General features: G+C 44.3%; 10 protein-coding genes and 6 long non-coding RNA genes across 22 annotated transcripts in view; 8 read left to right on the forward strand and 8 right to left on the reverse strand.

Moving 5' to 3' along the window:
* LOC4327916 (transcription factor PHYTOCHROME INTERACTING FACTOR-LIKE 15-like) overlaps positions 1-10 on the reverse strand; it is a 3,184-nt gene extending 3,174 nt beyond the window's left edge. For all 4 annotated transcript variants that reach the window (XR_010741245.1, XR_001541960.3, XM_015763548.3 and 1 more), the window contains exon 1: positions 1-10. This exon is cut by the window's left edge and continues 275 nt beyond it. The gene's annotated coding sequence lies outside the window, so the exon portion shown is untranslated.
* The window catches only part of LOC4327917 (uncharacterized), a 1,367-nt gene extending 21 nt beyond the window's left edge, over positions 1-1,346 (forward strand). Inside the window, exons 1-2 of the long non-coding RNA XR_003241891.2 lie at positions 1-122; positions 253-1,346. The exon at positions 1-122 is cut by the window's left edge and continues 21 nt beyond it. This is a non-coding gene — a long non-coding RNA (uncharacterized lncRNA). The remainder of the gene's footprint in view (positions 123-252) is intronic.
* A 200-nt stretch (positions 1,347-1,546) lies between these two features.
* LOC136356440 (uncharacterized) lies at positions 1,547-3,436 on the forward strand. The gene is made up of 3 exons (XR_010741252.1): positions 1,547-1,686; positions 2,788-2,844; positions 3,306-3,436. It is a non-coding gene; the product is annotated as an uncharacterized lncRNA (long non-coding RNA).
* An 11,125-nt stretch (positions 3,437-14,561) lies between these two features.
* LOC107280149 (uncharacterized) lies at positions 14,562-15,679 on the reverse strand. The gene is made up of 2 exons (XM_015770580.3): positions 15,093-15,679; positions 14,562-14,864 (listed from the first exon to the last, which is right to left on the reverse strand). The coding sequence occupies exons 1-2, from the start codon at positions 15,348-15,350 to the stop codon at positions 14,682-14,684; spliced, it is 441 nt and encodes a 146-aa protein (XP_015626066.1). The 5' UTR covers positions 15,351-15,679; the 3' UTR covers positions 14,562-14,681.
* Positions 15,680-17,601: 1,922 nt separating this feature from the next.
* Positions 17,602-21,145, forward strand: LOC4327918 (protoporphyrinogen oxidase, chloroplastic-like). The gene is made up of 9 exons (NM_001401737.1): positions 17,602-18,037; positions 18,127-18,312; positions 18,394-18,478; positions 18,553-18,700; positions 18,775-18,855; positions 19,281-19,452; positions 20,014-20,173; positions 20,306-20,409; positions 20,609-21,145. Exons 1-9 carry the CDS (start codon positions 17,663-17,665, stop codon positions 20,906-20,908), a joined length of 1,611 nt encoding a protein of 536 aa, NP_001388666.1. The 5' UTR covers positions 17,602-17,662; the 3' UTR covers positions 20,909-21,145.
* A 17,002-nt stretch (positions 21,146-38,147) lies between these two features.
* LOC4327919 (auxin-responsive protein IAA4) lies at positions 38,148-40,632 on the forward strand. The gene is made up of 4 exons (NM_001401738.1): positions 38,148-38,444; positions 39,444-39,670; positions 40,072-40,183; positions 40,273-40,632. Exons 1-4 carry the CDS (start codon positions 38,227-38,229, stop codon positions 40,325-40,327), a joined length of 612 nt encoding a protein of 203 aa, NP_001388667.1. The 5' UTR covers positions 38,148-38,226; the 3' UTR covers positions 40,328-40,632.
* LOC107280332 (uncharacterized) lies at positions 39,116-42,255 on the reverse strand. Its single transcript, XR_001544298.3, has 5 exons — positions 41,853-42,255; positions 41,424-41,541; positions 41,163-41,330; positions 40,934-41,077; positions 39,116-39,668 (listed from the first exon to the last, which is right to left on the reverse strand). It is a non-coding gene; the product is annotated as an uncharacterized lncRNA (long non-coding RNA).
* A 1,524-nt stretch (positions 42,256-43,779) lies between these two features.
* LOC136354902 (uncharacterized) lies at positions 43,780-52,151 on the reverse strand. Its single transcript, XR_010738765.1, has 2 exons — positions 51,937-52,151; positions 43,780-50,246 (listed from the first exon to the last, which is right to left on the reverse strand). It is a non-coding gene; the product is annotated as an uncharacterized lncRNA (long non-coding RNA).
* A 7,119-nt stretch (positions 52,152-59,270) lies between these two features.
* Positions 59,271-59,878, forward strand: LOC4325147 (hydrophobic protein LTI6B). The gene is made up of 2 exons (XM_015778346.3): positions 59,271-59,447; positions 59,601-59,878. The coding sequence occupies exons 1-2, from the start codon at positions 59,361-59,363 to the stop codon at positions 59,682-59,684; spliced, it is 171 nt and encodes a 56-aa protein (XP_015633832.1). The 5' UTR covers positions 59,271-59,360; the 3' UTR covers positions 59,685-59,878.
* Positions 59,879-67,830: 7,952 nt separating this feature from the next.
* On the reverse strand, positions 67,831-69,375 carry LOC4325148 (chitinase 10-like). The gene is made up of 2 exons (NM_001428197.1): positions 68,839-69,375; positions 67,831-68,348 (listed from the first exon to the last, which is right to left on the reverse strand). Exons 1-2 carry the CDS (start codon positions 69,342-69,344, stop codon positions 67,982-67,984), a joined length of 873 nt encoding a protein of 290 aa, NP_001415126.1. The 5' UTR covers positions 69,345-69,375; the 3' UTR covers positions 67,831-67,981.
* Positions 69,376-72,056: 2,681 nt separating this feature from the next.
* On the reverse strand, positions 72,057-75,804 carry LOC9269543 (uncharacterized). Of its 4 annotated transcripts, none has more exons than XR_010738906.1 (6): positions 75,370-75,804; positions 74,630-74,770; positions 74,260-74,419; positions 73,203-73,293; positions 72,703-72,734; positions 72,057-72,557 (listed from the first exon to the last, which is right to left on the reverse strand). It is a non-coding gene; the product is annotated as an uncharacterized lncRNA (long non-coding RNA). The 4 variants fall into 4 exon arrangements; XR_010738904.1 differs by having other exon boundaries at positions 72,653-72,894; XR_010738905.1 differs by having other exon boundaries at positions 72,703-72,912.
* A 2,429-nt stretch (positions 75,805-78,233) lies between these two features.
* On the forward strand, positions 78,234-78,956 carry LOC112937647 (agamous-like MADS-box protein AGL80). Its single transcript, XM_026022544.1, has one exon. The coding sequence runs from the start codon at positions 78,234-78,236 to the stop codon at positions 78,954-78,956; it is 723 nt and encodes a 240-aa protein (XP_025878329.1).
* A 13,207-nt stretch (positions 78,957-92,163) lies between these two features.
* On the forward strand, positions 92,164-93,507 carry LOC107277055 (agamous-like MADS-box protein AGL80). Its single transcript, XM_026022558.2, has one exon. The coding sequence runs from the start codon at positions 92,216-92,218 to the stop codon at positions 93,134-93,136; it is 921 nt and encodes a 306-aa protein (XP_025878343.1). The 5' UTR covers positions 92,164-92,215; the 3' UTR covers positions 93,137-93,507.
* A 1,958-nt stretch (positions 93,508-95,465) lies between these two features.
* On the reverse strand, positions 95,466-96,671 carry LOC4325150 (uncharacterized). Its single transcript, XM_015787039.3, has 2 exons — positions 96,112-96,671; positions 95,466-96,012 (listed from the first exon to the last, which is right to left on the reverse strand). The coding sequence occupies exons 1-2, from the start codon at positions 96,212-96,214 to the stop codon at positions 95,873-95,875; spliced, it is 243 nt and encodes an 80-aa protein (XP_015642525.1). The 5' UTR covers positions 96,215-96,671; the 3' UTR covers positions 95,466-95,872.
* A 23,795-nt stretch (positions 96,672-120,466) lies between these two features.
* On the forward strand, positions 120,467-121,198 carry LOC136356372 (uncharacterized). Its single transcript, XR_010741122.1, has 3 exons — positions 120,467-120,519; positions 120,610-120,741; positions 120,805-121,198. It is a non-coding gene; the product is annotated as an uncharacterized lncRNA (long non-coding RNA).
* A 3,275-nt stretch (positions 121,199-124,473) lies between these two features.
* LOC4325152 (uncharacterized) lies at positions 124,474-126,166 on the reverse strand. Its single transcript, XM_015790942.3, has one exon. It carries the CDS (start codon positions 126,044-126,046, stop codon positions 125,756-125,758), a length of 291 nt encoding a protein of 96 aa, XP_015646428.1. The 5' UTR covers positions 126,047-126,166; the 3' UTR covers positions 124,474-125,755.
* Positions 126,167-142,956: the final 16,790 nt, after the last annotated feature.

A 142,956-nucleotide genomic window follows, 5' to 3' on the forward strand; every position in this document is an offset into this window, starting at 1 on the left:
GGGGGGACCTAGCGGACGGGAACGGAATGGACAAGCAGATAAGAAAGACGCAACGCAACGCAGCGGTTGCAGCCGCAGCCCCAAGCCCCGGGTTCCCTGCACCGCCCTCGCGTCAATCCACGGTATGTATGCGTGAGTGCGTGCGTGAGTCCGTCCGTCCGTGCATGTATCTGTATCCACCACTCCACCGTCATTAGTCTAACCCTCCCTTGTTTTTTTCCCTCGCTTGGCGTCGCCTCGCCTGGTACTCAGGACCAGTGACAAAACGAGGCCCTGCCCCTCTGCCTCACGTTCCACGCTCGGGGCACCCCCCGCCACCGGTACACACCTACGCAGCCGCGTGTCTCAGCGCGCGGGCGGGGCGGGGCGCGACGACATAAATGGATGGTTGGGGTGATTGGCGGGGACCAAACCGATCGATGGATCGCCGCATGCATCATGATGAATACTACAGGATACTCCTCCATCCCGTGCCCCGCGGTTGGCATGGCACTGGCAGCGGCAGCGGCAGCGGCTGCGCTAGTGTGTACTTGGTGATACTCCCCCGCCAGGTCCAGCTCCGGCATCCGTCGTGACAATGCAGACCGCAGCGCAGAAGCATGACATGACATGAGTGAAACTATAGCCAACACAGTGTGCCTGGTAACTGCGGTGCCACGGGGGTTGGTTTGGTTGGTCCTCGTTTGTGGCGCGTGCAGGTGCAGGCTCGATCGGGAAAGGCAAAAGCGGCGGTGGTTGCTGCTGCCAAAGCAACTTTTGCTCGGCGGAGATCCAGCCCAGGTACTCCAGGTGCGTGCATGGCAGCATGACTGCCTGGCAGTGTGACTGGCTGACCGGTGATGGGAAGGCTCAAGGACGACGGACACTGTCTCACACTCACAGCAAGGTAGTAGTAGTAGTACTACTGCTAGTCCTTGCTTCCACTCGATGATAAATAAAGCTGCCCCCCCTCGCGTCACACATGTACCACATACCTCCACTAATGATTGACACTGCCGCCAGAGGAGATAGAAGAGAGAGAATGCTGCAGCTACTGTACAGTACTACACCCCCTAGCTTTGCTTTGACTTGGGGCTTGGCTTTGATTGCTTAGGGCATGTTTGGATTGCTGCCCTACTAAAATTTTGGTAGTTCCAAATTTTGGGCTACCAAAACTTTAGTAGGGTAGAGTTAAAAATGTTTATTTGGATTGAAGCCACAATTTACCCATAAGAGACAAGTTCATAGACAAAGCCAAATGTATGGTATTGGTAGAGTTTTAGTAGAGATGTTTAGTTTGCTACCCTACCAAAACTTTGGTAGGGCAAATTTTAGTAGGGTAGTAATCCAAATTAGCCCTTAATTAATTTGCATGATCGGTCTAATGGTCCTAACAACAGCAACAACAACAAACAACACCACTGTCAGCGCTAATGGCATCACCATCCCGGCCCCGCCCGGCCACCGGTTGCTACAAAAGCAGGCGCAGGGAATCAGATATCTTCGTCTCCTCCATTCCTCGGTGACTTACTTTCTCGGGAGCCGGGCATGTGTATGCGCTGCAGGGAGAGATGCAAGGGGCATTAAACATAAGCCATGTTGAGCTACGAGGGAGTATGGCGAGCTCTTGTCGGCTAGCCTAATTTCTCAGCCGGAGACGGAACCCCGGGGCGTCAGGATTGAGGAGGCAGAGGCAACCAGCAGCAGGTAATGCTGCCTGCATGCATGGCTATCTATCTCCGGAGTAGTTTATGTAGAAGTATATATACTTATTTATAGTCCTATGATTTTATTACTCAGTGTGTTTTCATATGACTCTCTCCTATGAATATGATATGATCCTATACTAGGAGTGAGTAGTGCAGTGTACTGGTGCTCAACTGAATCAGGTGCATGTACCTGCTACAGTTGGTAGCTGTACGCATCACGAGAGATTTTTCCTTTTTTTTTTCTTTCCACAAGACAGCTCAAGCTTTGCCATTGGGTTTCTATTCACACCGTACGATCAGAGCATGCGCTGTCCTCGTGCCTTTACTAAATAAACATAATAAAGTTTACTCTGAAACTTAGCTCTTTGAAATTGATGGGTATATATATATACTGCAACATAGTATAATCCATTTTTCATTGTAACCCATTTACGTTATCCTATCTTAAAAATATTAGAGTCCTATTTTACAAAAATCTGTTTAGCCCTCGAACCCTTTTATATTGGGTAAAGACACGGACATAATAGTAGATAGCCAATAAGTGACTCCTTAATCAACATTACATCCACCCAACTAGAGATGAGGATGTATCATTTCCACCACGCCTACTCCCTCCCTCCCCCGTCGCCTTTTAGTGCCAGATCCAGCTAGGGGTCAGTAGATCTAGCGGCCCTATCCGCTCTGAGGCTAGAGTTCACGAACCACTGCCATCCTCTTGTTTTCTCCTTATCGGCCCCTCTAGTTCCCCCACTCTCGCTTTCCGTGCACTGATTTTCCTCACCTCTCCACCCTGCTCTATGCTTGACTACCCTATTTAATTTCCAAGGAGTCACATCATTGCAACAATAAAAGTGTAAACACTTTGATGCCATGACTACAATTTTAAGTCTATCTAGGGTTGTTTGTGTAAAGGCAATGCCTCGTAGACCCTCGTATGCACACCGAGACAAAAAAGAATTTTATACATGCTCGAGCCTCCCTTAGGATAATAACCCTACATCCTTTTAGTTATTGTATATATGTAGATGTGTATAGAGTGCAATATGTAGAGAGGCTCTAATTTATACCTACATGTATCTCTTTGGGATCTTCTAATCAGGAACTTGTCATGATCATCGACTTGGCTTGTTAAGATCAATCCTCTCTTCACCACGAGGTCTGTATATTTGTACCCATAATCTTGGTTTTCTTGTAGGATTCTTGGAGATAAACTTTGTATATCTTGGTCTTGTCCGAGTAGGCCTTTCAAAGTCTTGCCATATGAGGTGATCATATCCTAATAGAACCTTTGCCTTAGGTTGTATTCTTTTCATACCCATCCATCGTACTAGGTGTGGTAGGTTGTATTCTTTTCATACCCATCCATCGTACCAGGTGTGGTATATATAGGAAATTCTGTATTTAGATATGTTTCCATACTTGAAGGGTATCATATATTTAGTACAACGACAAAAACTACATCCTCTATCTCCAAATCTCGCGTCCGCTAGGAGATAGGACCTCCATGGCCTCTCCGATGATTCAAAACACTTCTTTTTTTCATTACACTATTTTGAAAACCTAAGAATTCGTAAAATTCCATGCTTGATCCAGTTTGGAGGTTGCTATATTTGGTAGGAGGAGGAGGTAGAGAGATGGAAATGTGGGGGCGGTGGCAGGGTAAGGGAGGAGTAGGGTGCGGCTCGGCAGCTATGTCTTGGTGACAAAGATGGCATCCGTGTCTCCAAGATGAAGACGACGGCAACAACAACGGCGGTGCATCAGCGTTATGTGGGGTGTGGGGAGGTGGTTGGGCAACTAGTAGTGATAGTTTCGATTGCTTGCTGCATTCTGTAACCGGCATTGATGCTGGTTATTAATCGGTGGTTAAGGGATGTTGTGTGGTAGTAGCATGAGGCAATAGAAAAAAAATGTAATTAGGAGGGTTTGGTCTTGAAATTGCCAATGCAAGAACTCACAGTAATGATAATGATCACCTTATTTCTTAAAATAAACATTCTAGCTTTTAAAACTAGTACACCTAACCATTGATGTGCCTGTACTTATATGATATGTGCCATGAAGATCATGCACTATCCAATTTGTTAGTTATATATCCATTCCCACATTGGATTTGTTTAGGTGCTTCACAAATAAATTTTTCAATACATATTTTTTTCTTCACAATGCTTATATATGGACTTAATTTGTAATGTGGAAATTCTAGATTATGACCATAACACATATCATCAATGAATTATGGTTTAGTTGAATACACATTTCACCTAGCATTAGTTTGATTATTCCAAACACTACCAGTGAATTATGGTTTAGTTGAATACTCTAATGTCGAATGTGTTGATGATTAATTGCCATAGTGTTTATCTTTAAAGTACTTCTGCTGATGGTCAACCAGCAGGAGTCCAGGACAAGTCAGAGACAAATTGAAGTCATATACTCATCTCAAAAATAAAAGCTGTGAAAAAATATGCATTAATGTACAACATGTGATTAAATGTAAATATCAACTGAGTGTTCTGATAGTGGATCACTACTTAATACGCGTAATGGTGTTGGTTTAGAGGTTGAAACTATATTATATATATATATAGATAAACCTCAAATTAATTGTTTTTTGCAAATATAAATAGGAAAAATATCCAAAGTTCTGCCTAGAACCCAAAGTTAGAAAACCAGTCATCTAATTAACCCTGAAAAATACATTCATGTACCCCCTCCCCTAAACTTTCTAGCACACTAGCTAGTCCCAATAATTTCATTTTATTTGTTTGTCCAATTCACTCTTTCTTTTCCTCTCATTTCTTTTGAAATTCATGTGGAGGTTACCCTTGCATGAGGGGTGTCTCCTACTATCTCTACTTTCTTTTTTCCTCCACCTCATGATATAAGATTATGTGGCATTTTGAGGCAAGTGTTTAGGGGCTTACAGTACTTGCTCTAAGCAACCTGTCAAATTTTGCAACACTGTCCATATAACTCCATAAAATTATTTTTGCCTAAGTATCATATATATTGGATGATTTACGTAAAGTGCTTTAGGGGGTTATATGGACGGAATTGCGAAGTTCACCCGAGAAAGAGGGTGACAGGAAATAAATGTTAGTTTAAAAGTTTGGAGTGGTAGGATGATTTTTGTTCATAGTTAAAGAGTATATAAAGATATAAATATACACTGTTTTTTTCACTTTATATACACATAAGATTGTTCAAGATTCTTTTGTAGGAGCATATAGGACATTGCCTTTGATTCTGTATGTCTATTTTTTTTTACTTTATGTGGTAAATAGTGCATATATGCCAATTCACATCCTTTCTAGAGCATAAGGGATAAGTTGAATTCTATGGCTATGAGTTCAACATTTTGCATCTCCAATGTGTACACCACCAATTGATCCATCATGCCAACATCACAAAATATATTAAAATTGACTTCAACCATATAAGACAAAGTTAATTTGTCGCGCATCTTGAGTGTGGACATAGTTGAACCCCGTCGCACGATCTACGAAGATTTTTTCTAATTGATGAGTCACCATGAAGACACGTGTCAGTCAAGTATCACACAAAAGTTATACGTGTGGCTCTTGGTTGAGATGCATGTATGTACTTGAATTCTTTCGCACTACGCAACTTGATCCAAAGCGAGTTCAATTTGTAGTTGTACAACTGATAGCAGCAAAATTATGTATAATAAATAGTAAATATACATAGTTTTTTATGAGGTACCAACAAACCGAAAAATAAGATAAATATTTATTTTGTTTATTCTACTAGTGGCCTCAAATAAAGAGAACTTGCTAGTACTGATCTGGTTGGCTACAACATTTCACACACATTACTTTGGCAAAGTGTGGGAAGACTAATTATGCAAAAATGTGGAGAAGATAATATATGCCATGTGGGTCATTATTGTTTTTTTAAAAAATATGTGTGTAGAATGCCATAAATGTCGCCAAGGATCAAAATACACGGCAAAAACGTTCACAGTAATTTAAGTTTTCCAACTTGAGTTTGGCACCGACCCAAACAGACACTATAAAAAAACAATTTTTCCAGACGGACCAAAAGTGATTTTCGTGTACGGAAACTAATTAAACAAAGATGTAACTAACCAAAATGTTATACTTTATAACAAGAGCCACACACATCTATCCTGATATCCTACAGGAATCATGTGGCTTCGAAACTGCAGACCATGAAAACCCTTACACATTTATATGTAGCTAGGTGTCATCCACATCACCCCTGTTGATTCTCAAAGCAGAAAGAGCATGCGTGGACACTGCAGAACTCCTCACCTTTTTGGGAGAGATGTACATTAAAGAGATAGCATTGCTAAGGGATGACTTGGCAACGAGAGGCCTCAACAAGTCCAGCTGCCCAAGAAGAAGGCCAAGATCGATCCCATCCCATGTAGTCCAAGCAGCGGTAACTAGCTCGCTAGCTAGTCTAGAGTAGAGCAAAATCGCTTCGTTTTCTCGTGCAAGCGACGTCGATCGCCCCGAATAAAGGTAGCGGAGAGGGAGAGAATGCCGGAGCTCGACGGCGACGCGCGTTTCTCTCGATACAGCCAATGGGCGGTGTCGGCAACAGGGCGAGCTGAGCGGACATGGACCGGATCGATGTGGAGGCCGACGGCGAGCTAGCGGTGACGAGTATATACGTACACCGGCGAGCGAGGTGGCACGGCGCACGCGCGGCGCGTGGAACTTCACGTGCGCGCGCGTATATGCGCGCCGGCCCGGGGGTCCCCCCCCCCCCCCCCCCCCCCCCCCCCCCCGCGCGCGATGGCGACGGCGACGCGCGCGCGGGTCCTTTCGCGTGCTCGATATCGCTAGACAAAAGAACGACGGCGACGCGCGACGCGGGGCGCGCACTGGTACGCCGGTGCCGTCGCCGTCGCTGGAGCTTCTGCCCGGAAGAATAATATATGGACTTTGGCCGCGATCGATCGATCGATCGCGGCTAGCCTAGCCGCCGGCCGGGTGCGCGCGCGGGGCGTTCTGAATTGAACAAGCTAAGCTGGGATCGCGACGCGCGGTGTGTGCTCGCTTGCTAGCTCTGAGAATTACCTGTCGTTGTGCGAATCGCGCGCAACTTGCCGTCGTCGATCGCTTGCTCGATCGATCGACAGCATGCAGGTTCTCCGGGAGGGATGATCACTGTCTACCACAGTTCTCTGGAGTCTGGACTCTCTGGAATTATTGCTTGGGTGAACACGGAGACGAAGTTTTCAGAGGAGAGAAAAATGGAAATGCCTGGATGCTGACCTTCTCTTGATGAACGCGGAAACAAAAACGTAAAGATCAATCTCTTGTTTTCTTTTTTTTTTTTTACCGATTGATAAATATGTACGCTCAAAGAGATAAAAGCTAGTGACAGATTTTCCGGCACAGTTCCATTTCAGCGGTTGGAGCAAGTGGCCGCTGGACTCATCGGAGAAGACAAATATCCTACATAATTAATTTAGTGTCGCTTGTTATACATTTAAAATTAGATTTACTTAAATTTGTAAGAGACTTCCATGTAGAAAATAATCATATCGTTTATTAATATTTAAAAAACCGTGCACATGATAATCTAGTAGCCAATAGCTAAAATTAACAAAACTTTAGTAGATATCAGAGTCATATATACATCAACGACTACGCCACTGTCTTCTTATGCAGGTGTGCTTCTCCACGAAGATCAATCGTTGAAACGGATGAACAATAAACAGAGGCATGGTTTAGTTCACATCAAACTTCCCTCCAACTCTCAACTTTACATCACATCACATCACATTTAAAACTTTCCTACACACATAAATTTCTAACTTTTTTTTCCAAACTACCAATTTTTTCCAAACTTTTCCCCAATTTTAGAAACTAAACACAGCCAGAGAGGGATTGAAATAAGTCTTAATTCTAGCCTTTCCATTCTTGCTTGTTAGATGCTTCTAGGGGACCTCACTCAGTATATATAGAGAGAACATATTCCACGAGATGTGCACGATCCCACACTCCACAGGCCGTACGCGCACTACAGCACTAGTGCTGCTGGTAACCAAATAGTACAGGACAGACACGACCAGTCGACGACGAGCTATAGGGAACAGAACAGATTCTAAGCTAGGGTTGTTGTCACATGCCCACGGCCAAATTCGTGGCCCGGTATAACGTTCCACCTCCATTCGGCTTAACTAAGGCTGCATTGCAGTAGCGGATTGGAAGAAAAATTCGCTTGTTTTCTGCACGCACGTTTCTCCTGGTGGTAAATGGTATGTTTTTTTTTGAAAAAAAATCATGTACGTAGTAGGAAAATTGCTTATAGAAAATCATATTGATCTATTTTTAAAATCAAAATAATCAATACTTAATTAGTCAGATGCTAATAGTTCATCTCGATTTACGCATCTTCTCCATTTCTCTTTTCCCCTCCTATCAAAAACACCCTAAAGCTAACCCCATTAATATACTTATATAGTTGGTACCCATTAATATGTTACATCATCGTCTATTAGTAATTACTATTTTAAAGCATATTAAATCTCATACAAACAAAAGGCACATTATCTACAATATTATAACATAAAATTCAACATATAAGTATGTCAAATGATCTTCCTCACATCATTTTCATAATATTTTAACCCTCGTCGTTCTTATATTAATTAACATATACTAGTCATTCATACAACCCGCAGCAAAACAATATATATCTAAACCAAGACACCTGATTATTTAGCCCACTTAATTGAACTTGATCATTGACAGATTCATGGGTGGAGCTTTCGTGAGTCGCGTGTATATATGTACTTTGATTTTGATGTGAGGATTGCTTTGGTTGGTGACCTTATCTGTGAGCCCTCAGCTTTTGGGGGCGGGGATCCTTTCAGGATACAGGTATACGAGTGTCCATTTTCAGAGGAGATTGTGTGGATAAAATGTGTGAATGCAACGGAACGTGTGGCTAAATAGCCTTTTTCTCTGGAAGCATCAGAGATGTGAGGGTAGAGTTGTAAGTGTATATATATATGAGTCTACCCATTGGCTTAGGATTCAAATCATGTTGGTACCTACGATTACACACATGGCATATTTCAGTGTAATGTTAATAGATATTTAGTAAGGCTTGGGATTTGCCCTGACCTCCATTTCTTTAAACGTGTGTTAAAAGAGCCACACTAACTATAAAAAACGATTTTTTCCCAAAACATTGTTTTTATTTTTGCAGGCAGAGCACTTTAGACCTCACGTGTAAAAATTGATTTTCGCAGTCAGGACTAAAGAGGCCCAACTGCAAATATAAGCGTGCTATTAAATTCAGAACAAGAGCCAACCATGGCTAAGTCCTCCATCTCTCTTCCCTCGGCTCTCTCTACTCCATCTCCCAAGTGAGCAGGCTCTCCTACATCCTCATCTCCTGCCCTAACACCTCCCTCTCCTCGGTCTAATTCCTCCTCCGTTCTCTCTCATCATCGCACCCAGACTTCCTCCTCCACTCCCACCCATCGCCACCATTGTCGACCACGCCCGCAACTAGCGGGCCCCTAGGAGACTAAAGGATCTCCACCGTGATGGCAACGGCAATAACAACCACAACCGATACCATGATGGCAACGGCGTGGTGCATTCACCACCGCTGGGCCTCAAGCATGCTGGATCTACCGTCACCGGCCTCGAGAGTGCAGATCAGGCATCAAGCGTGCGGGTCTGCCGGCGCCGCGGGCCTCGGGAGCGGTGGATCCGTCGCCGTTGGGCCTCATGAGCATGGATCATCCGCTGCCGGGCCTCGAGAAGCTCTCCCTTGTTGTCGCGACCATCCTCATCGCTGTGGGAAGCTCTCAGCCGTCCTCGTCGTCAAGGCCATCCTTGCTGAGGCGTTGCGTTGCTTTAACTTCTTCCCCAAGACGCTGACCAAAGACACTGCAGAGGGTACAACTCCAACGCTGGGATGCCAATGACGATGTCCTTTGCTGAAATTTTGTGATTTAGACAAACCTATTTTGAATTTGTGATGGTGGAATTGCATAGTGAATTATGTTAATTAGAGGATATTTGGATCTACATTCTTTTATGCCAGAAATTGCTTTTGCATTTGGGCCACTTAACTGTTCCGCCTGTGAAAAATCATATTTTTCACATACGGGGCTTTTAGGGTGGTAGCTTGCAAAATTCAATTTTCACAGACGGGTGAAGGTTCTCCTTGTCCGCTTTGCAGGTGTTGAAAGACATTAAGTGCCGATTTCCAATTACCTTAACAAATAAAAGGAGAACTAACTTTTCTTATACGTATTTTAATTACAAATAATTTAGTTCCACTTGTTTTGGAGAAATACTATGGATGTAGGGATTATACAATAAAAGTGAAAGAGAAATAAATCGGCATGCAAAGGAACACACCTCCAGCGAATCATGTGAGAGCACACGGATTAAAGGGCACACAAGTCAGACATCTGCAATGCACCACCTTAGGGGCCCACATGGCAACCTCTAGAGAAAGGCGGTGGAGAGAGGTGGAGCCCAGGGGTGACTGAACCCTGGTTTGGTTGAACCGCCATCGCTGCCTCTCATCTCCACCTTCCATGTGGACATCACTAATTACCTCCTAATGACAGTTGTGGGAGTTATCGACCTAATCAACTGTCATAAGTAGGCTATAAAAAGGAGATCACCTCTTCAGTTCACAACACACACTTAAGAAGCAACCTGTCTATTCTACATTTGTATTACTCTCTAGTTTAGTGGAGTTTAGGCTTAGAATAGTTCTTCGGTTTCCTAGACTTCTCGAAGATTTGGGTATGTCTTTAGTATTATACTCCTATTCCTATTGTAAGACTATGAACTCAATAATAGAATTATCTTTTTTATTTAATTGTGTTCGTATTTCATATACTGCTTTATCATATATATGGTCAGTAGTTTATACCTCTTTCATAAACTATGCACGTTTAGGCTAGTTGATATATGCTATGGCGTCGGTCCAATGATCTTAGTGGATTGCACTAGTTCTAACTTTTGTCCATTCAAAAAGTGAGAGTCCCAGAGGAATTAGTGACATTATTTAGCAATGTAAGCATGGTGCGTAGATTGATTAAATGCCATGCACCACAGAAAGTAAGGTAGGCGAGAGGTGGTGGTGACAACCATGTTAATTTGTCCTTTGTATTCCACACATTTGGGTATGACATAAGAGTTCATAAAGTGGTATAACCACGCTGGCCGACCAATATGGAGTGGTCTCTTGGTAGTGCCTAGATACATAGAACCATAGCTATCTCCTTTGTCTCTCTTCACTAGATAGTAGATTTATTGAGATGATTCTTCTGTGTATCACACTACCCAATTATTATTATTATTATTATTATTATTATTATTATTATTATTATTATTATTATTATTATTATTATTATTATTATTATTATTATTATTATTATTATTATTATTATTATTTAACCCTGATAGACTATTATATATTAAATATAGCGTGATTACGAATATATCAACTTATTTTTTACACTGTCGTCTTCCCTGCAGGGAAAAACAAATACTATACTCATGAAACACTCTGGGTGAAATGCTACAAACGTATATATGCGCTTACGGATTTATCCGTGACCATATCAAATATCAACAGTATGCCCTAAATAGCAGGCGGAGCGTTTAGCCATAAAAAATCATTTTTCTAGTAGTACTCTTTGCCATGCGTGGGCACACATGTAGTATATAGTGGTCCGTCTACGCATCTACCATGCAATCAATAAAAGTAGTCTTTGACTCTTATTGTTTGAATAAGCTTAGAGCGCTTGTTAGGCCTTGTTTAGTTGGGAAATTTTTTTTGTTTGGTTATCACATCGGATTTACGGACACACATTTAAAGTATTAAACGTAGTCTAATAACAAAACAAATTACAGATTCCACCAGGAAACTGTGAGATGAATTTATTTAGCCTAATTAATTTATCATTAGCAAATGTTTACTGTAGCACCACATTGTCAAATCATTTCGCAATTAGGCTTAAAAGATTCGTCTCGCAATTTACACACAATCTGTGTAATTAGTTTTTTTTCTACATTTAATACTCCATGCATGTGTTCAAACATTCGATGTGACAACGTGAAAATTTTTGTTTTGGGAACTGAACAGGGCCTTAATTCTCCCAAGTGATATCTTGCATCATTATTTCTGGACTTGATACGCAGAATAATGTTTAATACTATACTCTCCAATTCCCATCACTGCATGAAAACAGTGCTCGATCGTGAACCATGCAATGTTTATCCTTAACGATCTAAGTCACATTATTGTTGAAACCAACTGAACATCAAAACAAGTTGTACCTCCTTAAGAAGATATCATCACATTTTTTTTACCTAATCATCTATTACATTGTAGAGAAGCTTATTAGAAGTACACATCCCATTCACTCTAAGTTCTCAAATTACTACTTTAGCAGGAGAGAAAAAAGAAAGAAAGATGGACTAAGTTATAACTGTGTAGATTGATAGCTATATGTATAGGAAATACTATTATACTTTTAGAGATAGAGACATAATATTATATAAAATATTTATTATTATACTTCAGACATGGTAAACAAAGCACCCAATTTATCGTGAAAATATGAAATTAGCACAGTAATCGAAAAAGAGAGATTCGCACCTTCAATTATAATACAAAAAATAGAGTAGATTGATATATAGGAATACATAATAATATAAGGATTTGTTAAATTTCATTTTCTTAAAAATTTGTAAATTTGAAGCTACCTAAAATTGCACACCGAACAATATAGAGCTATATACTTTATCCTTCCAGAAATATAAACAATTCTAAATTGTTTAGCAAATATTAATGTTGGGGAAATAGGCTTTGACGCCTCTCGTTAAATGACCCAGAATGGGGGTATGACGATAGTTAGGGATATGATAGGAAGAAATTTTAACAAGGTATGATCGATTGGACAAGCAAGTAATATTGTGAAGTACTTATATTTGTGAACATAATGAGTACTAAAATATCACTACACAATGCCACCAGAAAATCCGACTAGTTTCATTTACTTGCACGTGACTTGAAAACTCAAATTACTCAAATAAATTTTGCATCCATCTATAGGTCGAGTTTTATTTGCTTCCCTCAACAGTAGAACCTGATATAAAGCATCCTTCAACTTTTAAAACCAATACAAATTGATTCCCTTGATTTTATTGAAAACAATTTCATCTAACGTGATATCTATATGACGTGTTAAACCTGTCCTCATTTGATATGACACATATATAACCATCTAATAAAAAATTGATGTGCCTTCTCTTCTCTTCGATCTTCCCTCTCTCTCCCCTTCTCATATCTCCTCTTCTCCACGACGGCCTTCACTTGGGACAGTGCAGCAGGAACCCTTATGAGTATGGGTGAAAACGGTATGGAAACTTTCCGGATTCTGGACCTATTTTTGAAAATGGAATTTGTCGGTCCGAATTTTTTCGAAATTTTTCGGAAACGGAAACGAATTCGGAAAATATTTCTCAGAAACAGAAACGAAAATGATAAGAGTAGCTTCCGTCGGAACTCGGAATCGGTCGGAAACTTTCCGGAAATTTTCTCGGAATTTCCAGAAATTTTGTGACTGAAATACCCTGGATTCTTTTTTTAAGCAATGAATAGTGAATACCATGGTATTTGGCTGTTATTTTTTAAAAATAATATTTGTTATGCAAATCTGAAGTTACATAAGAATATTTTTTTCATGCATTGAGATTTATCTACAACATTACTCTCTTAAACATAGATAATTTATTTTATAGATTGTGTTTTGTGATGTACTGTTAAGACTTAACAATTGGACTTATATGATTGTGTTTTATGATGAATTGTTGACTGTTTGAAACTTGAGAATTGGATTTATCAGTTTGAGGGGGTTTTTTACTCTAATAAATTTCCGTTACCGTATTCACGCCGGTTTATTTTCGCTCCGATTTCAGTTTTGATAATATTTGATTTCGTTTTCGTATCCGAGGTTTCCGATTCCCAAAAAAATATGAAAATGAAAATGATAAAGGTGGTTTCCATCCATTTCCGTACCGTTTTCACCCCTACTTGTGAGTTGTGACACCCCAAAAAAAATGGAGGAGAAAAATAAAAAGAAAAGAGGGTTGCTTGAGCTGCTTAGCTCCTTGGGCCTGAACCAGTGTGCAGCAAGTTGGGCCTTAGCCTGGTTGGTAGCAAGTGTGCGTGCGTGCAGCTGCAGTAGCAGCCTAGCAGGCCGGCCGGTGGCTAGCAGCAGCAGCGAGCGGAGCAGCAGCAGTTCTGGAGCTCGGCACGCACCAGCTAGTACCATGTAAGTTTGGAGAGAAAGAGACAGCAGTAGTGTATAAGAATGCTCGAGCAACCCAGACTAAAGGGGTTACAAATCGAAACCTCGAATCCAGAACTAAAGATGATAGCGCCACGTGAATAACGCTACCATCTTTATTACCGGTTACCAACCAGAACTAAAGTTTTTTTTTCTTTTTTTTATTGTTTTATTTTGCTGCTTGCAACCAGACATCAATACTGCCATGGGACCAAAATTCCACGGTGATGTCATATAAACTCCACGTAAAGTTGAGAGACGGCTGGTGAACTTATTCCTTTTCCAAACGCAAATGATGGTCCAGCCCGGAAATGCCCAGTGCTAAGGATTAAGGAATAAGTTCATCTTAGGTCCCTTAACTTGTCAAGGAATCCGATTTTCGTCCACAAACCGGAAAATCAGATACAGCCGTACCTCAATTGTCAAAACCAGATAAGGTCCCTCGGTGGTTTTAATGGCGGTTTTGGCTGACGTGACGCCTATGTGGCTAATTTGACTTAGTCTTCATCTGATGTGGCATTGACGTGGCGGTTACGTGGCAATTCAAACCCGAAAAATAATAAACCTCATGAGACCCACATATCAGTTTCACATAAAAAAAATAGTAGGGCCCACATAGGCCCCACATGTCATTCTCAGTCCCCCCTTCTTCCTCATCATTCTCTCCCCATCTCCCTCTCTTCAACTCTCTCTCCCCTCTCCTCTCTAGCGACGGTGGAACGGCTCCGGCGGCTGTGGCCCTGGCTGCGGCGCCCGGCGGAGATGAGCTGGGCGTCGGTGCCCATGCCACCGCCTCCTCCATTGACCTCGCCGTCGCCGGTCTCCTCCAGTATACTCAACTGCATCAAGAGGTATATACTCTTTCTAAGAAAAGAATGGCAAGATAAAGAGCTGACATTGCAGAGTAACAACACTGCTACTCCAGTAAACACTGAGAGGCAGAGTGTACATGTAAACCAAACTCATTTTCCCATTCAACTGCTATTTGCCATGCTAATTACTAAATTGAGCACCGAAAGGATCAAAGAATTAATTAACCCGTCGCTGCCGCGGCTCCTGCAACCAACCTGCACCTTCGTGCTGGCGCCGGCGACCAAGAAGCACCCAGGCTTGCTCCCGAGCTCGAGCGAGACGGAGCCGGGCTTCCCGTCGAGCCCCGGCACGACGTTGAACATGCAACCGGCTCCTCCATTGACCTCGCCGTCGCCGGCGACCTCCTGCCCAAATCTGGCCTGAGCTTGCCACGCTCCTTGTGGGCGGTGGCGAGCGCGTCGTGGAGGGCGGGGAGTGAGTCGGGCCGGCGACCTCCCGCCCAAATCCGCCATCTCCGCCCACCCCCGTGGCGGCGCCGACCACCACGTCGCCGGTCTCCTCCAAGAAGATGCCCGCCGCCGCGCCGACCACCCCCGCCACCCCGGCCCCCGCCGCGGCGCCCACCACCCCAGGTCCGGCCACCGCGCCACCCACCAAGTCCACCAAGGCACCCGGCCAAGGCCACCCCGCCGCCGGCCTCCTCATCCCCGCCGCGGCACACGCCGAGCCACCGCCGCCGGAGCTCGCCCACCCGGCTCGCTCGCCTGCTCCGCCACCCACCCGCGCCGTCCGCTGCCCGGGAAGAAGAAGAGAGAGAGAGGGGAAGACGTGAAGAAGAAGTGAGGATGAAGAAGAGAGAAGGGAGAGGGAAGAAGGCAGGGCTGAGGCTGACATACGGGGCTCACGTGGGCCCCACCATTTAGAAATTACTCTCTCCATTTCAAAATAAGTATAGTTTTAGCACTGTTCATGTCCAACATTTGACCGTTCGTCTTATTTGAAAATTTTTTATGATTACTACTTTTATTGTTATTAGATGATAAAACATGAATAGTACTTTACGTGTGACTAATTTTTTTAATATTTTTCATAAATTTTTCAAATAAGACGGATGGTCAAAACGATGAACACGGATTTCTATGTCTGCACTTATTTTGGGACGGAGGTAGTATTTTTTTATGAAGCTGACATGTGGGGACACGATTTTTATTATTTTTTCGAGATATAATTGCCACGTAAGCACCATGTCAATGCCACGTAGGATGGAGACCTAGTCAAACCAGCCACGTAGGCGCCACGTCAGCCAAAACCACCTTCCAAACCGTTGAGGGACCTCGTTTGCACCGGTTTTAATAGTTGAAGAACCGGTTGTATCTGGTTTTGAAGTTTGAGGACGAAAATCAGATTTGGTGTAAAATTAAGGGACCTCGGATGAACTTATTCCAAGGATTAAATAGGCTTAAGGTCCAATCGTCAAAATCCTAATGTGGGTAACAGGATAACTAGATAATGCCCATTTGCCTAAACATAACCAGAAAAGAAATGTCCATTTTGATTCCCTTAAGGGTCAAATCTAGTTTGTATCCCTCAACTGTAATCTTGATCCAAACTATTAAAACAAGCGTAAATGTCTCCCTCTATGTTTTTAGGGGTGGTTTTTGCTCACGTAGCTCGTTGACCTAATCCAACCGACACAGTCAACATGAGTATTTTCTTTCTTTCTTTTTTTCTCATCCTCTCGGCTCTTGTTCTCTCCAACCAAAAAAAATTATTCAAAAGGAAGCAGGCAGGGCAGCACATTGTGAGGGAATCAGGCGGCGGCGCACAGTTCTCTCCCTTGGCACCCTCCTTTCCCTCATATGCAATGGACTCAAAAGGGCGGCTGCAGCGTATGCCGGTGGATTAGGTTTCGAGGGTGGATCCAGTGAGAGCAAAGGTGGTGGGGTGACCCAAGGACGCTGCTTCGCTCAAGTCCACATGTGCTTCGCCTCAAGGCCAGGATGCCGCCGCCCTACTCGAGACTAGGTAGCTGACTTGAGACTAGGCCGTTGTCGCGCGTCGGGGCCGCCCAGCCGCTGCTCCACCTTGGGTCACGCTGTCACTCTATCTCAAGGCTGGGCCATCGCCACTATGCTTGAAGCCGCACTACCGTCCCACCTCAAGGCCGGCACCCTGTCACTCCACCTCGAGGCTACCTAGACGTTATTTTGTTCCGCTGCTACGCCTTAGAGACACCCCACTGCCGCTCTACCTTGGGCTATGCCGTCGCTCTTTCTCCAAGGCGCGCTGCTACAACTCCGCCCTGAGTCTCCATGTGCCTGTGTGGAGAAAGGAGAGGGAAGAAAGAAAGAAAGGAGAAAGAAGTGGGAGGAATCACTAACATGTGAGCTCTGTATATTGATTTGGTCAGTTGGATTAGGTCAACGAGCCATCCAAGAGAAAACAACCCTTAAAATCATTGAGAAAATCATTTTTAACTGTTTTAATAGTTAAGAGATGAAGATATATTTTTTTTTATAGAAAGAGATGAAGATATCCGATATCCAATATGATAGGAATCAGAAAACGTATATTTTTGAGGGAGTCAATGCGGACTTATTCCCACCAGAAACTGCAGCATATTGGACGCAGTGGTTCCTTCCGCGGTAGCTGCGCCCGCGCCCACGGGAATGCGATTCCCAGCCCATTCCACCCCCTTCCCATTCCGGTGGGCCATTCCGAATCCAACCAACCAACCAACCATCGAACCCGCACCCGCATCGTATCCACTCCTCTCCAGTCTCCCCGCCGCTCCGCATCCCGCAGCCGCTCGTCAGCGACGGACATGGCCGCCGCCGCCGCAGCCATGGCCACCGCCACCTCCGCCACGGCAGCGCCGCCGCTCCGCATTCGCGACGCCGCGAGGAGGACCCGCCGACGCGGCCACGTTCGCTGCGCCGTCGCCAGCGGCGCGGCCGAGGCGCCCGCGGCGCCCGGGGCGCGGGTGTCGGCGGACTGCGTCGTGGTGGGCGGCGGCATCAGCGGGCTCTGCACCGCGCAGGCGCTGGCCACAAAGCACGGCGTCGGCGACGTGCTCGTCACGGAGGCCCGCGCCCGCCCCGGCGGCAACATCACCACCGCCGAGCGCGCCGGCGAGGGCTACCTCTGGGAGGAGGGGCCCAACAGCTTCCAGCCTTCCGACCCCGTCCTCACCATGGCCGTACGTCTTCTTGCTCCCCTTCTCTTCTGATTCTCTCGCGGCGGAGACGACATGAATGGGAATGGTGGTGCATGGATTGGGGCGCGCAGGTGGACAGCGGGCTCAAGGACGATCTCGTGTTCGGGGACCCCAACGCGCCGCGGTTCGTGCTGTGGGAGGGGAAGCTAAGGCCGGTGCCGTCCAAGCCCGGCGACCTGCCGTTCTTCGACCTCATGAGCATCCCCGGCAAGCTCAGGGCCGGCCTTGGCGCGCTCGGCGTTCGAGCGCCACCTCCAGTTTGTGTGCTCTCCCCGCTGTGCATTCTTGATTCACTTGTGAAATTCGATTGTGCTGAGCGTTTCCGGCGAAGGTTTCAGGGGCGTGAGGAGTCGGTGGAGGACTTCGTGCGGCGCAACCTCGGCGCGGAGGTCTTTGAGCGCCTCATTGAGCCTTTCTGCTCAGGTGTTTATTGTAGTGTGCAATTGCTGTTTTGTTTTTGATGATTCAGATAAGAATACGGTGATTTCGGTGCTTAGGTGTGTATGCTGGTGATCCTTCAAAGCTCAGTATGAAGGCTGCATTTGGGAAGGTGTGGAGGCTGGAGGATACTGGAGGTAGCATTATTGGTGGAACCATCAAAACAATCCAGGAGAGGGGGAAAAACCCCAAACCGCCGAGGGATCCGTGAGTGAGAAATTGCCTTCTTTGTTGGATTAATTGTCCATTGTGTTACACTGATATGCCTTCACCATTTTTAGCCGCCTTCCAACGCCAAAGGGGCAGACAGTTGCATCTTTCAGGAAGGGTCTGACTATGCTCCCGGATGCTATTACATCTAGGTTTGTTATCATTGTCTTTGTAATTTACCTAGTTCTTCAACTATGGATATTAGGTGCTGTAGATTGTTCAGATAGATGCACATTGTACAACAATCTAGGTAGATTGATTGCTATGGCTTGTTGAATTAACTGTTTCACTTGCATCATTGCCTCAGCACATATGAAGCATATGGATAGATTCTTCAATCATTTATCCCTCAATAACACAATTTTGACACCAGTGCTTCTCCTTTTTTTCATCCTGCTTCATCTGGCTATCCACAATATAATTAAGCATACAAAAGAGGCACTCTTTGATGGACAATTCATAGTGTTGTGGGTTAATATTCATTTGCATTCTTTGAGGGACAATTCGTTACACCCTAACATGAACTAGTAATGATTGGGGTGCTTAACCATTTGTTCTGCATTTCCTCCATTTTCAGGTTGGGTAGCAAAGTCAAACTTTCATGGAAGTTGACAAGCATTACAAAGTCAGACAACAAAGGATATGCATTAGTGTATGAAACACCAGAAGGGGTGGTCTCGGTGCAAGCTAAAACTGTTGTCATGACCATCCCATCATATGTTGCTAGTGATATCTTGCGGCCACTTTCAGTAAGTTATATATATTTAATTAACTTTCTGTTCCCAAAATACACTGCAGCACTTCATTGCTTCCTGAGGTCCTCGATTCATTTTTCGGTAGACAGGAAGTAGTATTCATTTGCACTTTTTAAGGGATTAATTCAACATATCCACTGGAAATATACATATCCTACACATCCTGTCAACATACTTGCTAAACAGCATTTTGTTTGAGTTGACTGGCATCTCAGCAGCCAATTACTATCTTTAGGGGACAAGCCACATTCTTAATAAATCCTGTCGGAAATCACTTTTTGATTTTTATAGATTAGTGTTGTCATAGAATTTGGCTTGGTGATCTACTTGGTAAGGTTAACTGATTCACAAGTCGGACAATTTCTTCACCAATCTAGCAGTATGTTTAAGTGTGTTGGTACTTAATTCTAAATGTCCTGCGCATGGTAACATATCATATGCAAAAATTCCTCAGTAACCGAAATTTATACTGTAAGTTTTAACTGTCTTTACACTGTTAATTTTAGACATACTTCTTCCTTGCTTGTTCATTGAACTTGTTTCCCCCTTCCACAGAGTGATGCAGCAGATGCTCTGTCAATATTCTATTATCCACCAGTTGCTGCTGTAACTGTTTCATATCCAAAAGAAGCAATTAGAAAAGAATGCTTAATTGACGGAGAGCTCCAGGGTTTCGGCCAGCTGCATCCGCGTAGTCAGGGAGTTGAGACTTTAGGTACTTATAGGAATTCAACCTTATTATTCTTCTAACATATAAATGAACTAATCTTTCTTGTCTAGTTTGCATTTATTGTGGATTAAGTTTGGTTATATTGTTCTTACAAGTTTGTGGTATTATTTTGTATAGGAACAATATATAGCTCATCACTCTTTCCAAATCGTGCTCCAGCTGGAAGGGTGTTACTTCTGAACTACATAGGAGGTTCTACAAATACAGGGATTGTTTCCAAGGTATCGCTGTCAAGTTGTTTATTTTGCGACTATATGATTACAGTATCCTGTTTTTCAACTCCAGCTGCTGTTAGACTGTCATAATAAATCTGCTACTACATGTTTGCACACTATTTGACTGCATTTAAAAACTCAGATAGCCTATATTTTTAGTTGCCTGCTACTGGGTGTATTTCTAATGATCCCATCATGTTTGCAGACTGAAAGTGAGCTGGTAGAAGCAGTTGACCGTGACCTCAGGAAGATGCTGATAAATCCTAAAGCAGTGGACCCTTTGGTCCTTGGCGTCCGGGTATGGCCACAAGCCATACCACAGTTCCTCATTGGCCATCTTGATCATCTTGAGGCTGCAAAATCTGCCCTGGGCAAAGGTGGTTATGATGGATTGTTCCTCGGAGGGAACTATGTTGCAGGAGTTGCCCTGGGCCGATGCGTTGAAGGTGCATATGAGAGTGCCTCACAAATATCTGACTACTTGACCAAGTACGCCTACAAGTGATCAAAGTTGGCCTGCTCCTTTTGGCACATAGATGTGAGGCTTCTAGCAGCAAAAATTTCATGGGCATCTTTTTATCCTGATTCTAATTAGTTAGAATTTAGAATTGTAGAGGAATGTTCCATTTGCAGTTCATAATAGTTGTTCAGATTTCAGCCATTCAATTTGTGCAGCCATTTACTATATGTAGTATGATCTTGTAAGTACTACTAAGAACAAATCAATTATATTTTCCTGCAAGTGACATCTCAATCGTCAGCAAATTCAGTTACTAGTACTACTGTGTCATACAGGAACACATGAGAATGCAGCAATCTGTTTAGACTCTTCCCAGACATCCCCCACTATACCGTTTCAGTGTGATCTTTGTGAAAAGAAAAAGAATGCGACTATTGATACAGTATTTGACTACCTAGATTATTGTATACTAGTGTCAAGCTATATTCCTCATGGCTCTTTTCTAAAACAACAATACAAATTGAAGTACAAGAGTACTTAAAATTTATATATCCCAAGGACCGTGCCAAGCAGTGTTCTTAATTAATTTGAGATAACACGATCCTAGGAAGAACTAGTACTAGCAAACAATTAACAATCAACACAAACCCTTTGGCTTGAACTTGAAGGATGCCATCATCATGCATGCAAAATGTACACCACACACACATGCATGTGCTAGCTGTGATCACTTCTGAACCCTTTTTTTTTTTTTAAAAAAAAGCCTAGCATGATCACAGGATGACAACTGAACACACACACAAATGCTGAAATGCCTCTAGCTGCACACACATTGTCATTTGTCAAAGGCAGCAGCAATGAATGCAGTGGAGGGATTTGATGCACAAGAAACTGAAGCAGGTCACCGAGGATGAGGGATCCCTGCCTCCCTTGCTATGCCTCTTTTATCTTTGACTGCATCGATCTGCAATTCTGCATCTCTGTCTGCATATCACGTCCCTAGCTGCAGCCCGGCCGGTGAACAGACTGAAGACAACCATGGAGATCATCGGCCATGCATGGACAGACAACAAGGGCACAATCATTATTAGCTAGGGTTCATTCTTGCATGGATCCAACATTGCAAGTTTATGCCAGCCAGTAGCTTTTGAGCCTTTTGTTTCTCCAGCTAATTGGTCTGGAATGGATTACTGAAATTTTCAGATCTCTGTCAGCTGGCCAGCCCTGCATGCATGGAAACAAGGCAGGCAAGGAGGAAACAGCTTTTGCTGCACAGCATGCATTTAGTAGTAGAATTCATGGAGAGGCCAAGGAGTTGTGAATTGTGTGGTTATACATGAGGAGCAGCTAGGTAGGGGTCCTCAGAATGATGTCTTGCATCTTTTGTCGTGCACACATCTCAATGCAATGTTGTATGTATAAGTTATAGCTAGTCCAATGTGGCATACAGCTAAAATGGTAGCTAGCTCGAGCTTTGTGTCTACCGTTCATCGACCAGCTCTTTATTCAGGTTGATGACTCTATTAGCTAGGTGCATTTGGCCTCTAAGCCAATAATTGTTGAAATGTTTAATTCTTTGTTAATTTTTAATTAAGACCGATGTTGAACTGTGCATGAATGATCAAATGCCTTGGGGTTTAATTTGTTTACTCTCTCCAGTGTCCTAGCAGCTAGCAAAGATGATTCTATTTTGATTAACTTGACTACACATTCTACTATGTGAAAACACACACTCACATATTGATCCATCTTCTGGCCATCATTTGCTAGGGGATCCAGATCTCTGCGTATGTAGGGGATTCCGAGAGGCAGGGAGCAGCATTACGTGAAACATGGATGCCTAGCTTAGATTTGCAAGCAAGCTTGCTCTGCACATAAAGAGCAGAGGACCCTATGTTTGTACTAACGAATGGAATTATATTTAGGCATTGGACATTCGGTCCGAGTTGCTCCCTCCGTTGAGAAATTCAAGGCGTATTAGTTTTTGACAATATTCAATATTAAAGTGTGACCATTATTTTTTATAAATAGAACACTGACAACTATCATATTAACTTCATGTAAAATCTTCTAAATATGAATCCATTGACACCACTTGTATCACACTAAACATATATATTGTTTGTTTATTTATTAGTCAAAGTTTACAAGTGTTGACTTTTACAATTACTACATGCATGGTTTATATTTTCCAAAGGAGGGAGTAAATTATCGGATAGTCAAACTATTTTAGTTGATCAAAGATGAAATATTCACCAAAATAGAGTGGGACAAATTATAAAAAGCATTGAATCATTTTTATTAAAAAAAGAATCCAGTGTGTAAATTGCAACATTAAAAAAAAACTTACTAAAACATTCAAATAACACCACATGCAACATTTGCAAAATGACATGCTAAAACATGTGAAAAATACTTATTGAAATATATCCAAATAATACCATGTATAATGTTTAAAAAATCCATTGCACTTACAAAAGCGTAATGATCCAAATTAGCATTCTCTCCAAGCAAATCGCTCAGCTCGAACCAACCCAATCGTCCACACTCCATACATGGCGTCTCCTCCTGTGGTTTGGCTGTTGTTTTCCTCTCTGCCCCTACCACACTTTCGCGTGTTAGGAACCCGTTGGTTGCAGCGGGGCATGCTAACGTGCTGTGAGAGATCAGGGGTGCTGGATGGTGATGGTGTAGGAGTCGGTACATGGGAGGACGGTGTTAGGAACCTAAGCACTTCATGGGGTAGTTGACACTGAGGATCTGACAAACTTCCTGTATGGCAATTGCAAGCAGGTGCTGCCTGGAACTTCCATTGTGACGATGAAAGCGGAGGCAGGGTAGTATGGAGACACCGTGCCATTGCCACTGTGTTGGATGAATGAGCCGGGTGAGAGGTTGGTGGTGGCACACGAGAGGAACAAGCGAAAGAGAAGTGTATAAAAAAATAGTTAATCCCTACCGGTTCAAAACGGTATCATCGATCGGTTTTTAACCGGCAGTGACACGAGCGTATCACTATCGGTTCGTTCAACCAACCGGTAGTGATACAAGATGCATAAATAGATCAATTTTATTGGGTTCAATCCTCACGGTGGTCCATGCCATGAACCAGCAGTGAAACATCACAGCCAATTCATGCCATGGGTCAGCAGTGATGCTAAGCATCTCTACTGGTTCATGGCAGTTTGGACAGGAAAATTCATTCAACCCCTATGGACGGATAGGGATGGAGAATCACTGCTAGCTCAAGCCAAAGTGGCAGTAACAATAAGCCAATTAATATGTGAACTCATCAAAGTATTATTAGAACCGTATCAATATATGCGTATAATTATGGGCATTAGGATTTAAAACTAGTCAGTATCCACAACGACTCAATCACTATACTAAAAGTGATTCTCTAATTTCCAACATTCAGTTATGAGTTTGCTCAGAAAGTCGCAAAGCTTAATTAGTTCCGGACAATCGTGTGCCGCGCGGAAAAGAAAAGGAAGGAGAGGTTGACAACCGTGAGCCCGTGGCCACACCCTGTTTTCACAGGCCACGACAACGTGAGATGAAATGTGATGATGCGAATTGAATCAGCAGGCGATGAGCCGATCGATGGATGATAGAGGCGACCGACCGACCGAACTGGGAATGAAGCGAAGCGACGTAAGCGATGTCGCACTACTGTCCCAATCTGCTCCCTGCTCAACTACGCTTAGAAAACTGTCAAACTTGTAAAGGAGATCGAGCTTAGCTGCTGCTAATCGCAAGAGCAAGACAACGTTCTTTTATGTCTCGTTGCTGTCATAACCCAAGTAATCTTTAATGATCTAGTTGCAGCGCGCACACACACACACACGCAATGACGCAAATTGATCATAATTTTCTTTTCCTGAAAAGAATCGAAAGGGCCTGCACTGAATAAAAGAATCCTGCAGCCTAGCTAATGAACATTCAGATACACAAGCACAGAGATAGATATATATATATATATATATATATATATATATATATATATATATATATATATATATATATATATATATATATATATATATATATATATATATATATATATATATATATATATATATATATATATATATATATATATATATATATATTGTTTCTTTAAATATGATTGTCCCATTGTCATCTGCTATCCTGATGAGCTCGAAAACGAGGCAGCCCGGGTATGTCTCATGTGTGCCTGCTAAAAGTTGGTGGTGAGCTATAAAACAATGCGCCGCTTGTCTGAAGAAAGGCCATGCAATGCATATATGCAGTTTGATCTGCAGCGAGCGGTAGGAGGAGAGCAGTTTGCTTTTGCTTCCAGCTGAATGCTGCTGCATATGCTAGCTGCTCGTTCCCTCGATCGCAATCTTCACTCGCACAAAAGGGGGGAGATCGAGCTGGCTCTGCCTGCTTTATGATTCGTCTTGTCTCCTTCGATGCATCGATCGGCAGCTTCTCGAGGAAACCTTAACGAGAACATTTTGTCTGGTTAATGGCCGTCGTTTCGATTTAATTTGTCTGATTATCCGATCCCATCAGTTAATTGACTTGTAATTAGCCTATACGTCGCCCAAGTTGTTAATTAGTATTGATATATAAAGTTATTAGAAGTTTTAATCATATGACGCATCGATTGGTTATTTTTTAAATCATATAGAGCTTAGATAAAAACAAGACTCCATGTTGTTCCACCTTACTAATTATTGATTTTGAATTACGGAATTAACTTAATAAAATGCTAAATTGAGGGTTCAAAATGGTACAACTTAATATTCATTAATTTTAAATTATTGACTTTTAAAAATTAGAACTAAATAGTCCACAATATTTACAAGAAAAAGTTCATTTTACTTCCCCAAACTAGTTGATTAGATAACTTAGTACCCAAAAAATATTTTACCCCTAAACTATTGAAAATAGTTCACTTTACTATTTAATAATATTTTTCTTTTATATTATGCTTTATACAAGTTTTATTCTATAGGCTGAAATTTTTTAAGCCATAGATGACACCATTATCTAAGTTCAAAAATATTTTCAAAGTTTTTCATGACTTTGTTTGAAATTTAAAATCTTAATGTTTAAATCACTTTTAAGTGTTTCCAACCTATGTAACAACGAGGAAACATCCTTTAAAAATGTTGAGATGCCAGTTATAATGCATCTATCATTCTTTCAAAATTTCAATGTAAAATATGACTTATATAGAGAGAAACGAAAAAGGAAATATATAACTTTAGAGATGAAAGTGGACCGTTTTCAGTAGTTTATGATGTAAAACAATAAAAAACACTTCAGGGGGTCAAGCGTTTCGGTGAAATTGTCTGAGAAAGTAAAAAGGACTTTTTATTTTTTAATGTTATGTTTTATTTAATTACAGGCTTTTAATATGATCTACGGTTATCATAATTAGATCTAACTAACTAATCAATGGCTCCCACATCTTTCAGATTCGCATAGAAGAGTGTTCAATCTATCTATCTATCTATTATATTATTAAAACAGCTTTGAAATGAGGGACCACGTTCGCTGCGGGGGCTAAAAATTCCCACATTAATCGGAGAAAAAGAAAAGAAGAGTCCAAGTAGAAATACTCCCTCCATACTCGTAAAGGAAGTCGTTTAGGACATCGATACAATCTCTAAAACACAACTTTGACTTCTTATTTCTATAAAAATATTTATTGAAAAGTGATACAGGTATACTTTTATGAAAGTATTTTTCAAGACAAATCTATACATATAATTTTTATATTTTCAAACTCAACAACTTGAGAGTTATTCATGATTTATATTCCCAATGTTTGACTTAAACATTGTCTTAAACGACTTTCTTTACAAGTATGGAGGGAGAACAATTTAAAAATAGCTGAAAGTCGGAATTAAAAATAAGCAATATTGAAAAAAGAGTCCATATAAGAACCCAACACGAGATTAATCAAAATTCGGAATAAAAATAAAATAAAATACAAAATTAGAAAAGAAAAGGAGAGTTCAAGTAAGCATACAATTTAAAAATAGCTGAAATTCTGAATTAAAAATAAGGAATATTGAGAGAAGAGTCCATATAAGAACCCAATACGAGATTAATTAATATTCAGGATAAAAATAAAAATAAAATCTGAAATTAGAAAAAAAAGAGAAAAGAATAGTTCAAGTAGAAATACAATTTAAAATTAACTGAAATTCGGAATTAAAATTAAGCAATATTGAAAGAAGAATCCATATAAGAACCCAATACGAGATTAATTAAAATTAGGAATAAAAAATAAAATAATATCCAAAATTAGAAAAATTAAAAGAGAGTTCAAGTAGGAATACAATTTTAAAACAACTGAAAATAAAAAATAAAAAATAAAAATATTAAAAGAACAATATAAGGAATTAATTAAAATTTTAAAAAAATTCTGAAACTAGAAAGAAAAGATTTCAATTAGGAATACAATTTATAAATAACTAAAATTGTTGCTAAAAAAAATAAAGATTATTGAAAGAAAAGATCATCTAAAACACATGACGAGATAAATTAAGTAACAGGCCTATAAAAGAGTTAATAAAAAACTGTTAATACGACATATAAAAACTGTTAATAAAACACCAAATAGAATACTAATAACGATTAAAAGGAGGGACAACAAATAGGCCATGAAGCAAGCAGGCAAGGCGGTTGCCGGGACTTCTAGAAAGTAAAAACAATAAACCCCATTGATAATCATATTCGATTTTTAAATCTCAATGATAATAAAAAGGAGAAGCAACGGGGCATGGTGTATAGGAGTATAGTTGCAGAGCTGTCGACGGTTGGCGGGACTTCTAGAAAATAAAAAAAAAGAATTCCAAAGATAGTTATATTCGATTTTTAGAATGCCAATGACAATAAATAGTAGGCGGCGGATGTGCCGTAGAGGAGTATAGGGGCATCGTTTAACAAGACTTCTAAACATTATAAAAAATGAAACCCACGAGACAATAAACTCTAAATACTACAAGGTCCAATTTTTAAAGGTTCGGAACTTCTAAAAAGTAAAAAAAAAAACCCAATGATAATCATATTTGATTTTAAAATCTCAATGACAATAAAGAAGGGAGACAACAGGCGAGCCATAAAGGAGTACAATGGCAAAGCGGCTGACGGTTTGGCGGGACTTATAGAAAGTAAAAAATAAACCCGAACGATAATTATGTTCGATTTTTAAAATCCCAATGACAATAAAGAGAAAAGAGAGTGGACGGGCCGTAGAGGAGTATAATGGCAGTGTTTGACGGTACTTCTAAAAATTATAAAAACAAAACCCAACGAGACAATAAACTCTAAAAACTATAAGATCCAATTTTTAAAGGCTTAATAAAGAAGGATATGACAGAAGTAAGGGATAGCAGTTGGTGTGACATTAAAAACTATATAATTAGAAATACGTGGATGATAAGGTTTGATCTTTTAAAGTCTTAAGACAACGAGATAGCTATTTAATAAATTTTAAGTAAAATCATACCGAAAAATATATGATTTTGTTTGTGTTTTAGTCGCGCAATTGCGCAGGCCACCCAGCTAGTTAGTAAAGAAGAGGGAGATTGGCTTTGTTGTGTACGTTGCATCAAGCTTTGCACGTGAAACCACAAGGATGGACGAGACTTAATTTTGTTTTGCTCGATATGAATTGAATGCCCGGAGTATGAATCCAAAAAACCTAGCAAGAATCTTATCAGGGGAGAGGAGAAAATGTAGAAGCTGGTTCAGTGTAGGTAGCTAGTGCGTGCCCCCTTGCCAAAAGCCCAAAACTTCTCTCAATGGTTTGTGCGTGTTCTCTCTAAATATTTTATCCTCTTACATCGGTGCCCTAGCTAATATAAGTTAACCATATTGACGGGCTTTGCCCCCCTTGTCAAAAACCCAAAACTTCTCTCAACATTTTGTGCGTGCTCTCTTAAATGTTTTATCCTCTTACATTGGTGCCCTAGCTAATGCAAGTTGATCATATTGGCGGGCTTTGTGGGGGAGGGCGTTCCATTCTCTTTTACCGTCTCTCCTTCAATCCTAAAGACGTGGATATATAGTTGAGTGCTGCTCGGCTGTTAGGGTTTGTTTTTGAACGGTTCGGTTGTAACTTATTTGTTGGTCCAGTGGTGGTTAATCACACTTAGCGGTGACCGGTCCGGTGTTAGCCTTCTCCCAAGTTCTGTGTAGGTACTTGATATCGGTGCGTAGAGGTAGATTATTTTTAGGAAAAAGTACGAATTACCTCCCCCGAACTATCGCGGTTGTCCGAATTACCCTCCTGAACCACAAAACCGGACATTCTTCACCCCCAACTATGCAAACCGGACGAATTACCCCCCTCAACCCAATCCGCGGTGGTTTTGGTCTACGTGGCGTACGCGTGGCAGTCTAGTCAGCATTTTAGTTATTAAAAAAATGTGGGGCCCACCTGTCATACTCATATTCCTCTCTCTTCTCTCTCTCACTCTTCCTCTCTCTCTTCTCTCACTCTCTTTCTCACTCAGGCGCTCGGCAGCACGGGGGACAGGGAGCGACGGCGGTGGTGGGGTGCGGCGGAGGAGGCGAGGCGAGGCGACGACGGCGAGCCGCACGCGGGCGCGGGGTCGAGGCGACGACGGCGACGGGCGAAGGACGACGGCGCGCGGTGCGGGCGGGACTCGAGGGGAGATGGCGGCGGCGGCGGGGGATGAGGCGGCGAGGTGCGGCGGAGGAGACGAGGCGAGGCGGCGGTGGCTTACGCACGCGGACGGGGATGGGAGGCGGCGGCGAGGTTGGCGGCATGCACGGCGCGGCGGGGCGGGGCGCAAGGAGGCGACGCGACGGCGGCAGCACGCGGGCACGCCGCACGCGGGTGCGGGGTCGAGGCGACGACGGCGACGAGCGACGGACAACGGCAGTGGCGGAGGAGGAGGAGGAGAGGGGTCGGGAGGAGCAAGGAGGAGGAGGAGGAGGCGACGCCGCGGGAGGCGGCGGCGGAGGAGGAGGCGAAGCGGCGGGTGGTGGTGGTGGTCGTTGGCGCGGAGCAGTCACTGGATGTCTCCGACTCGCTGACGTCCGCGCTCGGGCTGTAGCTCCCGCAGCCCCGCTCCGAGCCTGCATCGTCCTCCGACGCGCTCGCCATTGTAGTCGTACCACCCTCCCCTCCGACCTCTGAGCGAGCTAGCTAGTCGCGGCGGCAGCGGCGGCGGGAATCGCATCCGCGAGGTGAGAGGTGGTGGATGAATGCGACGGCAAGCGAGGGGAGGGGAAAGCGATGGGAGAGAGAGAGCAAGCACACTGATGACTACCGTCGCCCGTTGCCATCTCCCCTCGAGTCCTGCCCGCGCCGTGCGCCGTCGTCCTTCGCCCGTCGCCATCATCGCCTTGCCTCGAGTAGCGCGAGCTCCCGCCGCCGCTTGCCTCCGCCGCCGTCGCTCCCTGTCCCCCGTGCCGCCGTGCGCCTGAGTGAGAAAGAGAGTGAGAGAAGAGAGAGAGAGGAAGAGTGAGAGAGAGAAGAGAGAGGAATAGGAGTATGACAGGTGGGTCCCACATTTTTTAATAAATAAAATGCTGACTGGACTGCCACGTATACGTCACGTAGACCAAAACCACTGCGGATTGGGTCGAGAGGGGTAATTCATCCGGTTTACATAGTTGGGGGTGAAGAATGTCCGGTTTTGTGCTTCAGGGGGGTAATTCGGACGACCGCGATAGTTCGGGAGTGTAATTCGTACTTTTTCCTTATTTTTATTCCTGACTGTTGTCTTTTCAAGGTGCTAGCCTTATAATTTTTATTCAATGAAACAACGCATGGTCTGGTGCTGTTTTTTAAAAAAGAAACGTAGGTAGATAGTGATCAATCCATTGTTCTTACGCTCAATTAGCCGCAAAAGGTGAAACGAATGGTTTTTGTTAGGTACTACCTCCGTCCCAAAACACTCATCGCTTTAAGTTTTTTTTTCAATGTTTGATTATTCGTCTTATTCAAAAATTATAAAATTATTATTTATTTTGTTTGTGACTTGCTTTATTATTAAAACTAGCATGGTGGCCCGCGTGCGGCTAGCTACCAATATTCCTTACTTTTAATTCCGAATTTCAGCTATTTAAAATTATATTTATATATTTACTCTATTGTTATTTTTAATCTGAGTTTTTGATATTTCTAAATTATATTTCTACCTAGACTCTTCTTCAAATTTTCTTCATTTTATATTCCTAATTTTAGATATATTAAATTTTATTTCTATTTCTAAATAGTTTTCTTTTTCTCTAGGTAGTTGAAGATAATTCTTTATTCTGAATTTCAGATATATTGAAATATATTTCCATTTGAACTCTATTTTTCTTTTTCTCTAATTAATATGGAAATTTATAGAAAGTGGGAGCGAATATGGTGGCTTTTTTCTTTTACATTAAGATATAATCTCTACTATTATAAAAATTGAAGATGATTTTGCCGGTAATTTGATACGTCATCCGTGTATTAGTCAGATTTTAAGTTTGTTCGCTTTTAGAAATAGATATATGTATTTGAGTAGGTTTTTAAGTTCATTCTTTTTTGAAAATACTGATGGAGTCATATAAGAAATCTAATTTAAAAAAATTCGCATGCTAAGTTACACGGTTGGACTCTTTACTGCAGCTCATAATTTTTTTAAAAAAACATATATATCAAAGCGAATTCCTGCAGTGAATTTTACCTTAATAACTATAATCCATATAATAATAATAAGGTTAAAATAGTTTTTACCCGTTGCAACGCACGAGCACTTTTGTAGTATAGATAGACATATAAATGCATCAGGAGTGTGCACGTATGAACCTGCCATTAGAGATTTGGTTTGTTGTAACGGAGAGAATAGATCGAGATATGCAATGGAACCAATACCTATTACGGATGCACACTTGTGATTTGTATTGTACACGGTCACTGTAGCCAGCTTAGGTTTTCTTTCCTAGCAAAAGACTAATCGTTCTATGCAGCTGTCCGATCGGACACAATTTTTCTCTAAAAAGGAAAGAGAAAGAGTCCTTATCTACGATGAATTCTCCTTATATATATTTTTTATTTTATTTTACTTCAATTAATATGGAAATTTTTAGACGTTGAGAGTTAACGTGGAGGCTTCTTTTTATATTATTTATTAAGTTGATAGATTTTTAATTCCCAATTTTGCTATTTTTAAATTGTATTTCTATATTGACTCTATTTTCTTTTTTCTCGATTAATATGAGAATTTTTAGGCATGAGAGCAAATATGGAGACTTCTTTTTCTATTACTTTAATAAGATAATAGTTATTTTAAATATGACTTATCTTTTTTATATTTGCACTAATTTTTCAAATAAGACGAATGATCAAACATTGCAAGCAAAAAGTCAAAGCGACCATTAATTTAGGACGGAGGTAGTAGTGATCAATTCACTTATACCTCATCATCAGTGCGCCCTACTTTGTACTCCCTCTATCTTAAAATATAAGGGATTTTCTGGATAGGCTAGAATGTATCACATCTCTTTAAAATTTCTTGTATTTTGAGACGGAGGGAGTAGTTAGCTAGTGATCTATTTGCCTTGGCGAACTGTGTACATTACATCGGCGATAATAACATAGCAATTATATACTCTCTCCGTACTCGTAAAGGAAGTCATTTAGGACAATGTTTAAGTCAAACCTTAGGAATATAAATCATGAATAACTCTCAAGTTGTTGAATTTGAAAATGTAAAAAATTATATGAATATATTTGTCTTGAAAAATACTTTCATAAAAATATACATATATCACTTTTTAATAAATATTTTTATAGAAATAAAAAGTTAAAATTGTATTTTAGAGACCGTGTTACTGTCCTAAAGGATTTTTTTTTTACGATTACGGAGGTAGTATATGCCACAAGGACTACGTACTTTAAGGTCTAAGCTAATACTAGCAGTACACTGCTGCTGCCTGCTACCATCATCGTTGCCTGCATCAGAGGCAGCAGCTACTTGGGTCTTGAATTGCGTCTTCGTGAACCTACGTCCTCCTGCCGCTGGGAAGAGGAACAGAAGAAGTGCAAGCAAGCAAATAAACAAAGAGGAAAGAGGGAAGTTTTAATTGTGCTTTTTATTTTTTGCTTTTTTTTTCTGTCTTGCTGCAGGGGAATAGTAGTGGATAAAAAAAAGTAGACATAGCTAGGCAGGAAATTTACTGGCAAAGCGGTATATAGGTGAGGTGGTCGCCGTCCCTTCCTTAATCTGGAAGCCTGCCTTTTCACCGAACACCAAACTAATTTATTAACCAACATGTTGATACTATATATATGCTGAAATAATTTAATATTACAGCCTATAGGTTACTTGTATATCGTGCTAGTTGATGTCATGGATTAATTTTGCACAAGTACGTATACGTAGTGCTCGCTTGCGTAGTTGCTTTCGTCCTTGTACCATCGAGAAGTATAGAAGTATATATGTATCATCCATCGATTGATCCGCGACCGGGGCCTGGCCGGGCTGCGACAATGGCAGATGGCTAGCTATTAGCAAGCTAGTTAAGGGCTTGCTCAGTTCATTGCCCAAAAAAAAAAAACTTACCATTCGTTCGTATGCCAAATTTAATAATGTTAAAATTTTGAAAAAAAAAATAAAGATGTGAAGGTAGTGTTTAGTTTGACACCTTGCCATTGGTAGTGGTGCAATTTTTGATATAATTCTGTGAGTAGAAGTTTCTAAAATTACAAAATGTTAGTAGGAATTGACAAGATTGTGATGGTAAAATATCATTTAGTTTAGGAAAAAGTACGAATTAGCTCCTGAACCACAAAACCAGACATCCTTTACAATCAACTATGCAAACAGACAAATAATCCTCATGGCTCAATCTGCGGTAGTTTTGGTCCTACGAGGCAGTCCAGTCAACATTTTTTTTAAAAAAAAAAATCGGCTGCCCTCACCTGTCAGTTTCTCACCCTCTTTATCTCTACCTATTTTATTTCTTTCCCCAATCCCCTTTATCTCTTCTCCCTCCCCTAACCTCCATCACTCACTGGCACTGAGGACGGCGGTAGGAGGGGACGGAGGTAGCTGTGTGGCGATGGAGGGGGAGCCGAGGACGGCGGCGGGCGGTGGCGGAGGGGGAGCTGAGGAAGGTGGCGAGCAGGGGCGTGTTGGGAAATTTTATGTCTTGGCATGGAAATCGAGAGGAAATCCCACACGATTGTTTTCCACCCGCTACCTGTGGGATTAACGCGATTAATTTGTGATTATTTCCATAATTACGTGATTACGTGCATTGATCGGTAGCACTAAATCTTTCCATGTTTTGGATTGCCCCCGACTCCCTCAGTGCCATATTAATAGGGGAGACCAGTTTCGTGGAAAGATGACGATCTCTCCACGAACATCTTCTCGAAAAACCTAAAACCCTATCCGATCAGTTGAGCATTGGAGGGAGAACGTGCGGCTGTTCCGGGACAGCGTAGATGGTGACCGGAAGGCCGCTGCTACCCCACAAGTGATCGCCGGCAACCCCTTCGGGATCAAGCTGCTACGACTACTTCCGCTACGCCGACGATCACTGGAGCAGTTCGAAGGACTTCGTCCTCTACTTCCACTTTGACTGACGGCATTGCAGAGGGAACAAGGAGAAGCACATCAATGGCTTCAAACAACGGTCAGTAACCCTAAGAATTCCGCAGTAGGGTGATCATGTTTAGGATAAGCAGTCATGTTAGTATATCACAAATTCTAGAGGGTGGAGCTAGCTGGGAGCGGCGGAGGGGGAGCCAAGGGCGACATCAGAACTCCACCCGAGCGAGCTCTGCCTCCTTCGCCAGCCGCCCGAGTTCGCTATGCCTCCGCCTCTATCTCCACCGCCGGCTACTCGAGCAAGCTCTGCCTCCGTCGTTGGTCACCCGAGAGAGAGAGAGAGAGAGAGAGAGAGTAGGGGGATTGGAGAGGGATTTTGTTGAGGGAGAGGGATGACGGGTAGGTCCAGAGAGGTTATTTATTTTCTTTGCTGACTAGATTACTACGTTGGCTACGTGTGGAAGCTCAAGTGAAAATCGCTCAGAACAATGTTAAGGGTGGTTATTTTTCCGATATGAATAGACGAGGGTGTAAAATGTCTGTTATTTGAGTTTATGGGATAATTCGATCGGCCGTGATAGTTTAGGGGGTGATTCGTACTCTCTCATTTTAGTTTATTGCTTTTAACAATACCAAAAATTAGTATGGTTGATTTTTCCACATGTAGGTGGACTTTCAACAAGACTTTAGTGAAATCAGGGAAATGTGCTTGTTTCTGTTTCTTAGAGCATGTGTCAGGGGACGCATTTACGGGTGTGTGAGTGTGGTGTTGTGTGTGTAGTGATGTGTGCGCCTATGTGTCTGCAGTGTAATTAAAAAAAGTTGGGACTAGCTATATTTATGGCGTCATATTTTTCATCAAAAAATAGTCGGTATGTATTTACATTGTAAATCTCTAAATTACATATGTAATTTTAGTATATTTATAGTGTAAGTCCTAAAATTACATATAATTACATATCTAGGTCTTAAAATTACATATGTAAATCCCAAAATTACATATGTAAGTGATGTGTAAGTGGGGTGTAACTAGTATTTAAATTTGTATAAAAACATAATTACAACAACAAAATTGACTGCTACAAAACCATAGCAATTCCGGATCAACAAATAAAGTAAAAAAATTGCAAAGGGATAAACAGGTGGAGAAACGGATATGCATCGTGCACACGATGTCCAGCGCAGCGCATCCCAGCCGTTAAAATTCGACTGTACTCAGCCACATAATGTGGCGACACTTTTTCAGCAAATCCGAAAAAGTTTAGTGTGGTTGATTTTGACAGCAAACTTTAACAAGTCCTAACATCCTAGATCTTCACTATAGGTCTATAGCTCGTGCGAAACGGGCGTAGAAAAAAGTAATCGAAGAAGGGGCTAGCTTAGCTGCGTCGCGGTCACGAGCTAGGCGGCAATTTGGTTGGCGAAATTGGACATATATTCGACGAGAAAACGACCCCCGGCGACCGAGATGTGATGGACGCGACCCGCGCGCGGCCGGCCCCCTCTCCCTGTACTGTCTGACCGACCGACCGGCCGCCCCCGCCCCTCTCCGTGTCGATCGCAAAACTAGAGATCATCATGCATACCGATGAACGACTTGAAGCTCCGATCGATATAACGACCCATCGCGGTTACGTGCTGGAACGGGCATGCACATCAGATCAATCTATCGTCCATCACCCGGGGGGTGGCTAGTGGCTTCTAGTCTACTACTAGTACTAGTAGTAGTACCCTGAATGACACGACGTACGCCCGTACTGCACCCTCGCGTTATATAGCTGGCCGTAGCGGAAAACGCGATCGCGATCGCGATCGCGAGATGGACGATGTGCGTGAGTGCGGCGAGGAAAAAAAAATGAGAAGACGATGTGGCTGGGTCGTCGGTGTCAAAGAGCTATAAGAGCATCGCTTTCAGCGAGCACGGGGTTGTCCCCTCCCGTGTCGCCTGCGTGTGTCCCCCTGCCGCGGCAAGGCGCTGCCGCTGTGTCAACCACGTCCCCCTCATCTCCCCCCCCCGCTACCGCCCGCCCGCCCGCCCGCGCATGCATTTACCCAACCACGAACGTACGTACGTAGAGTACGACTACACACGCCGCTAGCCTAACTGCTCCCTCCGTAAGTACCTATTTCCTCATGTTTAGGCCGGATAAGTTTCAATTACAACTTCATCTTCAACAACTTTTCAAATGTTTATTTTTTTATTATGAGGTAAAATTCATAAAACTGCATATATTTCTTCAAAACTGTCAATTTGTTATAACTTTAGCGCATATTGTGCAAAAGTAACGTATAATGATAGCTAATAATTTTATAAGAGAACTGCAAACTTTGTTGGATAGGTTAGGTCCATCCTCGAAACATATGTAAATACTCACAAGTTTGCATAGGTTGGGTCCATCCTTGAACGCACATGTAAATACTCACAAGTGTATAACATGAGCCCCTTACATGTCAAACACATATCACATAAGTGAGATAAGGTTATGTTTTTTTTTAAAAAAAATAGTTTGCTATTATTGTAGTATTGTGAAATGTTTATCTAAAGTTACTCTAAGGTACTCCTTTCTAACTGCATCATACCACCACTACTACATATTCGATTTTTCCGTTCGGTCAAAATGGATTTTCCCGTGCGGAGGTCCAGTCCATCTGCGCCAGGTGTCTGCGAAAATCAACATTTTTATGTGCGGGTGGCCCAACCGTGTTACGTGGTCCGCACTGGATAATCGATTATCCATGCGAACCGTCGATCACGTGACGAACGGGTCCGATCGATCATTCGTCAGGTGTGTGTGTGTGTGTGTGTATATATATATATATATATATATATATATATATATATATATATATATATATATATATATATATATATATATATGTGGATTGATCTGACGGACGAACGTACACTGTTGGTTAGCTTCATTTATTCCGAGCGTGCACACATGATTGATGGCTGTTTGGCATCGTATCCATGATCGATCACACAAGAGGAGCAAGCAAGCAATCTAAATAACCAAAGCTTGGTGTACAAGCGGGAGAGGGGCTCACACAGGGAGATTTTGGTTGTGGTGGTGGTGGTGGTGGTCACATCCGCTGCACTCGAGTGCGTCCCGTACCAACCAAACACGTCCGCTGTCATGGGTGGCAATCTATTGGGCGATCGATTAGTTTATGCTTAACACTAATTGCACTGCTCCCACACCTTAATCGATCTTAATTAATCGCTAACCTTTATGTCATGTCTAGCTAGTGCAATTAGAGTAACCTATATATCACACAAACTAACTACGTGCGCTTAGGATTAGTGATAATGGAATCTGATAAGTTGTTAATTAATTAAACCATTGTTTGTGGATTGTGGAACTGGATTTGTTAAGAAAAAGAAAAAGACTTTGATAGTGAATATATATGTTGTATGTGTGTGTATATCCTAGTTCTCTGTGGCTAACCAGTTGTGTCCACCTAGATATCAAGCACAGGAAAGAATCAGCCTATTTTTAATTGAGAACAAAAACGCTTGCATAAAGCAAGCCAAATTGTTCCACCGTTCTTTTAACTACTTAATTAATCTATCTAATCAGATTGATTAATGCCTCCCTCTTTAGCTTTAATTAATCCTCTCTCTCTCTACCATGCGCACAAATTTTTAGTTCAGCATAGTTTGGCTTTTTCTAGCTAGTGCTCACCTCCAGCTATATATACACATCACAAGCTAGCTGCTCTCTTTCCTTGCTTGTTTTTTTCTCAACTCGATCCATCTCTCTCTCTCTCTCGATCTCTCCATTAATTTCTACGTAAGCATTCGTAGCTATGGAGGAGTGCAAGGGCGGTGGCATGTCGCCGTCCTCCTCCATGGATAGCAGCACCCACCCGGCGCTGTCCACGACGTCGTCGGCGGCGACGGCGAGGCGGGACCTCAGCACCGATCTCCGGCTAGGGCTTAGCCTCTCGACGTCGTCGTCGTCCTCCCTCCTGCAGGCCGCCGCCGCCGCCGCCGCTGCTGATGATAGCATCCCTTCTACTCCAAGGTTATTAGATTTCTTTCTTTCTTAGTTTCTTGCCGCGAAGCCTGCTTTTTGATTAATTACCTCTCCCTAGCTACAAAGATTCATGCTGTTTAGTTTGATAAGTTTTGTTTCGTTTCTTCTTTCGATTCAATATTGAAACACATATAGCTTTGTTCTTCATTTAAAATATATTCGAACATATATACATACTCCGATATGTAATTATACTAGTTTTTGATGTTCTATGTTCTTCTATCTATCGATCTTGTTTTGTTTTAGGGAAAAATCTCCGTTTCTTTATACGAATCCATCGTGCATGCTTCTCATGTATATGTAGTCTGATGGGGCTTATGTAAGTTTTTTAAGTTTAAGGGAAAAAAAAACTTTATCTGAGTTTTTACCTGTTGTGAAACACACGATTGATTTGATCAAACTGTTCCCACATGCATATGTAAATCTTTCAGATCTTACTATGCGCTTTCTCGCTTATCCCTTCACATAAGTAGATCTTGATCACTTGCATCGATCATTTCGACAGTGCATAGCTGCATATTTACCTAGACTACTATAGTACAAACCAAAACTTGTAATCTACATAAAAGAAAATAAGAGAAATGCTTCAAGTTCACTGCAGTTTAATTAGATCAGACAATGAGACAAACCGTTCTATCACACGCACCAATCTGTTGATATGTCAATGACCCATCGTACGCTTTTATTTCTGATAAGGGACTTGATCATCATCAGTACAAATACACACATCAACAGCTACAGTCAGATTTCTCACATGAGCCAAACTTGTAGACCAATTCGATTATTCCTGTCTCTACAAAACCACTTCAAGATTCCTGTTGCCATTACTGTTTCTTGGAGATACAGTGCACCCGAAAATTAATTGCGCAACAGTACTCCATCCCATTGGCCAATTGGGTCGCTTGTACCCATCATCTCCATCAATTAGTTGATTAATTAACAGACCTTTCAACATGAATGGGCGCCCGGTGATCGCGGCGTATGCAGGAACAGCCAAGTGCACGCCGATTGGCCGCCGATCAAGCCGTTCCTCAGGAGCGCCTTGCAGAAGGCGTCGGCCGCTGGCGGCGGCGGCGCTCGCCGACGGCGAACGCTGTTCGTGAAGGTGTACATGGAGGGCGTCCCGATCGGCCGGAAGCTCGACCTGCTCTTGCTGGATGGGTATGACAGCCTCCTCATCAAGCTCTGCCACATGTTCAAGACGCCCATCACCTGTAAGTATGCAACCAACCAATTAATCTGCATTTCACTACAATTTCGAAGGGTTAGAAGATTGTATAAAACATGAGAAAGAGAGAATTAGTTTAGTAAATATGAATGAACAGTTCAGCATTGGAGAACAATACAATATATCATCCAAAATTGTATTTCTTGAGCGCGCGCGGCAGCGAGTAGTATTAGCAACTAGTACCATTTTGCTAGAGCAATTTGACAGGCCACCAACGGATGAGTCTGAAAGCTTTTGTTTCAAGAGTTCTTGTTTGGCACGTCGAGTCGAAATCGATCGATAGATATTAATTCAATTTTCATGTGGTCCAATCTCACCTCGTCATGATATACACATGGCGATGGTTGTCGGGTGTTGTATATAATCATATATGTTTGATATGATTAGATGCTGATGTTATGGAGTGCCATCAACAAGTTCCTGGCCAGAAGGCTGCCCATGTCCTCACCTATGAAGACCAGGACGGGGACTGGATGATGGTTGGGGACGTCCCATGGGAGTACGTATCCTAACATATTTAACTGATCCATTTGCGTTTCATTCTACTTCTGATTTAACTTATTACTCATTTTTTTATTGTTTTTACAGACTCTTCCTGAGCAGCGTAAAGAAGCTCAGGATTGCAAGGATGGATAAATGCTAAAACAGTTGCATTTGAATTTCTCTTTGTTTCTTCTTTTTTTTTTCCCATTGGAGGGAGGGCCCTTATTATATGTAGGTTAGTTGAAAAAGATTTTTGCTGAAGCTGAGATTATACTTACTAGCAGTGTACATTATAGTAAAGAAGTGTAGCATTATCAGCTACCTACCGTATAGCAGAACTGATTATTATTTTTCCTCTACTTCTTTAACTGGTTTGTAAATATCATGTATTCGTTAAAGAGAGTAGAGAAGTTGATAACACAAAGGTTCCATTTTACCTCAGTGGAATCAAATTTTGTGGCCTTTAACATATTCCTCCCATCCCGCAGCTAAAAATGCAATTTTTATGTTCTATGAGCACTTAATAAAATTTTTATTAGAATTGCAAAAATCTGAATCCAATATTCTTCATGTTCTTTAAAAAAAATTTAAACGTATGGAAGAAATATTTTGGTATCAATATCTTATTCTTCATGTTCTCTAAAAAGATAATACACAGAACTACCATCATTTCAAAGGTAAAGTATTATTTAGAAAACTTTAGTATGAGAAATCTAGGCATGAATCAAAGATAACTAACTGAATTCATTCCATAAAAGAAAAGTACCAGAAATATTATGGTAGATCTTTTTGATATTGCCTTAGGATATATAATTGTCAGTTTTCTCCAAGCCTATCCCAAGAGATTGCTTTTTCTCGCTTGATGATGATTCAGCAAATTGCTACGATTCCACTACTGAATGTTGAAAGCCTGAAAACACAAATTTTTAGTGACATTAGTCTAGCAATGGATGTCACACTTCAATTCACAAAAACACAATTTCTGCCAAACCTACAAGATCAAAGAAGAAACTTTATAATCAGCCCTGGAATGCTGCAGGTGAGCCTTTTTAGGCCCAACCCACACGGCTGTCAGATTAATCTCCAAATAACGACTTCGTGTTGTGAAGGATGCTCTCCTTGTCCATCATCCTGATCTGGTGTACATCAGCTGATCAGCATGTCTGCATAAATCAGTAAAGAAATTAGGCAGAGCACAGCATATGTTCTGCTCGTGCTAGCATATCTCCTACAGATTCCTTAGCAAGGATATTCACCTCTGTATTCCTCAGTCTGAAGAAGATGCTTAATTTTTGCAAGGACGTTTAACCTCTCTCTTCTCTGTTCTCTAAAGTTCTCACTTTTCAGTCTTAACCACCTATCGAGCTTTCCTACCTGAAAAGTTCATCAGCATCTCTCAGGCCTCATAAACCTAGCATCCTATACTCTGACAAGTTCATCCAGAATATATGATGCTAGGCATGCTGAATCTTGCAATGAAGTAGGCAAATGATATATCATCAGGCAAAACGCCACGCCACCCCTGAACCATGGGCCTCAACTCAAGAAACTCAACACAGGCTTCCTTGAAGCGCTTAGCAGCAGCATTTTGTATGCATATCAAGAAGGGCGTTCGTGTTGCTCAGGCACAGCGCACACACCTACAGTTCCACCTTATAATTAGATGATGTAATATAAGTACGGACCTGCGCTCAGTGCACTTGGCACTATCACCTGACCGATTAGCGGCACTTCCTGTCCCTGCGCCGCAACTCCATGAAACACCCTTTGAGCCTTGAGGAAACCTTCCGTTCCTTGCGTAGCCCCACGATGAGCGCGTTCCAGGACGGCACGCCCCGGTGCGGCATTTCGTCGAACGCCTTCGTCATGGCCACCATGTGTCCGCACTTGGCGTATACACACGCCAGCCACATCGGCCGGCGTGTCACGAACACATCCCCAGGCCGCACGACGACCTTGCCGGCGCAGGCGTGCACCTGGAGACCGTGGACATATGGAGGAGGCCAGCACAGGCGGCGGTGAAGACGACGGAGACATGGATGGTTAGTACGGAGCGCACCGGGAGGAGGAGAGAGAAGAGGGAGATGAGAGCGGCGTAGGCGGACAGGCCGGCGGCGTGGAGGGTAGACCAGCCGCCGGGCCGGGTCCGCGAGGCCCGTAGGACATGAGGGCCCACAACTTGTTTGGATGGGGCTTACTACCGGCCCATCAATATGGGTGGGCCACTGGGCCGTGCTGCTGGGTGTAGTTGTGCGGGATTTTGGGCCGGGAAGCGTACGAAGAATAATAGTACAAGCTATCAAAAGCCAACGCAAAGCAAAGCCGGCGGCAAAGAAATAATTATGAAGTGGGTTTTGCTGAACTGGTTTTATCGGGGATGATTTCTTTGGTGGGAAAGAAGCAAGTGGTGAACGGTAAAAGGATTCAGGTGGCTGCTAGATCAGCTATATTTATTATTGCTCTTACACTAAATTATAGGATGACGAAGAAAAAAACAGATGCAAAATCATGGAAAGGATAGCATAAACCTCCTAAAGAAATCCTCAAGGTAAATGTAGATGTTTACTTTGACATCGTCTTGAGTACATAACAAGGGCGGATCTAAAGTGTTAGCGTCGATGTCAAGCGACACTGACGACTTTCGGTAAAACTTATGGTTAAACTGTTTATCCATATGTTATAACACTATAGTCTAAATATAATTTGCATGCTATGACATTAACGAATTAATTTTCTAGATCCACCACTAGTATAGGAGGAACCGGAGTAGTCGATCATATGAGATGCACATGGAAATTTTGTAGCTGGTTGTTGCAAATACTTACCTTATGTTGCTGATACAGTAATGGTGGTGGCAACGATGCAAGATGGAAGTTTTTCAAGAACAACGTCGGCGTTGGTTTTCTATAAATACCATACTTTTTTTATGTGATTATGTTAAAGTCTCCATTGATTGAGTATTGTAATAGGGAAGTTAATTGCATGGCACATGTTCTAGCTAATCATGTTTCTAAGTTGAAAAATTTTTATAGTTGGGTCGATGGGGTCTCTATATTTTTCTCAACGTTCTAGCGAATGATGTAACTATATGTTTGCAGATTAATAAAGTGGGATGGCTTCCTTAAAAAATTGCCGGTGGCAACGAACAAATGTGAATTCACGTGGCGCCGGTGACTTTCACGTTGCCCCACGCGCTAATTAGTACCGACGACGTAGCTGGGTTTCGACTTTCTTATCTCTCGTACATCGTCAGAAAACGGGTACCAGCTGTATATTGACATCTTCACATATATACTGGAGTAGGATCTTAGTAGTAATTTTGAGTTACGTTGACTTTGCTCTGATCTGCTGATTGCTACGCCTGGCCAGTCGCTGACTCGCTGCCAACATTCCTCATTGCCTCTTTGGTTGTATTGTAGAGTACCAATAAATATATATGTACAATGTACGAGCTACGTTTGTTTACTGGTACATCGTTTACCACTGAAAAATAATTAATCAAATACGAGCCCATGAATTTAGGTTTCACAACGAGCTAGAAACCTATCCATTTGAGTTACACCCCCTTCGTAAAAGCAGATCATGTGGTAGCTGAATTGGTACTATATATCATGTGTTAATTTAAAGCGTCACCAATAGTCTCTTTATTTCACTCTCTAAGCAAAAAAAACTTTAGCAACTATGGATAAAAAATACACTCAATCATACTGACCATATTACTCGCCAAACATGCGCTCAACTTAACCAAATTTGGTCAGCTGCTACCATCTCTCTCATCGCCATTCTCCACTCTCTCACTTTCGCATCTCCATCTCTTTTCTCTACCTGTCGCCATGGCCGATGACAGGGTGCCCGACCTTCTTGACCCCACGACCACCCTAACTTGCCCTCACCGCCGTCGGTCGGCACCCTCCTCTACTGCTCCGAAGCTCAGGAAGAAGGTGTGCCTCGCCGTTGCTGGCCTTGGCTTCATCGCTCCATGTCTGTATCTCCCTATCTCTCTCCTGTCCCCACAGTCTCTCTCCCGAGTCGTCGTTTGGAGATGCACCATCCACCACGGTTGCGGCATTCGCCTCAGACGCCATCCGATCCGCTTTCGAAAAACAAATCGATAAGTGTTGCCACCATCCGCCGTTGCGCCTCGCCATTGTCTCCTAGCCCTTGCCCGTGCCGCCAATTTCCGCTGCCTCTCTCTCTCTCCGACACCAATCCTTAGCACCGATTCCAAAGGCCACCACAGTGCCATCTCCATTTACTTTCGCCGCCAACCAAAGTCCCACCATCTCCGGCTCCTCTCTGCGCCGCTATCCCCACTTCTGGCCCTTGCACGATGCTGCCATCGTGCTAGCTCCTCTTGATGTTGGTTTCTTGGATAATGGAGTGGGAGGAAGTAGAAGGGGAGTAGAGGCTGATATACAGGTCCAGTTGTTATTTTGGAGAAGGTTAATAGAGAGGCCATTAGAGTGAGTAACAAGTTTAACTTGCTAAATCCGTTAGAAACTTGGCTATACGGGTGTTTGAAGTGTCTAATTTGGATTGACGGTTGGACTTGCTTTGTGGCGTTGGTACACGTTGATAGGTCTGATCCTAGAAAAAAAAGAAAAAAAAAAGAGAGAAACCAACCCGCTATACGTTAAACACACGACAGAGATACCTGCGTACACACGAAAGCCGAGAAAGCAGATGGCAGCAGGACACGGCATGTTTGAGTCCTGGTACAGTAGCCAAGGAGAGTAACGGTTGTCAGTACATGTGCAGTCTACTCCTAGCTTCAGACCAACGAGAAAACTGTGGACGACGCCGCCGGATTATGTTAGATCATAATCGAAACATGATTGGCCTGGGTTTAACTTAACAAGAAATCGTTGACGACTGGCGATTGACTCTGCTGTATATGTATGGCTAGGCGCTGATGATACAACTCAAGTCATCGGCGTTGGCAGCACACAGTAGAAGCAGTCATATCACTCCTGCTTGTGCCGCCTTCGCGTACGTATCACCTGTGCCAGCGTGTGATCGGCAAGCTAAGGGGGGCTATAGTAGCTTAGAGAGGCGATTAACGGCCCCTGATTATTAACGAGCTGCACCTGCACACGATGACTAACCATCATCACCACCACCATCACCATGACGACGATCACAAAGTCGGGGCCAACTTCTGCAACATCTTGCTTTCCATCATCCTCCCTCCTTTCGCCATTGGCGTCGTCGTCGGATGCAAGGTAGGGGATCGATCTTTCTGATCTGATCTTTGGCAATATTGTTTATTTCTTTGCACATTAGCTAATTAAATCGCGCTAGATGATCAAGATGTGCATATATATGCACACATGCATGCATATATATAGACGTAGCTGCATGATCTGATGATGTGTATTGTGATGGGTCCTGACCTGATTCGGCGTGTTACATACATGTACGTACAGAAGGAGTTCTGGATCTGCCTTCTCCTCACCTGCCTCGGCTATCTTCCGGGCATCATCTACGCCATTTGCATTATCAGCGGTGCTCATATCCACGACTGATCATATGCATGCGTCTCTACCACAATATTCAAGGTGATCGACCACTGATCAAAATATAATCTTGGTCAAGTTAATTAACAGTTATTTTCCTAGACAATTATCTACGTGTGGGAATTAATGGTGACTAACAACATATATATTGTATGATTCTATAATCTTGCAGGAACTGTGCAGGCCGACGCAGTCCGTAGCCTTTGTTTCAAATTAATTGAGTCGTCAAGCTAGTAATTAATAAAATGAAATTGTGTGTCGTCGTGAAGCCAGTAATAATTGTAATGGATTTGATATTTATCGATCGGTCTAAGGAAGCGTTGTGGTCTACTAGATCGATCAATTACTTAATTTGTATAATTTGTATCAATTCTCATGATCGGCCTCTTTAATTAATTATCTATATGTATGTCTTTGCTTCAGTTGTTGGGGAGACTGACTTTCTTGTTGGTTAATTTTGAAAGCTAAGAACATAACAACAGTCAACAAAAGATTATTTGTTATGTCCAGGCTTGTCTTGTCAATTTAGTAGCCCGAAGCGAAGCTAGAAAAATGGATCATTTAATACAACCACTATAACGGATACCCTCATCTCAATCGGGCGGTAAGCCTCATCTCAATCGGGCATGGCGTCCGTCACAGGCTAGAAGTCACTGATGTGAAGAGCTATCTCAATCGGGCAAACGGCCGTCACGGATGATTCTATCTCAATCGGGCCCTAAGTAAAGCCCGTCACCGATAGCTTTGACCCAGACGACCAGTCAAACTATAGCCCGTCACAGATGACCTATCTCAATCGGGCCACAACTAGCGTCCGTCACAGATGACCCTTATCTGTGACGGGCATTAACTATAGCCCGTCACAGATGACTCATCTGTGACGGGCTAGTATAGGTCATCTGTGGTCAACGGTTAGCTACTATACGATCAGTTATTTATTTTAGTTAAAGTACCTACTACTATCAAATGCGTCATGACTTGTGCGTCACCGGAATGCCCCATCGATGATGTCACTTTGATAGCAGTTTATGCCAGGCACGAGGCATCCACAAGCTACAGCGCGTGCGGGGGCGGGGGGGGGGGATTAACGGCGTGCAGCGCTGGAAAATGCTTACATCTTAGTTTGGGGTACCAACCGAAGCCTTGTTGGCCCATATGTGATCTCCTTGAGCACAGTCTAGATAGAGCTTAAAATTTTTGGATGGATTTTCCTTAGAAATAAGTCTAGATTGAGTCCCTCAAATAAGGGTCCAATCTAACTTGTACCTCTCAACCACAATATTAGAAATCTTGACCCCCGTAACAATTGAAACCATTACTATTTAACTCTATGATAAAATTGATAGTGGTATTTGTTGATGTGACATCCACGTGTCATCCTAGTCGTCAAACAAAATAAAAAATAAAATATGACTCACCAGCCACACTTCCCTTGCTCTCTCTCTCTCCTTCCTTCTATAACCCCTCTCTCTCTCCCCCCATGTTTTCTTGGCGGTAGCAGAGGGGTACACGTGCAGAGGGTGGCCGCAGGGCGACAGCACAAAGCCTTCCGCATCAAGCGGTGCCTCGATGAGGAGTTATGGCATGGAGCAGGACGATTCCAGCGGCGGAGACAAAGATGGCATGGTGGAAGGCATTGGGGGAGATGGGGAGCATGCTCCAAGCCGCCACTCCTCGTCCCGGCTCCGCATCGTCGATGGAGGGTCTCGCCGCTTGAGATCCTCCCCCTTGCGGCCGGCACCACCTCCCCCCCCCCCCGTGCCGCACCCATCAGTATGCGCGCCTGGTGAAAGGCACCTAGCGAGATAGCGACAAGGGAACAAAGTGGCATCCTACCTTCCTCCCGGCGCTCGTCGACAGGTGTGGGAGCAACCAGGAGTTACACCTGGTCTGGTCATTCCTGCGCTATACCCGCTGCGCTGACTTTGCGCACTGCAGATAGCCACGGCTTCCTGTCCACGCTCGTCGGTAGGTCTGGGAGCGGTAGAGAGTTAATCCTGGTCTAGCCGACACCACCCGATGAGATGCGTTGTTCCTTTCCCGTCGGCCACAAATGGAGATGGCGCCAGATCCTGTTGTCGACCCCTTCCACACATGAGCCCATCGTCTCGGCCCTGCTAGCTCCCTGGCTAGACCACCACATCCTCCTCATCAGCTGCCATGGAGGAGGGTTGGAGATGCAAGGGGCTGTTTGCAGAGAGAACATGTGGAGAGAGGAAGATGAGGGAGGAGAGAGAGAAAAGAAAGAGAAGGATGAGACACTGACCATGCGTGCCCCTCATATGTTGACTCAGCTAGTTGGATCAAATTCAACGGGCCAAGTCAACGGAAATCGCTCACAAAACCACCCGGGAAGCTATTTTGCACCGGCTTCAATAGTTAGAGCCAAGATATCTGATGTTGCGGTTGGGGGATACGGATAAGTTTGGACCAATATTAGAGGGAGATAAAGTGGACTGACTTTGCCTTACTAAAGCTGTGCTCCAAATAGGCTGGCCTTCGTGATGAAACACGGGGTCCAAAACGAAATTAAGCGTAGCAAATCTTCGCGGAGTAAAGCCCACAATTTTAATTGGGCTGGACCGAGCGAACTCATACCAGTGAAAACGAAGGTATCTTCGGTGTTTGTGGAATAAGTTCACTCTAGGTTCCTCAATTTGTCACCCAGCCTAATTTTCATCCTCAAAACCGGTTACAACACATCCCTCAACTTACAAAACCATGCAGAAGAGGTCCCTCGGCAATATTGTGACCGGTTTTGGATGACGTGGCACATACGTGGTTCCTTTTGACTAGGTCCTCATCCCACATGGCATTGACGTGATGTTTTGATTCGAAAAAAATAAAGGAGAAAAATTGAAAACAAAATATTGTCACACCCCAATCCGGCACCGCCGTACAGCGGCACCTGATTAGAGCGTGTCGTAGGAAAAACGGCGCGAACCGCTTCCTACGAAACCGCGATCTCAGTACCAGTCCCAGGACATAGCGCCGGTACCCACAGTGACAAATATGAATCATTGCAATCCTTAGAATAAATAGAGGACTTATTTACCTTAACTTAGGTTGCAACTCAGGACAGCCCGAGATTACAACCGACGACACGGACGAGGCAACACCAACAACGGCAGCAGCAGCGGAAACAACGGACTAACACTCAACACCACAGGGGACGGCTGGGAACTAGGACGAAACCCTAATCTTTGCTTCAACTTCATCTTCAGAGCTGGCAGAACTATATTTATATAGAGAGCAAGGGTGAGTACTTACGTACTCAGCAAGCCATGGGAACTTAGGTGGTTAATGCAAGCTTCAAGGGAAGGCTGTTATTTTTCAATCAATTTTATTTGCAAGTTTTCAACAATCTAAGTGTGTGCTTTCCACAACCAGAGCGAGACAAGTCTCAGCTTGGTCGGGGAGGGGGGTGAGAAGTGACCAAATTTATTTATCAAGATTTGCACAACTCCCAGAGTTGGCCTCGAAGCTGGTTTCCCAAACCAAACCAATTTTCCAAACTTTCAGAGTTAGGTCGTCTCCAAACAACCAATCACTTTCAAGGACTCCCTGTCCCGCTGTCTCCCTGACAGCCACTTGCTTTCCAAAAATCAGGTTTCCCAGACCTTAACACCTTTTCACAAAGCAGGGTAAAACGAAAACTACGCTAAGGAATCACCTCACATCTGCCCATGACCGTGGGCACGGCTGTTCGAACAGTTTGATAACCTCTGCAGAGGGGGTACACTTTACCCACACGGCATTACTAACCCGGATCACCCAGCCCGTGGGGATCAGCCACGTCGGGAGACCTCCAAGCTTTCATGACAAGGCATTTCCAAAGCCGACACAGGTTTACCATATGCCGACGAGAGGGGTCCCAGACCAACAACAGGTTAGGTCCCAGACCATACTGTGCCAGGAAGACCAGGGGTCCTCCCCGACACCACCCCGGCGAATCCACTTGTCTCTCGGCATCAAGGCTCCCCTGATTAGCTAATTACTCAGCCAGGGGTGTCCCATTCCACCCATGTGGTTGTACTATTATATGCTCGGATGTAATTCCGAAGGAATCGGCCCTTAAATGCGACCGCACAAGCTTCCCGCCCAGGAATGGTCTTGTGTCGCGAGTTTTATTTTTAAAGCTCATTTTCTTTCACAAGGCACCGACCCAGGCGTCGGGTTTCCCAATCGTTTTGTAAACCAAGTTTTACCCAAGATGTTTATCATATTTTAAGTTTGAAGGCGACCGTCGATACTCGCATAGAGTGCACGAATACCGAGGCGCGACCAGGTGGTTACAAGGAAACATGATATAGCAATTAACAATGGAAGGATCAAATGCAACAAGTTAGGTATGCCCACCGATCTGCCTCGCAGACGGGGCAACATATTAATTGCAATCCTATCAATGCATAATATTTTGCAAGCAATATAATTAAGTTCAAATATAGGCTCAATATGTTCAAAGGTGGCTTGCCTTGCTCAGGGTCTTGATCTTCACGAATCTTCAAGAAATCCGCTTGATGAAAATCTGGTAACCGCAACTATACGCAAACAATCAAAAACCTAACCAAAAGACCAAAAGAAAGATCCTATTTAGACTAATTAATAGTGACATTAAATAGATCTCAATTTTACGGAACTACTGGAAGTAGAACGGAGTCAATCGGTCGAGCGGTTGAGGAGATATGGATTTTGGAAGCTTAATTGGATTTCTGGACAAGGAAATGATCTATCGGATTTTTTTGGAGTACGAGAAATGGCTTATAGAATTTATAGAAATAATATTCTCAAGAGTATTATTGACAGTCACTAACATGCAGGACCAATGGGTTGAATTATTGAAATCCCCGGATTAAGAGGAAGGATTTTATGGAATTTGGAATATAGGAAATGTTTTATGGAGCAGGAGATATGATTTATTGCATTTATGGAAATGAATATTCTCAAGAATACCCTTTTATCACTCATTGACATGTGGGGCCAACATATGGTGAGAGAGAGGTGAATTGGGAGGGAGCATATATAGACTTTTGGTCATTGTGTTTGGCGGAGGGAGTAAAAATGGACTTCCTTTGTTTCAATGGGCCGAGGAGGGGGAGCTGGTCGATGGGCCAGGCCCACGAACGGGGAGAGAGAAGGGGGGTGGCTGACTGGGCAGGGGTTGACTTGGTCTGGTGGGGTCAGCGGCTGAGGTGGCGTCCACGTGGACGCCACGTCGGACAGGGAAGGGAGAGGAGGCCGGGCGGCTCATCGGACGGCCGACGGCGCTCGGCGCGCTCCGGCGAACGGCGGCGAATCGGAGTGGGCGGCAGGCACTGGAAGCGAGAGGAGGAGGCGGGGAATCGGTTCCACGGATCAGATCGGAGAGAAGGGGCGCGACGGCGGCCGGCGACGGTGGCGAAGCTCGCCGGATTGCCGACGTGGATACGCGATGGGAGGGAAAAAGAGGGCGCGGGCTATGGTTCGATCGAATCGGTGTGGTGTTGCGACGCACACGCATTGGGCGCGGAGGCCGATGGTCGCCGGTGTTGCTCGCGCGGCGGCGCTGCGCGGCGGCGAAAAGGGCGGCGCGGCGCGAGAGCTGGAGGGGAGGCCGGCGGCCACGGGGCAGCAAGGGAGAGGTCAAGAGGGGCCCGAGGAAGGTGGTGGCGAGCAGGTTCGAAGAGAGGGGGGGGGGGGGGGGAACCGACGGCAGAGCGTGGCCGTGTGCCGCGGTGGTGAATCGGGCGGCACGACGCGGGAACAAGAGAGAAGGCCGGCGGCTAGGGCGGCGGTTCGGGGAGAGTCGAGGGGGCTCCAGGAGGGTGGAGACGAGAGGATACGGCGAGGGGATGGCCGACGGCGGCGCGCGGTCATGCGCGGCGGCGGCAAATCGGGCGACATGGTGCCGGAGTTGGAGGGGAGGCCAGCGGCCGGAGCGACTGTTTGGGGTGGTTCAAGGGAGCTCAAGGCGGGCGGTGGCGCGGGGAGTCGCCGAGAGGGAGGCCAATGGCGGCGCTCAGCCGAGCGCAGCGGCGGCGGGAACAGAGCATGACGGGGCGGTCATAGCACCGAGAGGGGCACGGCCAGGGAAACAGAGAGGGGGCGCGAGGAGTTCCGGGAGGGCGACAGCGAGCTGGTTCGACGAGAGAGAAGGGCCGACGACGGCGCGCGGAGCGCTCGGCGGCGATGGTGGCAGGGCGATGGCGAGAAGAGTGAAAACGAGACCGAAGCAACACGGCGTACGGCAAGGGGAAGGGGACGGGGAGCTCACCAATCGGCGAGGAATGGCGTCGGCGGCGATTTGAGGATGGGAAGGGGAGGAAGGCCGTTGGCGGCGCACGGGGACGAATGCGACGCCGAAGCGGGCGCACCAGGGAAGGAGGGGACGTGGGGTGGAACGGCTTGGTGTCGGCGCGGCGTTCTTGTCCGTGGCGACGAAGGAGGCGGCGGTGCTCCGGGGTTGACCGCGCGACGGCGACCGAGGTTGAGGGAGGATTTGGGGCTCGGTGGGTAGGATTTATAGGCAAGGGGGAGATCGCACACGAGCTGGCGCTCGGCTGGCGGTGGGGCGACGGTTTCGTAGGCGACCCGAAAATGGCGACGGCGAGGATGCGTTGGGCGGCGGGGTCGGTGGATCGAGCGGTCGAATTTGAACGCGGAGCGCGGGCCGGCGCGGTCAAAGTGGGGGCCGCGAGCTGGCGCACCGGCGTCAGCGGCTCTCTGCCTCCACGTGCAAAGAGACGAGGACAGAGGGAGAGCGGTCGAGCTCGGGAAGGAAAAAGGGAGGACGAGGCAGTGGAAAGGGGGGTTTTGCTTTTCCCGTTTTGAGGACATGCGGCAGACGAGGCGAGCTTCTCTGCGTCCAAGCTTTGGCGGCTAGCGGCGGGACCAGGGCTGACGCGGCGGCGGCCGGGCGGTCGGCCACGCGCGAGCGCGCGGGAACGAGCGAAGGCGGTGTGGATTTGAGCGGCGTCGGCGGGATTCGGCGCCGGGGAGAGAGAGAGAGAGAGAGCGAACGGAGAGGGAGAGAAAAGGGAGAGAGGCGAGAGCTCTCTTCCTCTCTCGGCTCTGCTGAGCGACCACGTGCGGCGCACGTGAGAGAGAAGGGCAGAGGGGAGAGATGGGCCGAGGGAGGGGAATTCGGCCCACAAACCCGAGGGATGCAAATTAGACTTTTTCCAAGGAAATCGATTCGGGAGGAAACGAGATTTGGAAATTGAATTTGGATTTCGAACTTGATACTTGGTCTCAGGAAAACAGGGAGGAATCAAGGGAATGCATCCAAGCGGGAATTTGGTATTTCTTTGGGATAGATTTCAAAGATAGATAGGTAGACGGACGGACCGATGGATATCGTAGAGATAGATAGATCAACAGAGAGATCGGTAGACGGATAGTTAGATGGGTTGACAGGTAGAGAGATCGATGATTAGATCGAGAGACAGATAGGTCGATGGATATGTAGATAGGTAGATCGATCGAAAGAGAGAGGGACGAAATGAACCAATCGATGAGTTTGAATTTTGAGGATTGACGACAAATGCGGATAGGGTTTTACAAGAGGAATCCGAATACGGAAATTCGAACTCTCAGATTGGTGTAGGTAGATTGATAGGTCTAAACTTTAGGGAGAGGGAGAGAGATGGGTTGGAATAGAAGGAAGAAGTGGACCAGGAAAAAGGAAGAAGGAATCCAACCTATGAGGGAGGTTAAATAGACTTTCACAGAGAGATTTAATTGGGAGGTTTAGGGCTGGAGTCTGGATTCGAATTTCGAAGTCTATACTTGGTCTCGGGATAATAGGAAGGAGTCAAGGAAGGGAACAATATTCAGAGACGAGTCAAAGGGAGATGGATAATTTAGAGAAGGAGAGTGTAACTTGGGAGTTTGAGTTTGACTACTCGACGAGATATGTGGGTAAGGGATTTAGAAGAGAAATCTGAATAGAAGGGTTTAGACGAGATTATTTGGAACGGATATTATCCTGGGGATAGATCTATACTCGGGGATTGTTCTAGGATTACTTGGATGGGGTTTCAAAGAGAGGGGAAATCTCGGGAATTGGGTTTCACAAAAAGGAATTCAATATGGATCTGCACCAGGGGATTTGGAGCAAATACTCGGAAATGGTTTCAACGAATGACGGAGCGATAGGTGGAGGGAGATTACAAATATGGGAGTTGAGATCAATTATTCGAAAGAGAGTCAAGGGAAGGTAGAGAGAGGGAGAGATGAAATTGAGAGGTTAAGTTCGAATTCGAGAGTCGGTTTGAAGGAAACAAGGGAGAATTTAGGTCTCGGAGGTGAATCATTGGACTGGGTTAGGGTTCGGGCATTCAACAAAGATCACGGGTGGGGTTTCAGGATGGAACTCCGAATAGAAGGGATCGAACTTCGGGATTATATTGGGATGGAAATTTTGAGGAGACGATCTTTGATAACAGGGTATGGAGACAAGGGAGGGATTTTTAATTGAGATCTATGGCACAACTTAGACTCAAACACTCAAAGAACGAAATTTTCGCAATTAGGATTTTAAATAAATTAGCTTTTAACGTCTCGCGAAAAGTGGGGCGTTACAAAAATTAAACAAAATATAAGGGACCCACCCGTCAGTCAAATAAAAAATAGTGGGACCCACATATCAGTGGGTCTCACCTTTTCCACCCCATCTCTTCGCCGCGGATGATAGAAAGAGAGAGAGGCAAGGAGGCTGACCACGTGGTGCTCCTCTCTCCCGCCGCTGTGCGCCCCTCCTCTCGCTTTGGCCGCGCCCCGACTCCTCACCCGCGCGCCGGAAGGAGGGAAAAGAAAATGCGGCGGCGAGTCGTTGCCCGAGCTCGTCAATGGTGGACAATGGAGGTGGATTTGGCGAAAACCCGTCGCCGACGTCAGCGCCTAATTCCTCCACCCACTGCCCGGACGACGACGAGGTGAGCCTAGGGATGAAGTCCCGCCGGATCTACAGCGGTCATTGCGCCCACCAGGAGGAGGCGAGATGGCCTCGGCGGTGGCCGGCAGCAGCGACCCGAAGCAGGTGTGGCAGTGGGTGCGGAGACGCGCAGTAGAGGTGGAGGAGCAATAGGTGGTGCACGGGGTTGCCGCTCCGCTCCTCGGCTCCACTCGGTGCCTAGCGCCCGCCGTCGCTTCGCCCACCGCTGCTCTGCTTCCACCCGCCGCCCCTCTGCTTCGCCTGGCGCCCAGCGCTCGCCGTCGCTCCAACCACCGCCCTCCGCCGCTCTGCTTCCACCCGCCGCCCCTTTGCTCTGCCCACCGCCCGCTGTCGCTCCGCCCACCGCTCTGCGCTGCTCGCCGCTGCTTACCCTTTTGCAGTGTAGGGGAGAGAAAGAGAGGAGGGGTGGAGGGAAGAGGGAGGATGACATGTGGGACCACATGGGACCAAATTTATTTATTTATTTTTTTTACAAACTTAGTCAAACTTAAAGCATTTTGATTTTGACCAAAGTCAAAATGTCATATAACCTGAAACGGAGGTAGTATCAGTTTGTATCAATTCATGATCGGCCTCTTTAATTAATTATCTATGTGCCTTTGCTTCAGTCCTTGGGGAGAATGTGACTTGCTTTGTCGGTTAATTTTGAAACCTAAGAACATAACAACAGTCAACAAAAGATTCTTCATTTCTTTGTTATGTCCTCGGCTTTCATTTCATACATAACAGTCAGCATATGGTAACCTCTGATATTACTTGATATGCTCAGAACTCTGATTAGCTAATTGACCTTTCCGTCAGTTGATGATTACTATGATTGAAAGAAACGTTGACGACTTGACTACAATCATATGAGACATTGTTGCTTTGCGCATTAGCGATCATACATCTCTCTTTGGATCGTTGATTCTGCTGGTGTAGATTAACCTTATTCTCTTCTCAGTTAATCACAACATTGCACACTTACTCGTCTCAATTAATTGTAATCTTCTCCTATTTAATTTTATCTATTTTTTAATACCCATGTTGAATCCAAAACATTATATATATTTAGACGAAGGTAATACAATGCAACCATTTCGAGAAATAGTGACATATCAAATTAATGGCTTATGTGTAAAATGAATTTTATTAAACGATCAAATTGCATTGACATCTGTCTCAGTCTCTAAGGCTGCGCTCGGAGCTGCAGGTTGGGTAATTTTTTTTATGGGATGCAGGTTGGGTACTTCACCTCCGGCATACAAAACGAAGCGATCCATTACCACATGATTAATTATTAGCTAAAATAAAATTGAAAAAGGATTAATATGATTTTTAAAAGCAAATTTTATATAGAAACTTTTAAAAAGAATGTGTCGTTTAGCAATTTCTGAAGCGCGTGTACATAAAATGAGAAAGTAAAAGTTAGGAGGAGGTGGTAAAAACGCACCCTTAGTATTGCACATCTCTCTCCTAGCCGGTTTATCTCATTTCGATTTGGACTCTCGAAGCCTCATAAAGATTGACAACACCTCTATTTTTTAATCTATATTTATGCAACAACGTATTTTGTTTCACTGTTAGTATCCGATGATTTAGGGTCTGCTTGCTAGCAGCTGCATTTTTTTAAATCATAATTAAGCTGTAGTTGTAAAATTTAGAAAATAAGCTAGAACTCATAAGATGAGAAACTCAGTTTTTTCATATTATCAGAAACTGAATACCAATTAACTGCATTTTAGAAATTTAATCTCCTCAAACAGTGAAACAAGCCCTCAGTTTTCAGTACTAGTTAAGATCTGTAATTGAAAAAAAGAAGAGACCGAAGACTCCAAAAGTATGCATGTTGTGTGAAGTGTGGCCGTTGCAATGTGAAGACTAGAACCTGTATCTGAAATGAAGAACACACGTGCACCAACTCAGTAGTTAGATTAAGAACTTGTCAAAAGTGGGCCTTACTGGTTACAGCAGACGATCTAAACCCACCCTGAGTTAGTCTATTGCTCGATTGGATCCTGCATCTACAAGAGAGATATAGCAAGCATCTTCAAGAGAGATGTAGTAGTATAGTCAGCGGTTAGCTATACGATCAGTCATTTATTTTAACCAACGTATCAAAGTATCTAGTATCTAATACTATCAATTGCGTTATGACTTGTGCGTCACTGGAATGCCCCAGTGATGATGTCATTTTTATAGCAGTGTATGCCACTATCCAGGCACGAGGCATCCACAAGCTACAAGCCTACAACACACCCAAGATTGACAGAGTGCGGGGCTGGAAAATTCATACATCTTAGTTTGGGCTACTAACGGAACCTTCTTGGCCCATATGTCTCCCTGACCGCAGTATAGATAGAGCTTAAAAACCGTATAATTTGACTCCCACGATAGTATTGATAGTGGTATTTGCTGACGTGGCATCTAGTTAACAAAGAAAATAAAAAATAAAATAGGACCCACCTGTCACACTCCCCTTGCTCTCTCTCCTTGTTTCTCTAACCTCTCTCCCCCCATGTTTTTTTGGCGATAGCAAGGGGTGCACAGTGTGGAGGGTGGCCGCGGGACGACGACACAAGGCCTTCCGCATCAAGCGGTGCCCCGACAAGGAGCAGGACGTTTTCGACAGTGGAGACGGCTGGCGCGGTGGAAGGCACCGAGGGAGATGGGGAGCACGCTACAAGCTGCCACTCCTCGTTCCTGCTCCGCATTGTTGATGGAAGGCAACGGTGGAAGGCCTCGCCACTTGAGATCCTCCCCCTCACGGCCGATACTACCTTCCTCCCTGTGCCGCCCCCGTCGGCCTGCACGCTTGACTCAAGGCACCTAGCGAGACAGAGACAGGGTACGAAGTGGCATCCCACCTTCCTCCACGCGTCGCATCTGCCGGCCTCCGCCCCTGCCGCGTAGCCTCTGTGCGTCGTTGATAGCCATAGCTTCCACTATGTGCTCATCGGCAAGTGTGGGAGTAGCCGGGAGTTACTCCTGGTCTGGTCAACGCCGCCCGACGAGACGCCACCATTGCCTTGATTCTTTCCCTCTGGTGAGGCGGCGACAAATGGAGATGGCACCAGATCCCGCTGTCAAGGCGTTCCACACGTGGGCCCGTCGCCTCGGCCTTGCTAGCTCCCTGGCTCGACCGTCGTATCCTCCTCATCAGCTACCATGGAGGAGGGGGGAGATACAAGGGGCTGACTGCAGAGAGAACAGATAGAGAAAGGAAGAGGAGGCAGGAGGAAGAGAGAAAAGAAAGAGATGGAAAACGATGAGACACTGACATGCGGGGTTATTCCGACGAAAACCGGTCGAATTTCGCGAAATTTCGAGGTTTCGACAAGGCTCGAAAGTAGAATCCGTATGAGATTTCGATGAGTTTCATCTAAATTCAAATTTGAATTGATAAAATAAGGAAAAAAAATCAAATAAAATCTTATAAATAGTATGATATTCATAAAACCTATTGGGATATAAATTTTTTTGAAAATTTATGTATTCCGTGTATTTACTGAAATTTACAGTAGGAAAGAATAGAATAACAAATTAAAAAAAGGAAAACAATTTCAGTTTACCTCTTTTTCTAGTTACCGATTGAAATTTCGATGATTTTGCTTGGAATTTCGCCAAAGCCGACCGGTTTTCGCAAGCTTATCGGTAAACGTAGGGAATTTGTATTTAAATTTTTGGTTTATGAAATTTGTTCGGAACATACCGGCTTTCCACCGGATTTCACGAAAACCGTCATTCCGCTAGAGACAGAAACGGAAGGCCATCTCGGAATCGTAACCCCTAGGCCTATATGCTGACTTAGCTAGTTGGACCAAATCAACATGAGCGAAAATCGCCCATAAAACCACTGGGGCTATTTTGCATAAGATTCAATAGTTGGAGAGCCAAGATATCTGATATTACGATTGAGATACGAATAAGATTGGACCAATATTTGAGGGAACTAAGGCTGTGTTTAGTTCCTAAAATTGTGGAGAAGTTTAGAGAAAGTTGGTAGTTTGGAAAAAAATTGGAAGTTTATGTGAGTAGGAAGGTTTTGGATGTGATGGAAAGTTGGGAGTTTGGGGGAAGTTTGGTGTGAAATAAATAGGGCCTAAAGTGGACTTACTTTGCCTTACTAAAGCTATGCTCCAAACGGGCTGTCCTTCGTCATGAAACAACAGGGTCTAAAACGAAATTAAGCATAGCAAACCTTCGCGGAGTGAAACCCACAATTTTAATTGGGCTGGACCGTGCGAACTCGCACCAGTGAAAACGAAGGTGTGTTGGCGTATGGAAACCACACGAGACAGCCCACAAGTACGGATAACCTGGCTGGCGCCGCCGGTGCTGATTAGATGCGACGGAGAGATTGGAGCGATTGCAACCTACCGCAAGTCCGAACGTGTTGGAAGAGAGTAGTGAAAGGAGACGCAAAGCCGGCGGCCGGTGGAGGAAGGACGGACGGAAATCACGTGGAATTCAAGGAGTGTAATAATAGACGCGATTGCCCTCTCCGCCCATATCGATATATCTTTATTTCGAGCTACTTTTGACTTTCCATCTGATTTGCCGAATCGCTCGGGGTCACGAGCACCCCGACCGCCGGCCCAAAATCCTCATTGCTTGTAGTAGTAGTAGGTATCTATCAATATATACAAGTCATCTACGAGAATTAAGCCTCCGCACTGCCTGCGCCGGCCGGTGATCTGATCGATATCGGCAGTCAGCCATACATCGATCGAGCGGCAAAGCGCCTATAGCTGCTGCAAGACATGTCGGACGGCACGGCCAACTGCATCGACATCCTCATCGCCATCATCCTCCCTCCTCTCGGCGTCTTCCTCAAGTTCGGATGCAAGGTACATAAAAGCCCTCTTCCTTGATTTAATTTGCAGATTAAACTGAATTATTACGAGATTGGCTTATGTGTGTATATATGCACATGTGGGTGATCGATCAATGATCTGATATTCTGATCTGATCTGACGGGGGGTCTCTGGCTCGATATACAGGTGGAGTTCTGGCTCTGTCTTCTGCTCACCTTCTTCGGCTATCTCCCGGGGATCATCTACGCGGTCTATGCTATCACCAAGTAGTAGTTACATCTCATCTTTACTATACATCTAAGGTGATTGAAGCTAGCTAGTAGTACTAGTGAAACCTGTCTTGCGTCTATGTATCGATTCATGTGGTCTACGTACGTACTGGATCTCAACTACTTGATCTGTATCGGTTCATGATCAGGCCTCTGGGCTACTTCACGTCATAAGGGAGAAGAATTCTTGTGCAATCAGTGTTGAGTGCTTTGCCGACCTTTCATCTAACTGCCCTTCAAGCTCCCAAATGGGTAATCAGTAGAATAGATCGTTACCGCAGATCCTTCTTATGGAAGGGAGAAGACCCTGACAAAACAAATCCGGGAAGTAGCTTGGTAAATTGGGTACAGTCTGTAGACCAAAAATTTTAGGAGGCCTTGGAATTCCAGACCTTGAGAAATTTTTTCGCGCTCTAAGACTACGGTGGCTCTGGTTCAAATGGAAAGAGGACAACAAGCCTTGGGTTGGAATGGATTTACCTTGCGATGACTGCGACAAAAGACTCTTTCAGGCTGCCACTACGATAAATGTCGGCAATGGAGAAAAAATAAATTTTTGGCATGATAAGTGGCTGCAAAATACATGTCCAAAAGACATTGCACCCTTGTGTTTCAACCTAGCTAAGCGCAAACAGAGATCGGTTAAAACGGAATTGACAAACAATTCTTGGCTTCTTTCCTTTCGGCAAATAACTACAATTGAAGAAATCAGCGATCTTGTCCAGCTTGGGGGAATGCTGCAAAATGTTCAGCTTCTACCGCAAACCAATGACGACATCACTTGGAACCTGAACGAATCGGGATCCTACTCTGCAAACAGTGCTTATTTATTTCAGTTCCAAGGGTCCTTCTCTTCGATTGACTTTCATTCCATTTGGAGGTGCCCAGCTGAACCAAAGATGCGCTTCTTTGGATGGCTAATCCTTCACCAAAAAACTCTCACGGCCCAAAATCTTTTGCGCCGGCACTGGCCTTGCAATTGGATTTGTAGCCTGTGTGGAGAGGCGTTTGAAGACACTAACCATCTCTTCAATGTCTGCCCCTTCTTCAGAAAAGTTTGGCTTATGGTGTGCCAATGGCAAAACATACCGGGGGCACAACCTGCAGATGACACCGCAACTTGGTGGGCTGATCTCAATCAACTACACCCCAAACCTTTCAAATTCAGGGTTAAAGGATCTCTTCTCGCCACTTGGTGGAACGTTTGGTTGGAAAGAAACAGAAGAATTTTTCAAAACATCTCTTACACAGAGGATCGCGTTGCGAGAATAGTAAAGGAGGAACTTGATCTCAGACACACTGCTTTCCAACCCCCCTAATTGCCTTTTCTTTTTCGGATTCCGTTTTGTTTGTTTCAGGTTTACTCCCTTCTCCTTCAATGTCTTCCCCTGTATTCTCTGAACTGTTTTTCTCTCCTCTAATGAAATTCCGGCAGAGCTCCTGCCGTCGTTCACCTCAAAAAAAAAAATGATCAGGCCTCTGGATATACATGTATATATCCTGGAAAACTGAATTTTCTGCAATTAGTTACCCATCTGGATTTTCTGTATCGATTCTGAAACTTGTGGACCAACTGGATTTCAACTAATTTTATAATGTCTTAATTCATGATCTTCTTTGTATGTATCCTGCTAATTAAACTGAATTTTCTGCAATTGCCCATGCGAATACCAATCTACATATTACACACCCCTCTCCGTCTCTCGACACTGCTTATGTATTGGTTAGCTCTTCCTTTATTTGTTTGCGAGGTTTCGACTTGCTTGTCAATCTTGAAAGTTGAGGACATGACAAAATCACCAAGCCTTAGTCAATTGCTGATTAGATCATGCATCTCCAATGGAGATGCAGGTTCTCCACGATTAGTTGAGACCAGTGAGTAGAAGTACATATCAAGTGTACGTCACTGGATGCCAAGTTGATCATGGTATATGCCAATATGCCATCCAGCCACGACAAGGATAGCCAACAATTAAACCCAACTTAACAAGCGTGAGGGCTAGACTAGCTAAAAAAATGCGCAATGACTCATCGATAGATTTGGTCGAGCACAATCATTTTGGTCGAGCACAAATTATATGGCTGTTTATGGCCACCGGATAATCCGAGAGCACCGCGAGGCGAGTGCACCGCTTCATGGGCCGGCATATCGGTTTGGCATGCAAACCGGAGGTCTGGTTGGCCCAAATGACTCGTGTCCTTCTCTAGGATTTTTTTATTTATACATTTTTTTATTAAAATATTTACAAAAATAATTTTTTGTTTTGAAAATTTACAAATCTAGTCGCCTATCGCCCTTTGGGAGGGCAGTTTTTAAAAATCGCCCTCCTAAGAAGGTGACAAGGGACCTAAATGCAAATTTTCCAGCAGATCTTTTTAGCTCTATGATTTTACAATTTAAAATTATTATATAAAGTTAGATGAAATAAAACTTTATATCAAAATTGTAGAGCTCGAAGAGATCTACAACTTTGTAAGTTAACAACGTTTTCATTTAAGATCATTTAGATATTCAAATATTCGTTACAAAATATAAAACCTATTTTAAAAAATCTCAGATCTATATTTCAAACGACATCGGATGGAGATAAACTTTATATAAAAGTTGTAGATCTCGACGAGATCTACAACTTTATTGTTTATCACTTTTTCATTTGAAATCATTTGGAGTGTCGAATAAGCATTATTAGGTTTTAAGCAATTAAAACCGGTAGAAAGAGTTTGAACCTAAATAAAAAAATTACATTTAGGTCCCTTGTCGCCCTTTGGAAGGGCGATTAGAGAGTGAGAGGCGACTAGATTTGGAAATTTTCAAAACAAAAATTTTTTAAAAAATATTTTAATAAAAGAATGTAAAAATAAAAAAAATTCCTTCTCCAGAGACATACTGTTTCGTTGGAAAAAATAAGTCTAGATTATGTCCTGAAAGTTTACGTAGGTAACCTGGCCTAATTCAGAATTGGGAAGAAACACAAAGAGTCTGGGTATAGATGTCATCATGCTCATACTCCTTCCGTCCCTAAAATATAAATCTAGTACTGTATCAAAATAACTTAAACTCTAGGGATGAATTTAGATAGTTTAAGTTATTTTTAAAACAGAGGGAGCATGTAGTAGTAATAGTGTTGTGTTCAATCCTTCTCCCCCTGCCCTATCCAACTGACATGATACAACCACAACTATGAGATGATGAAGCTGCAGTAGACGAGGAGAAAATATTTTTAACACCTAGATCAATCACTACTGCTTGCCAGCAGCACGTGGAGTGATAGTGATGCGATAATGACGACACTCTCACTGAAATCTCGAGGCACTCATGAGTCATCTACTCTATAATTCACCAACTGATGTTTACATGCTCATTCCTCATTGATCGGTCAGGATTGTCTCGCTCGAATCCAACGTCCCAAATCGCTCCCACCATCTCCTCACACCGCTTCGTCCCCTCTCCCAATCTCCCGTCATCCACGCCCCCAAATCGCGCCCCTCGATCGAAATCGCTGCTTCCCATCCATTTCCTCACGCACAATTTGCGCTCCCTCTCTCCCGAGTGCAGCCGTTGCCACCGCCGATCGATCATCTCCGTGCGCCCCATCCATCCCTCCACGCGCATTCTCCGCTCCTTCTCTCCCATCGCTCCCTCTCTCCCGGAGCGCAGCCGTCGTCTCAACTTATCGCCGGTGACCAACGTTACGACGGGGTCATCGCCCTCGCCTCGCCTCCTCCGATCTCCTCACCACCGAATCTCTTTTGCGCCGCAACCGGCGCCCTCTCCACAGCGCAAGTCAGCTTCGATCCCTCGCGCGCTGCCACCGGCGCCCTCTCCACCGTGCCGCCATCAGTTCGTCGATCCCTCGCGCGTTGCCACCGGATTCCACCCCACCGCGTCGCAAGTCAGGTAGTCATCGATTCTTATCGTCCACTATCAGTCGCGCCACCCCTAGGACTCCTCGCCATCGCAGGTCATCGAACCCGCCGGCCAACAAAGTAATTAGGTAACCATCGCAATTTTGCATTTTACTGTAGAAATGCAAAATCGTTATATCAGTGGATGTGATTAATAATGCAACTTTCATGTTTCTTATGTGTGTATGCATATCCCACTACTAAACTATCAATGACGATGTCATGGTTTAATCAACTTCATTAGCATCTGCATCTTTTTATATAATGCAAATGGTTTAACTTGATTATCATCTGCATTGTGAAATTATTTACTTCTCTCATGATTGGGATGTTTATATCTGAAAATTCAGAGAAAGCGCTTAAATTAGCAGCGTTGGAATGCTGCAACAAATGAATTCTGATCGAACTCATACAATGCTAATTTTTTTTAACTTCATTGCTTGGTCAGCAACATAGCCCAGGAAACCAATTAAATTGATAGACATGTTGTGTGCTCTTTTAAGAGAACACCATCTGAATTGACATCCAAGTTAAAAGAAGACATTTAATTATCTGAATCATGATGCCAATATTCAGAGCTTCTTTTACTTTTAGTTGTATACATTATTCTGTGATGTGTACCGAAGGTTATATACAGAATGAGAATTTACCTCAATGCTGGAATTGTGCAGTGATAACTTCTGATTTGTGCAGTGATAACTTCCTTAAAATGTTAGATTTGTGCAGTGTTATTTTTTCCTTTAAAATGTCAAATGTGGTTTACATTTTTATTCATGACACCTGAATATGTACATATCGTGCATTAGTAATGTGCAAGCACTTATCGATGTATTGCCTAAAGGAACACTTTTTCAGATAATTAGTGAACTTATGAAAAAAAAACAGATGTTTAATATCTGAATAAATTCATATTCTCTTCTCTGTTTCATGCCTTCATCTGTTCATCAGGATGAGGTAGTTACTGTTGTACTGTAGTTGACAAAGTAATTAGAGTTTGTTGCATTGATTCCTGTGGACTGAATTTCCTGATTCAAGTCTCTTGTTGCTCACTGACAGCCCGTGATATGCCTTCTTCTCAGACAATATCCCCCAAAAGTCAAGCTCAAAGGTACGCATCCTCCTTCAATTTGAAGAAATATATTTTATATTTCACTCAGGTTTGTTTACATAGCATATGCTTAATTAAGGGTGAATAGGCATTTAAAATTGTTAGCATTTTCAATAGTGACAGGAAAATATAGGTTACATGAATTGACCATGAATACATCCAAATCCTTAAGAAAGTCATTTTTTTTCCAAATCAATATATTTCAAATAGCTGATACATGTGACAAAGGAAAATATAGGAGAACGGCCACATAGTAATCTGTTAGCATTTTAGTTTTTTTACATTAATCCATCAGTCCAGGACATCTTCATAAACAATATTCCCAAACCAAGTGGATCAAATAATATGGATGTTAGCATTTTGTTTTTTTTAACATTAATCCCATGTGCATAAAACCTGATATCTCTTTTGAATCCATTTGCTAATTAAGAGGCACGCTCTAGGCGGGACAGAGTTGCCGCCAAGGAGGTCGAGCTCCAAGCAACCTAAAACCTTATTGCCAGCTTTGAAAGAGATCGAATTAACTCTCTTTTCTATTTATTTTTTCAGCTTTGAATTAAATATTGTCGAGTGATGAAGCGAAGAAAATACTTAGTTTTTATCTTGATTACTTGTTTAAACCATTCATCCATTCCTTGGTTATCATTCTGGCAAGGTACATGTGATGCGCTGGATTAATTAGAAAATTTTTTAAAAAAGAGATGACATAACAGAAGATGGGCTACTTTGTTCCTTGAGCCAACTAAGCAAGCTAGCTACTGTGCATGCAGCAGAATCTCAGCTGTCCTTGGGCCTAGCCCATGGCGACTGAGCAGTGCCAAGCAGCAGCAGCAGTTGCAAGTTTAGTCCCACCTCGCCTAGCTAGCTTGAGGAGCACCAGCATATAAGGATGCAATGCCCGAGATTGACTCTGGTTTTTTTTTTGTGTGAAGCGAGGATAGTGTAGGTGTGGTCCAACTGAATAGGTTGGATCGAATACGATGGGCCCTGGGTCACAATATGCATGAATGATAAATTGATTGATCGATTAAAAATCTGGCTATTTTTTTGGTGAGATGGATTGATTTGTTGGTTTCTTAGGAATTTGTAGCACAGTATCAATTTTATGGAGTTTATCTATGGGTGGGTGGTGGACAGTAATGTGTGTGGTGCGTCAGTCTTAAGTTGTGCTAATTATTTTTTAACATGTGGTTTTTCTTTCTGACATGCTCTTTCATTGCAAATGGTTTCAGTAATTAACCATTCTCTGTTCACATACTGTTTAGGTGTTCGCAAACAGTCATGCTTGTAAAATCTCTTGCCCTTTTCCCCTAGGAATGTTAAATTTAATAATGTTATGCTCTTTTTAGGATTTCCCCTTGCCAATAGCATTGGTGGAGATAAAGTGGAAGGTGGAAAACTAATGACCATGGGAAGAAGGTCTGACTATCTCATTGTCTTATTTGACCTGTATTTCAGTATGCGTTTAGCTTCTTGGCAATCAATTGTGGATGCAATAGAACTGTTTGAGCTTCTTGGTACTAAATCTGGGTGGTACTTGTATGAGCTAGATTCGCATTTGGATATCCGTACGTGTTGGTGTGGGTCCTCGAGACCGAGGGAGTAGCTGAGAGACTGATGATGAACGTTGTGTTTTTCATGGGCGATGGTGATCTGGTGGTGCTGGTGTTTGACACGGAATTTTTAGATAAACAGAGTAGCAAATTTTTGATAGACTAACAACTCTCTGAGTATTTGGTTTATAGGATTGCACTTGAAAAAATTCAGGATATATGGGATTTGTTGGAATATCTGTATAGCCTATACATCTGCAGTTTAAATTTACAGCATGTTCTGTAAACTAATTCATATGGTCAAACAGATTAACAAGTCTAAACTATAAAGGACAAATTTCAATTTTCATGATGCAAAGTGGAGAAAATTGCTCTTACACTCTCTAACATGCTTTGTGAAGACATGAAGGCTGGTCCAGATAGGGTTCTTGTTCTTTATGATCAGACGAGTTAGACAATGACTTGTGAGTCTTTAGAAGATAAACTCTGCATAATTGTAACTTTCTATCCAGCTCAAATTTGTCTCCTGTGATCAATATAGTTTATAAAATAATAAAAATGCTTTTGCTTGTAATATGAAGTTTGGTTTGTATTACTTCTACGCAATATGTTTAGTTTGTATTCCTAAGCGCATAAGGAATTAGATTGTTTTCAAACATGCAAAAAAAATTGCAATTTGAGTTTTCTCGTTGGTATCTAATTAGCAACAGTATAATAATTCTTTTTCATATTGCCCAAGTATATCTTGATTTTCATTATAAAATATAACCGTAGAGTTAGTACGGGCGTATTACTAGTGACTCATGATTGGAGCAGTGAGAGTGGAGAGTGGACTGCTATCCGGATCAGAGTGCTCTAGTAGTTGCAGTCAACGAAGGAGACTGGCTACTTGCTTTGTGTACTTGTGTAGTTGTGTTGCTATCTGGCAACCGGCAAACACACTGATCACCATTCATTGCTCGGTGAAATCTTGAGACATTCTGGAGCTTTATTTTTCCATTAGTGAAGTGAGATCGAGTGGAGTGCCAAGCTAGCTACTGACTACTGAGTGCTCTGGTTGGAGTCAATGAAGATGACTGGCCAATTTGTGTAGTTGTGTGTTGCTATGTGGCAAAAACCACCATGATCATCCATTGCCTAGCTAGTGTGCTCCCACCATCTCCAAAAAAATAAAAAAAGTCAGATATGTGTAGCCTCAATTGGAATTACTAGAAGTTTAGGGGCATAGCATTCAATTTATGGTTTAAGTAGACCTGATATCAAGATTTTACCTTTCTTGTCGATCGAACAAACGGTGAAATATATTCGCAGGCCTACATCTTTCGGGTAAGATAGAGGAAGATGTAACTAGCAGGGTTTCAAATTTCGAAATTAGGGTTTCTACCGAGGGGGAGCGATAGAACCGAAATTTCGGAATTTTTTCGTACGAAATTTTTTGAAATTTTGACTGATTTTGAATGGATTTGAATAAAATTTGACCAAATTCACAAAAAATTGCAAAAAACCGAAATTTTCGGGCGAGATATGAACATTTCGGTGTGGGGTGAAATTTCGAACCGAAATTTCAAACACTGGTAACTAGCACAATTGCAGTTTTCCTTGATTCCAATTTCCAATGAATGAGACAAAACAAGACGGCGTGTACACAGTTCACGCAACAACACTTAAAATTAAATCTTACAGCTAATCGCAAGCAGCGACATGAGAAACGACATGAATTTTTATAGCAAGCTAGAAGGGCTGCTGGTGCTCGCAGTCGAGGTTGGGCCCGACGTCGACGCCGAGCACCTGGCAGTAGCGCCGGTAGAAGCCGATGCGGTTGTTCACCCGGGCGTCGCCTGCCCGGTTGCACTCGAGCCCGCCGTTGACGATGTTGGTGACCAGCCCGAAGCCCGCCGTGCGGTTAGCCGCCACGTCGGCCGGGCCGGGCCGGTACTCCCCGACCATCACCTGGTGGCACGACGGCTTGGTGTCCCTCGGCGTCATCCAGAACCACAGCGCCGTCTGGAACGCTATGTCCGAGCAGTTGGCCACGATCTCCGGGTTGCGCAGACCATCGAAGCCCAGGGCCTGGCCCGCCGGCCCGTAGTTGAAGTTCCTGCTCATCATCATGCATACATTACGTTGGTGACTAGAAAACGATTTTTAGAGAAATAGAACATTTTACATGTAGACATTATCACAGTACCATAGATACTAAATTTATAATATAGATACTAGACATGTATCTATAGATGATACTAAACTCTGATATGTGCATATCATACTGATATTAGTATGATATCTTTAATGTAGATACCAAAGGCGATATCTATAATTATGAATATAAATTATACCATTCCAATAGTATAATGTTTTCTAGTCTTGGTAACCTGGTGTTACTTGGTTGGCTAGCACAGACGTTGACTGCCGTGTACGCAGCCCACCTGGGTTTGATCCTAAGCGATCGTAAAACCTGTGTGTACTACCAGCGGCGATATATATCTAGCTTAGATGTAGAGGCCCGATATACCCTTTTTTTTTCAAAAAATGTTTTCTTGCCTCTGTGATGAGTGACTAATTAGTGAGGAGTTGAGGTGTGTAATTACCATGAGATTTGGATGGGGCCTCGGCCATGGTAGGACTTGCCGGGGTAGCACGGCCACTGCTTGTCGGTGGCGTCGCAGTAGCTGCTCTGCGGGTTGATCTCCTCCTTGTAGCAGAGGCCCCAGGCGTAGGGGCCGTCGGGCGCGGTGGCCCAGCCGCCGGTGGTCTCGTGGGAGATCTGCGCGAGGAAGGCGGCGACCTCGCGCTTGCGGGCGTCGGCGCAGCCCGTGGCGGCGAACCGGGGGAACCTCGTCGCGGCCCTGACGAAGGACGCGTAGGTGTAGAACCCCCTCGCCGGGCAGGCCGCGTCGTCCTTGTGCAGGAACAGGGAGGCGTACAGCTGCTCGCTGACGATCGACGACACCGGGCTGGGGCTGGGGCTGTACCCGCCGCCGCCGCCGCCGCCGTACCACCGCGCCTCCGCGCCGGAGGCCGCGACGACGACGATGGAGAGCACGGCGGCGAGGAGGAATGGTGTGGCGCGAGGAGCAGGAGTGGGCTTCGCCATGGCTGCAGCTGTGACTGTGATATGCGCGAGTGCGGACATGGTCGACGATTGGTCATTATATATAGAAGTGGTGCGTCCATCGTCCATCGATGCGGTGGTGGTGGTGGTGGACGGAGTGGAGTGTGACGACACGCGGAAGCGACGAAGACGGCCGGCCGGCGCCACCGCGCGTGGCAGCATGCAGCAGCTAGCCGGTGGTGGTGGGGGCGCAGCTAGGCGCTAGCTAGTGGCGGTCAAAGCGTTGACGTGGCGTGCCATCACGGTTTGACCTGATCCTGTCACTTAGGACCGTGATTTGTGCGAGCTTAGCTAGGGTAAGTTTATAATTGATTAGTACAGAAGATGCTTTGCTTTCCGGGCTTTGGGAGGGGATTAGAGTACTTTTACATTGAGGAAATATAAATGGAGAATAACAAATTAAATATGCGTGCCAAAAAAATCGGACTCCTGTGCACCCACCGCCCACGTGCCACCACCACATACGCGTCTCCATCACAACGCGTCCCGTTGCAACAGTTGTTCGGATATAACGGAAACACCCTATTAAAGGGTATCTGTTTCATTGTTTGCTCCACCAACAATGTTTCAACTAGTGTACTCGTGATGTTTCACTATGTATGTATTAAATGTTGCAGTGGATTTTGATACTGTTTAATAATTTCATCTTAATGGATACGTGGGTTGTTGATGTACATTGGGTTTAAGTATTTAAATGGTTTCAAATTGTTTGTTGCATACGTTGAACCAAATTGTTTCATAAGAATTGAAACATTCTTTCACTATTTGCTGAAATATTATTTTTATATAGGGTGAAACAACATCTGAATTTTTGGAAATCGGTGTTTCATACGTTGAACCAAATTGTTTCATCTAGCGTTCTAACCGTGTTTCACTTTTTTTAAGAATTGAAATATTCTTTCGCTATTTGCTGAAACATTATTTTTATATAGGGTGAAACAACGTCTGAATTTTTGGAAATCGTTGTTTCATACGTTGTAGCAAAATGTTTTATTAGGTGATTTGATTGTGTTTCAGCTTTTTAAAAGACTGAAACATTTTTGATCTATTTAGTGAAACAGTTTAATCTACTTGGCGAAACAGTGCCCGATTTGTAGGCGTCTCCTTAGGTTGCGTTCTTTACCGTTGGTTCCCAACCCCTCCCCCTCGTTTTCCGCACGCACGTTTTTTAAACTGCTAAACGGTGTGTTTTTTACAAAAAGTTTCTATACAAAAGTTGCTTAAAAAATCAAATTAATCTATTTTTAAAAAAAAAGCTAATAATTAATTAATCACGCGCTAATGGATCGCTCCGTTTTCCGTGCGGAGGGGATGGGTTTCTAACCTCAACTAACAAACACAGCCCTAGGATTGGTCCATTATCTAAAAAAAATATAATAAGAATTGGTCAAAGTTATGGAAGAGCTAGCAGGACGTACGGTGTGTGTTCTTGGGACCTTTGTGTTATGTGTCACAAGATATATGATACTGGAGCTAATTTTGGTCACGAGGCAAGCTGGTTTCATAAACAAAAAAATTAACAAAAACAAGTATAGTCGATCATTAGTAGTATATTGCAGCTAGGCCGGCGCCACCTACAATTGCTATAGTACTGCGACGAGCTGGTTTCAAGCTTAAAAAAAAAAAGAAAAGAAGAAGAAAATATTGGGTTGGTGGTGCATGCCAGCACTCTTACAGATCATCATGGCTTGCTATTTAGAAATACCTAGCTATTGACTAGTTCGTTGTTGATTAATTTGTTAATCCGTTCCTGGACAGGCCTGCAGCTACAACACCGGAAGATACTTTGTTTACACCCAAGAGAGATTAACCTTTTGTGTATTGGGTTGGTGGTTCATGCATGCTAGCAGCCCTAAGCAAGAAAACGTGCAAACCGGTATATAGAAATGAAGATGCTCTTATGGGTGAATCATGAGCACGTAGGAGATTTAATATGATCAAGTCAACCAAAAGTTGAGCGGAGTTGCAGCAATATTACCAGTTAGTGCATCAATATATTCGGTCGATTACTGCTGCTTGACGGCAATATTTTCTTCAATTACTAGATGATTTCACATGTTTTGCTGTGGGAATTACAATTAAAATATAATCACGTGAAATCTTGTTATAAATATTTATGTGCAAGAAATACAATGGCGTAATTAGATCATATATTAGATAAATAATTTTGAAGAAAAAGTTGATTGAAACTTGCTCCAAACTTTATATGCACGCATGAATACCTGCAGATGCAGATGGTAGGAGAGTACAACCATGCAGGGTGCATAGAGAGCACGGGCATGATGCCTATGACGCACGTGTAGGGTAGAGGATAAGAAATACATCCGCAATGCGGGAGGGCACCCGATTTTTAGAAAAAAATCGGACATCCAATTTATCCAATTTATAGTCTTGTCCAAATAATATAATATAATCATTTGAAAAACATGTATGCAAAGATACCAACAGTCTACCAGTAATAATTATCATGTTACTAGTTATCGTGCACGTGCAAGACACGTTTTGGCATTTTTTATGCAATGCACTCCATGCAAATTCTACCGATAAAAATAGAGTTTCATAGACCATGATAGGATGAAAATTTGTATGGATCCATTAAAAACACCTAGAGAAGCAAACCTTGTGTTTCTTGCTCCAAGAATATGTATCTAATTCCAGATAATTCATTCAGCATAGGAAAAATTCTAAAGAATATAGATTTGAATTGACATCCTTAATAATAGCACAGTGGTTATCTTCATACAATCTGATCTTTTTATACAAAATTTAAAATACATTTATATGATTCTTGAAATGCGAACACCACCGAAAGAGATTATAAGGCAATGATTTGTTGTATCTGAAGCCTTTAAAGTACAACAATTGATCTTTCCCTTCACTTGCAGCTATATGTCTATACAATTGTCCACGCCAGAGTGCAATGAAAGTGGATTTTGTGGTGATGGTGATTCTTCTCCTACTGACAGTCTCCCCAATCATCAAAGCCCAAGTTGTCATGATGTTACAGAGTTATAGAATGCGCAGTGATGCATTTGAATTAATAAGGATCAGACAATTGCTAAGATTCCAGTGCATGTCACTGGGTAGGCCAAGGGGAATTGGTGTGCATCACCTGTTCATGCAAATGGATTTGGTGTAGAGCTTCCAACAACATTATCCACTGCAATAGGCCAAGGGGCACCGATCAGTGGCCACCTGCATACATATACATATTGAAATTAGTAGTTCATCAGTCAAGATGATCAGTGGTTATCTTGGGCTCTATCAGTTGTTCATAGCAAGAGGACAACTCATGTGCATGATCAAATTATCATGTAGACGATGGAAATAAGTGTCCCACCAGCTTTAGGCTCTATCAGAATGCATGTTTACCTGCAGGAAAGTGTACTAAATTATTGAAAAGTTTGAAGTGAATCTTATTTCCATATTCTACTACATAGAAACAAAATGCAAGGAAGAAATTCATATAACAGTCTTCTCCTTTTTGTCTCTGCCTCCATTAACAGAAATTCCAAAGCTCCATATGAATGCCCTATAGGACAATAGGACACTGCACATAAATATGTCATCAATTTCTCATATTCTTATTTGTAGAACTGCATTACAGGGAGGAATACAATAGCCCATGGCTAGCATAATTCTCATGGAGGTAGATTTCAAACAGATCAAAATAGCAGAACTTTAATGACTCATATGAGCAAGCCTGTGATTAGTCGATTGAGAGCATGTTTTGGAATATATATCACAGGAAATAATATATAATATCTATTGTAATATACAATGTGACACCCAACTATTAGTCCATTTAAGTCAGTAATTCATGGAAAAAAAGGTGCATACACTGTCATTATAGCTCATAGTCCACTTTCCCTGTCTCTTTGCGCCCTTCCTCTTCCCCTTGCTTTTCCTGTGAGCCATCGAGCTGCCACCACTGGACATACCAAGGAGTAAAAATTAAAATTGTACCATCAGTATTCAGTAACTTACAAAACAAATAGCTTTATTTGATGAGAGGCATATACATGGATATTGCAAAGTTTTATTCACTCCAAATCTGAAGATGTACACATTGGCCTAAATCTATATAAATCTCAAGACATAAACTGGTGACCTTATATAAACCTCAAGATGTACACAGGTGACCAAAATATTGTAATTGATTTACTTTTCCACTTAAACTGAAAAGGTTGTGTATGGTCCAAACAGAATGAAAAACAGTCACATAAATTGTTTCAGTAGAGAGATGGGTACCATTCCCTGGTCTCCGAAGCAGACTACCATTCCAAAGGTCATATAAAGTGCAGACGACATCAATCCAAAGTGGCAAGCAGAATGATCTATACATGGATGTGTTAAACTTAACTCGACCCTGTCAAGCCATCAACTCTGATTTGATGAACATTCATTCTTTTATATATATATATATCCTCGATTAAAATTTCTGATAACTATTGAAATACATAATTGCCAAGCCTACTCCTTTTTCCCAAGTTATGTTTTCTAATAACGTCTAAGCAGTAAAACTTTGTGTATATAGAATGATCTTCTTCAAATTTTGTGCATATAGAATGATCTTTTTTTTGCCCTGCCTCCCGTTTACCTATTACTCTTTCTTCTTCTTGCAGGGAAAGAAAAATCAATCCTCGCTGACTTATGCACAAACTGCACAAATTTCATAAAGTGCATGCATATATGCATTCTGATTTTCATCTCAGATGCAAGAATTTGCTCAAAAATAAATATGATCTTCAGCCAATGTGCAGAGGTATGCATAAATCAATTGATTCTAACCTGTGGCAGTTAGGTTAACCAGAGACATTCAAGTACATTTGCTGGAGATAATTCAACCACTGGAGAAAATTTTCATACATTTTCAGTTTTTCAGTATGGTCGTAACCTGTGGCAGCGCTGGAGTTTGGCGGCGGCGGCGGCAGCTGGGGATGACCTCAGCTCCGTCGGCGGCGGCAGATGGGGAGGACGTCGGCTCCAGCTGTGGCCGATGGGGAAGAGGAACGACCTCGTCTCCAGCGTGGCCAGCGGTGGAACCATATCTTGCACTGTTGCAGAGTTAGGCATTTTGCAACATTACACATTGGGTTAGAATCAAGGTTGAACCATATATTGGGAGGAAAATTATGCTAGCTTTACTTGCATCGTAATGTAGAAAGGAAATATCGTTGACTCCTTGGCTCATAGCACAACAAAGTTTCAGTTAATAATTAACGCATGAAGAAAGATAAAAGAAAAAACAATGTGCCTGTGCTTACCACCATGGCGAGCGAGACCAACAAATTGAAGGGCGCAGCACGACGGTAAGTCGTAATCACGAAAGCCAATAGAGCAACTCAGTTGTCAGAAGCAGTCGGCAGACCACCAATCACATGAAGGGTGGAAGAAGCAAATTCCATCTGTTAAGTTCAATGCAGTAAACATTTTAGATACTCAAACCTTATATATACATACATATTTAGTTGTTTATATACTGCTTAATATCTTAGTCAATTCATCTGCACCTGTGGTCAGTACGTGTACAAACCCAGGTTTGCACATGCATCTGTACGTTACTATATAATTCATATAGAAAAGAAATGGATTAGGGACCAATATGCCTGTCATTGGCTCGAGCAGTCTAAACTTGAACAGCTTTTCAGGACGTTTTCTAGTCACGGGAATTGCTTCAATCTCATCCCTTTTTATTGTTTGATTGCTCTACTTTCGTATACAAGGAGGACAGGACAAGGAATGTTATAAGTCGTAACCAGACTCATAACAGATATGGACCAGAGCACATATATGAACAAAATGAAGAAGGTGTAATATATTCCAACCCGGTACAAAACCTGCAATTGATAGTACCAGATGATTCAGATCAATATACCTATCAACAGGAGTAGCAAATATCCATAGAACTAACCCCAACTTCAGGGATCCAAACAAGTCGATCTGGGAGAGGGCATGGACTGGAATGTGACAAGGTGTGGCAGCAGCGGGGGATCGAAGGCGTTACCTGAGGGTGAGAAGGGAGGATATCACCGGCGAGGAGGCCCATGCGACAGGGAAGGAGCAGAAAGCCCGACGAACTTCTTGTGCGGCGCCGCGAGTGACGATGATCTTCCTGGGCGGCACCGAGGTCGAGGGATCCCATCGAAGTCGGGCTGATCCTTGATCGCCTGTGGGAAGGGGGAGGGGGTGCGACACGGGGATTCCGGGCACGACCTGCACACTGCACAGGTAGGGTAGGGGTAGGCAGTGGGCGATGAACGGCGCCGAGCTCCGCTGAGCCGTCGGAGTGGAGAGGATGCGCAAAGAGCGCATGGCCGGCGCGGTGGAGGGGACGGTTGAGGTGGAGTGGGAGGGATGATGGGGCGACGGCGGCGCGGCGCGTTGGCAGCGTCGGTGGTGATTGGCGTGAGGGTGGGGATTTTTGGGTGAACCATGTCGTAGGGGGGGGGGGGGGGGCGGAAGAGAGGCTAATAGGGGAACGTGGAACAATCTGATTTTCGGATGTTGGATGGATTTGATGGATGAGATCTGTAGGATGAATGGATGGACGGCAGGGATTTCACCTGTTGATTTGGCCAGTTGGACTGGGAGGGGTGAACTCCTCCTTTTTATACTAGTATAAGTATATATGAATTCCAATCATAGAAAAACTACTGCATATGCTATCAACCGTTACATCTTTCTTAAAATAGTAAAATAGAAAAATAAATCAGAAATATGAACGTAACTAAGAATATGGCATAACATTAACCTACCATTGACCTACCATTGCAGGTGATTCGCTAACACAAAACACCATTCGTCTGGCCAATATATTAAATACAAAATAAATAAATCAGCATGGCTAGGCTACTTGTGTAAGTATAGTGGCTCCGACACCATACCACACACGCATGTTTTTTTGAACCCGTTTTAAATTTCACCTCAACCCTACTTTTCTCTACCTTTTGTTTTCCAAATTGGGAGGTGAACAAATTTGGATATAGGTAGTACAGTACAACATTGCTTAAGGATCATGCTATGGTTGATAGAGTGGCTTTTCTTGGGGTAGGCCGAGATATGGTCGATAATTAGGTTACAACTCATTTTTGTGTAGGTGTGTGGGTATGTCGGCAGGGGTCTGCCGTTACTTTCAAGAAAATTTAGGAACTGCAACCCATCCATGCACAATCAAACCAAGTGAAGACAGTAACGTCAGGTGCGGTCGACTGGTCGGGGGTTTATAGACATTAGTGAACCGGTAACTGTTAGACAATGAGGTGAAGAAAATTGAGAGCCTATACAGTACTGCATGTGCAGTATTGCTTGCTGAAATGTGAACCCCACATACCCTCAGGCCCATATGTCAGCGAGTAGTACTGTATACTGTAGAGAATCTCAATTGAAGAAAACTGTGTTGCTGATTAGCTGGGTTATCACTACTATAAGTGAGGGGGAATTCAATGTTTTTGGTTGGTTCACAACATATAACAATGGCATTTTCGTCATTATAAAAGAATCTTAACAATCTGAAATTATTTTGTCAAATATGTCTAAACTAGTCATTACCTAACATATTAATTTGTTCCTCATTGGTATCCTTCATTATATATGAAAATATAATGTTTGCACAAATATATAGGAGAAAATTCCATGTGTAAGTTAGAGGAACTTTTTTATGCCAGAAATTAGTAGTAGGTTCTTTTAAACGTCGTTCAAACGTGAAGTTTTTTTATTCAGTTACTGCTATATTGGTAACTAGTAAAAATCTACAAACAGCCAAAAAAACCAGTATTCCACGATTTTACGAAGATAATGACTATACCAAAAGTGATATGAACTCCCATATAATCCTAGCTACCATTAGGGATTCACCCTTCTTTGGCATGAATTTATATGTATATACATACATTTATTGTGCAAGATTATCAGAAAAATACATAGAGAAATGCATAATGTAACATCAATTTTGGGTTACAGTAGATAAGCTATATCTGAAACGATATGCCCCCAAAACAAGGCGTGGTTATAGTCAACCAACCAGTTTCATTGTTTGACTAAAACTAATAATAAAAAATTGATAACTTACTTATCCTAGTAATACATAAATTCAGCTCATTTCCTGCAGAAACCACATTTATGCGTTACTCATTCATTCTTTTCTTAAACTAGCTACAAATAAGAAATTATCAAGTGGAAAAGAAAAACTGTAAGCCAAGATTAGAAGCTTTCAATTGTTGTGATAATGTTAGATATCATGCAAGGAGTATTCCATAACTGATATTGTATAGCTAGTAAGCTTTATCCTAACAAACCTTTATTTCTTTATTTATCATTGTAATTATTGATTAGTTATTCCTACGCACCTTAATCCCAAGCATTTGTGTATATATTGTTTCACCCAAGTCTTGAGAAAAGAAAGAAAGAACAGTTCTCTGGACTCTGGTATGTGAACCTGTGATCATTTTCATCTAGCTAAAGGTTAATTTTGTCGTTGTTTGGAATTCCTAATACAATTAAATTAATTGATTCCAAAATCCTGCAAAGTTCATGTGAACTTGTCAGGTTCCAAATGGGCCTTAAATTAATGGTAATAATTAAGAGCTAAAAGAGCTGCACATTAAAAATCACTTGTTCACGCGTTTTCTCCTCCTCCATATCCTAGTAATAAAAAAGTAAATCCTACAAAAGAAAGAGTACCTCCGTTCCTTGAATCCTGGTTTTTGCAAAGCTATGTTGTAGTCATCCCTGCTAGCTGACCCTCTCATATAAAGCCACCCCTTCTCCCATCCTACCACCTCACACAAAAGAAAGCATTTCACCTTAATTAATTTGTCGGATACTACAGTAGCTAGCTAGCTTAGCTAACTAACTTGTAGCTTGGGCAACATGGCTCGCAATAGGATCATCCTCAAGAAGGTCGCTAAGGATTCCACTCGGCGCCTCACATTCAAGAAGCGGCGCAGGGGCTTGATCAAGAAGGCCGGAGAGCTGGCCTCGTTGTGTGGTATTGGCGTGTGTGTGGTGGTGTATGGAGAGGGCGAGGTGAAGCCAGAGGTTTGGCCTTCTGCCCCCGAGGCACGAGCAATCCTCTCCCGCTTCAACTCGGCGCCGAACATTGATAGGTTCAAGAGGGTGACGAACCAGGAGCAGTACCTCCGAAAGCGCATCGCCAAGGCTCGGGAGCGCACGAGCAAGGCGGACGATGTCAACCGTGAGCGTGATGCTACCATCATGCTTTATGAGGCCGCCACCGATAAGCGCCCAGTGGCAGACCTCAATGTCCAGGAGCTCACCAACCTCGGATTGGTGATCAATGAGCGCATCAACCACCTGAAGGAACGCATTGAGCGCCTTGGAGGTGCGGCCCTCATGGCGCCACCGCCATCGACGCAACCGACGGAGGCATCATCATCCTTGCCACCGCTAGTGCCATACGCCAATGGTGCTGGCATGGAAGGGAACAAGAGGATGAAGGTGAGCACGCATCAGAAAGGCTGGTTCATTAACATGAGCACCATGACAGGTGACGCAGGGACCTCTGCCGACGTTGAAGGCAATACTGGTGTTGGCACCAGCGCTAGGGGTGACATGATGCATCTTTCCAACTAGTTGGGTGTAGGTTATCGTGGCCTGATATGGCTAGCTCTTCTATCCTCCCTCATATGTGTGGAGGTTCTTTGGCGGTTTGACGTACCGCTGCATGTATCTTATTTGGTTCAATTCTTATTTGGTTTACCTAGTCGAGGATTCATAGTCCTATGTATCTTACTATTGCATGCATGTTTTGTGTATTCCGATCCATGAGCAGAGATATATGTTTCTAGTATACTTCATGTTGTTACATTTTCTCGAAGAAAAGAGAACTTTTTTGTATCGCGTGCCATCATTCGATTTGGGTAGTATATCATGCGTCCATGCATCTGTTTGTTTCCTATGATCGATACAATGGTATTTTTAGTTTGTTATAAATATCTGTGATTATTCAGTTTTTCGTGTTCCTATGAAACTTGAAATGTTTGAGCGACTTTAAATATAATGCAAAATAATTAATGTTGTGCAACTTGTTGAATCTGATGCCTCACATGTTCCATGGATGCACTATATATGGGTATCTCTATGCGGATGATATTGGGAATGTCTTCTCAATCGCAATCAAAGTGCTAAATTTTGAATAGACCCTCATTTGGAATGTTCTATGTGACAAAATTGGAATGACTTTTTTTTATAAATTGCATTTTAGCTATTTGATAAGCCGTTTAGCACTGTGATCTATATATGTAACGTGCTAATATGCAGAAATAATATGATTTCTTATAATAACGAGAATCATGTGGTGGAGTTGTTTATGTGGAATGTTTGAACAACATTCTTATTTAGGGATGTAAAATATTTGCACGCCATTGTGCTAACGAAGAAATAGTTAATACAATACTATGGTGATTAATCCATAAGGCATAGTCAAGATAAAAATTAAGAGAGAACAAGGAAAGAAATGAACCATTAACTTGTAGTAATAATGCATGTCGTGAAGTGGGAACCGGAGTCCCTACTACCGGCTGCTCGGATGTCCAGTGACACATCAACAAACCGGCTGGCCTGCAACACTATCAAGTTAGACTCAAGCAAATACCCAATATGCACCCGATAAGTAACGTGACAAGATCGAGCCTAGGCCCACCCTTGAGATGGGGGTTGATCTCAGGTTCATCCATGTGTCCACTAGCTAGGACCTGAGCTCGGGGCACATATGGTCGCGGTCTGCCACCGAGCTAGGTCCCCGTGGGCTGCTTGGGGTAACAGTGGTGCCTTAATCAGGATGAGATGCGTTGTGCTGTTGCTGCCATTGACAAAGCAAGTTTCGCATTAAATGCTATAAGACGCTCTACCCTGCTTGCTACGAAGATGACGGGATGATGGGATGTTGTCTGCAAGGCCGACCCACACGCCATCATCACCCCTATGGGGAGGTGGTGTGGGGCTGTTAGGCGGCACGACATATTGACGTGTGCTGCTCGACAGGTCCTACCACCTTTTCACATGTTCCTCCAGTCTAGCCCGACAAGTGGGACGCGCTATGAGCCTTTTAGGTGAGATCCTTCTCCCCCAAGCCTTCTCCGGTCATGCGGGATGTGGCAAATCAATGCCTTTCCAAGCTTGGCCCTGTGGGGGGCCCTCGAGGACACAATGACTGGGCCCACTCATCAACAAGTGACAAAACATTATGTACCTAATCCCTGTATGCTAGGACCCAACTGTTAGAGCTTAGCCATTGTAGTATTCACCAGCTAACTATAAGGGGAGAGCCAAGGCCTCCGAAAAGAAGGATCAAACCTAATAAACTCTCCACACATTTTGTAAAACTTGTAGGTTAGCCTTTAAATCCAAGAACAAAGGAAGAACACCATATAAGTAGGGTATTATGTCTAGTATGGCCCAAATGTGTATAACCAACATTGGCCTATTTACTACGACAACAACTAGGGATGCTCCCGCTACCCGCATAAAAACCCGCTTGCTAGTTCATTTCCCACATGGTAGTACAAAATTTAAAAGAAAAAATGAACTAGAAGTGAGATAAGCGGGCTAAAAAAAACCCGCTTGCCCGCCCCGCTTGCATCCCTAACGGCAACTCCTACCTTGCGTTCCCCCTCCTTGGGCCAAACTCACGGGTGGGGTGGGGGCGGGGGTGGGGGTCCGTTGATTCCCTGCTAGAAGAGCTTGTTCTACGACAGCGCAATGCATCAAGAGCACATTGCCAATTTCCACACATCGGTGCTCCTCATTTGGATAAGAATATCTAGCTTGGACAAAACAGACACGCATTTGACACATTCTGAATGTGCAAACTTAAATTGAAATAACTAATGATCAAGGTCAAACATCCTTTTTTTGATATCCTTAATCTACACGAAAGTTACAAGGCTCAAATCCTATTTGTATTCGCGACTACATGTGTAGTGCAAAAGGAAAGAAGTGGAAAATGAACTAAACCTAAGACCATACGAGTAAGTTGAAGCACAATGTTTTTAGTTTGATTCGATCATCTTGCTTGTATACATATATATTTGGTGCAACCATGTATTACTCTATACAAAATTAGCTTTGCTAATTAAGCTGGTTACCTAGTATGCATGCTTCAATGAAGTGGTCATTGGTTCGATTCTTAGCCATGCACCGCTCTTTCCCCTCAACTTATTCACAATATTTTTCTATCTTCACTTATGCTGTTCACCAGTTACTATTTGAGACCTGCTTACTAGCTATTCTTCTTTAGGATTGAAGCAACTTTCTAAAAAGAATGCATCCTTCATTTGAAAAACATCTTATATGTAATGGTGAGGACACACATGGTGTGTGATAAAAAGATATCCAACAAATTGTGTATCTTGTCATGACCCAACATTTGTAGGCTGGTTGTGCACTTTAAGAAATGTAGTATTCTGGATTGCCCATGTTATGTTCTTGTTTACTTCAACAAAGCGCATGGTTGCTAAATATGGTAATTCGACCTACTTGCCAATTGAAGTGCATGAAGAGCATACAATCACTATCAAGGAAAAGAAGTTGCACTCACATCATTATCATTAGTCACTAAATCTTAGCCCTCTATCTTTCTTCTTCGAAATAATTCCATCCCAAATATTTTAGTATCCACAGCTACAAAAAACGACCCGTTATGCACCCATCAAATTATAATGGACGTAACTACACAGCTAGTGGTAGCTGGTTTGTCTAAACCAGCTATCACTCCATCTATAAGAGGCACCATCCTCCTATACTTCAAATACAATTTTCTCTAAAACTACTAATCCAATGTATGATCCGATTATACCGTTGTGTTCGTAACAATTAAATCTTTACAACAAGATCTCACATGATTATATTTTGATGAAAAATCACAAATTACTTTTATGATATGTCTAAATTACTTTTAGATTTCACTAAGTTACTTCTTAGATATATAAAAGTAAATTCAGTAAAGCCTAAAAGTAATTTACATATATTATAGAAGTAACTTAGAACAAAACGAAGGTAACTTTGGCATGTCATTTGAAGTAAATCCGTTGTAGAGATAAAAACATGACTCTATCTAGAAATTAAATTAATCAGCACAAATTATGGAATTAACTAAAAAAAATAAAAGTAATCATCTCAGAGCATTATGAATGTATAGGAAGTATTTTAATCAAATCTAAAAGTAACATATATATGATAATTTGTTCAATAAAAAAAGGCATTAATTAAAGTTACTTTCCTTTTGTTATAAGTTACTTCTATAATATAATATATGTAAATTACTTTTAGGCTTTACTGAATTTACTTTTATATGTCTAAGAAGTAACTTAGTGAAATCTAAAAGTAATTTAGACATATCATAAAAGTAATTTGTGATTTTTCATCAAAATATAATCATGTGAGATCTTGTTGTAAAGATTTAATTATTACGAACCATTTGAAGCTTAGATGATAGGAATATTTCCCCTGCTTACTTAATGGATTAGTACTATAGTAAAGTAAGATTCTTCAAGTTAACACATATTTGGATAGGGGTCGCTTGTTATGACTAAATCGAGAGTGCTCTCGATTTAGATTTTACGAATTATAATGGGACTGGTATTCTTGCCCCTACTTTCAGATGCAATTGTGATATTACCCCTATTTTCTAAAGTTTGTAAATATACCCCTACTTTTTTCAAACGAAGTTGTTTAGCTCTACTTTGGATGACCGCTTGGTCAACCTAGGATAAAGGGGGGGGGGGGGTGAAATAATAGATGAAATAACTGAGAAAATATGATTGGACCTTTATACCTCAACATGCGAATAACAGCAACTGCATTGTTTTTTCATTGCACCAACGCTGATTCACCCGATCCCTATCCCTAAATAAATCCTAACCTTAGGCATGGTGGCAGCAGCGGCGCATGTGCACGAATAAGCTAGCGGCAGTGGGGCGAGACCGGGCCGACGCAGCAGCTCAGCGAGTCAGTGAGGTGCAGCGAGCAGCCAATGCCTATACCTGCATGAGGCGTGAGGTGCACCAAGCAGCAGGACGCTCTCGCGGCAAGCCCAACGTAACAAGCAGCGGACAAAAGAGATGACCGTGAGCAGGAGAGTAGGCGACAGTGGAGGGCATACACAGCAGAGGAAGAGGTGAGCAGGCAGGGGTCCGACAACGGTGTATTAGCAGGAGGTGGCTCAGGCAGCAACGTGAGCAAGGTAAGGATGCGACGACGGCCTGGTGGGGGCTGTGTGCCAGCACGATGCAAGGCGAGTGACTCGTCATAAGCAGGCACCAATGCCTTTTGTTTTTTTCCTTTTCTTTATTGATCCTATCCCATAGCATTTGTGAGGAATTTGTTCGGTGATTTTTTTTTACCGGTGAAGGTGATGAATCTTTTGGTGAATTTTGCACTTGGTGTAAGTTCTACGAAAATCGTATCAAAATGATATCAAATTCTTTAAAAAGTTATCAAAGTTCGGTTCGATTTTGCAAAACATACCGATCCTTTTAGGGAAGCAGGGGCAAGTGTAAGGGGAATACATGTATTCTTATAGCCGTGTTTGACACTGTTAAGCGATTTTAACATAGTAGCGGCAAATCAAGTATTCTTTCGGAAAAAAGTGAGGGAAAAATCATAAACCCTAAAAAAGAGGGGCAAAATCACAATTGTATATGAAAGTAGGGTAAGGACACAATTGCCCTAATTATTGTAACATGCTGAAAATTTCAAATTTAAAATACAGAAACAAAATTTGGAATAATAAAAAAATCTTTGTTCCAAAATTCCCTCATACTAATATATATTGGATTTTTCTTTTCTTTTTCTCTTGGCCAGTGCCAAAATAATGAAACCTAAAATTTAATTCTAAATTCGAAATTTGTTTATGAATTTAGAATAATATTTATTAAAGAACCATGATTATGAAATAATATAATGTAAGAAATTGTTTTCAAATAAAAGAAAATACTAATTATTTTCCTAAAAACCCTTCTTATGAATTAGTATATCTTTAGTGAATTATTTTACGAATAAAATCAAATAATAACTATTTTTTGAATATCCTTTTAAGGATTATTTCCTTACGAAATTATTTTACAAATAAGAGATAGTGATAATTATTTATCGAAACCTTATTTGCAAACTAAATCTTAAGAAATCACTTTAAAATCATTTTCAGAAGAAGTCTGTTTTGGGTCCCTCCTCCCCTTCCCCTTTTCTTCCCGGAAAAAGTACACTGAAGGTCCCTCAACTTGTCATGGGGATAAAAAACGTCCTCGAACCGCAAAACTAGATATACGAGATCCCTTAACTATACAAAACCGGTCACCCGAGATCCTTAAGTGGTTTTGACTCCGGTTTTGGTCTACGTGGTGGCTGAGTAAGCGTGGGACCCGCATGTCAGCGTAATCCACGTCATCCCCTCCCTCTTTCTCCTCTTCTCTCTCTCTCACACACTTTCTCCTCCACGGCAAGAAGGGGAGGGCGGCAGCGGCGCGACGGCGGCCAGCGCCCGGGGGGAGAAGGGGAGGGCGGCGACGGTGGCGCGACGCTGTTCGACGTTTTCCCGGCGCTGGACATTGTTGGCCGCCGCGTCATGAGCTCCGGCGGCTTCACGTTCTCGGCGCGGCTAAGGTGGTGAGCACCACTGGCGACGAACTGCCGCACGAGTCGCTCGAGGTGTTCCGGCCCATCGACAAGGAGTCGGTGCTCGCGCGCTGGCTTCGCGCACGCCACAGGGGTGGCGGCGGTGGTGACTCCCTCGCCGCTGCCCCCCCGTGCCGCCCGGCCCCGCCTCCGCCTTCGCTCCTGGCCCCACCTCCGCCGTCGTCGCCGCGTCGTCGGACTTCTTCTCCCGCCTCGCCCCGGCAACCTCCTTTCCCACTCGCCGGCCGGCTGCCTAGAGAGGAGAAAGTGTGTGTGAGAGAGAGAAGAGGAGAAAGAGGGAGGGATGACGTGGATTACGCTGACATGTGGGGCCCGCGTGGGTCCCACGCTTACTCAGCCGCCACGTAGACCAAAACCGGGGTCAAAACCACTGAAGGACCTCAGGTGACCGGTTTTGTATAGTTAAGGGACCTCGCATATCTGGTTTTGCGGTTCGAGGACGTTTTTTATCCCGATGACAAGTTAAGGTACCCCTTCCTCTTTCTAGCCCAGCCCACCAGGCTGGCCCAACCCGGCAGCCCTCGTGGTCGAACTGGCCTCGGGAGCTGGCAAGCCGCCGAACCGAGCCGGCCACCACCCCGGCTTGTTCCCCTCTTCCATCCCGGAGCTCGGCAGCCACCGTTTGCCCGACGCCGCCGGCGAGCATGCCTCCGGTGTCCACCCCTTCCACCGCGCCTTGAAGTCGTCGGAAATAGCCCAGCCACGCCTCGAACCCTAGCCCACGAGCTGCGCCGCCAAGCCATCGTCGCTGCCCCTGCTTCTCCCGTGCACTGCGCGCCGCACGGCGCCCGTGAGAGGCGATGCCGCGACGAGACAGACGCCAACATCCCGCGTATCGCCTCCTTGTGCGCCGCTCCCCGTAATACCGCGCCCAAACTCGTCGCCGATCCGTCCGCGCCGCACGCCTCGCCGATAGCTTCGTGGGGCCTACGGCAGCGACGTTCGTGCCCTCGCCGTGCCGCCGCACTGGGCGGCGCTAGCTGTTGATCCACAGCGCCATGGCCGCCGTCCATCCAACCCGCTGCGGCCACGCACCCTGGGACGGCCGAGCGACCGATGGTCACTTCGCTTCCTCGGGCACGTAGTACGCTCCCTGCTTCCGCTAGCGACAAGCGCGGGAGCGCAAGGACGGCGACCGCCTCGGCCTCGGCGCTCGGCTTCTCGTCCATGTCAACGAGAGCGACCTCTGCCGCCTATAAAACCCAGGGGTCCCAGCCATTCGCGCCCTTCCTCTCTTGCTCGCGCTGGCCGTCGTGCCCGTGTCGAACACCTTCGTCGCACCCGCCCCGGCACCCCTTCCTTCGCGCGTCGAACACCTGGTGGGCGCACGGAGCCACGCCAAACCGAGAACCGCAAACGTACAGCGAGGACGAACCGCGCCCTCGACGAACCTCCACCGACTGGAACCTCAACGACCGTCGATTTGCCACCATCGCCACCACGGTGTCCCGTTTCCCGGCTGCCGCCCGGTGAGAAACCGAAGCCGCCGTCGCCTCCTCTCCCTCCCGCTGTCCCGCGCCGCTCTTCCGGCCGCCACCCTCTCGCCGGCCGAAAGCCCTTGGAACCCTATAGCTTATCCCAACCCGCGCGCTGCCGAGTACGCCCCGTCTCGTCGGCGCCGTTCCCGCGCCACCGCGACCGCGAGGGACACAAAGCCGCCGACGGCCACGCCCTTAGAATCATCTCCCATTGCTACGGTGACACTCATCGAGCCACGCCGCGGCCAGTTTCGCCTCGTCCCCGGTGAATTTCACCGGAGGCCGAGCTAGCGCCGATGCCGCCATGTCCGCCTCAAGCCCCCACCTTCGCCACCTCTTCCAGCTAGCGTTAGCCCCAGGTAGCCCTAGGTAAGCACCTCCACGCACCCCGCAAGCCACCATTGGTTTCGGCATCGCCGTCAGGCAGTCGCTTCGTCGGCGTGCCCCTCAGTTCGGAACCGAAGGCCGCTACCGGCCGCCTCAACCAACTGCCGTCGCCTCAACACACCATTGCTGCCGCTACGCCGCCTCCCACATGTGGCTGGGGTCCCCCGTCCCCGTGGCCCTCCCCTCACTGGCCACACCGGCCTCCGGCCCGGCCAGCCGCCGCACAGGCTAGCCCTAGCGCCGGCGTGCTCGCGCATGAGGGAGAGAGCAGCGAGAAGAGAGGAGAGAAAGAAAGAAAAGGGGAGTGGATTTTGATCCCTCGAGGAGATGTCCTCAGTTGTTTGCATGTCACTCAAAAGATTACGAAGAAATTTTGAAAAAAATTAAGAAAATATATTAAATTTGTGATATACCACTCCACAGACATGCAAGTTTTTAGTATCAAATTCTACCTCTCTCAACGAACAGTCAAATTTGTTTTTTTAGAGATGTAGAATTTGAATTTGAACATGCATGTCTGTAGAGTGATATATCACAATTTAATACATCTTCTTAATTTTTTTCATGACCATTTAAGTGAATATGTAAACAACGAGAGGACATGTCTTGAGGGATCACAATAGTTTCCCAAAAAAGAGAGAAAGAGAGGGAGAGGCTGACAGCGGGCTCCACCAGAGAATGATTTTGTTCTAAAATTAATGAAGGTGATTAACTTAATTAGTTGGTTAATATGTTAGGCTGACATGTGGGTCCCATTTACTAATAAAAAGTGTTTAAAACCATGTTCAAAATCTCTTTCGCTAAAATGTGGGCCCATGTTGACCAGATCAAAGGTTGACCCTGGCCCCACCTGTCAATCTGTCGTTGACTCAGAGTTTCCCTCTATAAAAATATAATTGCTTTATAAGAGAAAATGATGTGGGTCCCACCTCGTAATTGGTGCAAAATATTTTTTTCCTTCATAAAAGTAATTCCAAAAATAGGTATATAGCAGAACAGTAAGGTTTTTCATTTAGTTTGTTTTAATTCAAATTCAAATCTTTGAAAGGCCATATCTCTCTCATTTTAAATAGGATTTCGATGAAACTTTCACCAAATTCTTCAAAAATCAAGACCTATCCTATGGCACTGGTTTTGCTTTTCTTTTCGCTCTATTTTCTAGGATTTTGCGTCTTTACGTTAGACTAGGAAAGTTGGTTGTTAACCCATTGTTTGCTGAGCAGGTTACCTTTTTGAAGATGAAGCCACAGCAGTCGACGAGGAGCCACTCTCCCCTCCTTGAGCATGTTGATCATTTTTTATAAATGTGTTGATTGCAAATAAAATTGCATGCTAATTATAAATTACGTATCCAAACTTGATTGTAAACCACCGTTGAAATTGCCTCCTAGTATTTTTTAATATTATGGAATAGTCCAACATTTGGTTCATACAAGTGATACAACAGATAATCAAAATAGTAAACAAGTGATACTGAGATATTTGATAAAAAATTATTTTGCTATGACATATTATGATTATTTTCTTCTGCCCATAGCAAAGATTGAGCATTTTGCTAGTCTAAATAAAAAAAGACAATGGTTGTGGCACTGATTCTGCCACACACATTAAATCTATTGTTTTATATTTTTACCAAATAGTCCCTGATGTACTTTCATATTTCTAAATAGTTCTTCTACATATTGTTGTTCTATGTTATTTCATCTCTAAAATACTAGCTTATTATGCAAAGACCCTTGCAGGGGATAAGTTATTCTAAAAGCCTCACAATTAATTTGTTCCAAACAATACTAGCAGCATATAATTCATACTTACCCATAGCAAAGCACGTATATTTAGCTAGTCATTACAAATTTTCTTTAGCAAAATGTATATACGTGATCTAGGGTGGGGTGTGTGTGTCTGTGGTAGTTCGGGGGAGGGGGTGTGTAAAGCATTAGTGAGCATGCTAGAGAATGTGGGTTGAGACATGGATATATACCATGGATTATGGGAGGATATGAAATTATGGTCCTTTTGAGGTGCATGTGTATTACATAGAATTTGTTTTCAGTTTTCTTCTAGATTCAGTCTAAACTTTTCAACATTTTTTTTTCATTGTGAACTTCTCGACTTTGCCTACATCATAATTCAGCTAAATATAATTTTACCTAGAATTAATGGAGGCCAAACATAATTCACTTAATCTAAACGATACAGTAATTTGGCTCGAAACTTTAATTTGTAGTTTCTTAACTTTCTTCAGCATGTGTCAAGTAGTTAAAATTATTCTTACTCTGTTTAGAAACTATCAAATATATCTACAAAATTAGAACTATAAATTGCAAAGAATGTATACTGGGAGTCAAAACACATGCATCATGATTGAAATAGCAAGAGACACATGACGACTAAAATAGGGAGAAGAAGTAATGGCTATGGAACGAAGAATTTTTGTATGAATTTAGAAGGAAATAGACTAATATGTATAAAACTCCTAGGTACAAAGGAACCATAGAATGTATGATGTGCAATGGTGACCAACATCGAATCAAGCATGGTGTTTGCTATAATGCTAAGTATGAAAATTTAGTGGGTGTACATGTGGATTGATACATTCTTGCACGAACATGTGATAATCATGTCCTTGTCATAACACGTACTATGTACCAATAAGAAAAATAATTAATTGTTTGCATCTCAACTCAAAATTGGATATAAAAATGTGTTTATGAATTGTTAAATAGTTGTTAACTTTATGTTTGTCGTGCAAATCAAATTAGTTCTTGGTTGTCACAATATAATAATGGGAAGAAGGCACCATTAGATTATTCACAATGCTAGGGGAATAGGATCCTTGAGAAGGGCTATATATGAGTGGTTGGGACTATTTGTAGTAAATAATGGTGAGAGTATAGTATTATAACTATCATATGAGAGTAAATTTCACAAAATTATAGATAGTTTGATCAATTTATGACAAAACTATAGATTTAAGTATGTCTATAAAAAAAATATAAATTTAGCACCAAGTTGTTCACGGAACTAGAGAATTAAGGTATTGTGTTACAAAACTACAGATTTAACACCAATTTTATTAAAATTATAACTTTAATAACTTTAAAAATAATAGTGTTGTGGATCTAAACTTTAAAATATCCAGTCTCTGATAACTTCAAAACTAAATCCGTTGATTTGTGATACGATGTCCTAAATTAGTAGTCTTGGTGCTAAATCTTTAATTTTATGATATACACCCTGAAACATGAAGTTTAGCGATACTTTCGTCAACATATATGTGGTTTTGTGAAATTTACACATCTTATAAACTATAATAACTCAATGTTGGAGAGTTACTCTAGTTATTGGAGTGCTAATAACTTGTAGATGGAGATGTTAAAATAGTTGCAGTTGAGTGTTGGAATAAAATAATTCATAGGGCATTAAAATTATAGAAATTTCAATCAAAACATTCATACAAAATATGAAATTTAAACATATTTTCATTGAACATGAACATTTTTTTGCTAAATTAAAAAATATTTTTTTTTCATATACACGTCCAAAAGGGCTGATGTGTACTAAAAATTTCAAAAATTTTGTTCCAAAATTGTGAACCATGGAAGCGGATAGGGCACACTACCATTTTTTTAATCGTTTTGGACATATTTGATATTAAATATTCATCCGTTCACCATAGAATTTTATATTTATTGTTTTGAATATATCCCGGTATATATATCTACCAAACTAGAACAACATTAAAAAGAGTCATGAAATGTGTTGACTAAAACGATTACAGTACAAAAACTAAATAAATGTTTAGTTACAATGGCAATTATGGAAAGTAAGATATATACGCGCGCAAATTCTTGCAAGGGAGGGATGTGCGCTAGGGTTATAAGACGTTATGAATATCAGTATAGCTGACAATTAATCATGAAAAGATAAGCAGGTGAATCGTATTGGGTTACTAGCTACGTACATTATTGTTTATATGGCAAGATTAATTGAACATTGCTGCATAAAGATATTGTGGGAGTTTTTAGTTGGTTTCAAATGATTATTACTTTATTTTAAAATGTTGTAAACAGGGATGAGAGTGTTTAGGGTTTCATAATAATAATTGTTTCTAGAATTTTGTGCAAGATATTTCCTAGTATTTTAGAATAGATCACACAAGTGTTCCTATTTTGTAGTGTAGAGTTTAGCATCGAGAAAATGTGAGATAAAAAAATTTACTTAGGAAAAAAGCTTTAAGGGCCGATTCATGGAAATTGCAAAATCTTGTTATTGCACAATTGCCTCTCTTTGGAGAATGTATTAGTACCACACATATAATATCAAAATGTTCAGTCGAACAAAAATAAGTATCAAATGCATGCTCAGAATTTTCTAAACAGATATTTAATTTGCATGGCTTACATAAGTTGCAATATTGGGACGAATGCATGATGCATATGTGTTAGTCTTACGTGTTGGGTTGGGCCTAAACATGTCATCGATAGAGAACCGATGAAACATTGCCAGAGTTTTCGTCCCACAATCCTCTTGAATGGTTGATCATTTCATTGTTTGAATTAATATGATAACTTACGTTACTAAAGAATTAAAAAATGATCCAATCATATCCCCAATCCCCATCACTATGAGATCATTTAGGTCTCCTATATCTGTTTCTTAACTTGGCTATACATAAATCAGTAGATGGATATATACGAGTGTGTAATGAAGAAACACATGATTCATCTGGCTTATTATTATAATATTCATGAACAAATTATCAGTTCATATTCTACATTTATATATCCACCTTTTTGCAAGGGTTATTTTCTTAAGTTGATCTTATTCTATTTGATTATTTGTGCATACTAAGAATATTTATATTTCGCAAAAGAAAATAATATTTGTATGTACTAAATTGCGAAGAAAATAAGAATACCTGTAAAAAATATTATTAATAATCTTTTTTGATTTAAAAATATAAATAAATTAGCAAGTGGACCAAGGAAAAAGTAGAAAGTGTTTACTTATTTCAGGAGAAAATGGAAGACTTTTACCAATCGAATTGGGTGCATTAATGGAGAAGATTGCATTAATGGGGAAGATTTGCTATAGTTTGCTGGACATTAACCATCGCTGATATTCACGCGGTGCCAATGCCACACATATCTGTCGAGGGTAATTCCATTCCATTTTCACCCTGGGTGACTCGCTGTAGGCAGATCATCCATGCAGATCTCCTCCGCTATAAAACCCACCCCTAACCCCCCCATTTCTTTCACCTCACCTCGTACCAATCTGGTAGAGCTATAGCTATAGCTAGCAAGTCGTAGTAGTAGTTTACTGTTAGCCATGGCTCGCAAGAAGATCGTCCTGGACCGCATCGCCAACGACGCGACGCGGCGGGCGACGTTCAAGAAGCGGCGGCGCGGGCTGCTGAAGAAGGCGAGCGAGCTGGCGACGCTGTGCGACGTGGACGCGTGCCTGGTGGTGTACGGGGAGGGGGACGCGGAGCCAGAGGTGTGGCCGTCGACGGAGGTGGCCATGAACGTGCTGCGGCAGTTCAGGGCGCTGCCGGAGATGGAGCAGTGCAAGAAGATGATGAACCAGGAGGACTTCCTCCGCCTCCGGATCGGCAAGCTCAAGGAGCAGCTGCGCAAGATGGACCGCGACAACCACGAGCGGGAGACGCTCATCCTCCTCCACGACGCCCTCCAGGGACGCCTCGGCACCTACGAGTCCCTCTCCGTCGAGCAGCTCACCAGCGTCGACTGCCTCGCCAGCGCCAGGCTCAAGGTCATCACCGACCGCCTCGTCGAGATCCGCGCCCCCAACGAGGACGGCCAGGTGCTCGTTCCCCCACCTCCTCCTCCCCCGCCGGCGCTCCCCGCTCCTCCTCCGCCTCCGGCGCCAATGCTTCCTCTCGCGCCGCCGCCGACTCATGTTACTCCGGCCATGCCGCTGTCTTCTATGCCGCCGCCGGCGTTCCACGGGATGAACCACCACCACCACCAGAACCACTTCATCAACCATGGCGGCAACGACCAGAACGCCTGGCTCATGAACGTCGCCAGGAACGGCGGCGACCTCGGCGCCCTCGTCTACAGCGCCTTCGCCAGCAGCTCCTCCTCCAACACCGGTGGCGCCGGCACCAGCGCCGCCGGCGCCGCCGCCCCGGGCCCTGACATGATGGATCTCGCCAACCCGGACATGCCGGGATTCGGGTGTCCCTGGGACGACGATTCTGCGGGGCCATCTTTCCCTCCCATGTAAGGAGAGGGAGAGCTCTTCGTGCTGCATGCTGCATGCATGGCCAGCTGCTACGTCGCGTGCTCGTGCACGGCAACAGCAGCTTTGCCCCGTCTCTATTTCGTTTTTCTCCAGCAATATTTGCAACTTAAATTTCGGTCAGGGACATGGTCCCATATCTATCTATCTATCTTAGTATTTCATGCGTCTTCGTCGTCGTCGTCGTCTAGATCTTCTCTGCTCCATGAGCATGGAACAGTCTAATTTATCTTTTCATCGATCGAGTCGTGTCATTTTGACATCCATATAGCATATATGGATGTGTGTCTTTGTACTCTCTGTTGCAGCATGTATGCCTTCTTTTGATGAATGAAATTGTTGGTTTATAATTTATACTCCCTCCGTTTCGAAATATTTGACGTCATTGACTTTTTTAAACATGTTTGACCGTTTGTCTTATTCAAAAAATTTAAGTAATTATTAATTCTTTTCCTATCATTTGATTCATTGTTAAATATATTTTTATGTAGGCATATAATTTTACATATTTCACAAAATTTTTTTGAATAAGACGAACGGTTAAACATGTGCTAAAAAGTCAACGGTGTCAAACATTTCGAAACGGAGGGAGTATATGTTTGTGATGATTGGCTCCGATCTACGTGTTGTTTGCTTCTAATATAATCCAAGATATATATATGTATGTGAACTGTGAAGCGTATATATGTATGAACTGCGGAATGTTTTTTCGTGCGACTTTACGGGGAGCAAGATGCTTGGCATGATGATAGAACACACATGGCCAAATGAATGGCTTCCAAGAGAGGGTGCAGGAGATTGTGCAGGTACAGGGTGTTCCATGTTCTAACTGGAGTATCTATTGATGTTGGCGTTAATGTTTTCTTAATCGTTCTAATAATGGTTGGTCCTTTCAAGTGATGCCATTTTGACTCCAATCACATAAATGTATGCCAGGGATTAGCTAGCTATTTGTTGTATAGTAGACTAAACTTTGTGGAAATAAATCTAGTTAATTCCATGTTTCGTGTTTGTTTGAACTCTTTGGAATTGCTTAATTAATTTGTTACGGTCCCCTTGTACAGAGATCACTAGTGATGGCGTCGAAGTTATATATATCTCTCTGCTTTGTTAAACAAAGAAAGTGAAAAGGCTGAATATGGTTCCAGGGGGTTCGATTGAATTCAGAAGTTCTCAGAAAAGTTTGTTTCCATCAATTCTCATCAGCTCAAAATGTCTTAATATTTAGATGGACAATAGTAAACAGGACTACAGTTGTACAGAAGCAATAATATATATAGCCCTATGTTAATAGGATGTAAATGTATTATTTGTGACACAATAATGTCTATGAGTTGTCTTGGTGTAATAGTAGTATGACATTAGCTATGTCGCTCTGGTCTAATTATGATAACACTTTAAATTGCCAGCAGGCAGAACTAGGATATTGCGCATTCTCTACCACGGAAACCTTTTTGTGAAAACATTCTCTTGTTGGTTACAACGTTAACGGGTATATCAACTGGTTTTTCTTTGTAACGGGTTGGAGGCGACCTTTACCTAGTAATTTTATACAGAACTTCTAAAGTATTTTGAACTTGGTGCGCGAAACACATCCCAATTTGTATCAACCACAGCTAGAGCGGCCCCCAAACAGGCGCAACTAAGGATAATCTTGATTTTAAATACTTGGAATATCCTAGGAAAGGATTGAGCTAGGATTGTTCAAAGATAATGCAATACTTATGGAGAAAAAATTGTTTTCTATACAGAAATAATCTTTGGTTTTAAAAACTACAAAGTTTCAATTCAGATAATATAATGTCTTAGAAAAATAATAAATTAAAGGAAAAACAAAGAGTGCTGACACAGCACCATGTCCTTGTAGACTTTGTTACCTCATGAAATATTCCACGAAAAAATATGCATGCTAGAAGCTATATATATTGCATATATTATAGTACTAGTCAAGTTTCCCGCACAAATCAGTTACGTGGGGTTATTTGAATCGAAGTAGAATTTAATATGTTATTTAATTACTCTATCTACGACTCTAGTTCTATAAATAGAATTGTATTGTGGATATTCCCGCGCAATTTTACGTAGATAGAGCTATTTAAAAAGTACCGTTGAATCCGATATGCAACTCTTACATCGTTTTAAATAATATAATAGACATATTATTGAGACAGACCTCAGATCTTGATGGCTCCCAACTAGTAGTTAGCTATAGAGAGATACCATTTCTGAGAGAGAGAGAGAGAGAGAGAGAGAGAGAGAGAGAGAGAGAGAGAGAGAGAGAGAGAGAGAGAGAGAGAGAGAGAGAGAGAGAGAGTTGGTTGAAATGGTAAAGATTCCAGGTCCAGCGGGTGACAAAAATATACATCTCTCCAATTCAGCACCTCAACCAAAAGAGTGCCAATGGGGATTCTCACATCGTCCGTCGAGCAGAGATTTACCAACCAAAAGCTATACTAGCTTTCTACTGCACATACCAAACACAGAACTGCGACGCGACGACATGACGATTGGATCCGCAGGTAGCTAGAAATCATCACCGACAGGGATCAAAACTAAGCCCGAAATGAATGGAGTCGATCAATCGGCACGGCCAAGAAGAGATTACCATCGATCTTGCTATATATACACCGGTTTCATGCTCGATGTATCCTCTTGAAATTTGATCAAACAGAAGCATAATTTTGATCGGTGACCAACGACCATCCATCAAGGCATTAACAGCTAGCTGCTATTGAACTCACGGATCCTGGCCTTGTCCAGCATATCCCACATCACCTGAACGTCCTCGTACGCGCACGCCATCACCTCGCCGTGCAGCTTCGATCTCTCGGCGTCCACCACGACGTGCTGCACCATCATCCCTGCACAGAATCAAGTAAGATTTAATTTCTTTCCTTATGCAGCTTTCAGTAAGATTTGAATAGATTGACAGACTAGAACTGTGAGTATTGAGAGCTTACCGGAGTTTGGCTGCTGCGGCCGCTTGCCGCCGTCCTTGTGCGGCTGCGCGCCGAACACCTTGCGGAACGGCGACGTGATGGTGCGCACCCATGAACCGGCCATATATAAGAGCAAGCTAGGCAAGAACAGGAGCAGGGGGTCGACAGAGAAATGATCAACAGTGCAATATCTGTATGTGAATATATCCACGGCTAAGCGAGTGTACGTGAGGATTCGCAGGGGATTAAAGTGTGAAATGCGAAGGAAAATTAAGCTACCAGCTGCAAACGAACAGTTTGAGCCATGGCGTTGGAGCTTGTAGTCTCTATATATACTGTGGCAGGCGGCAAGGAGAGGGAATTGAAGAAGAAGAGAGCCGAGCTAGCCGGGTGATCTGATAATGATTATTAATTAATTAACTAGAGCAAGCAAGCAAAGCATGATGATGGAGGTGATGATGATGTCGTTGCGAGCTGAGAGCTGATTAATCGGAAGCGGGAGGGGGGCAAGATCCGGGAGACAAGCGAGGCGCGCAGCCATGTTATGCGCCTCACAGTGGCTGCACGTGCACGCTGCCTCCATTGCCATTTGCCAGAGAGAGAGAGAGACAGAGAGAGAGAGAGAGAGAGAGAGAGAGAGATCGGTGTGTGCTAGCTAGTGGCGCGCATGTAGTATGGATGAATGATTGGGCGGGTGGACCTGCAGAGACCACGCGACTACGCATGCAATTCGTCGCCTCCGCCGTCCGCCGCGCGCGCCCGCCGGTGCGTGGATCCACCGGTCGATCGTACGTACGCGGGCTCGTACTTTGGTCCAATCCGCTCGATTATCGCTGTGTGGATGCCATGCACGATGTGTCTCGCTTCGATCCTCTCTCTCTCTCTCTCTCGCTCGCTCGCTCGATCGCTTGCATCCATGTGCGCTTAGGTGAGGATGTCTCCTGCTTCTTTCCCTAATCATTGATTGGTTTTTCTATTATCTTCTTTTTCTCCTTATGTTATCTCTGGTTGGGTTCTCATCTAGCTACTACTTCCTCCGTATAAAAATAAGCAAACCTAGCACAAGATTATGACGCTATGAATATGAATCTAGATAGACGAGTATAAAAGCTAGCTCGTCTGAACTGACCGTTCAATCTGGCCCAGTTACCCCCCACATGTTTTGTTTGAATCCTTTAATATGAGTAAAACATCTACATATATATTTCCAAAATGATGGTATTTCTGGCCATGTCACATTGCCAATGTTGGTGGCGTGGCAAAACATAGCCCTCATGTTATACCATAACTAGCATGAATTACCTTCGACATCGATGGTGACGGAGTGACAACTTTGTTGTGCAACTACAGGAAGGTGGAGTAGTGAGTTATTTTTCTTTTTAAAACAATGACCGTAGAAACAAACAATTTTGCTATATATTTGTTGACAAATTTTCTCCCCAAAAAATGACGGATGTAGTTACAACACAGCCATAGTGTATAACTTACTCCCTCCTTTTCAGGTTATAAGACTTTCTAGCATTGCCCACATTCATATAGATGTTAATTAATCTAGGCACATATATATGTCTAGATTCATTAACATATATATGAATGTGGGCAATGCTAGAAAGTCTTATAATATGAAACAGATAAAGTATATGTAACTAAAATTTGACTTGTATGTAACTTTCACATAATTTTAAACCGTTAATTAGATTTGTCTCAAGATTTGTGTGAGGAAGGGAAAAAAATCATAGCACACGTACATATCGGATGAATCGGTCCCACGACCTCCATTTCATAAAAATAGCATGTTACGAAGGGATATTTTTTTGTAAGTTACATCGTAGTAACATGCAAGTTACAGTGTAATTACACCACGATTATATTATATTACATTTATCAAATTTTAAGAAGAAAATTTATCCACAAATGTATAGGCAGCCCCGAAGCAATCTATTGTGGGATAATAGAGACCCAACCGCACCCTACCGATCACCCATTTATGTGAGGTTGATCCCCTTCTACTTCCATAACTCACTTGCCCCGGTCAAACCCATCAACTCTACATGGGATCCTAAATATATACGAGTATATAAACAAACAGTTAGTAGTGCAAAAGTGTCAACATCCTTTCACAACAATCTCACAAAGATGAGAACCATGTAGAGGAAATTAAAGGAATAGTTTGGTTAACCCTAGGGTTAAGTTGCACGGACCTTATGGGAAACCTAGGATTATGTTGCGTGGGCCTAACGGCAATCCTAGGGTTATGATTGCGTGGGCATCACGGCAACTATAGGGTTATGATGAGGGAGCATGCGGAAAATTGGTTGTTATAGAATGGTCCAACTTTAATCGCAACCGCCGCATCTATCCTAGTGTCTTGTGTAACCTAGTGCATTTATTTTCACAAATCTACCACATCTACTAGATGTAGAGAACCGATTGTGCCACGTGTGTGGCTAAGATTGGTCCAATCTTTCGATGACATACTTTCAATCTAGATTGTGGTTCCCCTTTAGCAAAAGTACAAAGTTTCCTAGAACAACTGACATAAAATCCGATGTCCTTTTTTCTACCTTTTAAACGAACCAGGCAGTCCCAGCCCTAGATATGTTCTATCTTACCTCTATGGAGGTAACATGACCATGACAAATCACAATAGTTGATTATTCATTCTTTTTTTAACAAAAAAAACATATTATCTCCCTCCTTTAATACATGATAGCAAAAATGCCAAGTATCTATTGACATAATTATATTTCCTAAATTAATCATGGATGCATACAATCTTCCAAAACAAGCAATGCCCATGAGTAATTAATTAGGACTATATTTCGATGGAAGGCTGGAGTTTTATTCTCAAATGTATCCAATAAAGTTATACTTTACTTCTTACTTATGGAGTTTATTAGATAGATTAACAATGAAGGAAAAAGACTATAGTGCCCCTAGTTACACAAGGAGTACACGGAGAGCGGAAGAATGATTGGAAGTGAAATTGAGTGAAAATTAAACAAGATATGTGTGGTTGGGTGGAGGAAATAGTACTATTTGGAATCCCTAATATCTTTGGAAAAAATTTGAACCCCAAAATTTCTTATATTTATGGTTATAATGAGTATTTATACTAATATAGAAAACATGGAAAAATAAATTGTGTGTGAAGAACCGATTGTATATACATAAATGTTTGCCATATTTGCCACATATGAAAAATAAATGAAATATATTTGAAAATTATTAATTACATAAAAATTTCAATTATAAATTTCAAATTATGTTATAGACATTGAAATTAAATTTAATTCAAATTGTTAATTTGTTGGTTTGTTTTATATAGTTCGATTTGCAACATAAAATATAACATATTTTTATTCATAATTGGAGTGCAATAATATATATTAATGACTTCAAATGTGAATGAATGAATGCTAACGTCAAAAAAAAGTGAATGAATGACATCTTACCACCTATATGAAGTAAGAGAAAATGTATAAGTAATCTTCAGTGGATGGTCCATTATAATTTGGCATACCTTACAATTATCCTTTCTTGAAAAAAAACTTGGACGAGTTCCATACTGGATTGTGTTTCACATATATATATGCTTTAAAATTCAAAACTCATAAAAAATGGTGATTATTGAAAATTTTGAATTAGGGTGAACAAGAATTAGTTACTTAGGGAGAGATGCAAACATAAAAAGGGGAATTGTTCAGGTAGTGTTTGCAAATAATAACCTTGAAAAAAACTATTGTTGGAGTATTTCTGAAGCAGATTGTACTCGATCCGTCCTTAAATAAGTGTAGTTTTAACTTAAAAAATTACCCTAAATAAGTGTTGTTTCATAGTAGTGGTCCACTAGACCTCTTTAATACTATTTCATCTTTCTTTTCGTCTCTAGCCATTGAACCAACAGTAATCTCTCATCCTCATCATTGTCTCTCCCTCTTTGTTTTATCTCTGTGTTAATGAAGGGCATAGTAGTCTTTTAATCTCTTGCTTTATATGTCTTTAACTAGCTAATTAAAACTACAGTTATTTAGGGATGGAGTGAGTATCAAAGCAATTAGTTTCCTTGGTATAACTTAATTTGCAACACTAGAAGATCAGAATATAGAATGGGTTGCCTTGCGACAATAGATGGTGCGTTTGTAATGACATGAATTTTTCTTGTGTGATAGTTTGCTAAAAGTTTCAAATCTCAAAATAAGTGTGGAAACGTTATATCTATAACTTTTTGTTAGTGAAAGATTAAAAAACAAATAAATGCATATATTAAGTCACACAGAGGTTACTCTGCAAAAGAAGGCAAAGAGATATTGACCATTCAAGGCATTTGATGATCAAGGAATATATAGGGCCTGTTTGGGGGAGCTTCTAGCTGTTGCAGCTTCTCCCAGAATCAGAAGATCCCCGAAACAGTCTAGATTTTGGTCCAGATTCTGAGAAGTTGTAGTTGTAGAATCCAAAAAATAAACTAGAAACCAGAAGCTGAGAAGCCCAGCTTTTTCAGATTTTCAGAAGCTGGCTACCAATCAGTTGCTTCTCATAATCTTATACTCACCAAACAGGCTCATAGATCACAAAAGAGATGCAAACTATTCAATGCATTTCCGCTGAAGATGACACTGTGCATAGAGCAGTGCAGTTTGTCAATACCTGCATGTGCAGTGGACTAGTTGGTGTACGTGTACCCCCCCTCCCTACAAAGAAAAGTTCAATGGTTCCCATGGGATAATCCAATTTCAGCATGGCCCCAAGGACCCCAACAAGAGCTCTTTTCATCACGTGACATGTTCAGTTAGTTGTTCATCACTTGGAACCAAAGTGGCCAAAAAAATGATAGATATTTCGACAGAGACAGCCCGTACAGAAAGGCAAGCTGACAGTGTCCTTCTCACTGATCACTAGCCAAGGTAGATCCTACATCAGCTTGATTGCCGGCAGGAAGGGCCACTCCAATGATATACTACTCACCATGTTTATCGGCTGGGGTTATTTCTGCTAAGTTTTTTACTGCTCGATGCCCCAATATATATATAATTCCTGCAGGGTTGCAGAGGTAGTTAATTATGTTATTGCTGCAAGTTGCAACAATTGGCAAGATGCAGAATGCATGTTTTAAGTTTTTTAACTGCAGTTAGACAGTGGATGATGATTCTGTTGGTCTGTTCATCGTACTTCCAACTGTTAAATGTTAAAGTGCGGTTGGTTAGGCCATGTGCATGTGGTTTCTGCTCTGATAATGCCATTGTTTTTCTGCATCGCGTGAGGCCCGTGTTAATTCCTTGCTCCGATCGAGAATATGCGAGTTGTATCACTGTGGTGCCGTACGTCATATACGTCTTCAAATTAATTAAGAGCATGTGAACATGTTTACTAATGTTGAAAAGAAGCATCTAAAACCCGAAAAATGTTGGTAAGACAAGATACGATATGTAAGAGATAGGCAAAATAGACCGAAACCGAACTAACCTAGATCGAAGAATTCGGTCACCAATTCCTTTAACTGAATTTATTATAGTTATATGTGTGAGATAACCGAAATATGATCGAAGCCTTGTATGGAGCATCAACTTCTCGTGGTGGCCGGCGTCACTCGCGCTGCGCCTCCTCCGGCTCTTGTCATTGCATCGCACTGAGTGGATGATAGCTACTGCCACTATATCTTGCTATGATAAATGCCGGTGCCCATCACATCTATCACCGCCTGCCGCAGTCTGCAGGAGCCACCTCCTCCACCTCCGTCGTTGTCGCCTTCTCCAATATCTAGAATTTTTGTTGTGGTATCTTTTCCATCTCCTAATTTTGATTTATCAGTCGTGTGCTTTTTAGTTGTGAAGGTATCTTTTTCATCTCCTAAATTTGAATCATCAGTTGTGTGCTTTTTAGCTGTGAAAACAGTATGTTTCTTCGCTCATGACTGAAAATGAACCAAATTAACTGAAAACCGAAGCACCTTGTCTTCAATTTTGTTCAAAACCGATCACTATTGAGTTTCTACTGACCGAATTCCAAAAGGACCAAAAAACCAAACCGATTTTCTCCGTATGATGAAATGGATGCCCTTAAGAAATCAGATTTAATATATCACTAGAAAAAATGCTCGTACTTCGCAATGGGAGATAGTGAGATGGGAGGATAGGACTGCTAGAAGAGATCAGGCGGATCGGGTACGAAAGACTAGGAGCTAGGTTTTTATAGGTTTTGTTCGGTTTGGAGGGGATTGATATGAATAATTCCACACCATAATAGGTGTGGAATCAATCCCCTCGATCGAATTCCTCTCTCATGTGGATTTACTGAACAAGGCCTTAACATTGGTGGGCAATTTTTGACCTACCCTCATAGTTTGGTAACATCATTATGAGTGTGCGTTTGGATCATGACGAAGGAAACATAATAAGGATGAACGCAAAAATTGTATCTTGCATGTATATTATCTTAATTTGGGTGTAATGAATTGGCCTGCTGGCTAATATTGCTGCTTTTCATTAGTATTTTTGGCCAATTGTAAGTTATTAATTACCAGGATGATATTGGCCTGGGCAAACAAATAACGACCCACAGCCATCTCGCGAGCGGACAACATGTGGAGGCAATCCCATCTTGACTCGCGCTACAGTTACGGGCTTCAAACTTAACCCAAATCGACTAGTCACCATCTTGTAAAGCTAGCTAACTGAAAAATCCTTAAGTGTTTCTCGTGGAACGCACGAATAAACGTAGAAATCAGAGTGTGACGAGGCAACACGTATTAATTTGTGTTATTTTCAGAGAGGAGTAAAATAGTTGCTTTAGCGTAGTTATATCAATTACTCAGGTTAAATCGAAGGATTTTTTTTACACGTATTTGTTTTGATTTTCTAGGTGAAAAAATGGTTAGTGGTAGATCTGATTCTGTGAGTAAAATAATTACAGCGAGCAACCTCCTCACGGTCTTACCCAGCGATCGGATCCCCCGCTCCAATAGGCACTCCTCCCACTTCTCCCCTTCCTCCTCCCCTTCTTCCCTTCCTATTACAGTACACCACAAAAAAATTTAAAAAAAAACAAAAAGTTAGAAAAATTTATGTATAAAAATTAAATTTGAATTCAAATTCAAATTTGAATCGGGATGTAAACTTTTGACTTATAAACTTTGGATCTATAAATTTTAGGTGTATAAACTTTAGATGTATAGAAATACTATATATAGAAAATATTTGAATTTAAATTCAAATTTGAATCGGATATAATTCAAATTCAAATTTGAATCGGATATAATTCAAATTCAAATTTGAATCGGATATAATTCAAATTCAAATTTGAATCGGATATAATTCAAATTCAAATTTGAATCGGGTATATAAACTTTAGGTGTATAAACTTTAGATGTATAGAAATACTATAATGAAAAATATTTGAATTCAAATTCAAATTTGAATCCGATATATAAACTTTAGGTCTATAAACTTTAGGTTTATAAACTTTAGATGTATAGAAATACTATATATAAAAAATATTTGAATTCAAATTCAAATTTGAATCGGATATATAAACTTTTGACTTATAAACTTTTGGTCTCTAAACTTTAGATGTGTAAATTTGAGGTGTATAAACTTTAGGTGCATAAATTTATTAAAATAGAAAAGTAATACGGTGCCAAGAAAGGAAACCAGGTGAAGGGAGGGAGGGGGAGGGGGGAGCCCTAATGGGCGATCAGTCGCGCTCCCTGCGCCCCGCGCTAGTCTCTCCTCTCGGCGGACAGCGTGCCGCTCGGAGCGCCCGCGTTTTCCGTTTTTTTTTTCGGTTTCTCTTGAGCGCCCGCGTTTTCTGTTTCTTTTTTGTTTTTTTTTTCGGTTTCTTTTTTTTTGGTTTTTTCTGTTTTTCTTCCATACCTTCCGTTTTGTTTTTTTCTGTTTTTTTTCTTTCCATATCTTTTTCTGTTTTTAATACTTATGTATGCAAACTTTATATACGTACAAATACAAATTTTGTATATGTGTATTTTTAGGTTTTTATAGTACGTATACCAATTTTGTATACATGTATATAAAGTTTGTATACACACATATAAAGTTTGTATATGTGTATTTTTTTAGGTTTTTATACCTACGTATACCAATTTTGTATATACGTATATAAAGTTTATATACACATTTACAAAATTAATATACATGTATTTTTTAGTTTTTATACGTAGGTACAAATACAAACTTTGTATACGCGTATACAAACCTTGCATCCCGTATGTACACATATATAAACTTTGTATACACGTATGTAAAGTTTGTATACGCGTATACAAACTTTACGTACGTGTATACAAACTTTGTATATGTACATATTAAAATCTGAGAGAAAAAATCACGAATACAAACTTTGTATACGTGCGAATAAAAATGTTAGTATACATACGAATACAAACTTTGCAAACGTACAGCTTTTTTTAAAAAAAAGAAAGAGAAACCAAAAGAAATCCGGAAAAAAACATACAGAAACAGAAAAAAAACCGAAAAAATCGTCTCTAGCCTCCACGCGCGCGCCATCCGCGCCCCCTCTCCGCGCGCGAAACGTGTCAAGTCGCGCGCAGGAGGGCGCCGCGACTGACTGCCCATTAGCACTTTCGGGGCGGGGGGGGGGGGGGGATCGATTGCCCTAGGGCGAGCGAGGGCGATCGCTCGGCCAGTAGCATTTCCGGCAGCCGGCCAGCTGCAGAACGGCGACGGGCAGATGGGACGAGGGATATAGCGACGGCAGCTCCATGCCCACCTCTCCACGACGGAAAGAAGCCCAAGTGTGACGATGGAAAAAAAATCCGTATTTTCTGAGTTGGGATAAATGTATTACACGTTGTATCTTCAACTCCAAATTACATTAGAAAACAGTAGAGAGACACATTTTATGAAGTCAAACTAACGATGTGAAATTTGAATTCAAGTTTTAGATTTGGCATAAGTCATTTTTTCATGTAATTAAAAGAGTGAAGCACATGAGGAGTCCCTAAACTTGTATGCATGTGTCTCTAAACTCAAAATATATTTTTGGGTGTCTGAACTTGTCATGGGTGAAACGAATTCTAACATTCCGTGAGCTGACGTGGCATACCACTGTGACACTTAATTATGTGTCAGTGGCAACTATATGTGACTGACATATGGATTCCAAAGACACATAGACGTCACCGTATGTGGCATGCCACATCACAAAGTACGCTGGAGTCCGTTTGGACCTAAATGACACCCAATGCAAGTTCAGGGACTGAAAAATTTTGAAAATGACACGCTTGTATAAGTTTAGTGATCACCCGTGCACTTTACTCTAATTAAAATCCTACTCCCTTCGCTTTATATTATAATTCGCTTTAACTTTTCTAAAGTCAAACTTACTGAAAGTTTGAACAAATTTAGAGAAAAATATAGCAATAATTATAGCCCCATTTTTTTATTAAATCTAACATTGAATATATTTTGATTGTTTCTTTGTTTCAAGTTAAAAATATCACCCCTATCCTATTTTATTTCTCCGAGTTTTAATTGGAGAGGAAGATGATTAGCACTATATATACAAGGCCCTCTTGTCCAGAGAGAGGCATCGTGTTACAAGCCATAGCCATAACCAAAGCCACATATAGAGGTAATCAGGAGGAAGCCAACGTCATAATCACCGAATATATCTCGTTAGGCTATTCTCGGTAAGTACGAGTTGGCGGATTAGTTTAGCCAACTAATTCTCCATGTGGTATTCACATCCTGATATACATATAAACTAGAGTATATGAGTAGGGTTATTACTCGTCTTGAAAGCCCAAACTAATCTAAATATATGTTCCTGGTCTTTGGATCTGATCTCACGTTTAATCTAGTTCCAATGATCCCCATACTCTACAAATACCGCATGTGGGTACAGCCCGTCGACATATGTCCTTGTGCACGGACGCGGGCGAGGCGACGATTGCGGCGGACACAGGCGACGCCCGTGGATGCGGACGAGGCCGGTGGTGGCGTATGTGGCCGCGGTGGATGCAGATGAAGGCGGTGGCTGCTGTGGACAAGAACGAGGCGTGGGAGAGGGCGATGGCTGCATTGCACGCGGACGGCGGCGACGGACATGGGAAGCTACGACGAATGCAGACGAAGACGACGACCGCAGTGGACAATGGTGGCGGTCTAGCGGACACAGACGAGGACGCCATGCGCGGGCGAGGGTGGCTGGACAGGCGTTAGCGACGACAGCGGCTGCGATGGACGAGGACCGCGGCTGGGGCGGATGCAGGTGTGGACGGCAGGATGACGTGGGCCCACACCGCGGAGGACGAGGATGGCGGGACGGACGCTAGCGAGGATGGCAGGACGGACGCGAAGGACGAGAACAACAACCGTGTGCGAGGGTAGCTGAAATTTTTACATTTTGGTCCTTTTTGAAAACTTATTTTACAAATAGACCCCTGAAAAAACTTAAACCGGAAATGGTCCTTTTTGGGACGCCAGAGTGGCTGGCGCCGTACCCCAACATGGCGGCGCCAGCCACACTGGCGTCGTGCCTGTGCCAACGTGGCAGTAGGGCTGTCGTGGAGGTGCTGACTAGGCCGAGGGGGCGCCAGCCAGAGTGGCGCCGCCCCTCATACCACCGCGCCAGCATGGCTGGCGCGCCCCACCTCTGCAGGCCCCACCAACTTTCTCCCCCCCCCCTCCCTCAAAATTTTCGCTTCTGCCTCCGGGCAACGGCTGGCGCCCCCCCAGACCGCGGCGCCAGGGTGGCTGGTGCCCCCCTCCTCCCCCCATCGAAGCCCTTCTGCCTCCGGGCCTCGGCTGGCGCCGCCCTCATGGACCACGGTGCCAGGGTAGTTGGCACCGCCCTCCCGCCAGCCCGAAACCCTTCTGCCTCACGGCACTGGCTGGCGCCGCCCTCCCCAACCGCGGCGCCAGGGTGGTTGGCGCCGCCCTCTGCCTCCCTGCAAATTGAAGATCCATATTGCACAAATGTACCAATTCACAGTTCGCAATTCAAATCACAATTCACAAATTCGTATGGACTAAAACAAGTTCCAATTGCACAAATCACAATGCCAAAAGTCCATCACATAGTCCTCACATAGTCCATCACATATTCCACACATCAAACAATGCCAAAAGTCCATCACATATTCCACACATTAAACAATGCCAAAAGTCCATCCTATATTCCACACATGAAACAATGTCAAAAGTCCATCACATAGTCCATCACATTTTATATCACATAGTGCACCACATATGTCATACTACCAACAAATAGATTAACTTCATACAAATCACTTCTTCCGTTGGCATCGAATAGCTTGCGAGCCCGGAGTGTACCTACATTTGAAAATCCAATGTTTAAAACATTTTAAAAACAAAATGAGGGAAATCAAATAACATTTGAGAATGGTAAGCTCATTTTACCTCTTTTTCGCTGCCCGAGTGGATCGCAAGTTGTATTGCGTGGGTTGCGTCCTCTGAGGCGCGTCGGGAAGCTGCGACATGTCTATCTCCTCAGCGTCTGGTGCGACGTAGTCCTCATCCTCCTCGTCGTCGTCGTCATCGTCGTCGCTAGGTGGAGCCGGCGCCTTCCCCTTTCCCCTCCCTTGCGGAATGCGTGACGACGACGAGCCACCAACTTCTTCACGCTCTTCTATCCTGATGGAGTGTCGAGCGGTACTTGGACGCACGGAGTGAGGTAGTGGTGGTGGTAGTCTCCGCGGTTGGTACATGTCGTCCAATCCAACTGACTTGCAACCTAATCTTGCTGCAAGTTTCCGGCACCTTTGACGAACTTTCTGCATTTCAAAAAAAAAAGAAGTTTGTTAGGCATAACTCAAGTAATGCAAAGTGCTAAATAAATTTTACCTCTAAAACATTGCGGAGTGTATTCTCCGTGTCCTCACCACCCCTCGGAGCTTGGAGGGCATGGCCCATTTCATTCACACTCCTGAGGAGCTCTCTCGACTGAAAGCGTGAGAAGATATATGTTAGGGTCTAGGGTGCAAATGGAAATAACTTTGACAAATGCAAGAAAACTTACGACTCTGTCTCTAAGCGGGGCGTGCTCCATTTGATATCCAACTCTAGTCCGGACATCATAGGGATTCCGTCCCTCATCGGAGTCGCGGTCATCCTCTATGTCGGCTTCCGTCCAAGTAGGGCGGAGGAACAGTCTATATGTCCTATGCAGCCAACGAAGGTACTCTGAGAAAAGATGATTTTGGTGTATAGTCTCAATGTACCTGTCGTTCCTTCCGGCTGTCCTCCATTCATCAATGTATCTATTATGCTCTAGCCCCCAGTCTTTCACCTTCTTTGTTCTCACCCTGTCATACCTAGACAAGTAGAAGGTGATGAAACAATAGTGAGCATCGACAAGGGTTAAATGGTACAAAATTGAACATTGACAATGAAAGCAAACAAAGATAAGAAATATTTACTTGTGTAATTCAACTCCAGTTGAGATGTCCTCAACCGGCCAGTCTTGTTTCTTCCCGAACTATCGCATGACACGGTGCGGAAGGTGGTACTCAACTGCCCAGAAATAAATCAATGGGCACTGGTACATGAAATAGTCAGAGTCTCGATTGCACATCTAGTTCAGGGTCAGGCTTGAAGCCTCATTTGTGTGGTATGGTAACCATTCAATCTGCAAAAGTTGAAGAGATGTCGTTGGTTAGTATCTCAATTAAAGAAGTAAATGTCTAACTAGAAGTGATATTGGAAGTACTTACATGTTAAGGCTGTAAGCAGTCCATCTCATTGACATAATGCTTGTATGCCACATCCTGGTGAGCATGTGCAGTGGCAGTATTCTCAAAAAGGTAGGCCACTGTCTTCTCCATGTTTGGCTCATTGTAGGGCCAAGGAGTGAAGCTTTGCCTCCACTTAGGCCTTCCGTCCTTAGGTACGGGATGTACCTATCGTCAAACACTGGGGGAGCATGAGCTCTGACTCGGAGCGGTTGAAGTACCTGCATTAGCAATTGTAAATCAATTAGTTAATATAATGTCAAATACACGCTATAGATACTTATGCACAAGTGAATCAATGCCGATGCATACCCTCCCTGCCTCGATCGCAGCCCCGCGATAACGGGCCTCGTAGTACGCCTCCAAGGCTGGGTAAGTCGGCGGTTGTCTCTCCTCGGCCATCCTACATGAAAAAGTAATAAATTCACCGTTAGTTACCAATGTGACATATATTAACAGAAAATGAATGCGAGAACATGAGTAGGAAAACAAATTATTTACCTCCCTAACACTTATATTTTTTTTGGACTTCTTCTTTTTTGGACGCTTAGGACACTTAGTTTTCTTGTGACCCTCCTGGTGACACAATGAGCATCTATTTTGCACCGGCGCAGCATCAAGTTGAACGCATGAAGGTGGTTTCCTTCCAGAACCACCCAGACCCGAGTCCATTTCGTTCTTGAATCGTTTCGATCTCCTCTTCCCTCTTGTTTTAATCTTCAACTTTAGGTCAGCAACAAATTCTTCACCATCGTACGGTGGCCACTGTGTGGGGTCGAGGTATGGCTCAAAGCGACTTGCCCATGTGTTCACAACGGCTCTTGAAGAGAACTGATACGGCATTCGGTTGGGAGATTCCTCATCAATTGCATGAATCAGATAAACGTGTATAAGATGTGAGCAAGGCATATGGTAGAGCAATGGCCTTTGGCAAGAACATGAGTTCCCCTCACCTTCAACTTTGAAGGCTCTTGCGCCGAATCTAACACCACCACGTGTTATACCACCCCTCTCTGTGACCTCGTATGTCTTTTTCTGCTTATCGAAACACCTTGCAGTGTGTTTGTTCACCTTACTTTTTTGCACCTTCATCTTACTATCAACCTTGGTGGACCAACGCTGCCCTAACTGGACTCACTTCAAAGCTTCATCATGTCTGTTCACAAAGTAGTCATTGCACTTCATGAACGTAAATGATACTATGGCCATCACTGGAAGCTTACGAACACCAACTAGCACGCTATTGAACTGTTCGGCTATGTTGGTTGTCATGTAACCCCACCGGCGGCCATTTCTATCGTATGCACGAGACCACTTATCTTTATCCAACAACTCATCTTCAAGCCGTTTACGAGGACCTTCGGGAATACGCTGCCTTAGTGCCTCAACATCCCTCTCAAATATCCACTTCTCGTCAATCTGACATATCCTTAGGAGCTCTTTTGTCTGGTGCTTGTCCGCACCGGCCTTGTGGAAATTAGCACTGAAGTGCCTCATGCACCATCGGTGGTGAACCGGTGGCAATCCTGAAACAGGAGTCGTCATGGCATTCATTATACCAGCATGTCGATCTGAGATAATACAAACCTCCCTATGCGGCCCAACCACAACCCGTCGGACAAGATCGATAAACCAGCACCAGTCTCGTGAATTCTCTTTCTCCACCAAGGCAAAAGCTAAAGGTACAAGTTGGTCCTCCGCATCAGCTGATAATGCAGTCATCAAGGCACCACTGTATTTCCCAGTTAGGAAGGTTGCATCTATAGTTAGTACTGGCCTACAATGCTTAAAAGCCTCAATGGACGGACCAAAGCACCAGAATGCACGCATAAAAATTTTCTTGGTCACTCCATCAACGTTGACAACCCTATCAGGATGAGTATCGATGTGGTAGACCATACTGGGATTCCTCTGCTTAATGGCTTGCAGCAAAGTGGGCAAACGGACATACGCTTCACCCCATTCACTGTAAATGAGCTTCATAGCCTCCTCTCGTGCCTTCCAAGCCTTGCCATACTTCACCCTATACTGGAAAACCTCAAATATATACAAAGCTAACGCAGAAGCAAAGAGTGTAGGTTGCAGTTTTATGGCATTGCATAACCTATTTGCTATGAACTTTGATGTCAGCTGCTGGTGGCTCCCTGAACCTTCGGCAGTAGCACAACTATGTTCCTTACCTACCCGTGATATCCTCCACGTGCCAATAGACCTCTTAGTTGCATGGACCTTCCATTTGCACCGTGGGTTTTCACATTTAACAGTGTACCTCCTATTTGCGGCAGAATTGACAACACGGTATGGACGATGGTGCACGATGGCGTAATCCTGGAGCTATAGCTTCAATGCGACCATGGATGGGAACTCTAAACCCTTTCTGAGACCATCCACCCGGAATAGTTCTGGCAACTGATCTAGGTTGATGCCGCCATCTAGTAGTGCACCATGGGCATGTGTTAAGTCCCTAAACTCAGGAATGTCCGGCTTCCTCCCAAACACCTTCTCAAACGCACGACATTCCTCTAATGCTAACTTGTCATTATTAGTAAGTGGAGGGAATGGACGGTCATTATCAGAGTCTTCAGCAAATTCAACATCATATTGCTCAACACTTGCCTCCTCGTCAACATCATCTCTATTGACTTCTACTGAGACAGAATCGTGACCACCACTCAATTCGACATCAAAGTAATCATCTGGATTCACATATTGGCCTGCTACTTCTGTCGGGTATTCAGGGTTGACTCCGTACGATGACCAATGAACACTCGCCGACAAATGTTCACTTAGATCAAGCCCCTCTTGTACTAACTCCCTTTTCATCTCCCTCGCTACATCCACATCATCACTACCGCAATGTCTCTTTGATGGTCCTGCCTCCCATAAATCATTTCCAAGCAAAGGTCTCTTCTTCTCTCCTTCCCCCTCCAAGTCTTCTCGTACCAACTCAGTCTTACTTGCACCCCCTCCACGACGAGAATAATATGTCAAAATTCTTCTCAACGTAATGATAAGAAGGAGATTTGTTTAGATCCAAATTTTCTACGGTACGAACTAACTTTGATGCAAACACCTCTAGATATCTAAACTGAGACTCTTTTACCAAATCAAAGTAAACTTCCCATTCCAACTGACCTATCACATTTAATATATACTTATGCCCTTGACCAACATCGTATCTCCCATAAAAACGAATCTCCACATTATCCTCGGTCCATCCAAGAACTTCTTTCACTCGTGATCTTAGTTCATCTAGAGTTGGGTGGGTGGGAAACAAAATGGTCTTCAATGACATATCCTCAAACTCAACATGTGCACCAACATAAGGTTCCACCACTCTACCACCGTAGTAAACACGAACAAGTCTATCCATCTACACCAAAAAATCAAATGTAACTTTGCAACAAAAATTAAATCTTCATTCCTAAACGTAGTCCAAACCGACATATTATAACCAATGCATAACTTAAATTGTCCCAAAGCTACTACTCCAAAAAAATATTTAATCCACCTACAACTATCAACAAGTTTACTAGTGCATTACACATCGAAATATTACAAATACTCCGTCATACAACCCAACCTAGTTCTAGTTAACTATAATCAATTTATATAATGCAACCAAAATTTTCTCACCTTCATATAATTAATGGTTAAAAGTTTAACCTATAGACTATAGCATCAAGTCCATCAAATTAAAATTACTTTCATGCCTCAACCATAATTTTTCATCCATCCATCCAACCAAACCATCCAAAAATTAACATTACCACATATATGGTTAAAAAAATCGTGACACCAATGAGTACATTGCAAACATGTAGCACTACAACAAGCCAATCCTAAGAACAAATGCTAAAAATCACAAATTTGGGTAAAACAGGGGTTCTAGGGTTACCCACCGATCTACAAATTCAACCACTAAAAACGAAAAAAAAGAGGGGTGAATGAAAGAGTCTACCTTTCTCTTCGATTTCCACAAAAAATCCCGCAAAAAACGAGTTCAAATGGAGTGGATTTGAGGTAGGGAGGTGAGGGGGAGAGAGAGGGGGAGAGCTGCTGCTCCTCAGCTCGGGCTGGTGCTTGGGCGAAAATGGGAGTGGGGAGGAGATAGGTGGTGGGGCCCACGGGGTTTAAGGGGTCGGCCCACAGAGGAGGGGCGCGCTAGCCATGCTGGCGCCGTGAAAGGAGGGGCGGCGCCAGTGTGGCTGGCGCCCCCATTCTGCCCAGTCAGCACCTCCACGACAGCCCTAGTGCCATGGTGGCACGGGCACGGTGCCAGTGTGGCTGGCGCCGCCATGTTGGGGTACAGCGCCAGCCACTCTGGCGCCCCAAAAAGGACCATTTCCGGTTAAAGTTTTCCCAGGGATCTATTTGTAAAATAAGTTTTCAAAAAGGATTAAAATGTAAAAATTTCAGGCGAGGGTAGTGGGACAGCGGTGGCCGTGGAAAACGGCGACAGCCGCAGCAGTAGAAGGATGCGCGGAGGCACGGGCGCTGCTAGCACTTACCCTCGCTACGAGCCCCACCACCTCGGGTTGCACGTATAGCCGGGAGGTTAATTAGTTGCTCGATTGTTCTCTCTTTTCCCCTCTATCTTTTAGCTCATAAAAAAATTTTATGTGAACCTCCTACCGTCCAATATTGTACCTGCTCTAGCAGTGCATGCATATATGGGTGTGAGCACCGGGTGCGCACGTGTAAATGGATCTGTATATACGGTGCACTCCTCGAAGCATAGCACTGACAACGCCCATCACCACCAAAGCTCTCAAGGCGAAGCTCATGCACGACGGCATTTGCGCCGCCGCCGTCGAAGAGGACGATCAAGCACGCGCTGCTGCCGCTGCCTCCATCCATCCCTGCGCCGAGGGGGCGGCTGCTCGTCGTGGTTGCCGCCGCCGTGTCCCGCACGGCCACCTCCGCGTCCCGTGGGGCCACCCACCGTCTGTCGCAACCCGCGAGAGACTGAGAGAGAGAAGAGAGAGAGAGCAAGAGTGAGAGAGAGAGTGGTAGAGAGAGAAGAGAGAGGAAGAGAAATATGACAGGCGGGTTTCACATTTTTTTATAAATAAAATGTTGAGTGGACTGTCAAGCGTACGCTACGTAGGATAAAACCGCTCTGTATTAGGTCCAATGGGGTAATTTATCTGGTATTGAAAGTTCAGGGTGCACGATGTCTGGTTTTCGGATTTATGGGTTAATTTAGTCGACCATGATAATTAAGGGGGGTAATTCGTACTTTTTTTCAAAGGAAAATATACGAGTACAAAAAGGATGAAAGGTACAAGTTGTTATCCATGTTCTGGGCTTCGGCTTAATTTAGTTGTTTTGGGCTTTTGGCCTATATGAAGTTATGATGTAACAAAGTGAACTTATTCCTGTAACAAAAGCTCCTGACACTAATTTTGTGAGAATTTTTTTTATTTATAATTTTTTTTATTAAAAGTTTTACAAAAATAATTTTCCATTTTGAAAATTGACGGAAGGAGTCGCCTACCGCCCTCTGGGAGGGCGATTTTTAAAAATCGCCCTCTCAGAGGGCGGCGAAAATGACGTGGCAGACGGCCGTTCGCTCTCGGGCGACGGCCGTCAACGAAATTTGTAGGCGGCCCCCTTGCCGCCCTCCGCTAGGGCGATTTTATACTGTGCGGGGGGCCGCCTGCAAATTGGCGGCGAGGGGGGGGCATGGAATTTTGCAGGCGGCCCCCTTGCCGCCCTCAGCTAGGGCGATTTTGTACTGTGGGGGGGGCCGCCTGCAAATGGGCGGCGAGGGGGGCATGGAATTTTGCAGGCGGCCCCCTTGCCGCCCTCCGCTAGGGCGATTTTGTACTGTGGGGGGGGCCGCCTGCAAATGGGCGGCGAGGGGGCATGGAATTTTGCAGGCGGCCCCCTTGCCGCCCTGGGGGAGGGCGATTTTTGCCTCTCCCCCTATAAAGCCCAGTCCCTCCTCTGTGAAATTTCATTATATTCACTAAAAATCCAAAAAAAACAAAAGAGAGAGAGGGGAGGGCAGCAGAAGGGGAGTGGCGAAGCCCTGCTGGTTCGCTCAATTCATCACAGGTATGCTCCCATACATCTTTTGTGCATTTGTACTAATATGTTATGTTTGAGTATATATGTTGCGTTTTAGTTTTAGTTCCATATATTTTAGCACATCTGTAGCACACAGCACATATGTGTAGATCCAGAGCATAGAATATAATAGTATGAATTGAGACATAGACAGTAGTGTTAATTGTAAGATGTAGTTTAGTTTGATCTGGAGAATGTAACGTAATTTTAGAAATTTAGAGAACAATATTGTAGAGAATGTAACTTAGGGCGTAGTACAGAAATGCGAGGTTAACGCAGTTATTGTTTTCATCAGGCACAATGTCAAGTAAGGTCACATTTCAGATAGTTCACGGTGAAGGAAATATTAGATTTGGTCCAGATGGTGTTGATCTGTCAGATTTTGTAATGACATCTAAGGGCATCGATAGGCCTGCGGAGAGAACATTTCAGTCAATTTATAGTTGGTTGTTGAGAGGATTTAGAATAGACCAAGAAGTCTACACAATGTCAGTGTCAGTTGTAGTGAGTCGTGCAACAGAAGGTTATTTTTGGGAACTAATGCCGATGGACAGCACTGATGCTTGGAGACGGTATGTGGAAATGGCTTTTGAACGGTCATGGCCCCTCGTTATATTTGTGTCGGTACAAGAGAAAGATATAAATGTTTCAATGCAAACCGAAGATGTAGAGGGTCCTATCAATGCAGGGGATGTTGTTGGACCATCGATGCAAAATGAGGAAAATCAACCAAGGGAGGAGCAGGCTATGGGCATGGCGGATGAGTGGGAGAGAGTCGGTATAATTGTTGATGAAATGGAGAGGGAAGATTCGGATAATGAGGAAGTGGACGACGACGCATCATCCGATGAGGAAGGTGATGTAATGGCCACTGATTGGGCAAATGAGGACTTCTCTGGACTTGTTATATCAGAGGGTGATCATGTACCCTGGGAGTATAAGGAGAACGAGGTAATTGAGGGTGCAAGATATGCTCATAAGGATGAGATGAAGGAGGCGGTGAAGCATTGGGCAGTTTCCTTGCAGAGAGAGTTTAGGGTGGTCAAGTCAACAAATTATGTGTATGAAGTGAGGTGCATGAAGGAAGATTGTCCGTGGCGTGTCCATGCATATAAGGGTAAATGGAATGATTATTGGAAAGTTAGCATTATGACCGAGCACAAGTGCTACTTACAAGGGGTGGAGAAGTATCACCGAAACATCACTTCAGCTTTTGTGGCAAGTGAGATGTACAGCAGTGTTGTTGGTAACATTGGCTTTGAACCAAAATCAATTATTAGGCACATCGAGAACAAATTCAAGTACACCATAAGCTATGCAAAGGCCTGGAGAGCCAAACAAAAGATCATTGAGATGAGGTATGGCACATTTGAAGCTTCTTATGATAATTTGCCTCGTTTGTTAGCCACCATTGCCCAGAGGAATAATAATACGTACTATGACCTACATACATTTACATCGGTTGATGATCGAACAAAGAGTGTGCTGCAAAGAGCCTTTTTCTCATTGGGTGCTTGCATCAATGCTTTTGTGCATTGTCGACCTGTTCTATGCATAGATGGAACTTTTATGACAGGTAAATACCGAGGTCAGATATTGACAGCAATTGGGTGTGATGGGAACAACCAGGTTCTACCTATGGCTTTTGCATTTGTAGAGAGTGAGAACACTGAAAGCTGGTACTGGTTCCTAGAGAGAGTGCACATTGCAGTGGTGCGTATGAGGCCCAACGTTTGCCTTATACATGATCGTCATGCGGGTATGTTGCGGGCTATTGACTACTTGCAGAACGGTTGGGATGAGAAGGGACTTCCAGCTAAGTGGCCTGATGTTCGGAGTCGGTGGTGCATGCGTCACATGGGTGCAAATTTCTACAAGCAATTCAAGAACAAGCATCTTATGGAGCTCTTTAAGAGGCTCTGTGCACAGAACCAAGAGAAGAAATTTAATGAGTTGTGGGACAAGTTGGATGAGTTGACAATGAAGCAAACAGATGAGCAATCTCGCAGTCCACTAGTTGAAGGTGACGAGCCTCCCATACCTCTTGGTGCATTACATGATGACCCACCAACAATGAGAAGGAGGTCAGGGTCGTCCATCAGAAATTTCACTCAGTGGATTGAGAATGAGCCTAAGGAGAAGTGGTCTCTATTGTTCGACACCGATGGATCTCGGTATGGCATAATGACAACCAATTTGGCAGAGGTGTACAACTGGGTAATGCGAGGAGTTCGGGTACTTCCATTGGTTGCTATTGTTGAATTCATCCTTCACGGCACGCAAGCGTACTTTAGGGATCGATACAAGAAAATTGGTCCGTCCATGGCCGATGACAACATAGTGTTTGGCAACGTAGTGACAAAGTACATGGAAGATAAAATCAAAAAGGCACGGAGACATCGAGTTGTTGCTCAAGGCACACAAGTGCATCGGTATGAAATAATGTGTGTTGATAGGAGCAGGCGTGGTATCTATCGCAAGCAAGCCGTGCAGGAATATGTCTTGAAGGCGGATGGTGGATGTACCTGCAGTTGTATGAAGCCGAAGCTTCATCACCTTCCTTGCTCACACGTTCTTGCTGCTGCCGGTGATTGTGGAATATCTCCCAATGTGTACGTCTCAAATTATTTCAGGAAAGAAGCAATCTTTCATACATGGAGTGAGGAGATATATGGGTTCGGGATCTCAGGATCTTACACAACGCTGAGTGCCCAAGTTTTTTATATTCCAGATCCATCTAAGTTAAGGGTGAAAAAGGGTCGACGCCAAACTAGACGCATCAGAAATGATATGGATGAGTCAGAAGCAGGTGGGAGGACTTTACGCTGCAGCAAGTGTGATCTGCGCGGCCATACTTACAAGAAATGCCCGAAGAATGCAGAAGTTCCAAGCGGCGCAGATGCTAGTCCATCTGGACAGGCAAGTGATGGTAGGCGACCACCTGGTGAAGGAACAACAAGCAGGCGCGCAAGGCCAAGGCGTCGTCGCGCAGCAGGCGATTCCATGGTGTATCAATGCTTTCGATTTAGGAAATAAAATGCTGTTGTGATGTAATGAGTGTTCGGACTAAATACTTCTATCGTGTAATTTCAATTCAATGTTGTTGTAATGAGTACCTCCGACTATTGTTGTACTAGTAGTATTGCGAATTATTCGGTGTTGTATCATAATGTTATCGTGATGAGTGTTCGGAGTAAACACTTTTGTTTGTTTGTACTCTTGTTTAATATGTGTTAGTAATTCGCTTAGTTCAACATTTATTACTTATGTTGAACTAATTATTTATATGTTTCTGATCAACCTATTTGATGCAGGTATGGCGTACGACACACCGGCGCTGTTGAACCGTGGGATTGACAGGAACCACCGCTCGTTCCTGTCAGCAGTCGAGGGTGCACAGCTCGGCACCTTCCGTCCACGCACGTCGCGCGAGTGGTTGCGTGTCGACCCCCGTCACGTTCCTTGGTACGCGTATGTTCACATTTCAACTCAACTTTGCTTTGTGTTGTACTTATGTTTGAAGTTTGCTCTATACAGGTTGCGTGCGGCAGGCCTTCTACCACTTTGTAGGCTTGTTGAGGCGGCGGCGGACGACCGTGACCCAGCGAAGCGGTGGGATGCAGATCGGTCACTCCTTGCCGCTCTTGTAGACCGCTGGAGACCTGAGACGCACACGTTCCACCTTCCCTGTGGGGAGATGGCTCCGACACTGCAGGACGTGTCGTACCTGCTCGGGCTACCGCTGGCGGGAGCAGCAGTTGGTCCCGTGGACGGTGTTTTTGGGTGGAAGGAGGATATCACTGCGCGCTTCGAGCAGGTGATGCGCCTTCCACACCTAGGACCGACCACCACCCTTCCTCCGTACTCTACAGTCGGGCCTAGCAAGGCTTGGTTGCTCCAGTTCACTGTAAGTAAATAAGTTGTTATTATCATACGTGCTTATTTGCGACCGAATGAGTGTTTTGTACTAACATTTCATTCTTAATTGTAGGCGGACCTTCTACACCCTGACGCTGATGATTACTCGGTCCGACGCTCCCTTGAGGCGTACCTGTTGTGGTTGTTCGGGTGGGTGATGTTCACTAGCACCCACGGGCACGCTGTGGACTTCCGGCTGGTCCACTACGCACGGTCCATCGCGGATGCTCAGCCACAGGACGTGCCGCAGTGGAGCTGGGGTTCTGCCGTGCTAGCAGCCACGTACCGTGCCCTCTGTGAGGCGTGCACGAAGACTGACGCGGGAGCGATCATCGCTGGCTGCCCTATGTTGCTTCAGCTTTGGGCAGCCGAGAGGTTTGCCATAGGTCGACCAGTGGTGGACAGCGCACCCTATGGGGTTGGTCGCAGCGCGCAGTGGCCAGAGGACGGTCCCACGATGGGGACTTACTGGTGTCGACGTGGGGTTAGTGCAACTTCGCTGCGTTATAAGTTTATCAGTCGTCTTTTTTTTTTCTTCACATAACATGTCTAATTCCGATCATGTTTATTGCAGCGTCGTTACGCTCACGTCCAAGTGAGACGTGGTTACCCGGACTTCGTGTTCGAGTTTGACCGTCTCCAGCCGAGCGACGTCATCTGGGAGCCGTACACAGAAGAGGCCGTCGCTGCGAGAGCACCGCTAGGACTTTCGTCCTTGTGCACACGCGACCAGGCTTACTGGCTCACCATCCTGCCGATGGTGTTCGACATTTTCGTTGAGCCTCACTGCCCGCAGCGTGTGATGAGACAGTTCGGACTTAGGCAGCTGTTTCCGGGCAACGTGCAGCCGACCGTCCTCCCTGCCGACCACTCGTGAGTTCGGATTGTTCATTTCTAAATTTTTATGATAATTACTTCATCGAGCCATATAATTTACCTCTCTTCACAGGTTGACTCGACGGGGACAGCTAGCAGGCGCACTTTGGGCTCCACGTGTACAGCAGTACGTTGACGACTGGGTGTTAGCTACAGAGGAGGTGATCAACGAGCTCTTCCCACACACGGAGGAGAACTACCGTGACTACCTTCGTTGGTACCTTCCTCGCACTCGTGCGCGTGTAACCTTCACTCCAGACGCCCCAGAGCCGCACGTTGCCGCTGTCACGGACGCGTATCCCACGCACCGTGACCGAGACTACTTCGTGGCGGTACATCCAATTTGTATTACTTCTTACAATTATTTCATTTATCTTGCATAATATAGGACAACTACTGAATTTGTTATTTCCATCTTGCATAGGCTGATGCCGCACGGGATATCAGTGCCGATATCACCGCAGTCCAAGTGAGGTTGAACAGAGGTTTGCACTTGACTGACGTTGAGCAGAGGGTGACCTTCGACCGGATGCAGGAGAAGATGCGTGCGGTCATGCGCGTCTTCTCCTGTCGCAGCGCCGTGGACGTCGTACCTCCAGCTGGTCCGGTACAACCACGGCCTCGCGCGCCTACCGTCGGAGCAGGACCTCGACCTACGGCACCTATTTCGCACGGTACTGCTCAGCCCAGAGGTTTCTTAAGTTTTGTTTCTGTTTTTGTACGAAAACATCACCCCGTCGTAACTTGATGATCCATCCTCGCAGGACCTCGTTTGCCTGCGAGCGCCCCTAGCTTCGGATCAGTGCGACCTACAGCACCGGTTTCGCACGGTACAGTTCAGCCCAGATATTAGTTCATTTTTGTTTCAGCTTTTGCACGATTATGTCACCATGTTTTAACTGCACGTTTCCTCATCGCAGGACCTCGTCTGCCTTCGAGCGCGTTCGCAGGCACGACCGGCGCTTCCACGAGCTCCGCAGGGGCGTTCGCCACCTCTTCGGGCGCGTTCGCCAGCTCTTCCTCTCACGGAGCGTCGATCCCTCGCCCACACGGTACTTTACTTTTTATTAATACTGTTAAATACCTGTACGAAACTGATGGTCCTTGTCCAGCAGGATTTGCAGCCGGGATCTTCGGTACTGGGGCCTCTTCGTCTCACGCCGGTAGGACTGGTCCTACTAGCCAGTTCTACGACGACGACTTGCACGGTGCAGACCACCACGACGTACTAGGCTCCTCTCAGCTTGGAGGAGCTCCAGAGGCACACACTCAGGAGCAGCCAGAGGTCACACCTGTACAGGCAGGACGGGTTGGCCGTGCCGTACCCCCGGACCGACTCACGTACTCCCACGGGCACATTAGGGCGCAGGGTAGGAGGGACAGGGGTAAGAGGCCTCGTCAGTAGTGTTCTACCTCTTCAGTCCTTATGTGACCGTTTCTTTTGGCTTACAAACTTGTAAAGCAGTACTACTTTTGCTATTACTACTGCAGTACTACTTGTGTTTGTCTCGTCTACATAGTTCTTTTCATTCATATGGTGCTAGAACAACTTATGCTCACGACAACACACTTTCGGCGCTGCACGGTAGTGTCAGATCCAGTAGCGCGCACAGTCCACAACAGCACACATGAAAAGCGGCAGCTCGAGTTATCACTATCAACTTTCGGCGCTGCCTGTTTACATAAAGTGAATCACGCCCACGCGTGATCGTCTTGTCACATCTAATGAATAATGTATCTCATTGAGTTCACATATATTGCAGTGAAAACGACGCTATATAATTGACAATCTGAAGGCAACCTCTTCATATCTTCTTTCCCACTAGCACACAACACACAAAAATGGAAGCCTATTCATTGGTAATACGTAATCTAGATTTGAGATTATGTAGAACATTCTTCACTACAATTTTACATTTTGGCAGCAAACCAAATATGATCAAATGCAATTTTACCTTACCAAATATTTGGTCGTGAAGAAAAATTTGGCACTAACAATCCAAATATGCCCTAAAAATTAATAAAATATTTGTACGGTAACAATCCAAATATGCCCTAAAAAATAATAAAATTGTATTTTACCAGTCTTGGAGATTTTAATCTTGTATAGTTTTCAATATAAAAAGATTTGATAACTATTGATATTTATACAAAAATATAGAGCACAGTACAAAATCGCCCTTGCGGAGGGCGGCAAGGGGGCCGCCTGCAAAATTCCATGCCCCCTCGCCGCCCATTTGCAGGCGGCCCCCCGCACAGTACAAAATCGCCCTCGCCGAGGGCGGCAAGGGGGCCGCCTGCAAAATTCCATGCCCCCCCTCGCCGCCCATTTGCAGGCGGCCCCCCGCACAGTACAAAATCGCCCTCGCGGAGGGCGGCAAGGGGGCCGCCTGCAAATTTCGTTGACGGCCGTCGCCCGAGAGCGAACGGCCGTCTGCCACGTCATTTTCGCCGCCCTCTGGGAGGGCGATTTTTAAAAATCGCCTTCCCAGAGGGCGGTAGGCGACTACTTCCGTCAATTTTCAAAATAGAAAATTATTTTTGTAAAACTTTTAATAAAAAAAATTAAAAATAAAAAAAATTCAATTTTATGATAGGCCACGGAAAGGGGCCTAATACCTGGCGCGATATACTTGCTGCCTGCCTAGACTGCGGAGGGATGCCTTTAATTTATGAATAAGTTCACCTGTCATCCCTTAACTTTACACCAAGTTTGTTTGACATCCTTATCATTAGTACATAAATCTTCTCTTCCTAAACTGTACAAAACTGTGCATTTTAGGTCCCATAGCAGTATGGATATCCGGTTTCGCTGACGTGACATCCTAGTCAGGAAAAAAATAAAGAAGTATGTGGAGCTATGATAGAAAATGTGAGGCCCACCTTTCTTTTTTCTTCCCCTTTTTTCTTACATCTATTTGTTTTTTTTTTATTTTCTTCTCTTCTGACAATGGCGGCAGATGGGGAGAGCCGGCCGCCGATGAGGCTGAGCGGCCCGACGCCTTCACGCCGCTCAGCCTCATCGGCGGCGGTGGCCTCTGTCGCCCTCCACCATTGGTTTTCTTTCTTCTCCTTTTTTTTTACTTTCTTCTCTTCTGACAGCGGCGGCAGATGGGGAGAGCCAGCCCTAACGCCTCCGCGCCGCTCGGCCTCGTCGGCGGCGATGACGTCGTCGCCCTTTACCATCGGTGCCCTCCTCACGATCTCGGCGCGGCGCGCATGGAGACAGAGCCCGTTGAGAGTGAGGGAATTGCTCGTCGGGGAAGTCCTCGTAGAGGCGCTGCCGCACAGCGACACCCACACCATGCCCGCTCTCAAAGACACTGCTGCTCGCCCGCGCTCGCCCCTCGCGTCCCCCGCCCCTCTGCTCCACCCGCGCCCGGAGCCGCCGCTCGCCCGCCGCCACCACCGCCGCGCTCGCCTGCCGCTCGACCGCCACACCCCCCACATCCCACGCCTTCTACTCTGCCTGTGCCCGGAGCCGCCACTCGCCGTGCTTGCCCACCGCGTCGCCCGCCACTTCGCAGCCACTCTCGTCCACCGCCGCCTTCGCCGCTCCGGCACCGCTCTTGCTCGCCATCATCATCGCCGCGCCTCCCGTGCCCGGAGCCGCCCCTCCACCTCCACCTCCTGCAGAGGGTGAGGTCGCCTCCGCCTCTGTGCTATCCAAGATGACGCGCTTCCTTACGTGGAGGCCGGGCAAGCTCGAGCTTGTTCAGGATCGACAGTCTCTCCCGCCTCTGCCTTCGTTGATCAGAGGTCGGGCGCCCGGGCGGGATCGGTCGCCGCCTCCCTCGCCGCCACTCGACGAACGTGTGCTTGGTTAGGGAAAAAGAGAGAGAAGAATGAAGTGAGGCTGACATGTGGGCCCAATGTTTTTTATTTACAACCAGTGCACCATACTGTCTGGGACCTAAATTAGACGATTTTGTTAAGATAGGTGGTAAAGATTTCTAGTATTATAGTTTAGGGATGCTAATTAAACTCGAGGTAAAGATGAGGGACTGTGAGTGGACTTATTCCTTTAATTTACAATCTACATGCATGGGCTGGGCCCAACAAGACTGTGGTCTTGCCAAACTTATCCAGAATATCGTCTCATGTGCTTTCAATTTGAAAGCTTTAGAGAATGTTCAACTTTTTGGACCATGGCTGAGGAATTTCGACAAAAACCTGAAACAAATTTAAAAATGGTTTGAGTGGCGTAGCTGTAATTTTCTGGGTAATTCAGAAAACAGGAAATGCAGCTTGTTCCCAAAAATAGAAAAAAAAAATCTTCCAAAAGATCCTACTATAGATATATATTCTCTGCTTGTCATTGGATTACTTTGTGGACAAATTTGCAGGAGAAAAGTCAAAGAAAGCTGTTGTCGGCGGTACTACGACTAAAACAGCTGCACTAATGTAGAGATCGGTATTATAGGTGCTAGAAGTGTTAAAACCGACACCTATATACCTTTTTCCGTCTCCACGGACTAAAAAAAAGATATCTTTAAACAATTATTGGCGTTGGTTTTTTAGAAAGCCTGATACCAATGTGCCCTTTTTTAAAAACCCGACACCTACAATATATTATAAGTGCTAGTTTTTTTTTTAAAAAAAACAAACGAGCCAAGCCACACGGGGAGGGAGATTTTTACCCGTTCTTATCCATTCGCCCACCCAGCCAACATGCGCTCTCTCTCTCTTTTCACCCACCGCACCCATCCAACTTCTCTTCTCTTTCTTTTCCTCTTCTCCTAATCCTCCTCCATCCACCGCACCCTCTCTCGGCTCTCTCGCGCGCACTCCCCAATCCCCACCGTGCGGTGGCAGCGGCCTGGCGACACCCTCCCCTCCGCCAGATCTGGCAGGAGGGGAGGCCGCAGGGACGCGACAACGGGAGGGAGCTTGTGGCGAAGGAGAAGACGGAGCAGAAGCCCCGGCGGTGGATCCACTCTCTTCGTAAGCAGTGGTGACACTCTCCGGTGGCGGCGGCGACTCCTCTCTTCCAGCGGTGGCTTCCTCGTTGATTTTGTTCATGGATTTTTGTGGATATTCGTTTTATTCATGATTGTGTGATTGTGTTCTCGGGTGATTGGGAGCTCAATGCATCGAGCCGTTTTTTTTATTATTATTCTTGGGACTGTTCCTGTGTAGTCCTTCTTAGCAGTTTGTACTTTCAAGTGATTGTCTCAGCTCTGGATGAGCATGGTTTGGACCTGCGTTGATCTGGGATCTTGCAGTAGTTTCAAATATTTCTGGAATGTTTTCTAGGCTGATAGTTCTAGCTGTAGTTTCTTCCTATATCCGGCAAACGGCAATGGAGGTGGGATTCGCCTGCTTGCTTGCTGGGGCCTTGGGAAATGAAAAAAAATAAAAATAAAAGACTCACATATATGTTCCTGCTGTCCCAGGCCTCTTGCTTAGTCTGTAAACTTTTATCTCAGTTTTAGTAATGGAAATGGGCTCACAACTCTTGATATATAACAAAAAAAAATGGTGCATAAATACGAAGACTACAGACATATACATGATTACACGAATTGAAGGATATGCGTGCTCACTGTACATATCATTATTTCTCTCACACACAACACACAAAAATACTACTCCTCCGTTCTAAAATATAATAAGTTTTGGTTTGATGAGACACACCCTACTATAAATCTGTCTATCCAGATTCATAGCACTAGAATATATCTTATCCAATTAAAACTCCTCATATTTTAAAAAGGAGAGAGTACAAAATATTTACATATATTGGCAAATAATTGGTATTTGAACGTACCAAATTAATTGAGCAATTCAACTAAGACACGCATAAGCAGTCAATCCATTTCAACAACTAATGCCACCATGCAGAACTACTTACTAGTTCTAAAATATAGCAATTTAGAAATCGATGAAACATCACCTAATTCAATGTATCAATATAGGGTCATATCCAGATTTATTGGACTAGGTGATGTTCCATCCAATTCTAAGTTATACTATATTTCAGAACGGAGCGAGTATATTCTAGCTAGCTGCAACTCTCTCTCTCTCTCCAGTCAAGAGCAATAAAGATACTTATAGATCGATCGACTAGCCATCTTGCTCGCCGCCGGCGATCAGCATCCCGCGATGCACCTTGTCGATGAACTCGGAGGCCCTCCGGTCGATGTCACGCTCGGCGTAGTAGTTGTCGTTGTCCTCGTCGCTCGGCCACACCCTCCTCCTCCGCTCCGGGCAGTAGTACGACCTCTGCTGCTGCTTCCTTCCGGCCGCCGCAGCCGTCGCCATCTCCTCCTGCTGCTGCTGCCGCCGCCTCTCGCCGCCGCTCTTGAACCCGAACAGCGAGGCCAGCACCGACTTCTTCTTCCCTCTTCCTCCCATACAAATATAGTGGTTAGTAGCTGATCACAATCTTAATTTCTCTCTGTATTTGCAGGGTTTGTATAGTTAGCTAGTGAGATTTGCTTGAGCTGCAGGTTAAGTTGCTGTATGCATATTGAAGGGGACATGGTGTTTCTCTTTTATAGGCGATCCATATCGCCATCGTATCTTCGTCTATATATCACTTTAGTTCGGCCTGCAGGTTTATGGATTGTGACTGAGTACACGTCTGGTTAGTCGTTCATGGATGCAGCTAGATTCTAGCTTACTTACATAGCTTATTATGACTTAATTATTTAATTTGTAATTACCCTTGCTTGATGCGACTGCACACATATCTGCATGCATGCATGGAGCGTGTACGTACCGCCCATCCGCGTAGCTTTTTGACTCACCGGCCATTCGTTGACCGAGCCACGTGTAATCTGACACGTTTGTTTAGTGATCAAGTTTAAGTAGGGGAGGACTCAGAAATGGACCTAGACCCAGACCACTTCATCAGAATTTTAATTAGAATCTTAAAATGCTCGATGGACCCTTTCGTTATGGGCCCTGAGGCGTGGACCAGGTGACAGGGTGTTGATCCGCCCCTGAGTTTAAGTACTCAGAAATCAGTGAGTAAACTTTGAGAGCAGAAGTTTTTATAAGGCACAATTAATATTTCTCATAAATACAAAGTGTGCATATATACATATCATTGACTATAGTACCTCTCACTTCTTTTAATTTGTTTTTTAATCCTTCACATTGTATTTTTTTTTATCTTTGTATTAGTCACTACACCAGATCGGCCTATCTGTGATGAGTCAAGCTGACTTATCACTAATGACTTCATCTCTAACGGGTTAAACTGAAACTCATTTTAGATGAGGCTTAGAGATATGGTCTGTCACAGGTAAAAGATCTCATCTTTGACATGATATAGAACATCTCTGATGGGTCCATATATAGGTTCGTCACAGATGACATTTTATTTGTGATGGATGTTGAATTTGCATCCGTCACATATGAGGTACTCATCTGTAATAGATATTAGTAAATTTTCCTAAACATCATTGATGACATGAGAAAAAGTAAATAATTCTCTTCCCTCCCGAGACCCCCTCCTCTCTCTCTCTCTTATCCTTATCCCCTCCTCTCTCTTTTCTTTCTTCCCGCACACTTCTTCCTATTCATTCCGTTGCGAGCGTCGAGTCCTACCTATTACAGATGAAGGTTTGGACCCATCAAACCTGATCTGGTCTAGCATATATAGCTAGTGAGTTATGGTTGTGTCTTATACTCGGTTAATATATACTCCCTCCGTATTTTAATGTATGACGTCGTTGACTTTTTGATCGATATTTGACTATTCATCTTATTCAAAAAATTTATGGAAGTGTCATTTATTTAAAGCATGATATAAATAATTTTATAATTATAAAAATTTGAATAAGACAAATTGTTAAATGTCGGTTAAAACGTCGACGACGTTATACATTAAAATAATATAAGAAGGGACTATTTTCTCCATGCATTCGCGGCTGGCTATAGCTGACTAGCTAGCTGGACATATCTGTCGATCGAGTGCACGCTTCGTGCTTCATGTAGAAACTCGATCGATTTCTGACGACGACACGCGTCGTGAGCCCGTACTTACAATTATTCAGTTTGATCGTGTCGTTTTTCATCAGATAGTTTGGAATATCGGCGCAGAAAGTAGATTTCTAGCAAGCAAAAAAGGCTATAACTAAAAACCTCATGCTCTCGACCTCGATCTGAAATTCAGGTGTTAGGCATGCCAATGAACGCGCAAGAGACGGTCAAGAAAGCTAGCATGCATGCATCCAACTTTACTGCTATTTTGCCCGTGGGTCGTTTAATTTCCTGCACTTGCTGGGCGAGACGAGCTAGCTAGCTAAGGTAGCTCCTGTTGGCTGCGTGGCTAGTTGGCTGGCCTACCGGAGATTATGCAGAGTATACTTTTGAATCATGCTTATCGATAAGAAAAAGGCTTGATTCGGATTAACATTCAGAGCGGAGGCTTGATTTGACGACGTTCAAATCTCGCGCACCATCGAGCACGTACACATATATGCTCACCGCTAGTATCTCGTTTTTTGGGTCCTTAGTATACTTACTTTATAAAAAAGAGATTTTTTAGGGCCCTACCGTGCTTGCATGCATGCAAGGAAATGGATTTGATACAAGGGAACGTACGATATTAAGCATCTAGCAGCGGTGCATAAAGTCTGTCCTAAATACTCCTAGAAAGGATTTGATAGAAGGGAACGTATGATTCGTCCTTCAATTCCTTACTCTCAAAATATAACAACGGTGCATAACTAAAGTTTTTCCTAAATATATCAACTGTCTACATAGTATTTATTTTAATCTATTTATCTTTTTTATTTAATTTATTTACCCACTTTCTCGTCTTATCGATAGTGTGATATATATATCCTATTTTCATCTATATATAGTATCGGTGAGTATGTATATTCAGCCCATCCGAGTATCCGACAACCGATCAATGTAGGTATGGATAGAATCTATCTTCCCCTTGACAAATCAGGAAACATGGTTAATTAGTTAGGCACGGACGTAGTTCCTCCGGTTTTTAATATATGACACAGTTGATATTTTATAAAATATTTAACTATTCATCTTATTTAAAAATTTAATGTAATTATCATTTATTTTATTGTGATTTGATTTATCATCAATTTTTTTTATCATGACTTAATATTTTTATATTTATAAAAAAAATGAATGGTTAAATATTTGTTGAAAAGTTAACAGAGTTATATATTAAAAAAAAGGGGTGGTGGTACGAGACTACGGGCATGTCAATGTGCCGTAATGTTTGAGTGAGACCTGGGCGAACTGGCGGCACCCGTGAACAAGAAGCTAGGCTGGCGAAATGACAAACAGTCGTCACGGCAAAACGAGCAAGAGATCGACGACGACGACAGTACAACACCCAGCTACCGAATTCTTTTCTTGCTGTCTGATTGACTGATTCTGTCCCAGAACATGAATACCTTGACTAGAGTTGATGGATTACACTGTAAGTGCCATAGGGAGGTTTGGAATATTGGCCAGAATTATTGGCCGTCACTACTACAATATCCATTTTGCCGGTCTGTTGGATCTATTATCCGTGCGGTCGCTCGGCCCGTCTACAGCTCCTCGTCTGGGAAAATCGATATTTTTACGTGTAGGCGGGCCGACCGCACGGAATAATCATTTTCCCGTGCGATCGTGTTAAGTGGACGGGATAATCGATTATCCCGTGTGGTCAAATTATACCACCCGCACAAAACAAAAAAAAACCAAAAATAAAAAAAAAGCGAAAATCACCGGATCCTGCCGGACCGCCGCTGGAACTGGGGCGGGGCCACCCGTTCGCCGCCGCTGCACGACGACCAGGAGGACGACGGCGTCGTCGTCGAGGGAGCCGAGCCACCTCGCTCGGTCGCCGCCGCGCACGACGAGGACGACAACCAGGAGGACGACTGCGTCGTCGTCGAGGGAGCTGAGCCGCCTCGCCTGGCCGTCCCCTCACCCGGTCTGTAGCGCCTGTTCCGTCGTGGCGCCTAGCGGGAAAACTATCTCTTAAAAACCCTAATTGCGAAATTTATTTCTTTGCTTGTTGTTGAGTGTCCGTGCCATCTCAGATCTCAAATCCCCGATCTATCGTCGAGTTCAATCCCGAATCCAAATCCTTCCCAAATCAAATCCCTCCGCAAAAGTCTATTTTGCCTCCCCCGGGGTCGATGGGCCGAATCTCTCTCGGCCCATCTCCCCCCTCCCTCCCCCGGCGCTCTCTCTCTCTCTCCCTCTCCCCCTCCCCCTCCCCCTCCCCCTCCGCTCCGCCCGCGCGCCGCGCGCGCGTGCGCGTGAGCCGCTCGCGCCGAGCGCCCTCCCTTCCCCTCGCTCTGCCCGCGCGTGCGCGAGCGCCGCGCCGAGCGCCCCCTCCCCCTCGCTCTCCTTCTCCCCATCCCAGGCAAGCTCCCCGCCCGCAAAGTCGGCCCCCGCGCGCCGTTGTTCGCGCGCGCACCCGCGTGGTCGCCGCCCGTGCCGCGCCGTCTGCGCCGTCCGCGTCGCCCGGCCCCGCTGCCCTGCCGCGCCTGCCGCCGCGCAGCCGCTCAGCCCCGCAGCCAGCGCGCGTGCCCGAGCCGCGCCACTCAATCCGCCGCGCCTCCCGTTGCAAGCCGCGCGCGCGTGCCGAGTGGCCGACCACCTGGTCGCCGCCATCGTCAGCGCCTGCCCGCGCCTGTCGCCCGTGTCGCCGCTCCGCTCCACACCGCCCCATCGTCATCGCCGTCGTCATCGCCTCGGCCCCGCCGCTCCGCGCTGTAACATTCTGAAAATTCAAGACAATGAAAATCACGAAAATTTCGAACTTTTTAAAACTTTTGCATCATGCTGGTTGTTATGATTGCTATTGCTTGCCAAACCGTAAATGATCACCAAGAAAGTAAAGAAAAGAACTACATTTAAGCAATAGATATGATTTACGGGAATATATTTAATCCTACAAATAATTATGCACAAGATATTAAAATCAAATAAAAGAAAAGTTATTATTAACCTATTTTATCAAATATTAAAATATTTGAATAATGTAGGTGGGTGCCATAATATGTGTACACATGAAATGATCATTCAAATAAACTGAGCTCTCTGTATATATAATAGAATTACGGGAGTATTTAATTCGATATGTAGATCGATATTACACCAAGTTCCTAATTGCATTTAGGGATTGAAATTTGATATATTAAACCCCTCCATATAAAATAAACTAACATATAAATAAATTGAGCTAATGTGCTATTGTGTTAATAACGGCCTCATTAGAAAATTATAGAATCTTTAATAAACCTTAAATATTGGACAATATTAAATTTTGGGCAAATTCATATTTGAACACTTAATACGGTCACCTAAATGCTTAGGAGTAAATAAAAATTTAATTTGCAACTTTTCTCAATTTATAAATCAACCAAAACCTTCAAGGAAGAAAAATAGGAAAACTTTGAAAAATATATAATAATAATAAGAATTAACCCTAATTAAAAATTCAAATAAATTATATAAATAAAATATGAGTAATATTAATCTAGAATAAATCCATTGGATGGAATGACACAAATATTGGGTAAACTTCATTTATACAAAATCTAGGATTTATAGAATCAAATTTACACAAGAAATAGGCTAAAATGGGGATTAAATAGGAAAAGACACTATTCATCGGCCGCCAGGTGTTCGACGAGGTCCCCTAGCCCTAACCCTGCCCCGCTGCCGCCCCGAGCCCCGTGCCGCCCCTGCCGCGCCGCGCCAATGTCGCCGCGCCGTCGCCATCGCCGCTGCCGCCTGTCGCGTCATCCCGAGCCCCGTGCCGCCGCCTCGCGCCCCGCGCCCGTGCCGTCGCGCGTCGCTCGCCGCCATCCCGTCGCGCCTTCCCATCGCCGCTGCTGCCGCCCGCCGTCGCGTCGCCGCTGCCGAGCCGTCGCCGTCGCTGCGCCGCGCACCGCCGCTGTCACGTGCGTCGTGTCGCCGTCGTCTCGAGCCCCGCGCCGCCCTGTCGCCATCGCCGCGCGCCGCGAGCCGTCGCCGTCGTGCTGCCGCACCTTCGAGCCCCGAGCCCCGTGCTGCCGTGCGCCGTCCTATCGCCGTCGCGCCGTCCTATCGCCGTCGCGTCGCCGCCCACATCGCCGTCGCCGTCGTCGGTCGCATCGTCTCGAGCCCCTCCCCTCCGCGCGCGCTGTCGTCGTCGCCCCCGCGTCGCGTCCCGTGCCGCGCCGCCTCGCTCCCCGTGCCCCTGCCGCGCCGCGCGCGTCGCTGTCACCCGTCGCCGTCAACCTCGCCGCGTCGCGCCGTGCCGTTGCCATGGCCCGTCGCTGCCGCCGCGTGCCGCTCGCCTGTCGCCGTCCCGCCCGTCCTGTCGCGCCGAGCCCCGTGCCGAGCCCCGCGCCACGCCGCCGCGTCGCCGCGCGTCACCGTCGCCTCGCGCCCCGCGCGCCGCGCCGTCCCATCGCCATTAGGGCCGGCCACCCCTCCCCGCGCCCTATAAATCCCCCCCGGTCGCCCTTCCATCCCACACCACCCCCCTCGTTCCCCTCCTTTTTATCCCTTCCCCTCCACCACGCCGCGCCGCCGCCTTCGTGTCGCCGCGCCGTGCGCCGTCGTCGCGCCGCCCTCGCGCCGCCGCACCGCCGCCTTCGTGCCACCGCGCCGTCGCTGTCGTCGTGCCGCCGTCGCCGCCGCCGTCGTCGGTAAGCCGCCGCCTCCCCCCCTTGCTCGGTTGTCGTCGCCAGAAAGCCGAGGGAGAGAGGAGGGGGAAGAAGCCGGGAGGGAGAGAAAGAGAGAAAAGAAGAAAGAGAGAGGAAGGAGAGGAGAGATTAGAGTGGGCCCACGTAATTGGTGAATAGTAACCCCTTTCTTAATCCTTATTAGTAGTGTCTATTACATGTGGGTCCGGGTGGTTAAAAATCTAATTATAGAAGTTTTATGGTCTCGAGTCTATGACTTGTGGGCCCCACTTGTCATTAGCTCTTCCTATTTCCCTTTAGAAAATAATTCGGTAGGAAAAAGGAATAAACCCGGGGTCCCACTTGTTAGTTGGTATAAGGCTGTGGATATGTCTTGGATTAAAAATAAATCGTTTATGAACAGTAGCTTTTCGCAATTTCTCGGATTAATTCAAATTTGAATCTTTACACTAGCATAACTTATTCATTTTAACTCGGATTTAAGTGAAACTTGAACCTAAATTCATCTAAATTCATAAGCTTTTCAATAATATATAACTCACTATTTAACAAAATATATTTATAATTATAAATTAATTAACATCAAATGATTAGATAATAGTTAACCTAAATAGTGTGCCAATGAATAAAAATGGATATTGTACAGTAGCATAATTATCTTTAACATGTCTTGTCACTGTAGCAACTAAATAAATTAGTTATAATCAATCCTTCAAATTAATGGGTGTATAGGAAAATATTGGTGCCATTTACTAGTCTATGTCCAAATATAACTAAATCCATGACTTATAAATTGTTTACATAAGTTTAGCCTCAGACTTTGTAACTAAAATATAAACACACTTAGATGAACCTTCAACTTGTCTGAGGAGAATAATAACTGAGCTAGTTGTAAATGGACCACTTAAAGTTAGTTGGAATAATGTCATGTGAAGTGGAATATATATAGTTCGGTTGACATCCATTAGTTAACAAAACAGAGCCATCTTAATCACATATATCTTATAGCTTCCAGTAAATAGCAATTATTCAGTAAATGATCCAATGATTAAATATTGTTGCACCCACATACATTGTACATCCCAATTTAGATGTACGGTATATCAAAAACCTACCCTTTTGTGTATAGTAAACTAATGAGTGTATGACAAACATGTATATTAGATAAATACTAGTTATAAATCTTGACCTCATATAATTATAATTATAGTTCAACTGTAAATTAGGATTATTTGTTGTAAAATTATGTGATGGGATAATCTGTAACCATAATATGATTAACCTAAACAACTCTAACATACAAAGCATGGCTAATTATTAACCTTTTATAATTTATTGTGACAAGTAAAATATGTTCATAATTAAAGTAAAGCTTCCATCAATAAAATAAATAATACAAATGATTCACTGTAATTATTTGATTGATCCTAAATCCATCCGACAACAGAACCTCTAGTATACGACCATTTTATTTAGATAGATGCATGTGTAGCCATAATCCTTCCATAGCCATTAGCTAGACTAAACCACAAATTAGCCAGATACGTATCTCATTCATACTACATTGGCTAGCTCCTAAATAGACCACCATGATAACAGAAAGATTAAGAGACTTTAACCCTTAGCATGTTAGAATCCATTAGCAAGCGCGAATAATATGAGCAACCGTAAGTTTGACCTCAACAAATATATTTTGTTTGTGCATATTTGATTGTTGCTTGAATATTGGTTTTTCTTGCGTATTCTAGACTTTGTGTATCGGTTAGTCGTGAGGCAACGTCAGCAACTTCCAGGAGGTGAAGGTTGATCAAGAATTATATCAAGAATAAGGACTATCCTGAGCAAGGCAAGTCATCACTATTCCTTGAACATGTTGATCCCAATTGCGTGTTTTGTTTACAAATAAAATTGCATGCAATGATGAACATCCTACTTGTGATTATGCCATGCCTTGATTATTGTTTACCCTTAAATCTTTGTAACCATGTTTACGTATGAGTCCCTAGTCAACTATGACAATTGCTTAGAAATGCTATTCTAGAATCATGCATACTCATATTTATCAAATGCTATATGCTTGGGCAATTACCTTTGGGAAGGTAATTGAGATGCGGCATGTGGAGACATGAGCGCCACATTGCCATGATGTTGATGACATGATTTGTGAAAGGAGAAATAAAATTAAACAACTGTTTTCGACTGGGGCGGACGTAGGATTTGGGTGGTATCTGGAAAAGGCTAGTACCGTCCCCGGTCAATTAAGGACCGAGCCATGAAGTTAAGCATGAAACGACCCCCGTACAACCGTACTTCTCGAATGGGTATAGACCTAGCGGATTAGATAGCCGAGCGGAGGCAGTATCCATGCATAGTGGTTTCTTGATGTATGAGGCAGGGGCTCTACGGTGGGGCAGCCATTAGTAGAACCGCGAGGCGGGTGTCTACAGTGGTGTCGCCATCGGTAGGACTGCCACGAGAAAAATTAAACATAATTATAACTTAATGCATGTGTGAGTCTTTCCTTCCCGGGTGCGCCAGAACTCCTCTCACTGCTAGAAACCGTGTACGCCTAGAGTGCATAAGGATGTAAAGTTCATGGAGCGGGTACTGCCAATGCGAGGTTATCGAAAAGCTTTGCCGTGACGCGTCCCATGTGTTGGGACGAGGCTCATGTATTGGGCAGTCGCGGAGTGCGGGTAAAGTGTACATCCACTGCAGTGTGAGTAAACCAAATCTATTCGAATAGCCGTGCTCGCGGTTATTGAGCACCGGGACATGTATTACACTTGGCTAGACTCTAAATTCTTAACTTGTGGGGGATGGGATATTGCATGATGAATTTTATGCTGATGGAGCCACTTCCCGGGAGGAGGGAAGGTGGACATCCTCAGAAAACCATGACGATTCAATGGCGGGAAGCTATCCTTGGGATCACAATGGATGGTGGACAGAACCGTCGTTGTTTAAAGTGAACACTGGTGCTAAAATTTGATCAGTCTATGCTAGGTTTTAGGCTTGTGAAAAGAATTGTAAAATTAGCTTTATGCAAAAGAACCTGAAGCCATTCCTTGAAATACCCTCTATCATATGCATTGTTGTTGTGGTGGCTTGCTGAGTACGGTTGGTACTCATCCTTGCTATTTATATATCTTTTAGGAGAGTGTTGAAGAGAAGCCCTTGTCGGTACGCTTGCGTATCCCACAAGATGATCGGAGTGCGGTCTTGTTCTAGGTCTCGTTCCCCAGTCGACTGCCTGTGGCATGTTAACCGGGCCCTTATATTATTTTGTCTTCCGCTGTTGTTCTCTGATAGTTGTTAGCCTACCTAGCCCAAATGTAAGTATTTAACTCTTTTAACCTGAATTCATTCGTGATATGTTGTGATCCAACTATGTATGTGTATACCAACTACTGATCCAGGGATTGGTACGGATAAACACAGAAGATTTCCGATTTCCAAAATCGGGGGTCTACACGCGTGCAAGCAGCCAAGGGACGGAGGCAGAGCCCTCCTCCCTCTGCCGCGACGCCCCCGCTCCCCTCCTCCTTTTCCCAAAGAAGCAAGGGGCGAGCCCCCCTTTTCTCTCCCTCTTTTCCCCTTTTCCTCTCGCCGGCGTCATCCTCCTCCCTCCTCCCTGTCGCAGCTTTGGCCACGACCGCCGAGCGCCAGCCCTCTCCTTTGACCGCCCTAAGTCGGTTCCCAAACCGACATTGCCATCCTATAAACCCAAGCCTCCCCCTTTCCTTTCCTCTCCCATTCGCCTCCACGCCATTGCCGCCGCCTCCCGTGCTCTGTTCGCCATCGCCGTTCGTCGTTGCGCGTGTCGGAGGAGCCGGCATGAGCAAGGTCGCGGAAGGGGACTCCAGGCGCGCCCTCTCCTTCCTCTTCCCCGGACCGAGGCCGGAGAGATTACTCCCGCGCCGTCGGCCTCTCGTCACTGCGCCCGCCCGCACGGTAGTGCCTCCCTCCGTTCTTCCTCCTCGTTCCATCTCCTCCCCTTAGACTCGGGTAGTAGCACGAGTAGCCTCCCCGTAGCTAGCCGGCACGGCCCCGACCGTTGCCGCCGCTCGCCGTGTGCTCGCCGCCGTCGCCGCCCGAGCTCGGAAGCGCCGCTCGTCGCCGGCCTCCCTCGATGCGTTTCCGCCCAATCCAACGCTAGCATCGGATTCCCGTAGCCGCGTAGATGCTCTCGCCGCCGGGAATTGTCCCCTCGTGACCTCGTCGCCGTTTCCCCCTTTTCTCTCCGCCGGTTGCCGCCGCCGCAAACCGCCGCCGACGGACATCCTCCGGCAAATCCGAGCCGTTGGCTCGTCTCCCCTTGTCCTGTGCAACCACCCGGTGTGCTCGCTTTCGCCTGTATCGCCGTGGTTCGCTCCGCCGCTCGCCGCTGTCGTCCGCCGTCCGTTCCGGCCGGCGTCGTCGACTACCTCCCGCCGGCCCGCGTGGCAGTCACGTAGGCGCCACGTCGGCGCCAGCTCGGCCAAGACCGGGTCGAGCCAACCCTGGTCAGTCCCTCCCCGTGCGCGCGTTCCACCGCGAGCCGTGAGGCTGCGCGTGGGCCCGCCGCATCCGCGTCCATCGCGAACCGCGCGCGTGCACCGCGTCCCTCCCCGCCCGCGCGCGTGCGCCGCGTGCTCGCTCCGCACGGTGAACCGTGTCACCGACAAGCGGGTCCCACCCGGGACCACGCGAGGTGAGCCCGGTCCACCGGCTCTCTCTCTCCTTCCCTCCCGCGCGCGCGTGCTTGGGCTGCCTTGGGCCGGCCGGCCCATTTAGCTCGGCCGAGCCGCCCCTTTTCTCTCGGGCCGCGCCCTAGCCGCCCGAGGAAAAGTCTAATTTCCCTCCCTCTTTTCTTTTCTTTTATTTTCTTTTTCAAAAAGGATTTAATTAAATCCTTTTCCTTTAGACCAAAAATCCAATAATCTTAGAAATTCAATATCTTCCCAACCGTAAATCCGTTTGACTCCGTTCAACTTCCAAAATTCCTCAAATCTCGAGATCTATCTAATGGCACGCTTAGGGGTCATTAATAGGGCTTTATTTTCGCCGTTTGTTGAGTTGTCCCGTTTCGCGTGTAGTTTCGGAGCCCGAAGACCCGCAGTGCGAGGATTTCGAGGATCAAACTCCAGATCTCGAGCAAGGCAAGCCACCTTTGATCATCTTGAGCCTATATTTGAAATTTAATTATATTGCTTGAAAAATATTATGCATTGATAGGATCGCACTTAATCTGTTGTCCCGTCTGCAAGGCAGATTGGCGGACCTACCTAATTTGTTGCATTTGATCCTTCCTTTGATAATTGTTATATCGTGTCCCCTTGTAACCATCTAGTTGCGTCTCGATATTCGTGCACCCTGTGCGAGTATCGACGGACGCCTTCAAACTTAAAACCTGAAAAACTTCTTGGGTAAAACTTGGGTTTTACAAAAGACTTGGAAAACCCGACACCTGGGTCGGTGCTTGCGAACTAAATGAATTTTCCAAAACCGCGGACCGGGGAACGTACCGGGTGTACGGTTTCCCGCTCTCGCACTTAAGGACCGTTTCCTTGGAATTTCATCCAAACATAAGACAAGTACGACCACATGGGTGGAATGGGACACCCCTGGCTGAGTAACTAGCTTATCAGGGGAACCTTAATGCCGAGAGACATGTGGATTCGCCGGGGTGGTGTCGGGGAAGACCCCTGGGCTTCCTGGCACAGTATGGTCTGGGACCTAACCTGTTGTTGGTCTGGGACCCCTCTCGTCGGCATATGGTAAACCTATGTCGGCTTTGGAAATGCCTTGTCATGAAAGCTTGGAGGTCTCCCGACGTAGCTGATCCCCACGGGCTGGGTGATCCAGGTTAGTAATGTCGTGTGGGTAAAGTGTACCCCCTCTGCAGAGGTTAACAAAACTATTCGAACAGCCGTGCCCACGGTCATGGGCGGATGTGAGGTGATTCCTAGCGTAGTTTTGTTTGACTACTGCTTGTGAAATTGCTGTTGTGGAAAGGGGATCGATGTTTAAAAAATCTGCAGCTGATGGGATCAGCTAGGCCCGGGTGGCCGTTTGAAAGTTGTAGGCCCGGGTGGCCGTTTGAAAGTTGTTGGCCGGGTGCCAATCTTGATCAATTGTAAAGACTGATACATTGCACATGCTCCGACCGGATGAGACGCACTGTCTCATCCGTGTCGTTTGAGAAGCACTCACTTAGTTGATTTCAGAAAAGAGTTCAAATAAAATCAATTGCAAAAACAACAGCCTTTCCTTGGAGCCTGCATTAAACACTTATTTCCCATGGCTTGTTGAGTACTCCCGTACTCACCCTTGCTCTATATAAATAACCCCCCAGTTGCTGAAGAAGATGAGGCGGATCCTGCTGACGAGGAGTTCTTCCAGGAGCAAGCCGGCTACGATTAGTTTTAGGGTTTCGGCCTAGTTCCCAAGTCGCGCCTATGATGTTTGGTCCAAGTCCTGGCTTTCGCTTTTCCCTTTTGTAATGCAATTGTGAGCTCGGGATCTGTCCGCAGCCCAACATGACTGTACTCCTACTCTATAATAAAGAGACCTCTGATGCTATGATATTCTGTCTTCCTGTGATACCAGTACTGTTTCCTGGGACTGGTATCGATTAATAGGTTAATTTGGAGTGTCACGGGCTAGTTCCGGTCGGTACTAGTTCGGGGCGTGACAAGAGATGGTATCAGAGCACAGGCTTGGCCCTAGGGCGAAACCCGACGTTTAGGACGACCCTAAGGATACTAAGTTCAAAACTACTTGCGAAAAGCTAAGGTTTCTTTGTTTTCTTTATTTCCAATAGTTTGTTTCTAAAATGATTACTGATCTTTTCTCCCTCTTTCAAAATTGTAGATGGCAGTGAATGCCAGCTTCAGCTCCCACGGTTTTGGTGAGGGTCACCACGTCGCTCAGCTTCGTGACCTCGCCCGTTTCCTTGGCTTCTCGTGTCCCGAGTACACGGGGTACTCCGTGGACCGTGTTCCCCCTCACTGTGAGCTCTCCGTGTACCTTTACCCTCGTGGAGGTATACACGGAGCTGGCCTTCGCCCACACCACTTCACCGTGGCCAGGCCCACTCTCCAGATCGCGTACCAGGACCTCTCCTGGACTGCGCTTCGTCGCCTGGCCCACGACTACAGCCACCGTCTCGGGGGCTCCGCCTTCCAGCAGCTTCCACGCCTTCCTTCTGGCCACGCAGGCGCTAGGTACCCTTGTCCGTACAGCGAGTCTCAGCCAGTGTTGACTCAGATGGTTGAGCTTTCGGAGGCTAAGGCCACTCAGCACGACCTACTCCTTGAGGCTTACCGCTCCCTTGCCCGCCGCTACGCCACTTTGGAGGCCCGTCTGGCCGAGGAGGGTGTCACCTCAGTTGACACTGTCTCTTGGGACTCAGGCCGCCTCTGTCACGCCAGCCACCTGTCCTCCCACAGCTCCCGCGACTCTGCCCGCACTCCCAGTGGCCCGCGCTCCCCTAGCTCGCGTGCGCCGTACTCACCAGTGTACTCCCCCTACCCACACCCAGTTAGCCCTTCCTACACCCCCGGACACACCCCAGTTGCTTCCTCCCGCCGTGGCCCACGCTTTATCCGCACTGCGCGGAAGCGTGTTGTTGGTTCTTCCACCGTGTTCCATTTCGACTACCCAGCTCCCCCACCGCCAGCGGCCCGTGCTGCTGCCAGCCCTCGACAGGTTCGGCCGGTCCCTTCGCGTCAGCCGATCGACGTTTCTTCGACTGAGGAGCCGACTACAGGAGGCAGCCAGGCCGACGAGGAGTAGAGGAGGCAGTCTTCAGCAGCCGTCCGTGTGTTAGGCCCTTTTGTTCCGCCGCCAACTCTTTTGGAGTCGTGGCGAGGTAGTGCGTGCGTGTGTTTGTTGTGGGTGTTGTTTGGTAGTCTGGTTCTCCTAGGTGGTGTGCGCACAGTCAAGCTCGGCGTAGCTCTGTGACTTGTCCACACCCGTTGTATCAGGTGTTTTTATGATTTGAAAAATCCAGTTTATGCCTAGTGTGTGCTATCTGAGGTTGCTATTTACTTTGCTCCTTGCCCTCCTAAGTGCTCATCTGACTCTTACCCCGCCCTCTTCTGGGAGTTTAGATGGCTAGCCGCCCCCGCCGTGCAGCTCGTGCACCAGCCCGCTTTGGTTTTGAAGATGGTAGAGTCGAGCCAGAAGCAAATCATGAGTCAGCTAATGAGCAGTCTCACCACAGCAATCGTTCGCACCGTACTGCTTCCCGCAACGCAGAAGTTGAGCAACCCCGCCGCAGCAACCGCTCGCATCGCACAGCTTCCCGTGATGCAGAGATGGAACAGTCTCACCGCTCTCACCATACTGCCAGTCACAATTCTGGAGAAGAACGCCTCCCTTCCCCACCTCATGTGGAAAACAACATGCAGCACTTAATGGCAGTTCAGACACAAATCTTGCAAGGATTAGCCGCAGCCATAGCCGGTTTTCAGCATAATGCGCATGGAAATGGCCACCCTCACATGAGCAACAATAGATCCAAGCTGACAGATTTTCTGAGGTCTCGTCCGCCAGAATTCTCTCAGACCGTCGAGCCCGTCGAGGCTGACGATTGGCTGAAAGATGTTGATAGAAAACTCAACTTAGTACAGTGTACTCCTGTTGAGAAGACGCTCTACGCCTCTCACCAGCTAAGAGGACCTGCTGCAGATTGGTGGGAGAATTATTGCAATGCACACCCTGAACCCACTAACATTGCTTGGGATGAATTTGCTACGGCTTTCCGTGCAGCTCATGTGCCTGAAAGCACCATTGATATGAAGAAAGAGGAATTCAACAGACTTAAGCAAGGCAACCACAGTGTCAATGAGTACCTAAGTCTGTTCAACAAGTTGGCCCGGTACGCCCCTGAGGAAGTGGACACAGACAAGAAGAAGATCAGGAAATTCTTGAAGGGAATCGCAGTTGGAATGAGACTCCAGTTGCTTGCTCATGACTTCCCCACTTTTCAACATATGATCAACAAGGCACTTATACTTGAGGATGCCAGAAAATAGGCTACCGAAGAATACAAGAAACGCAAGTCTAACCATCAGGGAAATTCTTCCCGAGGCGCACCTCGCCCTCGCTATGGTCAACCCATGCAATATCACCAGTCGGTCACTCAGGCTAACCGCCAGCCAGGCTATGCCCCTCGCCCTCAGATGAACCGTCCGGCACCTCAGCCACAGCAGCGTGCCCCTAGTGGCAATACTGCGCCAAACAGTGTTACCTCTTTCAAGTCACCGCTAGGACCGTCAGCAGTTCAGTGTTTCCGGTGCAACCAGATGGGTCACTATGCCAGACAGTGCCCTCAGAATCCCACCAACACCAACTCAGGGCATGCTAATGGCAGCACTGCCAGAACTCCTACTCCAGCGGCAGCTCAGTCTCGTCCTAGCTCTCAGGCAAGTGGACAAGGTTCACGTGCTTCCAACAACTTTGGTCGAGGCCGAGTGAACCACATTCAAGCTGAGACCGCTCAGGATGCTCCAGACGTTGTGATGGGTATGTTCTCTGTCAATTCCGTACCCGCAATAGTTCTGTTTGATTCAGGAGCTTCTCATTCTTTCATATCACAAGCTTTTGTGAAAAGAAATGGTTGGAAAACCCAAAATTTACGTGTACCAATGATAGTACATTCCCCTGGGAGGAATATAAGGGCAACTCAAATATGCCCGGAAGTTAACCTTAGAATTGAGGAAGTTGACTTCCTAGCCAAACCGATAGTCCTAGACTCGCAAAGCTTGGACATCATCCTAGGGATGGATTGGTTGGCTAAGCACAAAGGACAGATAGATTGTGCCGAAAAGTCCATCACCTTGCAAGGACCTGGAGGAAAGCAAGTCCGCTTTACCTCTAACACCCCTACCGCAAGTCGGTCTATCCTAACCTGTTTACAAGTCACCTCCTTGGAGTCGGTGCCCATAGTCTGTGAATACCCCGACGTATTTCCAGAAGAATTAACGAGTATACCACCAGACCGAGAGATTGAGTTCGCCATAGAACTGGCGCCAGGCACTGCACCAATTGCAAAAAGACCCTACCGAATGGCAGCTAATGAGTTAGCAGAAGTTAAAAGACAAATCAAAGAATTGGAGAGTAAAAGTTATGTGCGACCTAGCTCATCCCCTTGGGGAGCCCCAGTGCTTCTGGTTAAGAAAAAGGATGGCTCTGAGAGAATGGTAATCGACTATAGAGCCCTAAATGAAGTAACTATAAAGAACAAGTACCCGTTGCCACGGATTGACGATTTGCTCGATCAACTTAAAGGAGCAAGAGTTTTCTCAAAAATTGACTTGAGATCAGGTTACCACCAACTGAAAATCAGATCTGAAGATATCCCGAAGACCGCTTTCTCAACGCGTTATGGTCTATATGAGTTCACAGTAATGTCCTTCGGACTCACCAATGCTCCAGCGTTCTTCATGAACTTAATGAACAAAATCTTTATGGAATACCTGGACCAGTTTGTCATGGTGTTCATCGATGATATCCTGATATACTCCAAGAATGAGGAAGAACATGCTGAACACCTGAGGCTGATAATGGAAAAACTCAGAGATCATCAACTATTTGCAAAATTCTTGAAATGCGAATTCTGGTTAGACCGAGTAGCATTTCTTGGACACGTGATCTCCT

This window comes from Oryza sativa, chromosome 1 (genome assembly GCF_034140825.1).
Source record: "Oryza sativa Japonica Group chromosome 1, ASM3414082v1".
Taxonomy (NCBI): Eukaryota; Viridiplantae; Streptophyta; class Magnoliopsida; order Poales; family Poaceae; genus Oryza; species Oryza sativa.

What these genes read in the sequence shown, in the direction of transcription:
- LOC4325148 (NM_001428197.1), bottom strand. Translation starts at nt 69,344, where the DNA reads ATGGCGAAGCCCACTCCTGCTCCTCGCGCCACACCATTCCTCCTCGCC. An exon ending in GGCCCCATCCAAATCTCATG is followed by an intron (nt 68,349 to 68,838) that starts GTAATTACACAC and finishes GATGATGAGCAG; the next exon opens with GAACTTCAACTACGGGCCGG.
- LOC4325150 (XM_015787039.3), bottom strand. Translation starts at nt 96,214, where the DNA reads ATGGCCGGTTCATGGGTGCGCACCATCACGTCGCCGTTCCGCAAGGTG. An exon ending in GCCGCAGCAGCCAAACTCCG is followed by an intron (nt 96,013 to 96,111) that starts GTAAGCTCTCAA and finishes GATTCTGTGCAG; the next exon opens with GGATGATGGTGCAGCACGTC.
- LOC112937647 (XM_026022544.1), top strand. Translation starts at nt 78,234, where the DNA reads ATGGCTCGCAATAGGATCATCCTCAAGAAGGTCGCTAAGGATTCCACT.
- LOC107277055 (XM_026022558.2), top strand. Translation starts at nt 92,216, where the DNA reads ATGGCTCGCAAGAAGATCGTCCTGGACCGCATCGCCAACGACGCGACG.
- LOC4327918 (NM_001401737.1), top strand. Translation starts at nt 17,663, where the DNA reads ATGGCCGCCGCCGCCGCAGCCATGGCCACCGCCACCTCCGCCACGGCA. An exon ending in CATTGAGCCTTTCTGCTCAG is followed by an intron (nt 18,479 to 18,552) that starts GTGTTTATTGTA and finishes TTCGGTGCTTAG; the next exon opens with GTGTGTATGCTGGTGATCCT. An exon ending in ATATCTTGCGGCCACTTTCA is followed by an intron (nt 19,453 to 20,013) that starts GTAAGTTATATA and finishes CCCCTTCCACAG; the next exon opens with AGTGATGCAGCAGATGCTCT.
- LOC107280149 (XM_015770580.3), bottom strand. Translation starts at nt 15,350, where the DNA reads ATGGCGGATTTGGGCGGGAGGTCGCCGGCCCGACTCACTCCCCGCCCT. An exon ending in GCGCCAGCACGAAGGTGCAG is followed by an intron (nt 14,865 to 15,092) that starts GTTGGTTGCAGG and finishes CTCTTGATGCAG; the next exon opens with TTGAGTATACTGGAGGAGAC.
- LOC4325147 (XM_015778346.3), top strand. Translation starts at nt 59,361, where the DNA reads ATGTCGGACGGCACGGCCAACTGCATCGACATCCTCATCGCCATCATC. An exon ending in TCCTCAAGTTCGGATGCAAG is followed by an intron (nt 59,448 to 59,600) that starts GTACATAAAAGC and finishes CTCGATATACAG; the next exon opens with GTGGAGTTCTGGCTCTGTCT.
- LOC4325152 (XM_015790942.3), bottom strand. Translation starts at nt 126,046, where the DNA reads ATGGGAGGAAGAGGGAAGAAGAAGTCGGTGCTGGCCTCGCTGTTCGGG.
- LOC4327919 (NM_001401738.1), top strand. Translation starts at nt 38,227, where the DNA reads ATGGAGGAGTGCAAGGGCGGTGGCATGTCGCCGTCCTCCTCCATGGAT. An exon ending in AGCATCCCTTCTACTCCAAG is followed by an intron (nt 38,445 to 39,443) that starts GTTATTAGATTT and finishes CGGCGTATGCAG; the next exon opens with GAACAGCCAAGTGCACGCCG. An exon ending in GTTCAAGACGCCCATCACCT is followed by an intron (nt 39,671 to 40,071) that starts GTAAGTATGCAA and finishes TGATATGATTAG; the next exon opens with ATGCTGATGTTATGGAGTGC.